At 42.0% G+C, this 144,179-nt stretch overlaps 1 protein-coding gene across 2 annotated transcripts; it reads left to right on the forward strand.

Moving 5' to 3' along the window:
• Nucleotides 1-1,753: 1,753 nt before the first annotated feature.
• On the forward strand, nt 1,754-109,312 carry LOC102406836 (NHS-like protein 2). Of its 2 annotated transcripts, XM_025275898.3 has the most exons (3): nt 1,754-2,515; nt 57,864-57,936; nt 108,305-109,312. In XM_025275898.3, exons 1-3 carry the CDS (start codon nt 2,236-2,238, stop codon nt 108,339-108,341), a joined length of 390 nt encoding a protein of 129 aa, XP_025131683.2. In that variant the 5' UTR covers nt 1,754-2,235; the 3' UTR covers nt 108,342-109,312. The 2 variants fall into 2 exon arrangements, with proteins under 2 accessions (XP_025131683.2, XP_044793066.1); XM_044937131.2 differs by lacking the exon at nt 57,864-57,936 and having other exon boundaries at nt 1,758-2,515.
• The last annotated feature ends 34,867 nt before the right edge of the window (nt 109,313-144,179 follow it).

A 144,179-nucleotide genomic window follows, 5' to 3' on the forward strand; every position in this document is an offset into this window, starting at 1 on the left:
CTTCCATGGGATGTGCAGTGTGCCTCTGGCCCTGGGAAGGGAGGAAGGGCTCTGTTCTGAGGTGGCCCCATTGCAAGTTCTTGATGTTTCCTTGATGAAAACCAGGGCCAGCGCTCTGAAGAGGCTGGAGTGAGCAGATTCGGCTGGGGGGAAGGGCGTGGGGTTAACGCTGATTTGCTTGCAGTTGAGCTTGTTATTAGAGAGCTCTGAAAGATTCGGCAGCTTTAGGAACCAGAGTAGTGAGCGCAGCTCAGACACCAGGCCTGGCCCAGGCCTGCCGCCCTCTGGCAGCGAAGCTCTGCCCACACAGTCTCATTCAATCTGCTGGTACCTCATTTCTTTTTCTCCGGAATGGAGATCAGTTTAAACAGTCCATAGGTTAAGGAAAATTATCCCTGGAGAGCCCAGCCAAGTCCCTACTTCCTGCCAGTCACTGTGTTGGCTCAGGTTTAAGTTTGCTGAACAGAGAATTTCAGGTCCTCATTCTACAACTTGATTTTATGGTTCAGAAAAAGGACTATCTTTTGCCCATTTGTTTATTCTTCTTTGAATCAGAACACAACTTTTCTAGTATCCATGTTCCAATTTACTGAACCAGGGATACCTATTTACTGAAAAGGGTAATCAGATATTCTTTATATATTATTTTGGCCACCTGGCATGCGGGGATCTTAGTTTCCTGAGCAGGGATCAAATCTGTGCCCCCTGCGGTGGAAGCTTGGTGTCTTAACCCCTGGACCACCAGGAAAGCCCCAGATTACTTTTAACTAGTAGTAGAATCTTGAACCGCTTAAGGGGCAATTCTCTGAAAGAAATGAATAAAAACAGGTCACATTCAGGATCATTAGTGCAGACACACGTATTCTGTGCAAGGTGTTTTACTAAAGGATTATAAGAATGGGAACATTTTTGGGGAGGAAAGATGAGAGAATTATCAGAAGGAAGAAGTGGAACCACACCAAAGTCAAAGAAGTGAGAGGAGAATCAGATGGGAGACTGGATGTGTTGAAAATAAATGTTCTGAGTGGAAACTGCCCAAGTGCACAAGGACTTAGGAACACTTGGGGATTCTGATTTTCTGTGGATGCCACTATCCCCCACTCTTCTACCTTCTAGAATGGAGAGAAATCAGGACATGACCACAGGGTTGCCAGTACTGAAAACACATCCTGGCTCCTATACCACCTCCTCAGTGGGCATCCTAGGAGTGCACTGAGGCCCGAGATAGAGGTTGTCTCAGCCCAGAGGCCTCGCCAGGAAGAAGGGGCCCTGGGGCCCTTTTTTTTTTTTTTTTTTTTTTTTTTTGCTTAAAACATGTTTCTGTGTCCCTCTATCTGGACGGAATCTGCTGTTCCAGGGAATGGGTTTGTTTTCATTCATGCATTCTTTCATTCACTCACTCATTCATTCCAGAGCCTTAATAGGCTAACAGTAGTCCAGGACTCCCCAGAAACTCTGCCCTCCTGAACAGTCGAGTAAGATATTTGGTTCTTTCCCCACTCCTTTCCAAGCTCCTGGGCGGTAGAAGGCTGTGCTCACAGTCTAGTCGTCTAGTCTGTGTGTGGCACTGAGTACATGTTTGGGAAAGGGAATCTAGAGGAATGAGGTCAGACTATTCAGCGGGTCTCCGCTGGTTACTAGCTGCTGTAGGCACCGGTGCGCTTGAATTTCTATTATTTACGAGGAAAAAGTTTAAAGCACACACACTGAAGCAGAAAAGAAATTTAACCATAAGTACTGGGACTGGAGCTACAACAGGAGGACGTGGGCACACAACACCGAACGAACATCATATACACACCCCACTCTCACAGACATTCCTTCTTTCACCCTCCAGCTCGATCTTTTTTACTCCCACTTCCCTTTCCCTCCTCTCCGGGATCAAGCGTTAATCTGTGAATCTCTGACCGCAAAAAAAAAAAAAAAAAAAAAAAAAAAAAAAAGTGGGTGGGGGGATCCCGAAGTAGCAGAGTGAGGGAAGAGGAGGTGGAGAAAGGCGGGGAGGAGGAGGAGGAGCCCAGCGAACCAGAGTCAGAGAGACTGGTGGCTCCAGCGAGTGTGCAGCCCTGGGGGGAGTCGGCGCTCCAGGCTGGGAACCCGCCCGCTCGCCAGCCCGCGCCCAGGGGCCTGCTTCACCCGGAGCTGGGGCCGCCGCTCAGGGGCGCTCGGGTCAGGGTCGCCGTTCGGGGCGAGCCGGCCGCGCCGCCAGACTGGTCCCCCGCGCCCACGCCCGGGATGCCGTTCTACAGGCGCACGGTGGTGCCCCAGCGCCTGTGCCCGCGAAACCCGCCACAGCCGCTGACCGAGCTCCGCGACGTGAGCCACCTGGCCGCGCTCAGCGTGCTCCGGCAGCTCGCCGACCTCTGCGGCCACTCGTTGGCTCTGCTCGAGGACCTCGAGGGGCACCTGCTGGCCCTGGGGCGCCGCACCGACAGTCTGTTCCGGCGCACCGTGCGCCTCCGCCGCCGCCTTCCCTACCGCCTGCTCGGCCGGGAGGACCACGAGGAAGAGTTAGGTAAGCCGCGCCAGGGCTGGCGGCCCCGCTTGCACCCCGCCTCTGGGGGCGCCAGCACGCGCCCGCTCTGCGTCCACCCCTCCCCCACCCTCCCCACCCGTCCTCGGCCCTTCCCTCCCTTCCCCTCCGGGAGCGAGGAGATCCCATTTCCCTGACTCCACGCTCGCCGCACTCTGGCTGGAACTTCCTGCCCCTGGACCCGGTCACGCCGTCCTGAGTGGCCATGTGTCCTAGGGGTCCCCCGCCTTGGGACTGGCGGCCACCTTCTGGGGATTTGGGGAAGGAAGGCGGGGGACCTGCGAGGGTCCCCGGCAGCCGCTGAGTCCCGACCGCTTCGGCGCCGCCCCCAGGCCCGAAGCGTACTAGTCTTCGCGGCGTCGGGAACTAAATGGCCGCGCCGCTGGCGTCTTTGCTCCAGTCTAGGAACTTGGCCACTTCAGAAAGCGCGCCGGAGCCGCCTGCCACCTACGCGGCGGTAGGAGCCCTGCCAGCGGTGCCTACCGACTTTAAACCTGTACAACTTCGCGCTGGAGCGTGATCGCCGCTCTCGCTCCGAGAAAAGTCTGAGAGCCCGCCCTCTTCTCTCCGCGAAATAGGGCTGGTGCTCCAGGAGAGGCTGGAGAGGGTGGCGAGGAGGGGAGACTCCCCCTCGCAGCCGGCTTCTCTGACCCCTTACCCCTAGGGTCCGGTTGCCCAGACTTGTTTGGGAGAACCGTTTAAAGCAACTGTCATCAGTTTTGTGATCCCTTTAGAAATCAGCCATGCCTGAGAAACTCGGTGGTGCCTTCACTGAGCACACAGGGCCCGTCAGAGGGCAGGAGGGCAACATGAGCCCTTGTGCTTTACTATTTTGAACCCCGACACTTTAAATGGGGAATCCTCTGTCCATGGAAATGCCGTGATCCTTTAGAGTGTGGGACTTTTGGTGAAAGCAAGGGGATTGAATGTGCTGGAAATGTTGACCTCAGCTGGGGCATGCCAGGTACCAGGGCCAATTGACAGCACCAGAAAGTTAGGAGAGAGAAGGAGCAGGGTGGAAAGAAGTTTCAGATGGGAGCAGAATGGCTACTGACTGACTTGTATTGCAGCTGCTTTGGGAAAGAAGTGTCTGAGTCAGCCCTTCTCCATTGCAGACCTCACCTCGATCCCATCCCTTCCATACAATAGGAGTTACAGGCCCTGGCACCCCTCTTCCAAAAACTCTCTGGCCTCTGAGGTAGATGGTGGAGGTCACTGGGTCCTGTGGGGCAAAGAAGGTGGAAGACAATTGACTGCCAGATGGAATGTGGACACAGGGCCAGAAACTTCTGCCAGGCAGGGGAGCAGGAAAGCTGGGGCCTTAGGTCTGGTTAATTCTCACTTAAGAGAGAGGGTAAGAAGGTCACTGTTGATTTTTTTCTGGGATCCCACTGACTACCAAGATTAGCCTAGGAGAAATTTGAGAAGTCAGTTTGGGGAGTCATTTTCAAAATGCCCACCTGATCTGCAGAGAGCCACCTAATGAGCACATCAGGGTGAGTTAAGTACAGTGAGGAAGCTCTGTTTTTCCAACTTGCATCTTTCTGTCTGAGAGCCCTTTCCGTGTGAGGGAAGGAATGGCTTCACCAAGTTGCCTTTGGGCCAGTGACCTGGTGGGTTAGAAAGAGATGGCTTTATGCAATGACAATATTTTAAAGTAAGGGAGCAATTTCTTCGAAAAAATTGCATTGGGTTGGCTTCCTTGAAATTTGTTAAGAGCTGAGAGAGGGCTATCTCTCATCTTTGGGGCAGCTGCTTGCCTTTCAGAGTGTACCTGTCTCCAGGCTCAGAGACATTGAAGGGGCCTGCTGTATAAATGGAACACAGCTACCTTAATTTGGCAAGAAGGTCTGGTTTTCCATTTTCTGGTCTAATGCCCTACTCTAGACTCCCCTTGAGGTTCCCACTGCACACTTTTGAGGAGCTTTGATTGCTCGGCACTTAAATTAGGCCTTCTCAGCAATGATCTGAGCACAAGTGCCAAATGCAGAGGGAGTTGGGGAGCATAATCAGTGCACCATCTGGCCACCCCCCATGTTGCCTGGACATAAGCTTCAATAAAGTATTCAGCAGATGTATATTATATATTTTGACCCCAACTAAAAATGCTTTTACCCCATTGTTGTCAGGACTTGCCCTTTTCTTCTTCCCTGTTTCTTTTCCTCCTAGAACTCCTACTCCGTTACTGACCATTTTGCTGGTGGTGGGCACTCCCAGTCAACATTTTACCCTATATGTCCTCCATCAGACTGGATTTCCCCCAAATTCTTGCTCTAGCTATTTTTTGGCCATGAGGTCAGGAAAGAATGGGGAAGGAAAGTTTGGAAGCAGCATGGCCAGAGTGAATGACACCTGACAGGCCAGCAGCTTGTAGCCTCCCTGCAGGGACAGTTTGGCTGCCACCTCCAGACTGAGTAATGACAAGTCAGACTGGCCCATAGCCTTCAGGCTTGTGGAGATCAGACTGCAGGCTGAGCTGGGCAGGGAGGCCAGATGGGGGAGAACAGGGAGAGGAGAGGGAGAAAGACAGAGGAGGAGAAAGTTGATGCTAAAGGAGTCCAAGGTGTTCCTTCCTCTCCACAATCAAGGATCACGCCCCCACCATCTTCAAGGTTACAAGGGTGGGACTGGACTGGACTGGTTGCCTGGCAACACCCTCTCCTCCACTGAAGGCTTTTCATTGGTAACTTGAACCCCTTTGGGACTGCCCCAGAAGCTCTTGTAACTGGGGGATGGGGTTTGGAAGGAGAGGATGTGCTACAGGACTGCACCAGGTTCTTCTGGTTGTAGATCTGTTGCTGTTGCTGCACCCTTGGCATCACCCTGCCTATAACTTGCATTTTTCCTCACATCTGGCTTTGAATGTGACCCTCTTTATTGCATTCGTGTCCTGGACTTTGTGCTCTTCATCTCAAGAATGGCATGGTCAAAGCCAGTGGGAAGCCACTGGGTCAGAGCCAGGCATATAGCTCCATGTCTTCCGCCATGTGCTGAGTCAATCCATGCTTTCCAGTTTCTCCCTCAGAGATCTATTTAATGTATGTAGGTGCTTAGATGCTAATTACAAAAGCAATCAGGCCATTGGCCTGGAGGTATAATATCTCCTGTGCAAGCAAGGAAGTCACTGAAGCACAGGACAACACTAGGTGTGTTTAATAACACTGGGGAGGTATCTTGTTACACTAGCCCATGAACTTGTGGGAAAGATGCTCTGTTCCTTCTTGCAACGATTTTGGCTTGAATACAGCCAGTTGGATTGATGGTGGAAACTCCCACTTCACCTTTATGTAAAATTCCTGCCTCATGATTTTCCAACTTTGTGGCAACTCTGGCTGCAAATCAGAAAGGACAGCTGGTTTATTTATGTTTAAACCATAATTCCAGCATGAGCAGAGACTGTTGTAAATCTATATGGAGATGAAAAATGAAAACTGAACCTCTAGACTGCAGCCAGTTTACCATTAGATGAGGTGTGGTAGACCCTGAATCTGACCATCATGCCTACTGAGGAGGGGATATAGCCTGCTTGAGAGTTGGATGGAGCACAGAGAACTTGGGGGACTTGGAAAAGGCACTCTACCAGGGCTCACTTTTGTCTCTCTCCTATCTGTCAGCCCCAGAGACTGTTGGGACAGTTGGTTTGACAGGGTGGGGCAGGGGAGCAAGCCTATTTTCTTTTAAGTAAATACCGTGAAATTCCTGCTTCATGGTATTTCCATGTGTTGAAAACATCTTCTCTGGAAATTTGGACACCAAAATGTCCACTAGAATTTCCTCCACTTTAGAAACAAGAAATTTAATCTTTTCCCTTTTTTTTAGACACATGAACACCTAAAGTGATAAAAACATCAGAATGATGGAAGAGTAGAGTAATAGGAGAGGATTCAAGTTATGGCTCTTGGGCTCAATTTTTATCTTTATGGAGTTGATTAGGTGACAGGAGAAGGGTGGTGAATTTGCATCATTTGTCCCTGTATTTCTCTGGCTTGGGTGGAGTGGAGTTTATACTATGTGGCACCAACAATTTGGTCATTAACCATTATGGGCATCATAATACTTGACTTCTGTATTTTCTTCTCAGGAAAGGGTAGGGACTTATCTAAAGGCACCCAGATGGATCAGGATCTTTTGTAGCTTTAAGTGCTGGAAAGATCATAGTGCCTCTTCATACCTAATTCCAAATGAAAACAATACTAAACCTGCAAATAAAATCTTATTTTAAAGGATTGCTCAGAGCTCCACTTGTACATTGAAAATAAAATAGCTTCTTATTAGATTCTTTCATTCTGTCTCTCTTTTGTACTCCTGTTATTGGTGCCCTAAGCATGGACATAAGCTGCCTCGTAGGGAATGTGGCACTGCTTAGGTCACAGTGCAGGTTAGTGGCAGGAGGCCTTGATCTAGAAGCCAGGGCTTCTGCCATCCGAACCAGTACTCTGCCTTTGCAAGGATGCTAAGTTCAAAGTCAGCTGTTCATTGAGAGTCACTGCTGTGGCATTTTTTTCTAGCTGGAAGTAGTTTAGGATGAGGAATAGCTCTTGCTACCTTTGAGAACTGAGGGATGATCTAGAGAACAGGCCTCCTGGGATTTCTACAGTTGGGACTTGGTGGGTGAGATGGAGGCAGAGGGGAGAAAGGAAGATCAACCTTGCATCATGTAAAGAATAGATGTGAGGCAACAGGATCCCTTGCTGAAACAGTCTTCTTGAAGTGTTCAGTAGGAAATAGCCTTGGAAAAAGGATCTTTAGTTGGGAAGGGATGGCTGGGCCAGTGACCTGACACTGTCCTCTGAAGGTCACCTTTCCACTGAATCTTTCCTTCACAATCCTTCTATCATCTCTATATCTTCTATTTTCCCTAATAGCTTTTAATCCTACTGTGGACACTCCTCATTGCACACCCACATCCTATTTTCTATTATTACAGCAGAGTCTAGTTGGCATTTCCAAAGGTACGTTTATTAAAAGCCTAGGGGAATGAGAAAATAAAATTATTACCAAAAATGTGTTTAACATACATGTTTCTAAAGTATGAATTTATTCTTCTTCAAAGCTTGAGTAACTTAACAGACTTACTAGCTTTGCTGCTCTATATACTTTTTCTGAGGGACTCAAATCACCCTTTCCTCAGATCATTACTTTCTAGCTTTGAAGAAAGGGCACCACTTTGGGTACTGTTTCCTTCACCCACCACTCATCCTTGTGCTGGGTTTTAGAGACCCACAGATAAATGAGACACAGTCTGTCCCTTCAAAGAGCTCTCAATTTCAGGGATAGATGTCATCTTGTTTGCCAGCATATCAGCACAGGATGCCTGGGTACCTGGTGTTCTCCTCTAGGTTGAGGAGAGCTGATAACCAGAATCCGGACCCCAGTTAACACCCCATAGGATTTTCCATTCAATCTGGTTTGGGATCCAAGGATGGAATTTTGGGTTTTAGAATTTCCTATGGTAAGGGCATGGCAACCCACTTCAGTATTCTTGCCTGGAGAATCCCCATGGACAGAGGAGCCTGGCGGGCTGCCATCCATGGGGTTGCAAAAGAGTTGGACCCAACTGAGCGACTAAGCACATGGTAAAAAAAAAAAAAATGATAAGAGTGCTACTGTGAATTCAGCAATGCTTTTACATGAATTTGTAGATTTAAAATTGATGATCTTCTCTTCATACATAGGCAGAATAGTGCTTATTCAGTAGATGAATAATAGGTGGATCTGCAGACTCATAGACGTCTTGTGATAACTCCTCTAGAGTTATCTGCATGGCCTTCTAGAGTCTTCTACCCTCCTTTGGGAAGCACTGACCTAACCTTCCTGGTTCAAGCTGTCAGCTCTTTCCTGCTGTGGAGAATTCCATGATTTCACCCAGATAAGCCCTCACTGAAGTTTTCAAGTTATAGTACACTGGATGGCAGTATCTTTTCTTCCACTTTATTTATTTACTTTCCTCTCAGTTTTATTAGAATATAGTTGACATACAGCACTGCATAAGTTTAGGTGTACAAGATGATTATTTGACTTACATACATCATATAATGAGTAGTATAATGTTTAGTGAACATTCATCGTATCATGTAGATACAAAATTAAAGAAAAAAGTATTTCTTCCTTGTGATAAGAACTCTTAGGATTTACTCTCTTAACTTTCAGATATAGCACACAGCAGTGCTAGTTATATGTTACAACTCTAGTACTTACAATTGGAAGTTGGTACCTATAGACCACCTTCATCCAGTTCTCCCTCCTCTCACCCCATCTCCTCTGGTAACCACAAATGTGATCTCTTTTTTTTCTGTGTTTATTTGTATGTTTTTTGAAGTATGATTGACTACAGCACTGTATTAGTTCCTGATGCACAATATAATGATTCCATTTTTCTATACCTTACAAATTGATCCCATGGTAAGTCTAGTTACTATCTGTCACTACACACAAAAAAGATATTACATTATTATTGACTCTATTTCCCACACTGTACATTTTATCCCTATGATTCCTTTATTTTGTAACTGGAAGTTGGTACCTCTTAATCTCCCTCATCTATTTCACTCATCACCTGCTCCCTGCTGGCAACCACCCGTTTATTCTCTGTATCTATGACTCTCTTTCTGTTTCATTATGTTTGTTCATTTGTTTTGTTTTTTTAGATTCCACATATAAGTAAAATCATCTGATATTTGTCTTCTTCTGTATGACTTATTTCATTAAACATAATATTCTCTTTGGAGAATTACCCAGAAGTGGAATTGCTGGATCATATGGTAGTTGTATTTTTAATGTTTTGAGGAACCTCCATTGGATGGCAGTATCTTAATAGACAAGACTATGTCAGTAATGCCACAAACAGGAGATGTGCTGACTGTGTTTGCACAAGGAGGCTTGCAACAAGGTGCTTTGTATGTGAGGCACTGGGTCTGATTGTGTATAAGACCACTAGGCTCAGTCCTTTAACTTGGAAGGTTTGAGCAACCTCTGTCTATCCCTCCTCTATTCCTGCTGTCCCTCCCTCTCTTTCTAAACTGTAAGCTCCTCAATAGAAAGTAAGCATCTTTAGGGTGGAGATTTTTCTCTGTTTTTACTGCCCTATCTCCAGTCCCTAAAATAGTGCTTGGCACTTAATAAATAGCTATTAAGTTTAATTCCTCCCTTGTTTCTAACCATCACACATGTATTGAGCACCTAACTGTGGGTCTGGCCCTGTGCTGGTCTCTGAGGATATAGAGCCAAGTTAGAGTGCAGCCCCATGGTCCAGCAGGGAGAGCCTGGAGTCATCATACTGCCCAATCATAGGCAAGCCCAGGGGTCCTCGGAAGGCGAAGGAAGCTCACCTAATTCAGCTCAGAGGCTTGGAAAAGATTTGGGAAGGCTGTGTGTGTGAGTTCTGAAGGATGATCTGGAGCTGGCCAATTGAAGAAGGAGGGGGAGGGAATTCCTGGCTCAGGAGGTAGCCTGTGTGAGGCCCTGGATATGTGAGAGGGCTAGTGTGGGGGAGGAACTAACTCAAGTGATTCAGGAGGAGCGGGTGCAAGGCACCTCCTGACTCAGAGTGAACCCTCAGGGTGGAGGTGGGGTGGGGAGGCGCCAACACCCTGTTTGCTGACCAAGAAGCTGGATACTGGAGCGTCCTTAGGAAGATTCAAACACACTTGTAATAGGAACTGCAGATTTTCTTGATCTACATTCAAGTTTTCATTATCCTTGGGCAGATGAGACCTGAGGGACCTTGGCCCTTCCCTGCTTTGCGGAGCCAAGTCCTGGTTCCCGCTAAGACATCCAAGCCAAGAGGCACCCCATGCCACAGTGAGATAGAAAGAGGGAGAGAAAGCAAGAATCTACCTGCTTGTTATATCCCCAGCTGTGTGGATCCAGTTGCATTCCAGAGCAAAATATATTATTCATGCCCCTGCTTTTTTGCGAGTGGGGACATTTGATGTTTCACTATATGTTTTATTTTATTTTCTTTCTAAATTCTTTCTAGATTCTTAAGAATGGTCTGTAATTCATCTAGGGGAAAATCAGAAAAATATTTTTTTCCTTTGGAAAATGGATTCAAAGAGGAGATGAGTTTTTAAAATGATTCAGCTGTTTTTATTTTAAGTGCTTTTTTTTTTTTAAATTTGCTTCTGAGAACAGTGTAATTAACTGCTTGGCAATTTATAGTTTGATTCCCTGTATCTGCGAAATAGTCAAACTCATGTTGTTTTCCCCAACCAGCAGGCCCTAAGGGGAGTGAGGTCTCCTCCACCAGCAGATCTTGGGCATTCTCTGCTCTCACAGGAGGCTGTGCATCACAGTTTTCAGCAATTCCAGTAGTGTCATTATGTGCTCTTATCGCCCCAGATCCAGTAATTCCATTTCTAAGAACTTATGCTTAAAGAAATGATCAGATATTGTGGGGAAAATGTTTGTAGATCCTCACTGCATCTTTTGGTTATTTACATTAACCCCCAAATGGAAACAACTTAATGATATGGGTGTGATTCTATAAATGGTGACAGGTCGATGTGGTAGAAAACTAGACAACTAAGAAAAATAGCGCTCAAAACAAACATATGAGGATATGTGGAAATATGCAAAATAATGCTAAGTGAAAAACCAGGGTATTAAATTGCGTGTATGATATTATCCCTTCTCCAGGGATGATAATATCCAAAATAAAGCACATATATAAAAAAGAAACTGGAGGGGTATTGCCAAAATGTTAACAGTGGTTGTTATCTCGGGATGATAACAATGATAATAAATGATAGCAAAGATAGCAATGGTTGAGATTATGGGAGTGGGTGGATGTTTTTTTCTCGTACCTTTCTGTGTTTTTTGAAATTTCCTAAGTGAACATGGATTACTTTTAATGACAATGAATGACATGTTAAGGAAAAAGATCTTGGGATTTGAAAGTAGCACCTGTAGTTTTAAGACTGACTTGCCCAGCACTTACATTATTAAGCTGATTTGAGTGTCTCAGAACCACAGTCCCTCATCTGTAAAAGGAGGTTAATGCTCCCCAGTTTAGAGGGCTGTCGTGAAGATCCAGAATAATGTATGGAAAATGTTGGGCCCGTATGCCACAATCCCGCACATAATCACTAAATACTAAGAAGATGAAATTCCACAAAACCTTTTGAAATCCCTGGATGAGGATACTGTCAAGATGAAGTTATAATAAGAATGTTTTCTAGACAGCTCCGATTTGCAGCCATTCCTCCCTTTTGCAGAATATGTAAAGAATGCCTGCCTGTGTGCTCATGTGGGAGCAGCATCTAGGTTTTGAAGCTGTCAGCTCATCTCTCCCAACCCAAGGATTTTCCTTTCCTTTGACTCCTCCCTTCATTCTCCCCCACTGACATCTGTTCACTGCCTCGCCAACCAAGGGGGAAAACAGTCTTTGGAACTGAAGCCGAGGCACCAGTGAGAGTCTTGGCAGATCTGAGATGTTTATTATCACGGAATATGTGGTGCTGGCTGACCACAAGGACCTGCCGGGCTGGGATGCCAAGGAGAAGCTTTAATGAAGCGGCAGAGGACAGACGCAGGTCGCACAACTAGACAGCACCCGCTGCCTTGGGGCAGAGCCCTTGTCTAGATGTCCAACCCGCTCCCTGGTCACCTCTTCCCTCAGGACAGCTTCATGGCTTCTGGCGTGGCTCACCAGTCTTACAGAACCAGCTTGATTTATGGGTGAAGAGCCACCTTCTTCTCACAAAAACTTCTGGGGCCTCAGGATATTTCAGTGACATATTTGACAACTTGCCTGAGGATCTGTTTCTCACCATCATGGAATTAGAGCCAGTAAGCCCTGATCTCAAAGCCATACAGCCTCAAGGTCATGGGCATACCTTGGGACTGTCTGCAGCATGCCCAGACCACCGGGCAATTCAGTCATCTCCCTGAGTAGAATCCTTCACCCTACTTGTCTGGTTGCATTTTTCACTTTTAAAACTACAGCCAAAAATATAGACCCTAGCTGAATTACTTGGAGAGCTTTAAAAAGTTACTAATGCCATGCATGGCCATATCTCATACCAATAAAACCAGAATTTCTGGGAGATGAGGCCCAGGAACCAGGATTTTTAAAAGATCCCCAGGTTATTCTAATGTGCAGACGTGGTGAGAACCACTGTTGTGGTAAAGATGGTTAAAACTGGAAGGGACAGTCCAGAGGTTTAAAAAATTATAATGTATTTGTGGATAATGAGAATGAACTATAATTCAGGCTTATATTAAAGTAAGTGACAAAAATGACCTCATGGATGAACTCATTGTAAGCAGTAATAATACCAAGTTAGATAGTACACTTCAAAAAAAATTTTAATAATGCATTTTATTTAACCTAGTATATCCAAAACAGTATCATTTTGCCATGCAACATTATTAAAATGATTAATGAGGTATCTTACATTATTCTTTTGTACTAGGTCTTCAAAACTTAATGTGAATTTTGCACTTACACAACATCTCAGTTCAGTCTAGCTACCTTTCAAATGCTCCATAGTGTTATGTGGAGCATGGCTTCCATATTGGACAGCACCACTCTAGGGCATGGATTTGTAGACCAACTGGTCTTCTGTATGAATAAAGTATTTAACTCCTAAAAATTGGATAATACACTTTTTTTTAACTTTATAAGACAACAGAGGAAATTAGAAAAATGAAGCCAGTTAGTTTTATTAATAAAAAGAATAAGTATATGTTAAGGCAAAGTTAAGCATCTTTAATTTTACATTTTTTGGTTATAACATGTCATTAACAACTATTGACCTTATAGATGAGAACAGTATATTTTAAAGATTTGTTTATGTATTTAATTAATTTATGGCTGCACTGGGTCTTTGTTGCTGGGTGAGTGCCTTCTCCAGTTGTGGCAAGCAAAGACTACTCTTTAATTGTGGTGTGCAGGCTTCTCATTGCAGTGGTTTCTCTTGTGGAGCATGGGCTCTAGGAGCCGGGGCCTCAGTAGTTGCAGAGCATGGGCTCAGTAATTGTGGTGCATGGGCTTAGTTATCCTGAGGCATGTGGAATCTTCCAGGACCAGGGATTGAACTTGTGTCCCCTGCATTGGCAGGCAGACTCTCAAGCACTGGACTACCAGCGAAGCCCGAGAATAGTATTTTTGTTTTCTTACATCATAGCTATTTAATATCACTCTTGATGTTACTAGGTTGGATTCCTGCATCAAGTCAACCTCAACTTGCCTGTCTTTGCAAAAGAATATTAAAATTCCACTATGCAGAGGGTTGTTGGAGCACAGGGAAAAGGAAGAAACTTCTACTTTGTAATATTTAGTGTTCCAAATTAGGCTATGCCAGAAATCATAAATAGAAATTGAAATGGTTACCTCTGAATCAATGTCTAGATTGGACTTCATGCTTTCTAGAAGTCTCTTATATGATGCACCATTTCATGCAGGTAGATTGCTAGAGCATAATAGTGAGAACAACTGTATAGATTGTTGTGTTTAGTATTTTTAATTTTTTTTTCATTTCACCTCACTGCAGGGCATGTGGGATCTTAGTTCCCTGACCTAGGATTGAACTTGGGTCCCCTGAACTGGCAGCACAGAATCTTAACCACTGTACCACCAGGGAAGTCCCATGTGTTTAGTATTTTTAAACCCATATCTACTCCAACAAATGCAATTTAGAAGAAAAAGTATGTCTCTTTTTATCCCTTCCATGATCCCAGTAGAAATAGAGTTTTAGAATGTGGATCTAGGCCAGCAGTTGCCCAGAGAAAGGAAGAGGACTGGTCCAAAGAGGTCTTCAGGGTCGGTGGTTGCACTGGCTTCAAGTAGAGAACCTCTCCTGTGGCTGTTCTGAGATCCTGAGACATCCATTTAGGTGACCATATCATCAGCCCCTGAGAAATGCTGGGACAAGGGTGACAAGTGAGAGGAGAAAACTATGGGGGAGGGACACTTTTAGTGTCCTCTCTCTCTGCTGTGATCAGAGGGGAGAGATACTAAAGGCATCCCCTCTAATTTGTTTCCCCAACAGTAGCTGATGCTGATTATGACAAACAAGGCATTGAGAAGAGGCCGCAGCATCTTCAGAGGAATCTGTTTAAGAAGACTGAGGAAAAGTTTTCAGGAAAAGTTCCACTCAAAATGATGCAAAATAAAGGAATGATTCAGTATGAAAAAGTGGAGGTGGGGAGGGGAAGAGTAAAACTCCTGGGAAACTTTGCTCTTGAGAGAGACTTGGGGCTTCTTAGTAGCAAAGTTTCACGGTATTCCAATTTATAACTTGTTTCACCTTTTGAAATAATGAGTTACATAAGGTTACTCCCCATTGTGAAACCGCACGATGAAATCTTTCCCCCCATAATTCCAAATTATCAAAACTGGTAGATTTAGGAAACAAATGTTATTGACTCACACAGAGGCTTTACACTTTGTGCCTGTAGTTTCAAAACTATCTGTTGCACCCGTGAGGAGGAGATGGTGGGTAGAAGAGCCAGTGAAGATGAGGAGTCCTTCCATTCCAGTTAGCATGTATTGAGCTGCTGTTAGATGCCAGTGGGAGCTGGTAGCATATATATGGCACATAGGTGTCCCCTCCAGGTAGAGGGGTGACAAAAAGGGTGCCACCTCTGGATGGATCAATGAGTAAAACCCACCCCTTTTGGTGGAACAAAAAGACAAAAGTACATTCTTTGAGCATAGTAATTAGAAAAGATCACTTGTTCTGGTCATAGCTATTTAAAAATAGAGCATCCTCTGGGTGGACCAACTTTGAAATTAATAATTAAAGTCCATGTGCAGTCTGACAGGGCATTGGGTTTGACTTGAATTTTGTCCCCAACTTGAGATCCCTTGGCAGGGTGCCCTTGTAGGAATACAACTTGAACAAGAGTACAGGTGGTTCTGTGGTGCCTGGGACCAGGCCAGACACCAGGCATACAGATACATGTGAGAGCTAAATCCTGTTCTTGAGAAATTTATAGAACTCCCCCTCCTAACCCCCATCCTCTTTAACTCACTCCATCTGCTGCCAGCTCCACCCATGCTGCATCCTGCTTGGCAGAGCTTCTCTTTACGGTGACAAAACGTCTCCCCTCCAGACGCACGGGCTGCTGTCTGCTGTTAGTGGGGGCTGTGCTGCTCCTGCCTGAGGCTCCAGACTAAATGTCTACTTTCTATGATGAACAACTCAGGGTAATTGTTCGTAGTGAGGGCCTGTTGCTTCTGGGTTCTAGATGGGAAAATATAGACAGCATTTCTTCAATATCTGTTTTAAAACTTGGCTGTGTTCTGTTTAAATGTGTTTTGAAATGGTGAGTTTGGGTAGAGCTGAGCTATTTTTCACCTTTAATTTTCATATTCTTTTTTTTTTAATTTTATTTTATTTTTAAACTTTACAAAATTGTATTAGTTATGCCAAATATCATAATGAATCTGCCACAGGTATACACGTGTTCCCCATCCTGAACCCTCCTCCCTCCTCCCTCCCCATACCATCCCTCTGGGTCGTCCCAGTGCACTAGCCCCAAGCATCCAGTATCGTGCATCGAACCTGGACTGGCAACTCGTTTCATACATGATATTTTACATGTTTCAATGCCATTCTCCCAAATCTTCCCACCCTCTCCCTCTCCCACAGAGTCCATAAGACTGTTCTGTACATCAGTGTCTCTTTTGCTGTCTCGTACACAGGGTTATTGTTACCATCTTTCTAAATTCCATATATATGCGTTAGTATACTGTATTGGTGTTTTTCTTTCTGGCTTACTTCGCTCTGTATAATAGGCTCCAGTTTCATCCACCTCATTAGAACTGATTCAAATGTATTCTTTTTAATGGCTGAGTAATACTCCATTGTGTATATGTGCCACAGCTTTCTTATCCATTCATCTGCTGATGGACATCTAGGTTGCTTCCATGTCCTGGCTATTATAAACAGTGCTGCGATGAACATTGGGGTACACGTGTCTCTTTCCCTTCTGGTTTCCTCAGTGTGTATGCCCAGCAGTGGGATTGCTGGATCATAAGGCAGTTCTAGTTTCAGTTTTTTAAGGAATCTCCACACTGTTCTCCATAGTGGCTGTACTAGTTTGCATTCCCACCAACAGTGTAAGAGGGTTCCCTTTTCTCCACACCCTCTCCAGCATTTATTACTTGTAGACTTTTGGATCACAGCCATTCTGACTGGTGTGAAATGGTACCTCATAGTGGTTTTGATTTGCATTTCTCTGATAATGAGTGATGTTGAGCATCTTTTCACGTGTTTGTTAGCCATCTGTATGTCTTCTTTGGAGAAATGTCTATTTAGTTCTTTGGCCCATTTTTTGATTGGGTCATTTATTTTTCTGGAGTTGAGCTGTAGGAGTTGCTTGTATATTTTTGAGATTAGTTGTTTGTCAGTTGCTTCATTTGCTATTATTTTCTCCCATTCTGAAGGCTGTCTTTTCACCTTGCTAATAGTTTCCTTTGATGTGCAGAAGCTTTTAAGGTTGATTAGGTCCCATTTGTTTATTTTTGCTTTTATTTCCAATATTCTGGGAGGTGGGTCATAGAGGATCCTGCTGTGATGTATGTCAGAGAGTGTTTTGCCTATGTTCTCCTCTAGGAGTTTTATAGTTTCTGGTCTTATGTGTAGATCTTTAATCCATTTTGAGTTTATTTTTGTGTATGGTGTTAGAAAGTGTTCTAGTTTCATTCTTTTACAAGTGGTTGACCAGATTTCCCAGCACCACTTGTTAAAGAGATTGTCTTTAATCCATTGTATATTCTTGCCTCCTTTGTCAAAGATAAGGTGTCCATGTGTGCGTGGATTTATCTCTGGGCTTTCTATTTTGTTCCATTGATCTATATTTCTGTCTTTGTGCCAGTACCATACTGTCTTGATGACTGTGGCTTTGTAGTAGAGCCTGAAGTCAGGTAGGTTGATTCCTCCAGTTCCATTCTTCTTTCTCAAGCTCGCTTTGGCTATTCGAGGTTTTTTGTGTTTCCATACAAATTGTGAAATTATTTGTTCTAACACTGTGAAGGATAACAAAAGAAAGCAATTTATTGCTAATATGGTAATTTAGAGCTGGCTTCAAGGGCTAATTCCTACCTAGATCATTGTACTAAGATTGTGCCAGGCCCTCTGCCAAATACTGGTGACAATGAATTGATAAGACCTACCTTTTGCCCTTGAGTTTTGATATTTAGTTGGGAGGACAGTGGGGAGGGAGATAACCTTACTGCAGGCTACTGGGTATTAGGTGAAAACATAGAGCAGAGGCAAGGAAACCTCCCATAGCCCTTTTCTCTCTTGTCTTCCTGAAAACTTCTATTCATACATCCAGACAGTCCCTCCTTGTTACAACCTTCTCTGATTCTGCTATATTTCTGCTGTGCTTTGTTTACTTTTGCAGCCTTGGTTCCTCCATGTGGCCCAGGTTGGGAGAAGATGGTTGAGGCAGAGACTGCCTACTATGTACTGCAACCTCTTGAATTCATTTTTATTTCCTTTCCTTTACCACCTTTTGAAAGTAACATAACCCTCTTCTTTGAAACTTGAAAGAACAGCCTGGCCATTCCTGGCTCCAAGGTGAACTGGAAGCTAGAAGTTAGCATCCTTTCCTGGGAAGATTAAAAGCCTGTTTTAAAGGTTGTGGGGCTTTGGAAATAAGATAAAACTACTGAGGCCTTCAAATCCTAATAAGTTCAGATGAGTTTGAAGAGTTTCTTCCACCCTAAGGGAAATCAGAGTTATATTATATGGTTGTGGGCTAGTGACATGTCTTTAGAGGTAGAAAGAGGCCCTGGTTATAAACTTGGCTAATTTCGCTCATTTTGCTAAGGGATAATGCCCAATTTCAGTATTTTCTAATGCAAGTAATTTCAGTGTCAAGCCTGTTTACTTTTTGCCAGGAGGATCAAATAAAATCCTATATGGAAAAGGCTTCACAAGCAAAAAAATCACCCCAAAATATTATGTATTGTGATCCCTGAGAACAAGGACACTGGCCAACTCATCCCTCTTTCCCCAGTATCTAGTCTGGAAGTAGGCACACTGCAAATGTTTGTTGAATGACTAAGTGGCGTAGTGGGAGATAGGTGTTTGTAGTTCTCTCTTTTTTTTTTTCCTAGGACTCTAATTTTAATACCAGTAATAACTTTAATGATAATTTCCCTAATTATAAAAATATACTTATTTGATGCAGAAAAGTTGGAAGTGTAGAAAGCACAAAGAAAAAAATAATAAAACAAAAATCATCCTTGGTATCAACCAGATACAATAATTGACTACATTCTGATGTATATTCTTCTAATATTTTTCCTTATGAATGTTTCATTTTTGCTTTGTAAGAAAAAGTTATGGTAATACATCCACCCTTTTATAGCCCCTTTCAAATTAATGTATCATTTAAAAATGTTTATATAATATAAATCATATATCTGCTAAGGAGTTATTCAGAATACATAAAGAACTACCCATAACTCATCAAGGAAACTAAAACCTGTTTCCTTTTCTTTAAACATTTCTATATTATATAATAAATCTGCTATATTAATGCTTACCTTTAGCTGTTTCATTATTTCTGTCATTACCAATACTCTGAAGCCCGCAATCAGGATGTACCACTGCCAGATCGGCAAGTGGTACCTGCGATATGACCTTTTTCTTAAGGGCTTAGGTCTCCCACTAGACCACCCAAGAGTTGTGTTCCCCCAGTGCCTTGGTGGGAGAAGGCGATGGCACCCCACTCCAGTACTCTTGCCTGGAAAATCCCACGGATGGAGGAGCCTGGTGGGCTGCAGTCCATGGGGTCGCGAAGAGTTGGACACGACTGAGTGACTTCACTTTCACTTTCCACTTTCATGCATTGCAGAAGGAAATGGCAACCCAGTCCAGCGTTCTTGCCTGGAGAATCCCAGGGACTGGGGAGCCTGGTGGGCTGCCATCTATGGGGTTGCACAGAGTCAGACACGACTGAAGTGACTTAGCAGCAGCAGCAGTGCCTTGGTATCCAGTAAGTGCTATATACATCTTTGGTGACTGCCAAACAGGGATAGCTAGTAGAACGTTTTTTGCACTTCTATTTGGCCAATCAAATTAGCTCTTGATACCAGAAAGTGACAGATATTGCAGCTAGATTACCCAACTTTACTTTTACACTGAGGTGACCCCCTGTTTTTTTTTTAATTGAAGAACTTTTGGACAAAAAAAGCCATGGCTTTTATTGTTATTGTTAAGGGCTTACTATGTACCTGGCAATATGTGAATCATCAATTCATTTATCTTCACAGTGATTTCATAATATAGTTGCCACTGTTATCCCCATTTTCTGGTCGAATGAACAGGCTCAGAGAAGAAGAAATAATTTAAGAGTTGTAGAGCCCAAGTCAGGGTAGGATCAAATGAGGGGCTTTCTAGGGAAACTCAGGAGATTCAGCAGGACTGTATTTGGTGGGACTAAAAGGAGAATTAAACTTTGAGGAGTGAGACAAGAAGAGAAAACAGGAAATTGATTTTTTTTTCTGTGAGATTAACTAGCATTTTTGGATTTCTCCCTAATTTATGAAGCACTTTTACATATGTTGTCTCATACAGTCCTCATGACAGCCTTGTGAGTTATTACTTTTATTTAAGAAATGAAAGGGGCTTCCCAGGTGGCACAGTGGTAAAAAATCTACCTGCCAATGCAGGAGACGCAAGAGACACAGGTTCGATCTCTGGTTTGGGAAGATCCCCTGGAGTAGGAAATGGCAACCTACTCCAGTATTCTTGCCTGGAAAAATCCCATCAACAGTGGAGCCTGGCGGGCTACAGTTTCTGGGATCACAAAAAGTCAAACATGACTGAGCACACACACAAAGATATGAGAATAGATCCAGAGACATTACCACTGATTTTCCCATGAAGACCAATAAACCATTCATTAATTCAATAAAAAACATTCATTGAGCATCTGTTGTGTTCCAGGCACTGTTTTTATGCTAGAGATACAGCAGTGAACAGACAGACAAAATTCTTCGTCCTCATGGAGCTTACAAGGCAGATAAATTATGATTTATCTCTTTTCAGTTATCCTCTGTCAAATAATGGATATTGGTTTGGGTTTTCAACCTTGGCTGTGCTTTAGAATCATCTAACACATTTTGAAAAAAACACTGATGCCTGAGCCCCACTCCAGACCAATTAAATCAGAATCTCTGGGAGTGAAGCCTAGGCATTGGATGTGTGTGTGAATTTATTTTTTAATTGAAGGATAATTGCTTTACAGAATTTTGTTGTTTTCTGTCAAACCTGAACATAAATCAGCCGCAGGTATACTTATATCCCCTCCCTTTTGAACCTCCCTCCCATCTCCCTCCCCATCCCACCCCTCTAGGTTGATGCAGAGCCCCTGTTTGGGTTTCCTGAGCCATACAGCAAATTCCTGTTGGCTATCTATTTTATATATGGTAATGTAAGTTTACATGTTACTCTCTCCATACATCTCACCCTCTCCTGCCCTCTCTCCATGTCCATAAGTCTATTCTCTATGTTTGTTTCTCCATTGCTGCCCTGCAAATAAATTCTTCAGTACCATTTTTCTAGATACCGTATGTATGTGTTAGTACACGATATTTATCTTTCCCTTTCTGACTTACTTCTATCTGTATAATAGGCTCTAGGTTCATCCACCTCATTAGAACTGACTCAAATGTGTTCCTTTTTATGACTGAGTAATATTCCATTGTGTATATGTACCACAACTTCTTTATTCATTCATCTGTCAATGGACATCTAGGTTGCTTCCATGTTCTGTGTGTGTGTGTGTGTGTGTGTGTGTGTGTGTTTTAAATCTGCTCCAGAGGGGTTTTGTGTTAAGTCAAGCATGAGAAGCACTGGTTTAGAGCAGTCTTAACTTCTTACTAGAATCACCTTGGAAACTTAAAAGTATGTAAACCGATGTCTGGACTTCACCTGTGTGTGTGTGTGTGCGCACGTGCTCAGTCGTGTCCAACTCTTTGCGACCCCATGGACTTTAGCCTGCCAGGCTCCTCTGTCCATGGAATTTTATAGGCAAGCATACTGGAGTGGGTTGCCATTTTCTACTCCAAGGGATCTTCCCTACCCAGGGATCAAACTCACATCTCTTGCATTGACAGGCAGATTCTTTACCACTGTGCCACCTGGGAAGCCCACTTCACCTCTGGGGTGAATTAAATTAGAATCTCGGTGGTTGTGGCAAGAAATTTGTATTTTATTTTGTTATTGAAGTATAGTTGATTTACAATAGCTTGTTAGTTCCAGGTGTACAGCAAAGTTATTAAGATATATATATATAAAACTGGGCAACACAGATGGGCATAAAAGGCATGAAAGGGCAGGATCAGAGGGGAGGACTCAATGGGTTCAGACTGCGAAATTCAACCAGAAGGAAGAAGAAACAAAAATGTCTGCCTGGAAGGTCAAAAGCACCCAGGACCAGTAGAAAGCATGCTAGAGGAAGGCAGGTACCACTTGGCTTAATCTCTTTGCACCTATAATTTGTCTGCACTGGCAGAAGAAAGATGATAATGCTAGCATAGGTAGCATAGTGGTTAAGTTCAGGGGCCCCGAGACCACCCTCCCTGGGTTTGAGCCCTCACTCTGCCATTTGCCTTCTTTATGATCCTAGGTAAGACATCTCTTTGCGTGTTTCCCAAGCTATAAATTGGGAATCATTTTTATAATACCTACTTCATAGGCATACCATGAATATTATAAGCTTGGCACATAGGAAATTATTTACACAAATATTATAAATAATTATTTTGATAAGTGTCCAGCACTCTGCTTGTATTTGTTCCTTAATCTTTACACGAAGTAGTCACTTGGTACATTGCCTGGTGCCCAGGAACTTCAGAGAGTAGTAAGTGACAGCTTTGTCATAAAACCTGGCATTGGATTCCATCCTTGACAGGCACAAGGAAGGACAGAGGGAACTGTGTGACCAAAGGCAAGGAGGTAAGGCTGTGGATGGCATTTGGAGGGTTGGAGAAAGCACCTTTTCTCCTCTACTACATTGTAGGGAATCCTTGGGAAGCCCCTCAAACTTAGTGCCAAGGTCAGAGGGCACTTAGTGCTAATGAGCTTCTTTCTGGAAATGTCATGGAAGCAGACAGTGCAGAGAAATGTAAACTCAGGCTGTCATAGCTGGTCAGGCCATAAGAAGACTATCCAGTCCAAACTTTCATAACCAGATGGAGAAACTGAGGCCCAGAAAGGTGAAAGGATCAGCCGCAGCAAGCTAGGAGCAAACTGTGCTTGGCTTTGTCAGGCTGATATTTCTGCCATGTGGTGATGCATGACAGTGCCTGGGCTGTTTACTGGAGACATCACTCAGTAGTGTCCAAGTCTACTCCTCTAGTACCCAGAAGTCACCTTCAGAACTTGCTTCCACTGGGAATTTGGGTTTAACAGATACACACTACTGTATATAAAACAGATAAACAACAAGGACCTATCGTATAGCACAGGGAACTATATTCTATATCTTGTAATAATCTATAATGGAAAAGAATCTGAAAATTATATATATATATATATATACACACATATATATATATATATAAACGAATCACTTTGTTGTACACCAGAAGCATTGTAAATCAACTATACTTCAATAAAAAATTTTCAAAAAAGAAATCCATGTTATTACTGAAAAAAAAGAACTTGCTTTCAAGTTTTCTGCTTCATTTCATTTCCTTTAGTGTCGTAGATTAAGACTTGAACATGAACCTTGGCAGACCTACCAAGGAGGCAACACAGGGTAAGTTGAGAGCAAGACAGGGTAGGGAGAAGGAGAGTCACTCTCTATGACCCATTGGAGTTCCTAATCTTTTTAAGAATATTATTTTTAAATGCATTAGATAAAATAGACAGACTTACCAAGGAAAACAATTATACTGAAATACAGTTATCAAAATATTTTTAAAAATTGTGGTATGCTAATATACGTGCTTCTTTGCTAACACATTTTAAATGACAAGATCTAACAGCAGGTTTAATAATTACTGTAATTTTGTAAGTGAAAATTTGAGATTCCTTCAACAACTGTAGATTGATATACAAATCTCTGTGATTTCTATCACAGATATAGTCACAGACACTGCTCATACTTCTGTGATATGTTGCCTATAGTCATCATTTTGACAAGAGGGCAGTGGAAGTAAAGAGGTAATTTTTTCACAGACCTCCTAAACTCTCTTCATGTAACTTTTGGGGATCTGTGGACCCTAGGGTAAGAATCCATGCCCTGAGGCAAAGCAAAGCTGGAGAACCAACCCAGTGTGGGGTCTTTATCCGGCTCTAAGAATTGACTTGGAAAAGAAATTTGACCACCTGGAAACTACATTCAAGATTGTATGTGTTTTCCCCGAATTAAAAATACATTTAAAAAAGAATGATATTAAAAAATTGTATGTGTATGTGAACACATAAGTGGGTGGTTGTCATCAGTGCTACTCTCCAGATAGTTCTGGCTCTCCTTCTTCCGGGTACATAGCAGGACTTCCCCTTCCAGTTAGGTGTGGCCATGTGACTTGCTTCAGCCAGTGAAATATGTCACTCTCCCGCTCCAAAACCTCTTGTGGCTCTTCATCATACTCAGAACAGATTCCACATTCCTTTCCATGAGCTGCAGAGCTGTCTGTCCTGCCATCATCTCTGACCTCGGCTCCCACCGCTTTCACCCTGGCCACCCTGGCCAATTGCACTGGCCTCATTTCTGTTCTTCACCAAGCTCATTCATGTCTCAGGATCCTAGCTATTCCTTCAGGCTGGAATATTCATCCTCTAAGTCTTAGTGTGACTGGCTTATTTTTGATCTTTAGAACTCACCTTCCTTGTTAACACCTTTTTTTTTCCCTGAAGGACAGCTTTGCTGCTGCTGCTGCTGCTGCCGCTGCTAAGTCGCTTCAGTCGTGTCCGACTCTGTGCGACCCCACAGACAGCAGCCCACCAGGCTCCCCCGTCCCTGGGATTTTCCAGGCAAGAATACTGGAGTGGGTTGCCATTTGAAGGACAGCTTTATTGAGCTATAATTCACATACTATATAGGATTCCTCCATTTATGGTGTTCAATTCAGTGACTTTCAATATATTCACAGAATTGTACAACCACCACCACAATCAATTTTAGAACATTTTCATTACCCCCCAAAGCAACCATGCTTCCCTTAGCTGTCACCTTCCAATTCCCAGCCCCTTGTAAACACTAATCTACTTTCTGTTTCTATGGATTTACCTATTTTGGGCATTTCATATAAATGGAATCATACAATATGTGACCTTTTGTGTCTGGCTTCTTTCACTTAGCTTGGTGTTTTCAAGGCTCATCCGTGTAATAGCATGTATATGTGCTTCATTTCTTTTTATGGTGGAATAATAGTCTATTGTATGGCTTTACCACAGTTTGTTTATATACTCATGTTGAAGGACATTTGGGTGGTTTTTGTCTTTTGGCTATCATGAATAATTCTTCTGTGACTATTCATGTTCAAAATTTTTTGTATACACACATTTTCATTTCTTTGAGGTCTGAATCTAAGAGTGGAATTGCTGGCTCTTGTGGTAACTATGTTTAGCCTTTGAAGATCTTGCCATACTGTTTTTCACAAAGGATACACCATTTTACATATATACTAGTAATGTATGAGAATTCTAATTTCTGCATATCCTTGCTATTTCCCTACATCCAATTTCTCTACATCATTGTTATTGTCCATATTTTAAAAAATTGTAGTCATCCTAGTGGATGTGATTGATATCTGATCATGGTTTTGATTTGCATTTCCCCTAATGATTAGTGATGTTGAGCATTTTTTCATGTGCTTAGTAGCCATTGTATATCTTTTTGGACAAATATCGATTCAAGGCTTTGTCCATTTTTGAATTGGGTTGTTGTTTTGTTTTGGAGTTGTAGTTTTTTATGTATTCTGGATATTAATCCCTCATCTGACGTGCTTTATTAATATTTTCTCCCATTCTGTGGGTTGCCTTTTTTATTATCTTGATAGTGTCCTTTGATGCAAAAATTTTTTAAATTTTGGTAACATCCAATTTACCTATTTTTTCTTTAGGTGTCACTTGTAAGAATGTGTTGTCTAATCCAAAGGTACTCAGATATTCATTTATATTTCCTTCTAAGAGTTCTATAGTTGAACTCTTACATTTAGGTCTTTGATCCATTTTGAGTTAGTTTTTGTATATGGTGTGAGGAGGCAATGGTCCAATTTCAGTCTTTTGCATGTGGATATCCAGTTGTCCCAGCATCTTTTGTTGAAGAGATTAGTCTTTCCCCATTGATTTGTATTGGCAACCTTGTCAAAAACCAGTTGACCATAAATGTATGGGTTATTTCTGTATTCTAAATTCTATTCCATTGATCTATTTGTTGTCCTTATGCCGGTAACACACTGTTTTGATTATTATACTTTTGTAGCAAATTTTGAAATTGGGAAGTGTTTTACTTCCAGCTTCATTCTTCATTTTCAAGATTGTTTTCACTCATGGATCCCTTGGATTTCCGCATTAATTTTAAGATTAGTTGGTTCATTTCTGCAAGACTGATTAATTTTGCATTGCTCTTTACTATTTGTCAAGGATATCCACATTCATCTACTCCTTGAACAAATATTGACTAAGCACCTACGACATGCAAGGCACTGTGTCAGGTGCCTGGGGACACCGTGGTGAGGAAAGACAGGCATAGTTCTTGCCTTCAGGTCCCTAAGGGTCTAGTGGAAGAGGCAGACATTAATCAAATAATCACCAAAATAAATTGAAACTGACTAACAGAAATAATTGATGTAGTATCAGGAGATCAAGAAAACCTTTCCTAGTGTGTTGAATAAACAATTAGGAAGATGCTTGAAGCTGGAGGGGGATTGATAAGAGTTTTCCAGGCAGCAAGAACACCATATCCAAAGGCTCCATAGCAGGAGGGAGCATGGTGCATTCAAGGAGCTCTAAGGAAGCACATCTGTTGGATCATAGAAAAAGCAGGGAAATTCCAGAAAAACATCTACTTCTGCCACATTGACTATGCTAAAGCCTTTGCCTGTGTGGATCACAACAAACTGGAATATTCTTAAAGGGATGGGAATACCAGAGCACCTTACCTGATTCTTGAGAAACCTGTATGCAGGTCAAGAAGTGACAGTTAGAAGTGGACATTGAACAGTGGACTGGTTCAAAATTGGGAAAGGAGTATGACAAGGCTGTATATTGTCACCCTGTTTATTTAACTTTCTCAGAGTACATCATGTGAAATGCCAGGCTGGATGACTCACAAACTGGAATCAAGATTGCTGGGAGAAACATCAACAACCTCAGATATGCAGATAATACCACTCTAATGGCAGTAATGAAGAACTAAAGAGCCTCTTGATGAGGGTGAAAGAGGAGAGTGAAAAAGCTTGCTTAAAACTCAACATTCAAAAAACTAAGATCGTAGAATGCATCTCATCACTTCATGGGAAATAAATGGGGATAAAAGTGGAAGCAGTGACAGATTTTATTTTCCTGGGCTCCAAAATCATTGTGGATGGTGACCACAGCCATGAAAAAAGACATTTGCCTCTTGGAAGGAAAGCTATGAGAAACCTGGACAGCCTATTAAAAAGCAGAGACATCTCTTTGCCAACAAAGGTCTGTATTGTCAAAGCTATGGTTTCTCCAGTAGTCATGTATAGATGTTAGAGTTGAACCATAAAGAAAGCTGAAGAATTGATGTTTTCGAACTGTGGTGCTGAAGAAGACTCTTGGGAGTCCCTTGGACTACAAGGAGATCGTAAGAGTCAGCCCTAAAGGAAATCAACCCTGAATATTCACTGGAAGGACAGATGCTGAAGCTGAAGCTCTAATACTTTGGCCACCTGATGCAAAGAGCTGACTCGATGGAAAAGGCCCTGATGCTGGGAAATATTGAAGGCAGGAAGAGAAGGGGACAACAGAGGATGAGATGGTTGGATGGCATCAAAAGCATGAATTTGAGCAAACTCTGGGAGATGGTGAAGGACAGGAAAACCTGGCGTGCAGCAGTCCATGGGGTCGCAAATAGTTGGAAACAACTTAGTGACTGAACAAACAAAAATCAAAAAGAAGTGAATGTGTTGAGGCACAAGGGAATAAGAGAAAGAGCAGCACTAGATGAAGAAAAGCTGCCTGAAGATGACCAATCCCACAGGGTCTGGAGGGCTGTGGAAGAAGTCCTAAGATTTTATCCTAAAAGCAATAGAAAGCCAATGAAGCAAAGAAGCTACATGATCTGATTTGATTTCAAAACTTTCACTCTTGCTGCTATGCAGAGAACAGACTGTAGTTCAAGAGAGAAATGATGGGATTTTTCCAAAGGTTTCCCAAGCTATGAGGGAAGCTATGGGGACGTCTCTCATAGCTCAGTTGGTAAAGAATCCACCTGCAATGCAGGAGACCCTGATTTGATTCCTGGGTCGGGAAGATCTTCTGGAGAAGGGATAGGCTACCCACTCTAGTATTTTTGGGCTTCCCTGGTGGCTCAGCTAGTAAAGAATCTGCCTGCAATGCAGGAGACCTGGGTTTGATCCTTGGGTTGGGAAGATTCCTTGGAAAATGGAAAGGCTACCCACTCCAGTATTCTGGCCTGGAGAAGTCCATGGTCTGTATGGTCCATGAAGTTGCAAAGAGTTGGACACAACTAAGCAACTTTAGCTTTCACTTTCCCAAGGGTGGCAGTGGTAACTCTGGGGAGAAAGTGGACAGATTCACAGGTGCAAAAGTAAATGAGGTTATAGAGACAGCCTTCTCTTAGGGAGGCAACAGGATTTTTGGTCTAGGTGACAGTGTTGGGAGGAATGGTCTGCATCAAGATAACACTGGATCATGAGCAGCTTCAGGGAAGGCAGAATCAGTGTTACTGAGTTTGAGGTGACTTGAAGATGTCATTTATTTGATCCTTACTCCAAATCATCCTTATGAAGAAGGTATAAAACTCTTGTCCTTATTTTGCAGATGAGGAAACTGAGTACCAGGGAAGCTATTATGGCTTGCCTGTCTGGACACCTGTGTGTGTGCACGTACTAAATCACTTCAATCATGTCCAACTCTTTGCAACCCTATGGGCTGTAGCTCACCAGGCTCCTCCGTCCATGGAATTCTCCAGGCAAGAATATTGGAGTGGGTTGTCATGCCCTCCTCCAGAGCATCTTCCCAACCCAGGAATTGAACCTGCATCTCTTATGTCTCCTGCATTGGCAGGCGGGTTCTTTACCACTGGTGCAAGTGGCAAAGCCAGATCAGAATTCCATTACTCTAAGAACAGTCAGTGCTCTTTGTTTTCTCTGATAGCAGAACTGACTCAGTCGAAAGATCCATCCCAAATAGTTTCAAATAATCAGAGAAAATCAATGTTGCGATTTCTCCTCCCCTCCTTGAACCTTTCCCCCACTATAGCAAGCATTTCCCAAACCTCAAAGCCTACACTCCTGAGGAATCCTTGGCCTCCTTTCTACAAACTTTCATCTCCACAGAATTGCTACCAACCCCCCTCCAGGAGTGTTTAGAGCTCCCAAGTCCCTGCTTCCTTGACTCATTTGCAGTCCATGCAGAGTTCTGCACTACCTCCTTTCCCAGTGACAGTCACCCTGTTCAAAAGAACTTCCTGCTTCTCTGCTATTGCATACTGGTCAGAGAGGTGTCCCATAGACTCTGTGGTTCTAGATAAGGATCATCTGTCAGTTGTCAATATATGGAAAGCTGAAATGCTGAAACATTGAGCCAGAAGATAAATGACCAGAAAATTAACAATGATGACAAGTCAAGGTGTACTCAATTTTTTTGTCATGTCAAGTAGAGGAGTGTGAGAAGGTATTGAACAATAGAATGAGAAACCAAGGGATAGAATGAGAAACCAAGAGGAAGGAAAATAAATATGTACATAAATTCAAGGAGAAAATAAAGTGGTTAAAGGCATAGGCTGGGGAGGAGACATCCTAGTTTAAAATCAGGGCTCTGACATTTACTAGCTGCATGATGGTAGGCAAGTTACTTATTGACTCTAAGTGGAGAGAAGTCCTAACTTTATGGAGTTTGTGTGAGGATTATGGAGAGAACATGCTTGTGATATACTTGCCATAGTGCCTGGAGTGTGAAAAGCCCTGGATAACTATCAGCTGTTATTTTGTTGGTATAAGCCTTTCCTCATTTCTCCCGCCTCTGCTTCTCCTAGCTATTCCCAGGCAGGTTCACTGTGGCCAACTTGGTTCACCATAGTAACCCCTGAACCAGTCCTGTCTGAGGCAAGGAATATCCCATCAGCTTTAGCAGACCCAGAAGCTGGAGAACCTATGACAACAGCTGGGGTCCCGCATTGGTCCCTGAGTCTTCTTGCTGCCAATTTGATATAAGATTGGGCACCTCTAAGAGTGACCTTGGAGATCCATGTTGCCTCTTAGTTGTTTCCTCTTCCTTCCTCTCCTTCCCCCAACCTTGCCACCCCTACCATGTTGATTCCTACTCCCAAATTCTACACAATCACCCTCCTTTGTACTCCAGTGCCGGCCCACCATCCCACCCCAACTGGACCAAGATCCTGTCCTCTATCCTGGTGTAGGTACAGATTGCCTGACTGCTGAGCAGTCTACCCTCTTGACTCACTTCATCCATGTGATGCCCCTGCCTGAGGCACACATAACCAGGTCTGTTCATAACCAGTACCCTCTGAGCACTGTGTCCAGTCAGCCAGCTCCCCTCTCCTTCTAGGCCAATTGTTGAGAGACTCCTTTGTGGTCGCAGATTCCTTTAGGAATCAGCTGAAGCCATAATGCTTTCCCCAGAAATATGCATGACTTCAATGAATCAGTGATGATAGGCTAAGTTATGATGAAGTAACAGATACTACAAAATTCTAACTTATGGCAACTATCCAGGGAAGTGGGCTCTGTTCATCATAGTCACATGATCCAGGCTGGTAGATGTTCCATTTTGGCTTTTTGTTTGTTTGTTGGATTTTTTTTTTTCTTTTGATCATGCCATGATGCTTGTGGGATCTTAGTTCCCTGACCAGGGGTTGAACCTATACCCTCAGCAGTGAAAGTGCAGAATCCTAACCACTGGAGCACCAGGGAATTCTCTGGAGGTTTCATTTTGAACATGTGCCTCCATAATTGCTGCAACAGGAAAAAGAGGCTATGATCTGACTTATGTATTTTAAAAGATCCCCCTGAGTGCTGTATAGAGAATGGACTGTAGGGCAGCAAGGATGGAAATAGGGAGACCAGTGAGGAGGCCTGGTCTGTGTCAAAGATGATGGTGACTTGACCCACACTGATGGAAGTAAAGGTGGGGAGAAATGGAGAGATTTGAGTATATTTTGGAGTAAAGCAGAAAAGATTTTTTAATGGATTGGATGTGGAAAGTAAGGAGTATGAAAGAGTCAAGGACGACTGCTAGGTTTTTGGCTTGAATGTGTGGATAGTTAGATGGTGTCCATTCTTAACTGACATTGAATCTCAGAATCCTTGAGTTTGTCAAGGCGTACCTTGTAATAACTGAGAGGAGTCTCAGCTTGGAGTTCTTTTAGGGTGCACCTCCAGCTGTTTTTTAACTGGCAGGACCTTTTTTGTTTTTCAGGAGAGCTCCTTGATAGTAGATACACATGCCCACAAACACATGCACACCCACATGTTCACAAACATATACACATCCCATGGCACCCACATCACTGTGGCAGCTTTTTCTAGACCTCCTACAATCAGTAGTCCAGGGGTCCCTCAGGGTCTCTAGTGTGTCCTTGACAATATTTTTGTTTCTGATAGGAATCAATGTTTTGCTAATGGTTTTTAATTAAAACACAAAAACAATAGCTGCACCCTCTCAGGGCCTCTTCCTGTCTTACTCTTTGGAGGAGGTCAGCAGCAATGAGATATCTAAGTTGTGAGAAGAAACTTTTACGCTGTCAGAGTGGTTTCTAACCTTGGGAAATGTGAAAACCGTAGTGGTTGTACATTTATTACACCACATGTTCATAAGTCCAAAGTAACAACCTGTGGCTAAGGATAATCGCTAACTAAATGCACATCCTGTCACCTGGGCAGCTCATTAGACGGGGAGAGAGGAGTGGAAAACTGAAATAAAAAGAATGAGTCTTGGCATGGCATTTAAATCCCATGTGTGCATGCGATTTCCCATAACCTGCTTCGCTGAAAGAAATACTATCCTCAGCTTTTTCCTCTCAGAGTTCTTCAAGTTTTCTGTTTTCTTTGCCAGGAATCTTTTGTCCCAGGTGTCAGAGAGGTTTTTCATTTGTGTTTCCATGTTTCGAGGACTCCCACTATATAGAAATTTTCCTCTCACAGAGAGTTCCAGTTTCTCTGTAAGAGAACAGTTCTTCAGACAACTTCTAGAAAAACTGACGCAGTTTTATGAGAAGGTCTCCTCTGCTCATGTGGAGCCCTGCTGCATGCTGGGAACCTGGGCTGCCTTTTTTTGAGACCACTGGACCTATACAAATATGCAGCCATGGTAAATTGGAAGAGCTGGGAAAAAACAAAAAAAGAAAGAAAGCCCTGAGCCTTTGGAGTGGGAACACTGACTCCAAGACCCTAGACTACCAGAGAACTAACCCTGCTGCTGCTGCTACTGCTGCTAAGTCGCTTCAGTCATGTCCAATTCTGTGCGACCCCATAGACGGCAGCCCACCAGGCTCCCCCGTCCCTGGGATTCTCCAGGCAAGAACACTGGAGTGGGTTGCCATTTCCTTCTCCAATGCATGAAAGTGAAAAGTGGAAGTGAAGTCACTCAGTCGTGTCTGACTCTTAGCAACCTCATGGACTGCAGCCTACCAGGCTCCTCCGCCCATGGGATTTTCCAGGCAAGAGTACTGGAGTGGGTGAACTAACCCTAGGGAGTATCAAATAGTGAGAACTCACACAAGGAAACCAGTTGAATACAAGACCCGGCATCATCCAACCACCAGTAGCACCCTGTGCAGGACGCCTCATCTAAACCAAAAACAAAATAAAAATACAAACCCAATCATCAGCAAACAGGATTACCACCTTACTCAGCCTTGCCCATCAGAGGAAAATCAAACAAACAAACAAACAAAAACTCAGCACAAATCTCACCCTATATGAAACTTACACAAACCACTGGACCAACCTTAGGAGGGCAGAAACCAAAAGGAAGAAAGAATTCAACCTTGAAGCCTGGAAAAAGGAGACCTCAAACACAATAAATTAAAAAAAAATAATGAAAAAGCAGAGCAATACTACACAATGAAGGAACAAACTTGAAACAAAGAAGATGACTTCTTCATTACATGGGCTTCTCCTTGGGTATACTCATAGCATGGCTTCCCCCAGAGCAAGTGATCCAAGAGAGAGAGAGAGAGAGAGGACTGAGACATAAGCCACAGTAACATCAAATTGATCTGCTTATTTTATTGGCCATACAGACCAACCTGGTAAAATGTGGAAGGGAACTACACAAGGGTATGCATAGCAGGAGGATATAAGTTGATGGGCAACTTAAATGAAGAGGAAATAGGCAAATTCCCTGAAAAAGAATTCAGAATAATGACAGTAAAGATGATCAAAAACCTTGAAAAGAAAATGGAGAAAATCCAAGAATCAATTGACAAAGACATAGAAGAATTAAAGAATAAGCATACAGAGAAAAACAACACAATTACTGAAATTAAAATTAGTCTAGAAGGAATCAATAGCAGAATATCTGAAGCAGAAGAATGAGTGAGCTGGAAGATAAAATGGTGGAAATAACTTCTGAAGAGCAGAATAAAGTAAAAGGAATGAAAAGAACTGAGGATAGTCTCAGGGACCTCTGGAACAATATCAAATGCACCAACATTCGAATTAAGGGGTCCCAGAAGAAGAAGAGAAAAAGAAAGGGTATGAGAAAATTTTTGAAGAGATTATAGTTGAAAATTTCCCCAACATGGAAAAGGAAATAGTCAATCAAGTCCAAGAGGTGCAAAGAGTCCCATACAGGATAAACCCAAGGAGAAACATGCCAAGACACATGCTAATCAAACTAACAAAGACTAAACACAAAGAAAATATTAAAAACATCAAGGGGAAAGCAACAAGTAACATACAAGGGAAACCTCATATGTTTAACAGCTATTCTTTCAGCAGAGACTCCAGAAAGGAATGGCAGGATATATTTAAAGTACTGAAAGGGAAAAATCTATAACCAAGATTACTGTACCTGACAAGGATCTCATTCAAAATTGATGGAGAAATAAAAAGCTTTTCAGACAAGCAAAGTTAAGAGAATTCAGTACCACCAAATCAGCTTTACAACAAATGTTAAAGGGACTAACAGTCAAGAAATACAAGAGAAGAAAAGGATCTACAAAATCAACCCCAATTAAGAAAATAACAATAAGAACATATATATCAATAATTACTTTAAATGTAAATGGATTAAATGCTCCAACCAAAAGACACAAACTGGCTGAATGGATACAAAAACAAGACCCATATACATGCTGTCTACAAGAAACCCACTTCAGACCTAAAGACACATATAGACTGAAAATGAGAGGATGGAAAAATACATTCCATGAAATGGGAAGCAAAAGAAAGCTGGAGTAACAATCCTCATATTAAACAAAATACCTTAAAATAAAGAAGATTACAAGAGATAAGGAAGGGCAGTACATAATGATCAAGGGATCAATCCAAGAGGAAGACATAACAATTGTAAATATCTATGCACTCAACATAGGAGCACCTCAGTACATAAGATAAATTAAACACTAGCAGACATAAAAGGAGAAACAGACAGTAACACAAAAATAGAAGGAGACTTTAACACCCCACTCACACCAATGGACAGATCATCAAAACAGAAAATTAATACAGAAATATAAGTCTTAAATGATACATTAGATGAGATGGATCTCATTGATATCTTCAGGACATTCCATCCAAATGCAGGAGAATACACCTTCTTCTCAAATGCACATGTAACATTCTCCAGGATAGACCACATCTTGGGTCACAAATCAAACCTCAGTAAATTTAAGAAAATTGAAATCATATCAAGCATCTTCTCCAACCACAATGCTATGAGACTAGATATCAAGTACAAGAAAAAAAAGCTGTAAGAAACACAAACACATGGAAATTAAACAACATGTTTCTAAATAACCAACAGGTTACTGAAGAAATCAAAAGGGAAATAAAAAAATTTCTAAGAACATATGACAATGAAAACACAACTCAAAATCTATGGGATGCAGTAAAAGCAGTTCTAAGAGGGAAGTTTATAGCAATACAATCCTACCTCAAGAAACAAGAAAAACATCGAATAAACAATCTTTACACCTAAAACAACTGGAAAAAGAGGAACAAAAACCCCCAAAATTAGTAGAAGAAAAGAAATCATAAAGATGCAGGCAGAAAGAAATGAAAAAGAAATGAAAGAAACAATAGTAAAGATTGATAAAATTAAAAGCTGGTTCTTTGAAAAGAAAAAATTGACAAACCTTTAGCCAGATAAAAGCTGGTTCTTTGAAAAAAAAAAAAACAAAATTGACAAACCTTTAGCCAGATAATAGCTGGTTCTTTGAAAAGAAAAACAAAATTGACAAACCTTTAGCCAGGCTCATCAAGAAAAAAAAAAGAGAGAAGAATTAAATCAACAAAATTAGAAATGAAAAAGGAGAGGTTACAATAGACAATGCAGAAATACAAAGGATTATAAGAGACTATTAAGAATAACTATATGGCAGTAAAATGGTTAACCTGGAAGAAATGGACAGATTCATAGAAAAGTTCAATCTTCCAAGACTAATCCAGGAAGAAATAGAAATTGTGAACAACCCAATTACCAGCACTGAAATTGAAGCTGTGATCAAAAATCTCCCAAAAAACAAAAGCCCAAGGCCAGATGGCTTCACAGGAGAATTCTATCAAACATTTAGAGAAGGGCTAATGCCTATCCATCTAAAATTTTTTCCAAAACTTGCAGAGGAAGGAACACTTTCAAACTCATTCTATGAGGCCACCATCACCCTGATACCAAAACCAGACAAGGACAACACAAAAAAAGAAAACTACAGGCCAATATCACTGATGAATATAGATGCAAAAATCCTCAACAAAAATTTATCAAACAGAATTCAGCAACACATCAAAAAGTTCATACACCATGATGAAGTTGGATTTGTTCCAAGAATGCAAGTATTCTTCAATATACGCAAATCAATCAATGTGATACACCATATTAACAAATTGAAAGGTAAAAATCATATGATAATCTCAATAGATGCAGGAAAAGCCTTTGACAAAATTCAGCACCCATTTATGATTAAAACTCTTCAAAAAGTGGGCAGAGAAGGAACCTACCTCAACATAGTAAAGGCCATATATGCTAAGCCTACAGCAAACATTATTCTCAATGGTGAAAAACTGAAGGCATTCTCCCTAAGATCAGGAACAAGACAAGGGTGTCTGCTTTCACCTCTATTATTCAACATAGTACTGGAAGTCCTAGCTATAGCAATCAGAGAAGAAAAAGAAATAAAAGGAATCCAGATTGGAAAAGAAGTAAAGCTCTCACTGTTTGCAGATGGCATGATACTGTACATAGAAAACTCTAAAGATAGTATCAGAAAATTACTAGAGCTAATCAGTGAATTTAGCAAAGTTTCAGGATACAAAATCAATACACAGAAATCACTTGCATTCCTATATACTAACAATGAAAAATCAAAAACAGAAATTAAGCAATCAATCCCATTCACCAGTGCAACAAAAAGAATTAAGTATCTAGGAATAAACTTACCTAAGGAACAAAAGAACTGTATACAGAAAAGTATAAGACACTGATAAAAGAAATCAAAGATGACATAAACAGATGGAGAGATTTTCCATGTTCCTGGGTAGGAAGAATCCATATTGTGAAAATGACAATACTACCAAATGCAATCTACAGATTCAGTGCAATCCCTATCAAATTACCAATGGCATTTTTCACAGAACTAGGACAAAAAATTTCACAATTCATATGGAAACACAAAAGACCCTGAATAGCCAAAGCAGTCTTGAGAGAGAAGAATGGAGCTACAGGAATCAAGCTTCCTGACTTCAGGTTATACTATAAAGCTACAGTCATCAAGACAGTATGGTACTGGCACAAACACAGAAATATAGACCAATGGAACAAGATAGAAAGCCCAGAAATAAACCCATGCACCTATGGGTACCTTATTTTTGACAAAGGAGGCAAGAATATACAATGGGGCAAAGACAGCCTCTTCGATAAATGGTGCTGGGAAAACTGGACAGCTACATGTAAAAGAATGAAATTAGAACACTTCCTAACACCATACACGAAGATAAACTCAAAATGGATTAAAGACCTAAATGTAAGACCAGAAACTATAAAACTCTTAGAGGAAAACATATGCAGAACACTTGATGAGATAAATTGAAGCAAGATCCTCTGTGACCCATCTCCTAGAGGAATGGAAATAAAAACAAAAGTAAACAAATGGGACCTGGTTAAACTTAAAAGCTTTTGCAGAGCAAAGGAAACTCTAAGCAAGGTGAAAAGACAACCCTCAGAATGGGAGAAAATAATAGCAAATGTAACAACTGACAAAGGATTGATTTCCAAAATACAACTCTATACCAGAAAAACAAAGAACCCAATCAAAAAGTGGGAAAAGGACTTAAACAGACATTTCTCCAAAGAAGACATACAGATGGCTAACAAACACATGAAAAGACGCTCAACATTGCTCATCATTAGAGAAATGCAAATCAAAATCACAATGAGATCACCTCACACCAGTTAGAATGGCCATCATCAAAAATTCTACAAAGAATAAATTCTGGAGAGAGTGTGGAGGAAAGGGAACACTCTTGCACTATTGGTGGGAATGTAAATTGATACAGCCCTTATGGAAGACAGTATGGAGATTCCTTAAAAAACTGGGAATAAAACCACCATATGACCCAGCAATCCCACTCCTAGGCATATACCCTGAGGAAACCAAAATTTAAAAAACACATGTAGCCCATTGTTCATTGCAGCACTATTTACAGTAGCTAGAACATGGAAGCAACCTAGATGTTCATCGACAGATGAATGGATAAAGAAGTGGTGGTACATATACACAATGGAATATTACTCAGCCGTAAAAAGGAATGCATTTGAGTCAGTTCTGATGAGGTGGATGAGCCTAGAACCTATTATACAGAGTGAAGTGAGTCAGAAAGAGGAAAATAAATATATTCTAATGTACATATATGGAATCTAGAAAAATGGTACTGAAGATTTTATTTACAGGGCAACAATGGAGAAGCAGACATAGAGAATAGACTTATGGACATGGTGAGAGGGCAGGAGAGGGTGAGAAGTATGGAAAGAGTAACATGGAAACTTACTTTACCATGTGTAATATAGATAGCCAACAAGAATTTGCTGTATGGCTCAGGAAACTCAAACAGGGGTTCTGTATCAACCTGGAGGAATGGGATGGAAAGGGAGATGCGAGGGAGATTCAAAAGGGAGAAGATATAAGTATACCTGTGGCTTATTCATGTTGAGGTTTGACAGAAAACAAAATTCTGTAAAGCAAATATTTTTCAATAAAAAACAAAACAAGAAAAAAAAGAATGAGTCTTGGCCACTGACCGGTTGGTTCCAGGCAGGGCTGAATCTGACTGAGGATCACCTCTCAACTCAGTGTTTCCAGGGCCTGAGGTGGGAGTTTGCATCAGTGAGGCCAGTGGATCCTAATGGGCTCAATGCAGATGCTGGTTGCCTAAATTTTCTTGGAAAAGACCAACAGGGCAGTCATTCAGCCTATGTGCTTGAGGGGCAGTAGACCAAAAGGATGGCCTGAGGCAGGGAGGAGTGAGCCTTAGCCTTACAACCCCACTGGAAAGCAGTTTCTTTGCTCAAGAAGTCAAGGGCATTTGTGAGAGGCCAGAGGCTTCACACAATTAAAAACCAGAGTTCTGTGGAGGTGAGTGAATCTGTCTCTTGCCTGGAAGAGGGAGAAATGTCTGATGTGCCTCTCTTCCTTCCTACCACCATTGTCTATGTCCCACGTGGAAATTCTGAAAGCCAAGTGTTTTACAGAGGTAAAGACGTTTTGGTTACATACAACTTCTATGAGACAGGTATCACTACCCCATTTTACAGAGGGAAAAATGCAGATAGAGAAAAATACAGAGAGAGGAATTGATTTGCCTGGGGCCACATAGGGCTTCTCTTGTGGCTCAGCTGGTAAAGACTCCACATAGCTACCAAGTGGCTGAGCTGAGCTTTGAATCTGGGTTTCCCAGCTCTGGATAACACGATGATGCTTATTCCTGGGCGTGGTGAGAGGCCACTGTGCTCCCAAAGTCTAGAGATAGGAGTAGGAGGCCTGGCTCCCTCCCTGCTCTGCACTGACCACTTGTCAGTCAGCTTGGGGCCTAAGGTGGCCTTCAGGGTCCTTTCCAGCCCTAGGACTCAACAACTCTCTAAATCCCCAGACCTGTGTCCCATCTAGAAATGTAGGCAGTGGATCAGCAGATGACCTCTAAGAGGCTTGCCAGCCCTGACATTCTATAGACTTGGAATGGGCAAAGAGCCCAATAGTTTTCAATGTGTGATCCATTGAGCCTTCGAGAGTCCCTCAGACTCTGGGGCTGCCATGAGTGGTTCTCATCCTGTCTTTTATATTGGAGAGCTACAGGTGATTTTGTTTGCAAAAAAGGATGACGTTCCTAAAAACAAACAAACAAAAATAAGTAAAATAGAACATTTAAAGTCCCTGAACTAGACAATGAATGAGAGACAAGTTTGAATGAAGGTAGCCACCAGTAGTGAGAATGGTGATGGTGGTGTGTGTGTGGTAGTGGAAGGGGAGGGGGTAGTTTGGACTGAGAGAAGAAAAAGAAGAATTTAAAATGAGAAAAAATAAGATTAGAGCTTTAGTACAAGTCAGTTGCCATTTTGAAAAAGGGAGAGTATATATGTATAACTGAGTCACTTTGCTGTACAGTAGAGGTTAACACAATATTGTAAATTAACTATAAAATTTCCAGTGTTTTTCTGCTTGCAGCCTCACTATAGAATACTTATAGCAGTTCCTTGAGTTCTAAGTGTGATTGTTCCTATTTTGAAGATGAAGACGTTGAGACTCAGAGAGACAAAATGACTTATCCAAGATCATATAACAAGTAAGTTGTGTTGCTGGAATTCAAACCCAGCTCTGTTTGACCTCAAAACACACTCTGTCTGTTAGGAACTCCCTCCCTATAAGAGGGTTGATGAGTTACAGATCTGTGTGTACTAGGACACCCAGCACCTTCCCTTGGTAGGAGTCAGAGACCTGAAAGTGCCTAGGGAGAACCAGGAAGCAGAACTCATGTTCTTAGTGATTTAAGGGACTTGAGAGAGGGGGCTGCAACCAGGAGTAGAGAAGCAGGAGAAGAGAAATCTGCAGTTCTGCAGGGCTGGAGAGTCAGAGCTAGGCTAAGAAGGGCCTGGATCTGGTCCTGGACCTAAGGATTTAGAACCTCTTAGGACCTGCGTCCTTAACTGGATCAGGTTTAGTTTAGACTCTTGGGCTATGCTATGTATTTTGGAATTGCTGGTTGCATTCCAAGATCATCACACTTGTGGTAAAGTATTTTACCCTAAATTTATCAATTTACTAATATAACAAACATCAAGAACCCACTTCTCAAATAATGATCTAGAATATTGCTAATAACATATTACCAATGTGCTAAGTATTTTTGTGGTCATCATTTTGCTAAATAATTGTCTTTCTTTTCAGTCCAGTGGTTATGGTTTCCTTTCCTTGATAATGACAAACCCTAAAGGGAAGATTTAGCTTATGTACCAGCCAGGACGAGCTAGGTTGTGCCACATACAACTCAGAATCTTAGTGGCTCCTAACAACACAGGCCAATTCTGGGCTCTTACTACATGTCTATGACAAAATGTTTCAGCCCGGAAGTGACATATTTTAATTCTGTGCCATGGACAGAACTCTTCATATGGATCTACCAAACTGCACTTGGCTATCTTACCTTGTACCCCAAAGGCAAAGAGCTGAGAATATTTAGAGAATAGTACTTAAAGACCATCACAGCCCACTTGCCCACTGTGATATAGCACGACATGACCTGCTTCTATCTGAGAAAGTTCTGGAAGAAAGGGATTGCATGAGACAGGGTTGAGGAAGCCCACCTGAGTTTCAGGTATCTCTGCTTCCCTTTAAATGATAGTGGTAAGGCAAGCTGCTCCATTCTGCACCCATTTCCCAGCCAGAGCACTTTTCTCCTTGGAAGTTCCCATTCCTTTCTATGTTTCCTTCTGTCAGTGTTCCATTGGCTCAAAGCCCAACAGGGCATTTGACTGTACAATCTGACTGGCATCTCACATGAGGTCTCACTTTGGCTTCTCCTCCCATGCATGATGCCTGAGATAATCAAGGCACTGCAGCTACCTCCCCTGGAATGACACTTGAGTTGCCTGTGGTGGGACTGGATGTTGTACAGAGTGGGGCGGGGAGGAGAGATGGGCTGCATGAGTCATCATTGTTATTTCCGTTGCATTCCCATTGATCTCACAAGGCTGTTAAAAGAGTCAGTAACTAACACATAGCTAGATTCCAGTTCTAAAAGCCAAGGGATAACTGAAATTCATAATGCAAAACAAGTACAGGAAATGGAGTGAAGGGAGAACATTTCCCTACTCCTGGGAAGGAAGATATGGCCTGATAGCCCAGGACACATATCCTTAGCCTCTGAGCACAGGACCTGTGTCAGAAAGCTGGCCCCAGGTCTCAGCCTCCTACGGGTGCTTCTGCATACCACTGTGTGTTGCCTGGAGAAAGGCAAAGGAAGAGAGAAGCCTGGTATGGCTTATACATGCATGGCATTCACCAAACTGTGCCAAGCTTTGGTGGGGTACGGAGGTGATCAAGACAAAGTCATGGTCTTACAAAACTTATGTCTAGTAGGGGAAGAAAATGATTAAACAGATAATATAGGGCACGAGAAATGCTCTGATCAGGGTGGGTACAAGGTAATAAAGGAATGGGACCTCAGCTAGACCTGGTGAGTCACGGTAAGCTTCCTAGAGGAGTAGTCCCTCAGCTAAACAAAGAACAGAAGGATAAGTAGGTGTTATCCAGGTGAAGGCAGGTGAGAAGGAAGAAAGTTAGGAGGCAGAGAGGAGCAGGAAGATACAAGCTTAGAGATGCAGGCAGAGGCTGGATCATGAAGGACCATGGATAACATGTGAAGGATCTTGGCCATTATCCCAAGGGCAGTGGGGAGCTATGGAATGGTTTGCCATTTGGATCAGAATTGCCTTTCAGAAGCATCACTATGGAAGCAGCGTGGAAGATGGATTGGGAAGATGTGATACTGGTGGTTGAGAATCCAGGTGAAAAGTGATGGTGACCTAGTTAAGATAGTTGTAATGGGACTGGAGAGAGATGAATGGATCTGAGGCACATTTAGAAGGGAGATAGATTATCTGAATAAACATATATGGACAGTAAAAAAAAAAGTCAGGACAACTGGATAGCAGTGATAAGAGTATAGGGTGATAGTTAACAGCAGTGATTCTGAAGCAGACTGCCACTGATTAGCTGTGTGACCTTGCACAAATTCCTTAACCTCTCTGTGCTTCAGTCTCCTTACCTGTATAATGAGATTATTAATATTATCCTTCTTAAAACAATTAAGTGAAACAGTATATAAAGTGCTTTGAACTTTATCTGGAGCATGAGAAGTGTTCAGTAAATATTAGCTGTTATTACAGGCAACGTGGAGGAGGAATAGGCTTCAAAGGAATGATGAGTTCAGTTTTGGGCATACCAACTGTAGCTTGCCTGTGAGACACTCAAGTGAAAATTGGACATATGAATCTGTGGCTCAGGAGCTATAAATATATGTTTCTAGAAATATTTGGCTAGAAATTATTTATTTGAGACCCATCAGCTCATTGAAACCTTGGGCGATTATGCAGGGAGAAATCATAGGGAAGAAAAGGAGGCCTAGGAGTGAGCCCTGAACACTCTCAAAATTTGTGGGATGGATAGGGATTAAAGAGACCAATGCAGAGGCTGAGCAGCAGCCAGAGAAGCAGGAGAAAAGCCAGGGCAGGGTATAGCATCTCAGAAGCCAAAATAAGAGAATGTTTCAAGATGGTGGCTGTAGCCAATGGTGATGATGCTTTGGAGAGGCTGATATAAGAGAAGATCTGAGAAACTACAATGGGATTTCACCACGAGGAGGTGGTTGGTGACAAGTTTCAGTGGAGCAGTGGGACTGGATGTCAGATTACACTGACTGGAAGAGTGGGAGTGAGGAAATGGAGATAGCAAGTGTAGACAGCTCCTTCCAGAAGTTTTATCTGTGAAAAGGAAGTATGAGCAGATAACTTGAGGGCTATGGGGGTAGGGAGGGTATACTTCAGTGCTGAAGGGGAGAAGGCCAGTAGTAGAGATGGGAGATACAGGTGGGAAGGGGAATGATTGACAATTGAGGTTCCTGAGATGGTTGGTGGGAGGAGATGGAATGCAGAGCACAAGTGGGGTCAGTCTCAGGCAGGAGGAATTGGAGAGGAAAGGAGGAAAGCATGGACGTGGTGAGTGAGCTTATAGATTTCCTTATGGAATATTAATGCCTGTGGCTTCTCTTTTTCTGTGAAGTTGAGTGAGGAGGATATGACAGGACTAGAAGTTTGTGGATGAAAGTGGAGGCCATGGTGCTCAGAGAGCCACTGGAGAGAATGGAAGGAAGGGAGAACCCAACAGAGGCTCAAAGAAAGGTTGCCCAGTCATACTGAGTGCCCAGGGGTAGTCAAGACCATGAACTTATCATGCTTCCCACATGCAAAGTTGGGCTGTTTTCTCCAAGCAGCACTTAGTGGTCCTAGGATAGGAAGAGAAAGGGTAGATAATTGGATTGCTTTGAGGCTTGGAAATTTGCAAGATGGATATGATGGATGGACAATGGTGTTAGAAAGGTAAGGACATTGGCGAGAGAATTTTAAATGACTGACTTGTAATTCCCATGCTCTTTGATTCAGAAGCTCCTGTTCCTACTGCAGCAATAATTTCCCTCTACCCTTACTCTGTTTCATAGCTTCTGTTTCACTCAAGGCTCTTACACTGCCTTGTGGCTTCTGCCTCAGGTTGCTCTCTCTCTCAGTCCGTGTGTCTGCTTCTGCTCCCATTATTGACTGAGGACCCTGTCCTTGTCTCATGTCCAGATTCCACAGGAGAGACAATCTGAGTGATTCTATTAGTCACTATCTTCCATATTTGGCGGATAGTTCAGGCTACCTTCTAGGCTGCTGGCCAACTTTTTCTGCTCTGATTCAAGGATTTGTGTTTGGTCCAGCCAGTGGTATCTAATGTCAACATTCTTCTGAAGGTTTTGTGGGTAAGACAGGCAGAATGGCTAAGGATTTGGGCTCTGGAACCAGAATTTCAAGGACTGTATAGTCCATGGGGTCGCAAAGACTTGGACACGACCGAGCAACTTTCACTGGAACCAGATGCCTAGGCTTAAATCCAGGTCTTCTCACTTACTGGGACACCTTGGGCAATTCACCTCTCTGATTCCCAGTTTCCTTATTTCTTAAATGAGTTCAGTCCGAGTACTTGCCTCATGAGTTCTTTGTGAAAATGAAATAATACATGAAAAGCACCCAGCACAGTACCTGGCATATAGTTATTTTCCTATAAACATTTCTTCTTTGTCTTATCGTTGTTATTATTTTACCATGAAGACAGGGACTCAGAGCCTGATAGATTTTAGACACTAGAGGAGGTGAGATTTGAACGCCACCAGAATTGAATGAACACAGTATTTTTTCCTTCATTCCGGCTCTTTGCCATTTTCTGGTCTCCTGACCTTCCCTCAGGGAATGTTTGTCACCCTGTGATCTCTAAAGGCCCAAAGCTTTCAGACTCCCGAGTCTGCCGTGAGCTGAGCACTGAGCTGCTGGGTCTGCTCATCATCAGCCTGGGAGGAATCCTGGCAGCCTGACCTCTCCAGCTCAGTCCTTGGTTTCTATGAGTCATGCTCCTCTTATGCTAAGCCCAGCTCAGATTTGGAAGGGGGCTAGGCAAGTGGGGGTGGAGTGAGGGGAAGAAAGGGAGGAGGAAGGCAGCAACATAGCCTCTTTCTGGGTTTGTTTGTTAGCTCAAGTTATAGGAATCTTTCCTTCTGATGAGGGGATTTGAGGCCCCTCTGTGATCAGACTGCTGTTGAGGAGAGCCTTCACCTGGTTCATGTGGCCGGAGATGCCTGCTGAGTAAGCAGCCTCCTCAGGCATCCTGACAGTCAGGACCTTGCTTCTCCATTCTCTCCCCTACAGCTTGACCCAGATGGCTAGAGATTTTTTTCCAAGAAAAGAATGCAAATTGCCGATGTGAGAGAAAGGGACGGATTCAAGAGGCCCATTGCACAGAGATTAGGCTCTTAGAAATGCCCCCACCCTCCTGAAACAGGTCCCTGATGACTTGTGTCTGAGCTAGTGTTTTCCCAAGGATGGTGAGCAGGCCACTGGTGGTACATGAAATACTTTCAGGTGGTATATAACTTCAATAGCCATGGATTTCTTTTAATGTGTTTTAGAAAAATATAATTAGCACATAAAAATTGGTGCTTTCAAGCATATTATTGCTTAGAACCATGCTAAAGTTTTAAAAAAGAAAGTTTATTTAAAGAAAAATATTAAGATAATAGTATAGGTGTTAAGCATGTGGCAGAAGTCATGAAAGTAGTATATAGAAGACTGAAGTTTGGGGAACAGTGGTCTTGACCAAATCATGTTGCTTTTTATGCTGCCTCTTCTGCCCCTGCACCCAAATTTGGGGCTTCTGCCTTGGGAATTGTGTAATAGACATAATCCTAATCAACCGTCATCTCAACAGATCAAAGTCAAATCTCATCTCCTTTCCTGAACTTCCTGGTCTCTGTTGAGAGTTCTTGTGTTCTCTCTCTCTCTCTCTCTGGATAGTGGATGGAGATATCTGACTCCACTCCCTTCCTTTTACATGTTCAATTACTGACCAAGTCCTATTCTCCTTTCAGACTAACTCTTGCAATGGGTCGCTTTCAACTGTTACCAACCATTTGAGAGTACCAGCCTCAGTCTACACCACACCATCCAATCTATCTTCCTCCAGCGTAACTTTTGCCGTGAATTTCAGCCAGATTGGTTCTGTAGTGAGTATTAGAACATGGCCAGACTCATAAATGAACAGTTCTCAGTCCTCGGAATATAGCCTCAGCTTAAGATCTGCTCAGATCTCCCATTTCCTTTCTAGGATCCACGCAGGTCTTTCCTGTTCTTCAGATATGCTGTGCTTATTTCTAGTTCTGGCCCTTTCCTATATACCTTGACTAAATTAGTTTCCTGAGTCCTTTCTATTTGGTCACTTACTTATATTTCACATAGTGCTATTTGTGAGGGGTGTGTGTGTATGTGTATGTCTCCCTAAGTAGACTCAGCTTCCTGAGGTAAAGGAGTGTGTTTTCCATTTCTTTGGTAACCTCATTGGTGCTTAAAAAAGTGCTGGGTGCATGGTAGGTACAGTTGGGTATGCTTTGGGATGCAGGTAACAGAAAACCCAACCTATAGTGGCTTAAACAAATAGAAGTTTATTTTTTTCACATAATAAAAAATTTAGAGGCAAGTGTTTGCCTGCTCCACAATCCATAGTGAATTGGCTTTCACCCTTGTTGCCTCATGGTCACAAAATGACTGCTGCATCTCTGGGTATCACATTTGCATTCTAGCAGGAAGAAGGAGGAATGAGCAAAGCCCTCCTCCTCGGGTGATTTTGTCCTGTTATTCAGGATGAGGAGACTTTCCCAGGAGACTGATGGTTACGTCTCATTAGCCAGAACTGTGTCATGTGCTCACTCTTAGACTGATAATTGGTTTAGACCACTTATAATTCAAACCTGGGGCTGGAACTGGCAAAGATCCTTTCATATCTGGATCTTTACCAGCTACCTGAACAAATTGAAGTTCTGTTAGCAAGTACAAAGGAGAGGGGAGTGGCTGTTAGGCAACTGTCAGTATCTACCAATAAACTCAACAAAGACTAGTTTAGAGAAACAAGTAGCCTGCTCCAATTTTGATGTGGAAGACCTGAGACCAAGAGATTTCCAGAGCGAGCCATTTTCTCAGTGCCCACACAGTTGCACCTCAGGGTCCTCGTCTCTCATTTAAAAGGTCAGGTGGATTATGTGGGCCCTCTCAGTTTGGCTTTTTCTCAGCGTAAAGGAAGAGTCTGGTGGCGTGTGGCCCTCTCAATTTGGCTTTTTCTTAGCTTAAAGGAAGACTCTGGTGGAGTGTGGTAAGGTCTCATTCTGTTACTGCCGTGCAAGTAGTTTCTCCCTGTGGCTCTACTTCAAGGCTTGAGGTGGGAGTGAATGGTAGGCCTGTTTCTCCATGGCGGAAATCATTCCTGCCTTTGGATCTTTGATTTTCTTATATGGTTTCTGAAGTAGTTCTGAAATTGAATTCACTTCCAGAGAAAAAATATCCAGAAGAAGAAATTTCCAAAAGTAAGTTATACAAAGCACTATTAATTGCTATTTTTTATAGCAACAAATAGAAATGACCCAAATAGCCAATTATAGAGATTTGGCTAAGCAGACTGTGAGTTTTTTATTTTAGTACATTCGGCTATGATATGGTCATGAAATCTGACAACTTCTGAACTCTGCTGTTATGAGAAAATATTTGTAGAGAATAATGCTAAGTGAAAAAGCAAAATAGTAGGTACATATTTATTGGACAAAATGCACATGTGACATGTATCAGAGGACAACTTTCTGATTTTGAGTCAAAGGGGCATTGGGCAACCAATGCATATTTATTGAATGTCAACACTGAGGCAGTTGAGGGTCAATTGGAAGTTCCAGTTCAGCTGGAGTTTAGAAGTGGGAGATGGGGCATCCGAAACTATTCCCTTTTTTCACCATAAAGACAGAAAGCTTGAGATGGAGCTTGAACTAGGCTTTTCTCTGCTAGACAGAGCAGACTATACTCAGAGTTGGGAGAGTACTCCATAGCCTCTGCATGTCCACCTCACTGCAGAGAAGATCCCTTTCTTTTATCTCATAGCTGACAAAGCATTTTCATGTCTCATTCCCATTCCAGAAGAGTGTGCATTACTGTGTGGGGACCCAGTGTGAGTTCCTTCGTGAGGTTTCTTGGCACAGGCTGTGTGCCCCTCCCCATCATCCAAAGTTTACACTATAAATATCTGGATGGGGTGAAAAGCAAAGCCAGACCTCCAACCTGGGGCTGGTCCACTGGAGGCTGAGCCAAGGGTGTGTTGTTGATACAGAAGATAGTTCTCTCCCAAGAGTTTACTGAAGGGGATTATTTTTGCTAGGTCAGGTTTTCCAGCTTTATTCAAGAGACTGAAGACAGGCGGGGGAAGCAGGATGGGTGTGGATATGGGCTAGCAGGGAGGAGAGACTTGTTTTTCTCTCTTCTTCTGACCAGTAATCCAATAATAGCTGCCAGTTACTGAGTGCTTACTCTGTGTTGTGTGCTGTATGTATGTTATCTCATTAATCCTCATAACAGCTTGGCAAAATATCACCCTCCCATTTTACAGCTGAGGAAACAGGCTCAGAGAGAACCTACCCAAGGTCACTTACCTAGGGAATGGTGAAGTCAGGATTTTCTCAACAAAAATGTATTGAACCACCAGCTCTATGACAATCCCTGTGCTGTATGCTAGACATGCAGCTGTGAACAAGAGCAGGTCACTGCTTTCAGCAACTTTAGCAGCTATGGGAGTATGTGTTACAGACAAGTAAGCAGGCAGGGATAGAACAGGGTGGCACATACTGTGATGGAGAAGAAATTGATGCTATGGGAGCACAGAGGAGGGGCATCCTTCACAGCCATGGGCAGGAGGTGGGGAGGCAACAAAGGCTTTCCAGAGGAAGTAATGACTGCGCTGGATCTGGAGGAGGAGCAGGAGTCAGCCTAGTGAAAGCCATGGTAGGAAAAAAGTGATCCAATAGAAAGCATAGCTTTGAAAAGGGCCTGATCAAGAGAGAACACAGTGTTTTGAGAAGCCATTGAGTGTGGTTGAGTATGGCTGGAGCAGGCTGAGAGATGAGATCCAGGAGCTAGGCAGGGACTATGTGGTAGAGTGCCCTGGGAGCCACGGAAAGGAGTTTGGATTTCACTCTAGGAGTGATGAGGAGTCTGCAGAGGGCTTTGTGCTGGAGAGTAATGAGATCTGATTGGCATTCCCTTTGGCTCAGTCTGGTCACTGGTGTGGAGAATAGTTTATAAGGGATCAAGAGTGGAAGTGGGCATATCACAATGGTGACTTAGCTTGGGGTGGGAGAACCAAGGAAGACAGATTTGGGGCTTATGTCTCAGGTAGAGCTAATAGCACTTCCTGGTGGATTTGAAGTAGGAGGAGAGAAGGAGGGAGGAGTCAAGTCAAGGTCAGTTAGGCTCCACAGACCTCAGCTTTTCTTCTCTTCCCAAAGAGGCTGAAGTTGAGGGCTTCCTACAGCCAAACTTGAGGTCTGGCATCTTGGAACTCTCTGGGAAACAAATGTGTTCTTGCTTGCCATTGAGCTAATGGGACAGGAGAGAGAATTTAATTATTTAAGTGAACACCTTATATACTTATATACCTTATTTGCCCAGCACTGCTTAAGTGCTTTAGAAATATTTGCTTATTTAGTTCTCATTGTTGTTGTTGTTTTAGTCACTAAGTCATGTTTGACTCTTTGCGACCCCACGGACTGCATAACTCTCATAACAACTGTTTTTTATTGTCTCAGTTTTCCAGATATGGAAACTGGGGCACAGAGAGACAAATAACTGGACCAAGGTCATACAGCTTTAGGTTAGTGGCAGAGCTGGGATTCAAACTCAAGTAGCCTCACTCTGGGGTTCTCTGCTGCCTCTTCTGTGGAGTCATTCATTCATTTATTTGTTCACACATTCACTATTTTCCTTAGGAATTACTGAGGGTATAATATGTGCTAGAAACCAGACCCAGTCTCTCCTCAGGGAGCTCACAGTCCCATGGAGGAGGCAGATAATAGCCAAATAATTACAGACAAATGTATGCACGCTAGGGGAGCCTATATAATAGGGGATTTGACAGGGAAGTCAGAGAAGGCTTCTCTGAGGGAGATGAGATGAAATATGAAGGATGAATAGGAGTTAATTAGGCAAACAAGGGAAGGAACAGACAGAAGAAAGAGCATATGCAAAGAGTCTGTGGTGGAAGGGAACACAGTGTATTCAGGTGGCTGGAGGAATGAGAGGCACACATGTGAGGGAGACCTGAAGCCCTCACACAGGCGAGGCCTGCAGGCCTCTTTTAGTCTTGCCCTTGAATGTTTCCAAGCAGGGGATGACATATTCACATTATGAACTGATCCCTCTGATCACTGTAGCTTCAGTGCTGTGATTGCTTTGGAGGAGACCAGTCCAGGGGTAATTGCCACAGTCCAGTGGAGAGATCTAGAGTGGTGGTTTAGACTTAGGTGATAACTTGGGGGCCACAGAATGATTCCAGAGCTACTGAGGAAGAAAAATCAATAGAATCTGGTGACAGACTGAGTGTGAGGATTAAAGAGATAGAGAAGGAGACATCCAGAAAGGCTCCCAGTGATCTGTCTTGCACATCCATGTAGACAGAGGGTTATATTCTGGAGAACCCAGAAAATGGGGTTTTGTGAGGAATGATCACACCTTTGGTTTGGGGCATGTTAATTTTGAGTTGCCATTGAACCATCCAAGAGTAGGGAGCAAGTAAGCAGCAGGCTATTCAGCTATGTGGACTTAGAGTTTAGAGGAGAGGGCTGACGGGATTCAGAGGTGTTCTGGAGCTGGCTCTCATTAGCTCTTGCAAGCCGGTTGTTTAAATATTGAGCAATTTTGCAAGCTGGTTATCAAACCATTGGTTACTTCAGATTGGTTATAATGAAAGTGTTTATAGCAAGGAAGGAAGTTGGCAAATGCTACATGTTAGTAGCCCCTCCCCTACTCCTGTCCCAACTAGTTTAGCAGAACACCAGTGGTTGAAGTCCACCTATAGAGATGCCCAGCTGTGATTGTGAACAGGATCATAGAGGGATGCAGTACAGAGTGTGAAGCCTAGGACCAAGCCTTGGTGAATGCCGATATTTGGGTAGAAAATGATGAGCTCACAAAAGAGACTGAAACAGAGTTGTCATCTGGCTTCACATTCACATCTGTCTTATCTTTTCCAGCTCTACTACTGCCACCTTGGTTGGAGCCCATATTGTTTCACATCTGGGCTGTTCAAATAATCTTCACAACATTATTTTCATTTCTCAAGTCTTATTCAAATGTCTCTTATAGCTTTTCTGCTAACTGGATAACGGGGTAAGTAAAATAATTTGATTGGAGCAGACTGTGAATTTTGTAGAAGAGTGTGGGTTTTAAAGCATTCACTTCCATTCTATCACTTGCTAGCTCTGTGAATTGGGCAAGATTCCTCATCTCTCTGAGCTTCAGTTTCTTCTTGGGTAAAATGGGGCTAGTACTACTCCTCTTGCTCCAGAGTTGTGAGACTCCGTGGAAACTGCACATGTGATCAGGGACCCAGAACAGGGCCTTTCTTTTCTATGTGCATTGTCAGTGGAAAGGTTGCCAAGAATTTTCCCATATGGTAGCTGGTCTTGACAGGAAAACTTATTAGAGACTTGCTGCTGCTGCTGCTGCTAAGTAGCTTCAGTTGTGTCCAACTCTGTGCGACCCCATAGACGGCAGCCCACCAGGCTCCCCCATCCCTGGGATTCTCCAGGCAAGAACACTGGAGTGGGTTGCCATTTCCTTCTCCAATGCACAAAAGTGAAAAGTGAAAGTGAAGTCTCTCAGTCATGTCTGACTCTTAGCGACCCCATGGACTGCAGCCTACCAGGCCCCTCCGTCCATGGGATTCTCCAGGCAAGAGTACTGGAGTGGGGTGCCATTACCTTCTCCGACTAGAGACTTGAGGACTCGGCAAACCTCCATCCTCAGCCTCAGACCCTTCACCTAGGCACCCAACCTCCCTCACTCCCCTTGTTTTCTGCTCCAACTCCTCCTTCCCTTCCATTCTGACAAAATTAAGTAATGGCCCCTTTATCTGCCCTCTCTTGTCCCATTGCTCAGCCTTCTCACACACCAGGAGTGAAGGATTCCTGCCCCTTGCCACTCACCAGATCTCTTCGTCTTCTCACTCAAGCTGGTCCTTGACTCTTGGTCGTGAGCCTCCCTTCCCAACCTCATCCTCCATATACACTTCTCCTTTGCTCTCAGAAACAGGCCAAAAGGACAGGGATGAACTGTACTAAATGTTAAGGGACACAACTCCCGAGCACTTTTCCTGTGCTCTGAAGAAGACTGCAGTGGGGCTGGGAGGCATGGGCACTTGCTTGTTGGCATTGGGGCTGTTTTCCACATCCTTGATGCTTTGAAGATGAAAAGGAACTGAGGAATCTAATATTTATTGAATGCCTACTAGATTCCTGGCCTCATGCTAAGAGCCTTCATAAGTCGTGTCATTCCTTGTCACAACAACCTTGAGAGATGGTGATGTAATCCCAGTTATCTGTAGTTTCCTTGCTTCCCCATGAGCTCTGTGAGGATGTGGGACATGCTGTCTTCATTTTTGCATCTGACAGAACAATATTGTCCTCAGTATAAGTCTGTCCTCAATACATGCTTGTTAAGTTGCACTGTGTTGAGGCCTAGGAGATTATGGATTTAGGATTTTACTTACTTGTGTGGCTTTGGGTAAGTGACTTCATTTTTCTGAGCCTCAGTTTCCTCTTGGGTAAAGTGGGAATAATGATACCTCGAAGGCAGGGGATAGTGAGAATGATTAGGTAGCTCTGCAAACTTCAGCGTGTGCTTTGTGTACTGTGCTAAGGTGCTTAAATCTTGAGATGAACTCTTTGAGAGTTCAACTCTTTGAGATGTCCAACTCTTTGAGACCTCTATGGACTTTAGCCCGCCAGGCTCCTCTATCCATGGGATTCTCCAGGCAAGAATGCTGGAGTGGGTTGCCATGCCCTCCTCCAGGGGATCTTCCTGGCCCAGGGATTGAACCCACATCTCTTATGTCTCCTGCATTGGCAGATGGATTCTTTACCACTAGCGCCACCTTCAGAGTGCCATCCAAATGTGGGGGAAGTGTTCACCTGTCTTCCAAGACAAGCTTTTATTTACGTGGTGTCTAGGCCTGTAGTTCAGTTCCCAAATGCAACTTGGTGCTCATCTTTCATAAAATTTTCACTCTTCTGGACTAAAAATGAGAAAAATGATGATGTAATTTTTCATAAAGTCAAATGTGTTCAGTTTTTTTAAATTCTAAAATTGTCATTCCAACTTTTTTATGTTAAAACATCCTCTTGTTTATGAAATTTCTTTTTGAAGATTTGTTGATATGGACCATTTTTAAAGTCTATTGAGTTTGTTACAATATTGCTGTTGTTTTATGTCTTGGTTTTTTGGCCCTAAGGCCAGTGGGATCTCAGGTCCCTGACCAGGGATCAAACCCACACCCCCTGCATCGGAAGGCGAAGTCTTAACCACTAAATCTCCAGGGAAGTCCCATATGAAATCTTGATTATATTAAATAGAAGTTTAAAAAATACCTTCACTTGTTCAAATAAAATGTTAGCACTGCTCTTTCAGAACCCCCGTGACAGAGATCATTCAGGGTGCTGAGAGAGAGGACCCTTGGCTGGGCTTAGCTGAGAAAGGCTTTGGGGTAGGTTTCTGGGAGGAGAGGAGGAGAGGAGATCTGAGACGATTTAGCAGAGTATGTTAGGTGACGAAAGGAGAGAAAGTTATAAACCAGGGATTGGGCCAGGAACCTGCACAGTCTGGGTGCCACCCAGTAGCTTAACACCTCTGAACTTCCCTGGCTGGAGGTATTAGGATGGAGGAGTGAGTTGCTTTGTCCCAGACTTGCTTGGCTCACATTTAGAGATATAAAACTCCAGGTCACTGCACCAGGCAATAACGAGTTTTCTCACCCCAGCCCAAAGGTGACTGCTCCTTGTCATTTACTCAGATAATCACTGCCACACTTGCATCAGATCTCCAACTTGCCTTCAAACTTGGTGTACTCTCCACCCCCACTGCTACTTGGGAAAAACAAGAGTCATTTAGCCCTGCCTGCAAGCAACAAGGCCAAGATCCCGCAGCCTGAGTGCACAAGCTCATTGGAGAATCAAAATCCCTCCTCCTACTTCCATACGCCAAGCCACACACAGGGAGCGGAGACCAGGGATGGGGGACTGTTTATTTCTTTTTTTCCAGGATGCCACATAGCAGACCTGGGGATTGGGGAGGGGTCAGCACACTTCCCCGTGTCCTGCTGTGTGACCTGTGGCCTCTCCAGATCACACCACTTGCCTACTGTCCAGCAGCAGGAGGCCTCAGGCGGCCAGGAGGGTCAGGCCATCCACAGGGGCAGAGAGCATGCCCACCTGAGCATGCACTTTTGCATTCCAAGTGGTGGATCTGGATTATCCATTTCTTGAATTTCTGCAGACCTCTCCTCCATCCATCAGAGTATTTTTTTCCACCTGGAATCCTTTGGCCAGTAGGTGTAGCCACTAGTTTGTCCAGCCAGGGATGTATGCCAGATGCCTGCTGTCTGCCCAGCTGGCCCAGGCAAGAGGCAAAGGCTAGCTTCCAGAGGAAGAGGCAGGCAAGAAGGAGAGGCTAAGGAGCTGCGGCAGCAGTGGCCAGTCCCAATGCCCAGCCAGACCAGCAGCACACAGCATTCCCAGCTCCCTGTTCAGGGCAGGTTGCCAGGGTATTTTGCCTGATGGTGCAGTGGAACTGGAAACAGAGCAGAGGAGTTAGTGAGCCTGAGGGTAGAGAATTGGGGGGGTGGTTTCAAAAGTGGAGGAGAACTGGAATTTTGCTCCAGTTCCAGCTGGAGTTTGCATTAGAAACTGGGTGGCTGCTACAGGGAGACATCTTTGTGTCCTTCTGCCCCCAGGGATTCCTGCCACTCTAAGTGCTGAGCAGTGACACATGCTTTACATCTGTAAACATCTGTGCCACAGTTCTGCTCCTACCTGCAGCATGGTGGGTTCTTCTTGTGGCTTATAAGCTCTCCCCATCCATGTGACCTGACCCGCATAGCTCTGTCATTCCCGCACTAAGCCATTTGGCCTTTCCTGTGGGGTTGGCATCAGTCACATCCTATTGATTTCTGGCATATCCGGTTATCAAGCAGCAGCCTATAGCATGGTGGAGAGAGGGGTTAATGCTCATTTTGATGGTAGCATTCGAATTGAGTCCAAAGTCCTGAGCTTGGTATTCAAAGACTTCAACAATTCATCCTTTACAATGTTTTCAGTTGTATTTGTGTGTTTGACATCTCACAGACACCAATGTGGTGTGAAATTCTATTTGCTAATTTGCTAATTTGCTAATTTCCAACTCTGTGGGTCTAAATATATTTGGATGATCAATATTTGGTATATTAATCAGTCTTTTGTGGTCACATGTCCAAGTCTTTCCTAATTTGTTCAGATTTTAGATGTAAAGCTGACACAAAGCTCTGCTATAAGAAAAAGAGCCTTAAGGGGCCGGATTATTCCATGTCCCTTCTCTTCATCTGTCTTTATTACTAGGCAGGCACATTCTTTTTGTGTGTGTGATAAAACATACATAACATAAAATGTACCATTTTAAGTGCTTTTAAGTGTACAATTCAGTGGCATTGAATACATTCAGTGTTTGTGTATACATTTCCAGAAAAATTTTATCTTCCCAAACTGAAACTCTACCCACTAAACAGTAGCACTCCATTTCCTCCTCCCCTCAACCCCTTATAAACCACTATTGTACTTTCTGACTCGACGAATTTAACTCTTCTATGTACCTCATATAAGTGGAACCATACAACACATGTCCTTTCGTGTCTGACATTTTTTTTTCCTGTTTAACTTTATTTATTTATTTTTTAATTGAAGGATAATTGCTTTACAAAATTTTGTTGTTTTCTGTCAAACCTCAACATGAATCAGCCATCAGTTCAGTTCAGTCGCTCAGTCGTGTCTGACTCTTTGCAACCCCATGAACTGCAGCACGCCAGGCCTCCCTGTCCATCACCAACTCCCAGAGTCCACCCAAACCCATGTCCATTGAGTTGATGATGCCATCCAACTATCTTATCCTCTGTCCTCCCCTTCTCCTCGTGCCTTCAATCTTTCCCAGCATCAGGGTCTTTTCCAATGAGTCAGCTTTTCACATCAGGTGGCCAAAGTATTGGAGTTTCAGCTTCAACATCAGTCCTTCCAGTGAACATCGAGGACTGATCTCCTTTAGGATGGACAGGTCAGCCATAGGTATACACATATCCCCTCCCTTTTGAACCTCCCTCCCATCTCCCTCCCCATCCCACCCCTCTAGGTTGATAGAGTGCCTGTTTGAGCTTCCTGAGCCATACAGCAAATTCCTGTTAGCTATCTACTTTACGTATGGTAATGTAAGTTTCCATGTTACTCCAATAAGAAAATCACTCGAGTAGACTGACATAGCCACTGTGGAGGACAGTACAGAGATTCCTTAAAAAACTGGGAATAAAACTACCATATGACCCAACAATCCCAACTACTGGGCATATTGCCTGAGAAAATCATAATTGAAAAAGACATGTACCCCAGTGTTCATTGCAGCACTATTTACAATAGCTGGAACATGGAAGCAACCTAGAGGTCCATTCAGAGATGAATGGGTTAAGAAGCTGTGGTATGTGTATACAATGGAATATTACTCAACCATTAAAAGGAATGCATTTGAGTCAGTTCTAATGAGGTGGATAAACCTAGAGACTATTATACAGAATGAAGTAAGTCAGAGAGAGAAAAACAAATATCATATATTAACACATATATGTGAAATCTAGAAAGATAGTACTGATGAAGCTATTTGGAGGGCAGCAATGGAGGTGCAGACACAGAAAACCAACTTATGGACACAGAGGGGGAAGGAGAGAGTGGGACAAATGGAGAGAGTAGCATGGAAAAATGTACACTACATATGTAAAATGGATAGCCAGTGGGAATTTGCTGTATGACTCAGGGACCTCAAGGTCTAGGTTGCTCTGTGACAACCTAGAGGGGTGGGATGTGGTGGGAGGTGGGAGGGAGGTTCAAGAGGGAGGGGACATATGTATACCTGTGGCTGATTCATGTTGGTGTATGGCAGAAACCAACACAATATTGTAAAGCAATTATCCTCCAATTACAAATAAATAAATTAAAAAAGAAAATTGCTTGAATTTGCTTTTTGTCTAACATTGTTTCCCTAGTCTTAGATAGATATAAACAGCAAGTAATAAGTCATTAGCCAAAAAAACATACTGTGAGAATGTGCATTAAAATGATGTCTAACATAACCACATTTATTAAGAATGTATTCCAGTATCAAACAGCAAAGTTCAACAATGCAAAACCATGATTATTTTGCACCGCCATAATAGCATTATTGTAGCATGTGTCAGAATTTCCTGCCTTTTAAAGACTGAATAATATTCCATAGAGTGTGTATACCACATTGTGTTTATCCCTTGCTGGGTACTTGAATTGCTTCCACTTCTTGCCTACTGTGAATAATGCTGCTTTGAACATGGGTGTGCAAATATCTGTTTTTGAGTCCCTGTTTTCAATTCTTTGGGGTATTTTTGAGGACCCCCCCAAACAGTTCTCAACAGTGGCTGTATCACTTCACATTCCCACCAGTGATGCACTGCAAGAGTTCCAGTTTCTCCACACCTTCACCAACACTTAATATTTTTTACCTTAAAAAAAAATAATAGCTACCCTAATGGGTGTAAAGTGGTACCTCATTGTGATTTGGAATTTCATTTCCCTAATGACTAGTCATGTTGAGCATCTTTTCATGTGTTGAACAGGTAAGTTTTTGGCTTGCCTATGGTGGTTTAGTCTCTATGTTGTGTCTGACTCTTGCAACCGCATGGACTGGGAACCTATCAGGCTCCTCTGTCCATGGGATTCTCCAGGCAAGAATACTGGAGTGGGTAGCCATTTCCTTCTCCAGTGTATCTTCCCTATGAGACTGTGCATTTAGCTTTGATTTTCAGGCACACTTGGAAGTTGAACATGCCCGTTGTTTTGTAGGTTAGAATTACCTTGACTTAAAGAAGTCTTTGTTGTACAGTCAGTTACCGCTGTACTCTCTATACACTTTGACGACTGCAAGCCTGCAGCCAGTGAGTCCTGCAGTCTTCCTCAACTCTGACCATGGTTGTAGACCTAGACTTCCCCAACTCTAGATGTCTCTGATTCTCTGTTTTCTATGATCTCTGGCCCATATAGTCCCACCTACCGTGACAGCCAGCCAGCCATCCTGGAGAGGAAGAGACTCAGGGATTGGAGAAGAAGAGAAAAGGTAGGAAGTGGCAGATTTCTTTGAACCCATTATCTGGTTAAAAGAGTAGACAAATCTCTCCTTCCCTCCATGCAAAAAGCTTGTTTGTGTTTGTCAGTCAAGTAGTTCTGTGCCTTTCTCGAAACCTGCTTGATCCCCATTAGCGTAAGATGAAGAATAGAAAAAAATAGATCTATAGAGGGTAGCTATCAAAATGCCCAAATTTGTCACTAAAGATGTTGTCCATGAGCTTCCTTTGCTATTTGATCTCTGAATGAATGTAAAGACCTGGTGACCCTCATAAAAACAGAAGTAAGAACAAAAAGGAAACCCCTTTTTGAGTGTTTCCAGGTGGAGAAGGGATGCATTTTTTCAGTTTTATCTTCCTCCTGGAATCCTGTCACTGACTCTGCTGTTCACAGTATGCCAGGTGGCCTCAGGGTCAGGGAGCTGGTCCTAGCCCACCTGAGGACCAGACGCACATCTGGCATTCTCAACAGGAAATTTATAAAATATTACAGAAGAGGAAGAAGGAAATCATTGTAAAAATACAGTTGTTGTGGCTGTCCAGTCACCCAGTTGTGTCCAACTCTTTGCAACCCCAGTAACTGCAGCACACCAAGCTTCCCTGTCCCTCACCATCTCCTGAAGTTTGCCCAAGTTCATGTCCATTGCATCAGTGATGCCATTTGTGATCCCCTTCAGGGATCACTGCCTTGTCGTGGCAAGGGGCTTGCATAATTCAATGAAGCTATGAGCCATGCTGTGTAGGGCCACCCACGATGGATGGGTCATAGTGGAGAGCTCTGACAAAACAAGATCCACTGGAGTAGGGAATGGCAAACCACCCCAGTATACTTGCCCTGAGAACCTCATGGAGTAGGGAATGGCAAACCACCCCAGTATACTTGCCCTGAGAACCTCATGAACTGTATAAAAAGACAAAAAATACAGTTAGCAACCTATTAAATAAACAAGTTTCCTGAGTGCAGGTTTTGGATCTGATAGGGACGCAATCTGAACCAGCAAGAGCCAGGGCACTGCAGCTGCTCCCTCACCTGCTGGCCTTCTGGCCTAGCTCTCTGCCTATCCCTAAGGGGTAGGTACCATCTAACTTTCCATAGTCTGAAAGGAGATTCCAGGGCAAGACCCAAAGACACCATGTTCCAAGTCAGCTGTTCATCAGAGCCTTCCCACTCCAGCGTGGTTTTCTGTTTGAGCAGAAGCTCAGCTGCCAGGAGTATCTTGGAGCAGGCTTCCTCCTCAAGGCAATCATCTTGTTCTTTAGAGTCAGCTTCCCAAAGTGAGCCTGTCTTGCTCTGGGAGTAGGGGTACAGTTCATGCTTTAAGATGGGACATGAATAAATATTTTTATTTTAATAGCAGTGTGTTTGTTTTCATGGTTTCTTTTAATTTAGCACACACTGTAGTGGCTTTCCGATTTACATGACTGATACACAGTTTCTTTGAGTGAAAGAGTGAGAAATTTAAAGGAAAATATGTGTTAAGTAATAGTTTAGGTTGTATGTGGCTAATGATAAAAATCGGGAAGGTAACCCAGGCAATGGCACCCCACTCCAGTACTCTTGCTTGGAAAATCCCATGGACGGAGGAGCCTATTAGGCTACAATCCGTGGGGTCGCTAAGAGTCGGACACGACTGAGTGACTTCACTTTCACTTTTCACTTTCATGCATTGGAGAAGGAAATGGCAGCCCACTCCAGTGTTCTTGCCTGGAGAATCCCAGGGACGGGGGAGCCTGGTGGGCTGCCGTCTATGGGGTCGCACAGAGTCGGACACGACTGAAGCGACTTAGCATAGCATGGCATAACCCACAGATGACTGGAGATTGGGGCACACCGCCTTAGAGTGACCTGCCTTTCTAAAAAGAACCTTATGAGCAGACAGTCGCCAGGATTGTGTGACAGGATTCACCAGCATTTGGTTCTGGGAGCCTTCCCATTTCTGGATCTCTGGTGACTGGCAAACCTAGAATAGATTTACTAATCAATTACATCTGTTAGATCTACTAATAGTCTCCTCGATGTGCATGAATAACTAGGCCATTGACTATGTTTTGTTTTCTCATTAGCTTCCTCTAATGCTTTCCTTGCTGAAATTCAGGGAGGAAGTGGTGGTGATTGAACCTCAGATTACCCTGCTTTGGTTGAATCTCTTCCCTTTTAATAGTTTACCTCCCAACCCCTGCCTAGACTCTCCGGAAACAGGATTTTTCTAATCTTTTCCTTTTTTAATATACATGATCCCACTAGTGCTTATCCTCCTAAAACATGACATGGGACACATTCTTAAACGTTGTTTGGCCTAAAGAAATCTACACTCGGCTTGGATGCTTTTGCTCACGAGATGACATCTTGTGCCACTGTGTCATGAGCATCCCCTGGCAGCCATTCTAGGCACAAGGGGGAGGAACTGAGGAAGCTAGCATCTACTGAGTCCCTCCCAGGAGTCAGGCACCACACTGAGCTTCCATCTGATTGAGCTCTTTGAATTCTCCTGCCAGTCCATTAAGTATTCTTTGATACTTGAGGAAACTGAGGCTCAGAGAAGCTCAGTAATTTACCCCAGATTCCTTGACTCACATGAGCTTTGCACTGCCTCCATGGGGGCCTGCCCTATTCTGCCCCATGCATGCTGCTGCCGCTGCTGTTGGGAAGACTAGCAAAAGGTCTCAACACAAGGGCTTTCTCTTTTGCCTGCAACAACAATGAGCTGGAGGGGGAAAACAGTTGATTAAAGTTGAATTTGTTCTAGTGGGAAACTGGCGAGAGCATCTCTGGAGAGCCTCAGGCTGGGCCCGGCAGGCTGTCAGGATGTAGCCTGGAGCCTGTCTTCCCTTCCTGGCCCTCCCTTTATCTTCCTGCTCTCTCTCACTGCCTTCTGCTCCCTGACCTTACTGCCCCCTCCGTGGGAGCTGGAAAGCAAGCTGCTCCAAAGGAAATGGCTTTTGTTATTTAACCTGGATGAACGTCTCCTTGTGCCTTTTCTGGAAATCTACTCATGGCTGGGACTGGGGTCACCCTAATATTGTTTGTTTATTTTGTTGGGGGGCCTAAAAGCAAAGCAAAGGAAGCTTCTTACATACATCATTGGCTTGGTCTCCACTTCCATTCCAAGAACTAATTTTAACCCAATTCTTTTATTAAATTTATTTATTGAAGTATAGTTGATTTACACTGTTGTACAGCAAACTTGTACAGTATAACTACAGTAAAGTGATTCAGTTATATTCTTGTTGGTGTTAAGTTGTGTCTCACTCTTTGGGACCCCATGACAGTAGCATGCCAGGCTCGTCTGTCCTCTTCTGTCTCCTGTAGTTTGTTCAAATTGTGTCCATTGAGTCGCTGATGCTATATAACCATCTCATCTTCTGCCGCCCCCTTCTCCTTTTACTTTCAATCTTTCCCCATATCAGGGTCTTTCCCAATGAGTCGTCTCTTCATATCATGTGGCCAAAGTATTGGAGCTTCAGGTTCAGCATCAGTCCTTCCAATGAATATTCAGGGTTGATCTTCTTTAGGATTGATTGGTTTGATCTCCTTGCTGCCCAAAGTACTCTCAAGAGTCTTCTCCAGCACCACAGTTCTGAAGCATCAATTCTTTGGCGCTCAGCTTTCTTTATGGTCCGACTCTCACATCCATACATGACTACTGGAAAAACCATAGCTTTGACTATACAGACATTTGTTGGCAAAGTGATGTCTCTGCTTTTACACTGTCTAGGTTTGTCAAAGTTTTCCTTCCAAGGAGCAAGTGTCTTTTAATTTCATGGTAGTCACTGTCTGCAGTGTTTTTTGAGCCCAAGAAAATAAAATCTGTCACGACTTCCACTTCTTCCCCTTCTATTTGCCATGAAGTGTGGGACCAGATGCCATGATCTTAGTTTTTTGAATGTTGAGTTTTAAACCAACTTTTTCACTCTCCTCTTTCAACCTCATCAAGAGGCTCTTTAGTTCCGTCATCTGCATATCTCGGGTTATATGATGGTCATATGAATTAAATTCCCCCATTTCCATCCATTTTAGTTCACCGATTCCTAAAATGTCAATGTTCATTCTTGCCATCTCCTGCTTGACCATGTCCAATTTACCTTGATTCATCAACCTGACATTCCATGTTCCTATGCAATATTGTTCTTTATACCATCAGACTTTCACCACTAGACACATCCACAACTGGGCATTGTTTGAACTTTGGTCCAGCCACTCCATTCTTTCTAGAGCTATTAGTAATTCCTCTCTGCTGTCCCCAGTAGCATACTGGACATCTCTGACCCAGAGGGCTCATATTCCAGCTTCATATCTTTTTGCCTTTTCATGCTGTTCATGAGATTCTCCAGGCAAGAATACTGGAGTGGATTGCCATTTCAGTTATATATACATTGTTTTTATATTTTCCTTTTCTTTTTATAATTGAGATATAATTGACATATAACATTGTATTGGTTATATGTACAACCAATGTTAGAGGTACAACCTAATGATTCAGCATTTGTATATATTGCAAAGTGATCACCACAATAAGTCTAGTTAACATCTACCATTATTCTTATAAAACATAGGTGATAAATACACAGACCCTTAGCCTGGCATTGAAAGCTATCAACAAGTGTGTCCCAAGCTTCATTCCCAGTCTTGTCATTCACTACTTCCTTACATAATCCTCATTTTCCTGCTGACCAAAATACCCATCATGGCCCAAAGACCCATGGCTTTCTGGCCTCTTTGCTCTTCCTACCTCTGCCTATTAAGCAGCTTCATGGAGTAGTAAGAAGGGTTAGATCTGTAGCCCTGGGTTGAATGTCATACCTCCAAGGCTCATCCCCTATGAGGTTCAGTTTCCTTGTCTCTAAAATGAGCAGTATGCTACAGCCCACCTACCTTTTAAAATGGTTGTATGATGAGACAGAATTATATGAAAACCTCTTTGGAAAATGTAAGTGAAAGAAAATGTTAGTCACTCAGTCATGTCCAACTCTTTGTGACCCCATGGACTCTCACCCACCAGGCTCCTCTATCCAGGCAAGAATACTAGAGTGGGTTGCCATGCCCTCCTCCAGGGGCTCTCCCCAACCCAGGGATCAAACCTGTGTCTCTTAGTCCACTCCATTGGCAGGCAGATTCTATACCACTAGTGCCACCTAGGAAGCCCTTAAGTGTCCAGGGGTGCCCCTGGGAAGTCCCTAAGTGTCCTAAGGCAGGACTAGCAAATATAAGACATGTATGACTACACCCCTCCAGCCCCCACCTGCCTACCCATGGATTACATGACAAACTGGTTTGGGCACATTTTCCTGCTGAACCTAGATACAGCCTCAGAATCCTTCTCAACACAGTACCCCAAGCAGTTACTGTCAATCAGTCAGAGTTGCCAACAAGCTGAAATCTATTTGCCACCCTTCTAGAAAACTGTTCAATGGAAGTGTAGGGAAGGATTCAGACAGCAGTGCATTGAAGTGTCTGAGAAATGAAAAGGTCAAGGTGGTGAAGAAAAAAAGAGATCTTAAGAAGTTTAACAGTAAAGGAATAGAACCCAGGTCTTCTTCATTGCAGGTGGATTCTTTACCACCTGAGCCACCAGAGAATTTGCAAAACACCATCCAAATGCCATTTCATATTGTTAAGGGACAATGACTATCTTTTAGGACTCAGCTCTATGGTACCATCCTATGAAAGCTCCCACATGGCCCTGGGTGAAAGCAAGCACACTCTCTTTTTGTAATGCTCCAGCCTTCGCAGAGCCTTCATGGCATGCATCACATTTTGCCCACTGTGTCCCAGGCTGAGAGTGCACGTGGAGATCAGAGAAGTGGCTTAAGCATCTTCATTTTCCAAAAGGCCCAACCTTGCACATAGGTAAATTCTCAAAAAGTTTTTGTTGAACTGGGGAAAAGAAGAAAGAAAAAGCCAATTCTGCAGCTCGGAAGCTAATCTTAGGTACCACATATATGTCCCCTCAGGGAGCTGTGAGGTGAGGGAAGATGACATGGAGTGGAAGTGAGATAGCTATAGGTGATAGAATTCTTTCGAATGACTTAACTAGTTTCATCACTCAGCTGGTAAAGAACTCATCTGTCTATGAAGGAGACACAAGAGATGTGGGTTCGATCCCTGGGTAGGGAATATCCCTGGAGAAGAAAATACCAACCTGTTCCAGTATTCATGCCTGGAAAATTCCATAGACAGAAGAGCCTGGTGGACTATACAGTCCATGCGATCTCAAAGAGTCAGACATGACTGAGTGTGCATGCACATATGCATGCACTGATCTTTTGAATTTTCATTCACTTCGAGCTACAGGTTTCATGAGAATCTTTAGGGAGAAAGAATTCAGAAAAGTTAGTTCTGCGCCTCTCCCTGACTGGCTGCCATGTCACCCAGGGGTGAGCCAAAGAACAGGATACAGCCTGAGGACCATGCTGGGAGGGCGCCATACTCTGCAACCACTGGGGAGCAGAGAGGAGCCTCAGGCCTCCAGGGGGCCCAGATATGACAACTTCCAAGAAAGCTGCTTGCCTGTGGTGCCTCCATGAAACAAAGTGGAAGGAATGCTGATGTTGAACAACAAAGCTACTTTGTAGCTTCATTAGCTTTATTCAGGCCCTGCTAAGTTCTTCATGTTACTGAGGTACATTTGACTGCCAGTAAATTACACATATTTAAAGACTGATGAGTTTTGATATATATATGCACACATAAATTCATCATGATGATTAAGATAATGAACATTTCCATTGTCGCCAAATTTCTTCTTGTTGGTCACCTTTAATCTTTCTTCACAGCCTAAGTTGAGGGAAAGAACATAGGTCTATCAGTGATGAGCTCTTCTTAGGTTAGAAGACTCTTAGAAGCAGTGACTTTGGCTTTTGGGTACTGGGGCCAGTAGCCCCTCAGAAGTCGGTTCTTCACAAAAGCTAGTTTTTGTTGTGCTTGTTAGAGGGACATTCGACAGGTACTGTTTTGTTTGGGTGACCTGAGGCAGGCTTTACTCTCTCTGGGCCTCAGTTTTTCTATCATTATAATGAGATGGTTGGACAAGATCTAAGGTTCCTATCATTACAGGACATTTCTATGACAATCTTTTCTAAATAGCAATTTTTAAAAGAACCCGTATAAAAGAAGTGGAATTGCTCTTCTTTGTTTTCTCATGCCTTAAATTACATTCTGGCAGGTTCCTGGCTGATGACTGGAGTGCTGCAGGATTTTGAGTGGGTTATTAATCCTATTTTACAGAGGAGGAAACTGAAGCTCAGAAAGGAGAGATAATCCGCTCATAGTTAATAAATAGTTAAGCTGAGATGTGAATCCAGCCCTGACTCCTAATCCAGTGCTCTGGGCACTGCTCCATACTCCATTCAAAGATAATATTCTCAAGAATAAATGCTTAATTCTTTACATGTTGCTTGGATGAGTTAGGGTCCTTGAACCCAGCAGATAGTGCTGCTTTCCTCCTGGCTCAGTGGGGGGCCGTAGCTCACCTCTGCAGGCCCCTGGTGGGGATAAGGAGCAAAAGAATGGGCTCCCCTGCCCTCCTAAATCACCAGATCAAGCCATAGAATAGGAGACTTACATTTTCTTAGACTAGAGGTTTCCAGAAAGCAGAAACTCTCTGGGCATGTAATTCATTGTATACAGTCTCCTCTGACCATGTATGGGGCAAATGTTCAGTAACCCTTGGAGAGGGGTGCATGGGGCTGGTGGGAAAGGATGGAAATATTGGAATTAGGAAGGAGCTGTATCTGGGAGTCTCTATCTCATTTGTTGCCCCAAGGGTACAACCCTCCAAGGGGGCCTGGTGTGGGCTGGAGTGGAATAGCGCTGGGCTGAGCTGCACAGTCACTTTGGAACAAGCACATGCTCCTGACAGCTGCATCTTTTATAGCTCCCTGGAGGAAGGGAGGAGGGCGAGTTATTTCCCCTCCTTTGAGAGACCACCCCCCTGCATACTACACCCAGGGTTAAGTGGGATAAGAGTACCTTGGGGACACTTCTCAGCTAAGGGGAACATGAGGTGGTAGCAGTGTCCCAACAGGCCCAGGGTGTCTAATTCCTGAGTATTCAGCAAGTACCTAAAATTGGTGGTAGGTAAATACTTGTTGACTGAATGAATGAACTCTTACTCCATGGCAGGCACTGTGGGGGGTACAGAGGTGAACTGGCCCCTATCCCTGACTATAATAAAGAAGAAGGAATAAGACAAACACATAAATAACCATTACACATGACAGAATGTGATAAATGCCTTAGGAGAGGAACAATGAAGAGATGGAGAAGAGAGAGGCTCACATCTGGCAGTGGTGGGGGAAGGGGCTCCAGAGAAAACTTCCTGCTTGAGGTGACATTCAAGCTGATCTTGAATAGGCACTAGGATTTCTATAGTGAATCATGAATGTTTATGTGCTGGGGGTGGGGAGCGAGGGTAGGCTGCATTCCAGGCCCCAGCAGCAGGCTTAGGGCCAGAAAGCTCCCTGAGGATATCCTCAGGGAGCTCAGAGAACTGCAAATCACTGCTAATCCCAGAGTCTCAGTAGAGCTGAGGAGTTGAACACCCCTTTCCCATCACACCTTCATCTGAGCCCCCAAGTAGCCAAATGGATTTAGCTGGACCCTTGGCTAGCACAAGCCGGAAGTAGTGGCCAATCCTGATGGTCTGGTAATAGTTTTCTCATAAAAGTTTTCCTTCCCAGCTCATCACATTGCTAGAAACAATAAAGGTCCTGGGTTGGGAGAAAGCCACACAGGGAATAACAGTTGCTGGCTCACTTCATCCATCATTTATACGTCTGAGATAGGCCATTGTTGGGCAGCAGTGGGGCCGACTGGGGACAGGGGAAGAGACCATCATGTTTTATGAGGTTGCTCACTGGGCTGTCCCCAATCTACAGAGTGAGGAGTTAGATAGCAACATTCCTGGTTGTGTTATCCATAGGCATGTGCCTGGGAAGATAATCCAGCCCTTTCTCTGCTCTCTGCCTTTTCCCCTGTTTCCTAATTTCTGTCTAAAGGAAGTTAGCTGCTATTAAGTGGTAAACTGAATGGTTTCACTTGACATGGGACAGGATGTTGGATTCAATTCAGCAGATGCTTTCGAATATAGTATCTCATTGAGTCTTCAAAACAACTTTATAAAGTAGGAGTTGTTGTTTTCACTTTGCGGAAGCTGAGTTTAAGTGACCTGCCAAGGGCACACAGCTAGGAAAGTGAACTTTGAGCCCAGGTCTCCTAACTTCTCTCAGCTGCAGAGTCTAAAGGCTAAGAGTCATAAAACTAATTACAAATATAAAAATCCAGGGACTGTACAAAGGGAAAAAAAGGGTAAATGCAAGAGTTAGGCAAGCACCAGGCCAGAGTGTGCCTCCATGGGGAATAAATTGATCAATGATGGAAAAGAAAACTGAAGGCTTCAATTCCAGAATGGAGAGGTCTAGAAGGTGCCAAAGGATAATGAAGAAGGTGGAAATGGAGCCTCTGGGTTTTCACCTGCCCACAATTCTACAGCTATGCAGCCACAGCTCTGTTCATCTCCTCAAGACTGGGAAGTTGGCCAAGGGTAGCCCCCAGAGAGGAGCCATTTACCCTAAGCAATTTTAATCCACAAATATTTGTTGCCTGTACAAGAGTCAGGGCTAGTATATTTGTAGAATATATTTATACCAAAAATGTAGCCTGGTCTTAATTATTTTTAGCAGTTTTATTGAGGTGTAATTTATATACCATAAAATTCTCCCACTTAAAGTGTACAGTTCAAAGGTTCTTACTATATTTAAAGAGTTGTGTAACCATCACCACAATCATTTTTAGAATACTTTCATTACCCTTAAAATAAATACCATACCCTTTAGCCATCACTCCAAACCCCTCACCCTCCCCTACCCCTCCCCTCGCCAGTACCAGGCAATGATTTACTCTGCTTTCTACCTCTCTGGATTTGCCTGTTCAGGATATTTCAAATAAATAATATTATATAATATGTCTTCTTTTGTAAATGGCTTATTTCACTTAGCATAAGGTTTTTGAGATTCATCCATGATGTTGGATGTATTAGTATTTCATTCCTTTATTTTTGATGAAAGATATTCAATTGTATGGATATACCGTATTTTGTTTATCCATTCATAATTTGAAGACCCTTGAATTGGCAAGTTTTTGTATGGATATATGTTGTCAATTCTCCTTGAACCTAGGAGTGGAATTTCTGGGTTATGTGGTAACTAATCTTTCAAGGAACTGCCAAACTGTTTTCCAAAGTGGCTGTGCCATTTCTCTGTCTCCTTTTCAATACATGCTACTGAGTTTTATTTTGATTATAACCATCTGTGTGGGCATTGTTACAGTGGAAGTGAAAAATAAAAATAGATTTAAGGGACTAGATCTGATAGAGTGCCTGATGAACTATGGACGGACATTCATGACATTGTACAGGAGACAGGGATCAAAACCCATCCCCAAGAAAAAGAAATGCAAAAAAAGCAAAATGGCTGTCTGAGGAGGCCTTACAAATACCTGTGAAAAGAAGAAAAGCAAAAAGCAAAGGAGAAAAGGAAAGATATAACCATTTAAATGCAGAGTTCCGAGGAATAGCAAGGAGAGATAAGAAAGCCTTCCTCAGTGATCAATGCAAAGAAATAGAGGAAAACAATAGAATAGGAAAGACTAGAGATCTCTTCAGGAAAATGAGAGATACTAAGGGAACATTTCATGCAAAGATGAACTCAATAAAGGTCAGAAATGCTATGGACCTAACAGAAGCAGAAGATGTTAAGAAGAGGTGGCAAGAATATACCGAAGAACCATACAAAAAAGATCTTACTGATCCAGATAATCACGATGGTGTGATCACTCACCTAGAGCCAGACATCCTGGAGTATGAAGTCAAGTGGGCCTTAGGAAGCATCACTACACACAAAGCTAGTGGAGGTAGTGGAATTCCAGTTGAGCTATTTCAAATCCTGAAAGATGATGCTGTGAAAGTGCTGCACTCAATATGCCAGCAAATTTGGAAAACTCAGCAGTGGCCACAGGACTGGAAAAGGTCAGTTTTCATTCCAATCCCAAAGAAAGGCAATGCCAAAGAATGCTCAAACTACTGCACAATTGCACTCATCTCACATGCTAGTAAAGTAATGCTCAAAATTCTCCAAGCCAGTTTTCAGCAGTACGTGAACCGTGAACTTCCAGATGTTCAAGCTGGATTTAGAAAAGGCAGAGGAACCAGAGATCAAATTGCCAACATCCATTGAATCATTGAAAAAGCAAGAGAGTTCCAGAAAAGCATCTGTGTGTGCTTTATTGACTATGTGTGGATCACCACAAACTGTGGAACACTCTGAAAAAGATGGGAATACCAGACCACCTCACCTGCCTCTTGAGAAACCTATATGAAGGTCAGGAAGCAACAGTTAGAACTGGACATGGAACAACAGACTGGTTCCAAATAGGAAAAGGAGTATGTCAAGGGTGTATATTGTCTCTCTGCTTATTTAACTTATATGCAGAATAAGTGAGTGAAGTCACTCAGTCGTGTCTGACTCTTTGCGACCCCATGGACTGTAGCCCACCAGGCTCCTCAGTCCATGGAATTTTCCAGGCAAGAGTACTGGAGTGGGGTGCCATTTCCTTCTCCAGGGGATCTTCCCAACCCAGGGATCGAATTTGGGTCTCCCGCACTGCAGGCAGATGCTTTACTGTCTGAGCCATATATGCAGAATATATTTAGAATACTTTGAGAAATGCTGGACTGGATGAAGCACAGGGTTGAATCAAGATTTCTGGGAGAAATATCCATAACCTCAGATATGCAGATGACACCACCCTTATGGCAGAAAGTGAAGAAGAACTAAAGAGCCTCTTGATGAAAGTAAGTGAAAGAGGAGAGTGAAAAAGTTGACTTAAAGTTCAACATTCAGAAAACTAAGATCATGGCATCCAGTCCCATCACTTCATGGCGAATAGATGGGAAAACAATGGAAACAGTGGCAGACTATTTTCTTGGGCTCCAAAATCACTACAGATGGTGACTGCAGCCATGAAATTAAAAGATGCTTACTCCTTGAAAGAAAAACTACGACCAACCTAGACAGCATATTAAAAAGCAGAGACATTACTTTGCCAACAAAGGTCCCTCCAGGCAAGGTTATGGTTTTTCCAGTGGTCATGTATGCATGTGAGAGTTGGAGTATAAAGAAAGATGAGGTCCAAAGAATTGATGCTTTTGAACTGTGGTGTTAGAGAAGACTCTTGAGAGTCCCTTGGACTGCAAGGAGATCCAACCAGTCTATCCTAAAGGAGATCAGTCCTGAATGTTTATTGGAAGGACTGATGTTGAAGCTGAAACTTAAATACTTTGGCCACGTGATGTGAAGAACTGAATCATTGGAAAAGACCCTGATGCTGGGAAAGGTTGAAGGCACGAGGAGAAGGGGACGACAGAGGATGAGATGGTTGGATGGCATCACCGACTCAATGGACATGAGTTTGAGTAAACTCCGGGAGCTGGTGATGGACAGGGAAGCCTGGCATGCTGCAGTCCATGGGGTCGAAAAGAGTCAGACACGACTGAGCGACTGAACTGAACTGAACTGTGGGCATTGTACTTTTGATTTGCATATCCCTAATGAATTATGATGTTAAGCATCTTTTCATGTGCTTGTTGGCCATTTATATATATTTTTTTGGAGAACTATGTGTTCAAATCATTTGCCCATTTAAAATTGGGTGACTTGTGTTTTTATTGCTGAGTTGTAATTGTTCTTTGTATATTCTGGATACTAGACCCTAATCAGATATATAACTTGCAGATATTTCCCCCATTCTGTGAGTTGTCCTTTCACTCTCTTTTGGTTACTTTTGACGCACAAAAAGTTTTTTATCAAGTCCAGTTTATTATTTCTTTTGTTGCTTATGCTTTTGATGTCATATTTAAGAATCCATTGCTAAATCCATAATCATGGAGATTTACCTCTATGTTTTCTTGTAATAACTTTGTAATTTTAGCTCTCATATTTTGGTCTTTAATTCATTTTGAATTAATTTTTGTATAATGACATGAGGTAGGAGTTCAACTTTATTCTTTTGCTTGTGGCTATACAGTTGTTCCAGCACCATTTGTTGAAAAGACTATATTTATCCTATTGAGTGGTGGTGACACTCTTATTAAAATCAGTTGTCCATGTTATGTTTGGGTTTATTATTGTACTCTCAATTGTATTCCATTTGACTATATGTCTGTCTTCATGCCAGTATAGTATGGTGTTGATTAGTGTAGCTTTCTAATATGATTAGAAATCTGGAAGTGAGCCCTCCAACTTTGCTGTTAGTTTTCAAGAGTGATTTGGCTATCTGGGGTCCCCTGGAAGTCTTTATGAGTTTTAGAATTAGCTCTTCTATTTATGCAAAAGAAAAAAAAGCTGTTGAAATTTTCGTAGGGATTGTGTTGAATTTGTAGGTCACATTGGGTAGTATTGATATCTTAAGTCTTTCAATCCATGAACACACAGTGTATTTTCATTTATTTGTGCTTCTCTGATTTCTTTCTTCAGCATTTTATAATTCTCAGTGTATAACTCTTGCACCTCTTTGGTTAAATTTTTTAAATTTTATTTATTTATTTACCTATTTACTGATTGATTTTTGGTTTTCCTGGGTCTTTGTTGTGGTTTGTGAGGTTTCTCTAGTTGTGGCAAGTGGGGCCTACTCCCTAGTTGTGGTGTGTGGGCTTTTCCTTGTGGTGGGTTCTCTTTGTTGTGGAGCACGAGCTCTAGGGTGTGTGGGCTTCAGTAGTTGTAGCTTGCAGGGTCTAGAGTGGGGGCTCAGTAGTTGTGCAAATGGGCTTAGTTGCCCTGTGGCATGTGAAGTCTTCCTGAACCAGGGATCAAACCCCTGTCCCCTGCATTGGCAGGCAGATTCTTTTGTTTTCTTTTTTTTTAACTTTTAATTGGAGGATAATTGCTTTGCAATGTTGTGTTGGTTTCTGTCTTACAACAATGTGAATCAGCCATAAGTGTGCATATGTCCCCTCCCTCTTGAACATCCTTCTCACTCCCCAGCCCATCCCACTCCTGTAAGTTGTCATAGAGCACTGACTTGAGCTCCCTGTGTTATACAGCAACTTCCCACTAGCTATTAATTTTACATAAGGTAATATATATATTTCAATGCTACTCTCCCAATTCGTCCCACCCTCTCCTTCCCCTGCTGTGTCAACAAGTCCATTCTCTAGGTCTGTGTCTCTATTCCTGCCCTGCAAATAGGTTAATCAGTACCATGTTTTCTCGATTCCATGTGGTGTGTGTGTGTTCAATTGCTCAGTTATGTCCGACTTTATGCGACCCCATGGACTGTATAGGCCACCAGGCTCCTCTATCCATGGGATTTTCCAGGCAAGAATACTGAAATGGGTTGCCATTTCCTCCTCCAGGGGATCTTCCCAACCCAGGGGTCAAACCCAAGTCTCTTGCATTTCCTGCACTGCAGGCAGATTCTTTACCACTGAGCCTCCTGGGAATCTCTCTACATTCCATATATATGTGTTAATATACAGTATTTATTTTTCTCTTTCTGATTTAATTCACTCTGTATAACAGGCTCTAGGTTCATCCACCTCACTAGAACTTACTCAAATTCTTTCCTTTTTTGGACTGAATAATATTCCATTGTATATGTGTACCACAACTTCTTTATCCATTCACCTGTCAGTGGACATCTAGGTTGCTTCCATGTCCTGGGTATTGTAAATAGTGCTGCAATGAACATTGGGGTACATGTGTCTTTCTGAATTATGCTTTCTCAAGGTATATTCCCAGTAGTGGGATTGCTGGGTCATGTGATAGTTTTATTTCTAATTTTTAAAGGAATCTCCATAGTGATCTCCATAGTGGCTATATCAATTTATATTCCTACCAACAATGCAAGAGGGCTCCCTTTTCTCCACACCCTCCCCAGCATTTATTGTTTGTAGATTTTTTAAATGATGGGCATTCTGACCAGTGTGGGGTGATACCTCATTGTAGTTTTGATTTGCATTTCTCTAATAATGAGTGATGTTGAGCATTGTTTCATGTGTTTATTGGCCATCTGTGTGTCTACTTTGGAGAAATGTCTGTTTACGTCTTCTGCCTATTTTTTGATTGGGTTGTTTGTTTCTCTGATATTAAGCTGCATGAGCCGCTTGTATATTTTGGAGATTAATCCTTTGTCAGTTGCTTCATTTGCAATTATTTTCTCCCATTCTGAGGGTTTTCTTTTAATCTTGTTTATAGTTTCTTTCTCGTGCAAAAGCTTTTAAGTTTAAACAGGTCTGACTTGTTTACTTTTGCTTATTTCCATTACTGTAGGAGGTGGGTCATAGAGGATCTTGCCTCAATTTATGTCTAAGAGTGTTCTAGCAGGTGAATTCTTAACCACTGGACCACCAGGGAAATCCCTTGGTTAAATTTATACCTAAGTATTTTACTCTATTTGATGCTATTGATTTTGCTAAATGAAATTATTTTTTAAAAATTTTATTTTTGGATTGTTTATTGTTAATGTATAGAAATAGAACTGATTTCGCTATGCTGGCCTTGTACCCTGCAACTTTGCTGAATTCATTTGTTAAGCTCTAATAGCTTTTTTGGTGTTTTTTGAAGGAGTTTGTATGTGTAAAATCATGCCATCTGAGAAAAAAATAGTTTTACTTCTTCCTTTCCTATTTCAATGAATTTTTCTTTTTCTTTTTCACCTGAATGCTGTGGCTAGAACTTCCGGTATGACTTTGAATAGAAGTGGCAAGAGAGAACTTCCTTGTCTTGTTCTTGATCTAGGGAAGAAAGCTTTTAGTCTTTCACCACTGAATACAATGTTATCTGTGAGTTTTTCACATATGCCCCGTATTGTTTTAAAAGTTCCCTTTTATTCTTCATTTGTTGAGTGTTTCTTACTATGAAAATGTGTAGAATTTTTTTCTGCATTATTTGAGATGATCAAATTTCCTTTATTCTGTATTAATCTAGTGTTTTATAATGATAGGAATTTTCATATATGGAGCCACCCTCACATTACTGGAATAAATCTCACTTGGTCCTGGTACACAATCCTTTCTGTATGCTGCTATACTTGGTTTGCTAGTATTTTTTTTTTTGAAGATTTTTTGCATTTATGTAAGGGATTTTGGTCAGTAGTTTTCTTGTGATGTGTTTGACTTTGGAATCAGACTAATGCTGGCCTCACAGAGTGAGTTAGGGAGTGCCCTCCTCCTCTTTAACTTTTTGATGAGTTTGAGAAGGATTGATGTTAATTCTTCGTTAGATGTTTAGTGGAATTCACCAGTGTAACAATCTGGTCTGGACTTTTCTTTACCAGCTGAGCCACAAGGGAAGCCCTGGACTTTCTTTATTGGAAGGTTTTTTGATTATTGATGAAGCGTCTTTACTTGTTATAAGTCTATTCAGATTTTTAAATTTCTTCTTCACTCAGTTTTGGTAGTTTGTGTGTTTCTGAGAATTTGTCCATGACATCTAGGTTATCTGATTTGTAACAACTGTGCAAGAGAATACTATGTACAATTTGTTCATAGTATTCTCTTATAATTCTTTTTACTTCTACAAGTTTGGTGGTAATGTCTCCATTTTCACATCTGATTTTAGTAATTTGAGTCCTCTCTCTTTTCTCTTAGTCCAACTGGCTGAAGTTTGTTGATCTTTTCAAAGAACCAGCTTTTGATGCAATTAATTCTATTATGTGTCTATTGTCTACTTCATTGATCTCTCTCTTACCTTTACTTTTCCTTCCTTCTGCTAATTTTGGGTTTCCTAGAGGTACTGGGGGTTAGGACTCCAATACATCTTTGTAGGGGACATAATTCAACACATAACAACTGGTAACTATAATTATACAATTATAAAAGACAATTAAAATGCTCATTTGTTCTTCTTTCTAGAATAAGTTTCCTCTTACTCTTCTATTGCTTAGGATGTAAAGTTGGTATTCTGCCTAGTTCTATCCATTATTAAAAGTGGAGTATCGAAGTCTCCAATGTTATTGTTGAATTGTCTCCCTTCATTTTTTGGTAGTTTTTGCTTCTTGTATTTTGTTTCTGTTGTTAGTTGTGTATATGTTTATAGTTGTTACTTATCTTCTGGATAGATCCTTTCATTATTATAAAATGCCACTCCTTATCTCTAGTAACATTTTTTTTCCTTTTAAAGTCTATTTTGTCTGATAGTAATATAGCCATTCTAGCTTTCTTGAAATTACTGTTTATGTTATATATATTTCTATCCTTTCACTTTTAACCTATTTGCATCTTTAAATTTAAAATGTGATAGCATATGGTTATACTGTTATACTGTTTTTTAATCCAGTTTGACAATTTCTGCCTTTTGATTGGATTGTTTAATTCATTTACATTTCATATTATTATCAATATAGCTGTGTTTACATTTGCCATTTTAGTTTTTGGTATTTTGTTTCATGTCTTTATCCTCTATTCCTCCTATATTGCATTCTTTCATATTAAGTACATATTTTCTAATGTAGCATTTTAATTTTTAAATGATTTTGACACTATATTTTTGAGTTATTGTTGCTCTCAGGCTTACCATACAAAAGCAGCTTCAGATTTATACTAACTTAGTTCCAGTGGCATGTAGAAATGTAACTCATATATGCAGTTGGTTCTTATAATTCATGGAGTCCATATTTACAAATTCACCTCCTTGCTAAAATTTATTTATAATCCTAAAATTAATACATTTTTTATTTTATTCATTTGTTCTTGTGGATCTGAGTTTCTATCTTGAGTCTTTTCCTTAGTCTGATATAGCCTTGACTCCACCCACTTCCTCTCTGGTCTTATTGGTAAATATTTTACTTGTCTATATCTAACTGCTGCTAAGTTGTTTCAGTCATGTCCAATTCTTTGTGACCCAATGGACTGTACCCCACCAGATTCCTCTGTCCATGGGATTTGTCATGCAGGAATATTGCAGTGGGTTGCTGTGCCCTCCTCCAGGGGATCTTCCCAACCCAGGGATCAAACCCCTGGCTCTTATGTCTCCTGCATTGGCAGGCAGGTTCTTTACCACCAGTGCCACCTGGGAAGCCCTTGTCTATGTGTTACAGCCCAAATAATACATCATATACATATTGTTTTATATAATTGATTTTAAAACCAGTTAAGAAAGGAGAACAAATGAGCATTTTAATTGTCTTTTATAATTGTATAATTATAGTTACCAGTTGTTATGTGTTGAATTATGTCCCCTACAAAGATATATTGGAGTCCTAACCCCCAGTACCTCAGAATGTGATTTATTTGGGATGGAATTACTCATCCAATATGACTGATATTGAAACTGACCAGGACCCTGAGGGGCTCCTGGGCATGGAAGCCTTTCAAACTGTTGCTAGTCAGAGAAAGGAGGGGATGCAGAGACGAGGGAGGAGCAGCCTAGAAACAATAGTACAGCCTTGGGGCAGGATCCTGGTTCCACCTCAAGGTATATCAGTTCAGTTTAGTTCAGTCCCTCAGTCATGTCCAACTCTTTGCGACCCCATGGACTGCATGCAGCATGTCAGGCTTCCCTGTCCATCTCCAACTCCCGGAGCTTGCTCAAACTTGTGTCCATGGACTTGGTGATGCCATCCAACCATCTCATCCTCTGTCGTCCCCTTCTCCTCCTGCCCCCAATCCCTCCCAGCATCAGGGTCTTTTCCAATGAGTCAACTGTTCACATGAAGTGGCCAAAGTACTGGAGTTTTAGCTTTAGCATCAGTCCTTCCAAAGAACAACCAGGACCGATCTCCTTTAGAATGGACTGGTTGGATCTCCTTGCAGTCCAAGGGACTCTCAAGAGTCTTCTCCAACGCCACAGTTCAAAAGCATCAATTCTTCAGCGCTCAGCTTTCTTCACAGTCCAACTCTCACATCCATACATGACCACAGGAAAAACCATAGCCTTGACTAGACGAACCTTTGTTGGAAAAGTAATGTCTCTGCTTTTTAATATGCTATCTAGGTTGGTCATAACTTTCCTTCCAAGGAGTAAGCATCTTTTAATTTCATGGCTGCAGTCACCATCTGCAGTGATTTTGGACCCCCCCAAAATAAAGTCTGACACTGTTTCCACTGTTTCCCCATCTATTTGCCATGAAGTGATGGGACCAGATGCCATGATCTTAGTTTTTTGAATGTTGAGCTTTAAGCCAACTTTTTCACTCTCCTCTTTCACTTTCATCAAGAGACTTTTTAGTTCCTCTTCACTTTCTGCCATAAGGGTGGTGTCATCTGTTTATGGAACTACAGTTCAGTTCAGTGCTCAATACTGTCCAACGCTTTACGACCCCATGGACTGCAGCACGCCAGGCTTCCCTGTCCATCACCAATTCCTAGAGCTTACTCAAACTCATGTCCATCAAGTCAGTGATGCGATCCAACCATCTCATCCTCTGTCGTCCCCTTCTCCTTCCACCTTCAATCTTTCCCAGCATCAGGGTCTTTTCCAGTGAGTCAGTTCTTCACATCAAGTGGCCAAAGTATTGGAGTTTCAGCTTTAGCATCAGTCCTTCCAATGAATATTCAGGACTGATTTCCTTTAGGATTGACTGGTTTTATCTCCTTGTTGTCCAAGGGACTCTCAAGAGTCTTCCCCAACACAGTTCACAAGCATCAGTTCTTCAGCACTCAGCTTTCTTTATAGTCCAACTCTCACATCCATACATGACTACTGGAAAAACCATAGCTTTGAGTAGAAAGACCTTTGTTGGCAAAGTAATGTTTCTGCTTTTTAATACACTGTCTAGGTTAGTCATAGATTTTTTTTCCAAGGAGCAAGCGTCTTTTAATTTCATGGCTGCAGTCACCATCTGCAGTCATTTTGGAGCCCCCCAAAATAAAGTCTATCATTGTTTCCATTGTTTCCCCATCTATTTGGCATGAAGTGATGGGACTGGATGCCATGATCTTAATTTTCTGAATGTTGAGTTTTAAGCCAACTTTTTCACTTTCCTCTTTCACTTTCATCAAGAGGCTCCCTGATAGCTCAGCTGGTAAAAAATCCGCCTGCAGTGTGGGAGACCCAGGTTTGATCCTTGGGTTGGGAAGATCTCCTGGAGAAGGGAAAAGGCTACCCACTCCAATATTCTTGCCTGGAGAATTCCATGGACGGTATTATCCATGGGGTCGCAAAGAGTCGGACTGAGTTTATAGAACTAAAACCTCCAACAAAGGAAGATGTTAGTATTCTTTATTCTAGAGAAGATCATAGAAGATAACTTCAAGAAACTCAGCAAGAGGCCACCTGAGGCCAGATTAAAGGAGGGCAGGTCCTGTGCATACTATAATCCTTATCAACAACTCTGCCCTTAAACCATTGCTATAAAACTCCTCATCAAATCTTCCCAGATTGGGACATAGTTTTTCAGGGCAGGAGCCTGTTGTGTCCCCCTTTGCCTGGCAAAGCAATAGAGCTTTGTACTTCATCTGAAACTCTCTGAGATTCAATTTGGCAATGATGCACAGAGGCTGAGTTTTCAGCATCAGTATCCTCTTAAGAAGAGAGATATTTGGACACAGATACAAAGAGGGAAGACAGCCATGTGAAAATGGAGGCAGAGATTGGAGTAATGCTGCCACATGCCAAAGAATGCCAAGAACTACCAGAAACTGGAAAAGTCAAGGATACCTGGAGGCTTCAGGGGGAGCATGACCCTGTCAATACCATGATTTTAAACTTCTAGCCTACAGAAATATGAGACAAATTTGTTTTTTTTTTAAGCCATCCAGTTTTTGGTACTGATGCCAAAAACTCAGCCTCTGCACCAGTGCTAAATTGAATCTCAGAGTTTCTGATAAAGTAGAAAAGAATAAATTTATTGCTTTGCCAGGCAAAGAGGGATACAGCAGATTCCTGCCCCTCAAAAACTATATGTACCAACCCTGGAGGATTTGATGAGGAGTTCTACAGCAATAGTTCAAGAGTGGGGTTGCTGACAAGATGATAGTGTATGCAGGGCCTGCACTCCTCTAATCTGGTCTCAGGTGATCTTCTTTGATAAACTTCTCTGTTTCCTTTAATCTTGCCTCAGGTGGTTTCTTGGCTGCTCCTGCCTTGATTAGCAGCTCTTCTAAACTGCCCATTGGAACTCAGGGAAGGTCATGGGGACTAGAATCTGTTTCCTACAAACAAGAAATGGAGGACAGAAAGGATTTCGTGTCCAGGAACTCCATAGTGTCCTGTTAGGTTTCAGTACTTTGATACAGCAAACCAGATCTCCCTTTTTTTCCATTTGAGTTATTGTACTTTTTAACTCCAGAATTTCCATTTGGTTCTTTTCAATAATTTCTGTCTCTTTATTAATACACCTTACTATGACATTGCTGTCAGATTTTTTTACTTCTTCATTCATAATTTTGTTCAATTCTTTGAGCATATTTATAATGGCTCCTTTGAAGTCTTTGCCTATTAAATCTGACATCTGCTTATTGTTACAGGTAGTTTCTGTTGCTTAATTTTTTCTGGTGTATGGATCCTTCTTTCCTGTTTCTTTACATGTTTCATACTTTTTGCTGTAAACTGTAACATTTTAGATAGCATGTTATAGCAATTCTGGGTACCAGTCTCCCCACCCCCACTCCAGGGCTTATTTAAGTTACTTGCTTGTTTAATTGTTTGAAAGTCACTGACTAGATTACTTTAGTGATGTCTAATCCCCCTATACTCCCAGCTATGATTTTCCTCAGAAGGCATAGCCCTAGGATGCCCAAAGATATTCTGGGTTTTGTCAGGGTTCCCTTTGTCTCTTCTACTGACCACTCCCAGCTGTTAAACTCTACTAATTGTCAGCTGATTGTTCTGGTGTTTCAAAAATCCCCTAGGGCATAAATTGCTCCACAGATTGATCTAATCAAATCTGGGCTCCTTTGAAGTGACAGTTTCCTAGATCGGAGTTTATGATTTGTTATAATCCAGGAGGGCTTTTCTCAGCTGTCTCCTTCCTTGTTTCTCTCTAGTGAGCTAGCCTGTCTATAGTTTAGCATGTATCTCCAATGAATCTTTTCTTCTAACAATTGCCCTTCACCACCACAGCCTTCACTGTTTTTGAACCTGAAGCTCCAATACTTTGGCCACCTGATGCAAAGAGCCAAGTCATTGGAAAAGACTGATGCTGGGAAAGATTAAGGGCACGAGGAAAAGGGGGCAACAGAAGACGAGAAGGTTGGATGGCATCACTGACTCAATAATGGACATGAGTTTGCGCAAACTCCAGGAGATAGTGAAGGACAGGGAAGCCTGGCATGCTACAGTCCATGGAGTCGTAAAGAGTCAGAGATGACTTACCGACTGAACAACAATAACCACTCTTTTTGAAATTGCACTTGGGCTTGAACTTCTCCACACTGTTGCAAATAAGGTATTTCTTTGGGAGGGATTCAGAGGTCTCTATTCTGTGGCCTGATTCTCCCCTAGGGCAGTCTCTGAGCCACAGTACTGGTGCTGCAGTCAGAGACAATAGCACATTTCTGAATGACATCCCCACTTTAGGAGCTGAGTGCTCAGTGGAGGGAAAGGCAGCAGTTCCGGATCTCCTTGGCTTGTCTCTCTTGAAATAGTACCTCTGTCCCACCAGCCAGATCAAAGAATGATCATGGTCCTAGTATTCTCAGTGGTGCTTCTCAGCTAGAACCTCTATCCCATAAGTGGAGGAAGGGAATCCCCTCCTCTCAGACTCACTGACCTGGAAATCAGCCTCGCCAACAGTTATCTGGGTACAGGATAAGAAATGTGGATGTCTTGCTCTTCCCAGGAAAATAGCCCTTCAACCAGGAGCTGAAGAAGGAGCCCCGTGTTCCTGGCTGTATGGAGTAGTTTCTATCGTGATGTGTGGGGAGGGAGGAGAGAGGGAGTGAATCTTGTTTCAAGTACCTCAAGGTCTCACTCTTCTTACAGAAATTTAGCAGATTTTCTTGATTAAATGTTTTTCATTTGCTGTATACCTTGAAGACCATGTCCAGGGACTTTAATTTTTGTTTAGTAGACTTTGTTTTTAGAGCAGTTTTAAAGTCATGGAAAAATTGGGAGGAAGATACAGAGCACCCACACATGCATAGCCTTCCCCATTATCAACAGCCCCCACCAGAGCTATACATTTGTTACAATTGATGAGCCTATATTAACACATCATAATTACCCAGTCCATAGTTTACATTAGGATTCACTCTTGCTGTATATTCTATGGGTTTGGACAAATGTATAATGACATGAATCCATCATTGTAGCATCATATGGATTATTTTCACTGCCTGAAAAATCCTGTTTCTCTGCCTATTTATCCTTTCTCTAACCCACTACCCCAACCTCTTGTAAACCACTGATCTTTTTACTGTCTCCATAGTTTTGCCTTCTCCAGAACATCATATAGTTGGAATTATATGATATGTAGGCTTTTCAGATTGGCTTCTTTCATTTTGTAATATGCATTTAAGGTTCCTTCATGTCTTTTTAAGGTTTAGTAGTTCATTTCTTTGTAGCGTTGAATATTTCCTTGTCTGGTTGGTACCTCACTGTACTTGCCTATTCACCTACTAAAGAACATCTTAGTTGCTTCAAAGTTTTGGCACTTATGAATAAAGCTGCTATAAATACCCATATGTAAGTTTTTGTGTGAACATAAGTTTTCAGCCTCTTTGGGTAAATACCAAGAAGCATGATTACTGGGTTGTATGGTAAGACCATGTTTAGTTTTGTAAGAAACCAGCTAACTGTCTTTCAAAGGTGACTCTATGATGTTGCATTTCCACCATCAGTGAATGAGAGTTCCTGTTGCTCCATGTCCATGTCAATATTTGATGTTGTCAGTGTTCTGAATTTTGGCCATTCTTGTGGGCATATTAAAAAGCAGAGACATTACTTTGTCAACAAAAGTCCATCTAGTCAAGGCTATGGTTTTTCCAGTGGTCATGTATGGATTTGAGAGTTGGATTATAAAGAAAGTTGAGCGCCGAAGAATTGATGCTTTTGAACTATGGTGTTGGAGAAGACTCTTGAGAGTCCCTTGGACTGCAAGGAGATCCAACCAGTCCATCCTAAAGGAGATCAGTCCTGGGTGTTCATTGGAAGGACTGATGTTGAAGCTGAAACTCCAATACTTTGGCCACCTGATGCGGAGAGCTGACTCATTGGAAAAGACCCTGATGCTGGGAAAGACTGAGGGCTCAAGGAAAAGGGGATGACAGAGGATGAGATGGTTGGATGGCATCAATGACTCAATGGACATGGGTTTGGGTGGACTCTGGGAGTTGGTGATGGACAGGGAGGCCTGGAGTGTTGCGGTTCATGGGGTCGCAAAGAGTTGGACATGACTGAGCAACTGAACTGTGGGCATGTATTAGCTCATTTTAACTTGCATTTTCTTTATGACATATGATGTGGAGCATCTGTTAATATGCTTGTTTGCCATCTGTATATCTTCTTTGGTGAGGTATTTCTTAAGGTCTATGACCCATTTTTTAATAGATTTGTTTGTTTACTTGTTGAGTTTTAAGACTTCTTTGTATATTTTGGATAGTGGTCCTTTTACAACTATTTTCTTCCAGTCAATGGCTTGTCTTCTCATTCTATTTACATTGTCTTTTGCAGAGTAGAGGTTTTTAATTTTAATGGAATCCAACTTATTAATGATTTATTTTATGCATTGTGCCTTTGGTGTTCTATCTACAAGTCATCAGCATACCCAAGGTCATCTAGATTTTCACCTATGTTACTTGCTAGCAGTTTGATACTTCTGTGTTTTACATTTAGATCTGTGACTCATTTTGAGTTAATTTTTGTGAAAGTGTAAGGTCTGTATCTAGATTCATTTTTATGCATGTGAATGTCCAGTTGTTCCAGCACCATTTGTTGAAAAGACTATCTTTGCTCCATTTTATTGCCTTTGTTCATTTGCCAAAGATCAATTAGCCATATTTATTTGGGTCTATTTCTGGGCTCTCTAATCTTGTCCATTGATCTGTTTGTCTGTTCTCTCACAAATACTACACTGTCTTGATTACCATAGCTTTGTAACAAGTCTCCAAATAGGGTAATGTTAGTGTTTCAAATTTGTTCTTTCCCTTCAGTATTGTATTGGCTATTCTGAGTCTTTTGCCTTTCTGTATAAACTAAGACTGAGTTTGTTGATATTCACAAATTAACCTGCTGGAATTTTGATTGGGATTGCATGAATCTATACATCAAATTGGGAAGAACTAACATCTTGACAATATTGAGCCTTCCTATCTATGAACATGGACAATCTCTCCATTTATTTAGTTCTTCTATTTCATTCATCAGAGTTTTGTAGTTTTCCTCCTAAAAATATTATACATCTATTATTAGATTTATACCTAATTATTTCATTTTGAAGAGTATTAATATAAAAGGTATTATATTTTTAATTTCAAATTTCACTTGTTCATTATTCACTATATAGGACAGCAATTGACCTTTGTATGTTAACCTTGTATTCTATAACCTTGCTATAATTGTTTATTAGTTCCAAGAGGTTGTCAAGTCTTTTAGATTTACTACATAGACAATCATGTAATTTGTGTACAGAGAATAAAATATTCATTTATTTATATTATTTATTTCCTGCCCAATCTGTATACCTTTTATTTCCTTTTCTCATCTTACTTTGTTAACTAAAACTTCTAGTATGGTGATGAAGAAGATTGATGAGAAGGTATTTCTTTACCTTGTTCCTGATCTTATTGGGAAAACTTAGAATTTCTCACCATTAAGTATGATATTAGCTTTTTGTAGATGTTCTTTATCAAGTTGAGGATATTCCCTTCTATACCTAGTTTGATGTGAGTTTATATCATGAATGGGTGTTGGGTTTCGTCAAATGCTTTTCTGCATCTATTGACATGACCATATAGTTTTTCTTTGACCTATTCATGTGATGGATTATATTAATTGATTTTTAAATGTTGCACCAGCCTTACATAACTGAGATAATTCCTGTTGGTTGTAATATGTAATTCATTGTATACATTGTTGTATTCAATTTGCTAATATTTTGTTGAGAATTTTTGCATCTGTGTTCATGAGAGATATTGATCTGTAGTTTTCTTTTCTTATGTTTTTGTCTGGTTTTAGTATTAGGGTAGTGCTGGCCTCATAGAATGAGTTAAGTATTTTCTTTCCTATCTTCTGGAACAGATTGTATAAAATTGATATAATGTCTTCCTTAAATGTTTGATAGAACTCACCAGTGAACCCATCTATTTGGGTCTGGTGCTTTCTGTTTTGGAAGGCTATTAATTATTGATTCAATTTCTTTAATCAATATAGGCCTATTCAGATTATCTATTTCTGCTTGTGTGAGTTTTGGCACATTGTATATTTCAAGAAATTGGTCTGTTTCATCTAGGTTATCAAACTTGTGGAAATAAAGTTGTTAATAGCATTCATTTATTATCTTTTTGATGCCCATAGGATCTGTAGTGATGTCACCTCTCCTTTCTGATATTAGTAATTTGTGTCTTCATTCTATTTTTTTCTTAATTAACTTGGCTAGAGATTTGTTGATTTTACTGATCTTTTCAGAGAGTCACTTTTGGTTTTATTAATGACTTGTTATTTTCAGTTTTGTTGATTTCTGCTCTAATTTTTTTATCATTTATTTTCTTCTGCTTTGTATTTAATTTGCTCTTCTTTTTCTAGTTTCCTAAGGTAGAAGCATAGATTATTTATTTTATTTTATTTATTAATTTAAAAAAACACTTTTTATTTAGATGGACAGCTATATAGTTAAACCACTGTGTATATACATATGTGTATATGTATCATTTATTAGATGTAATTTGCAGAAACTTCTGTTACTGATTTCTAGTTTCATTGTAGTCTGACAGCAGACATTATATGATTTTTTACTCTTTTAAACTTAACATGTGTTTTATGGTCCAGAGTGAAGTCTATCTTGGCAAATGTTCCATGTGAGCTTCAGAAGATTGTGTAATCTGCTGCAATTGGATGAAGTATTCTGTAGTCTATAGATTCCAACTTTATTCAGTTGATTGATTGTGCTGTTGAGTTCAACTATGTCCTTACTTTCTGCCTACTGGATCTGTCCATTTCTAATAGAGGGATGTTGAAGTCTTTAACCATAATGGTGGATTCATCTATTTTCCCCTGCTGTTTTATCAGTTTTTGCCTCACATATGGTTGGGTCTTGTTTTTTGATCTGTTCTGACAATCTCTATCTTTTAATTGATGTATTTACACCATTGATGTTAAATGTGATTATTGACAGAGCTGGAGAAATATATAGTATATTTGTTACTATTTTCTACTTGCTGTCCTTGTTTCTTGTTTCCATTTTTGTCTTCTCTTTTCTAGCCTTTTGTGGTTTCAGTTGAACATTTTATATGATTCCATTTTCTGTATTAGCATATCATGGAATATCAAACTTTTTTTTACATTTTAGAGTTTGTAATAGACATTAATGACTGACCCAAGTCCACTTTCAAACAACACTATAGTACTTCATGGGTAATGCAAGTACCTTATAACAACAAATATTTCTAATTCCTCTCTTCTGTCCCTGTTTCATTTCTGTTATTCATTTAATTTATACATGAATATTTATGCGTAATTGAATGGGCTTCTCAGGTGGCTCAGTTGTAAGGAATCCGCTTGCCAATGCAAGGAGATGCAGGAGACAGGATTTGATCCCCGGGTCAGGAAGATCCCCTGGAGGAGGAAATGACAACCTACTCCAGTATTTTTGCCTGGAGAATCCCATGGACAGAAGAGACTGGTGGGCTACAGTCCTTAGGGTTGCAAAAAGTAGGACTCAACTGAACAACTAAGCAGGACACCCACATGTATACGTAATTGAATACATTGTTGCCATTGTTATTTTGAACAAATTTCTGTTAATTAAGAATAAGAAAAATATAAATTTTATTTTACCTTCACTTATTTATTCTATAATGCTTATCTTTCTTATGTAGATCTAACTTTCTGATCTATATCATTTTCCTTCTTCCTGAATAACTTATTTTAACATTTCTTGCAAGGCAGATCTACTGGCAACAAATTCTCTCAAGTTTTGTTTTTCTGAGAAAATCTTTCTCCATTTTGAATGATAATTTCATAGGTATAGAATTCTAGTTCAATTTTTTTTCTCCCAACATTTTAAATATTTCACTCCACTCCTTTCTTCCTTGCATGGTCTTTGAGAAGTCAGTATAATTGTTATCTTTGCTCCTCTACAGGTAAGGTGTTTTTTCCCTCTGTTTTTTTTCAAGATTATTTTCTTTATCTTTGATTTCCTACAATTTAAATATGATATACCTAGGTGTAGGTTTGGGGGATAATTTATCTTGCTTGGCATTTGCTTAGCTTCCTGGATCTATGGTTTTGTGTCTGACATTTATTTGGAAGAAACTCTCAGACATTATTGCTTCAAATATTGCTTCTATTCCTTTCTATCTTTCTTCTCCTTCTGGTATTCCCATTACATGTATGTTACAACTTTTGTAGTTGTACCACAATTCTTGGATATTATATTTTGATTTTTTTCAGTCTTTTTTCTCTTTGCTTTTCAGTTTTAGGAGTTTCTGTTGATATATCCTCAAGTTCAAAGATTTTTTTTCTCACTCTGTCCAGTCTACTAATGAACCTAACAAAAGTATTCTTCATTTTTGTTACAGAGTTCTTGGTCTCTAGCATTTCTGCTTAGTTCTTCCTTAGAATTTCCACCTCTCTACTTTTGTAACCTATCTGTTCTTGCATGTTGTCTACTTTTTTCCTTAGAACATTTTAATATACTAATTGTAGTCTTTTTAAATTCAGTGTGATAATTCCAACATCTCTGCCATATCTGAGTCTGGTTCTGATGCTTGCTTTTTTCTCTTCAGTCAGTGCTTTTTCTCTTCGGTCAGTGTTTTCCACCTTTTAGTATGTCCTGCAATTTTTTTGTTATAAGGTGGACATGGTGTACCAGGTTAAAAGAAGTGTGGTAAATAGGTCTTCAGTAAAGTAGTGATAAGGGGTGGGAGGAGGGGGAGTGTTATATAGTCCTGTGATTAGGTATCAGCTTTTTAGTGAGCTTGTTCTCCTGGACTGGGAACTTCTTGGAGAATTGACCCCTTAATCATTATGGAGCTGAAGTTGGATATTTCCTTTCCCCTAGGTTCATTAGGCTCTAATAAAATCCCAGAAGATTAGACTCTGGTCTTCCCATGTCATTGTTCAGTTGCTCATCATGTCTGACTCTTTGCGACCCCGTGGACTTCAGCATGCCAGGCTTTCCTGTCCTGCACCATCTCCCAGAGCCTGCTCAAACTCATGTCCATTGAGTCAGTGATGCCATCCAACCTTCTTGTCCTCTGTTGTCCCCTTCTTCTCCTGCCTTCAATCTTTCCCAGCATCAGGATCTTTTCCAATGAGTTGACTCTCTGCATTAGGTGACCAAAATACTGGAGCTTCAGCTTCATCATCAGTTCTTCCAATGAATATTCAGGACTGATTTCCTTTAGGATTAGCTAGTTTGATCTCCTTGCAGTCCAGGGACTCTCAGGAGTCTTCTCTAACACCACAGTTCAAAAGCATCAATTCTTCAGTGCTCAGCCTTCTTTATGGAACAGCTCTCACATCCATACATGACTACTGGAAAAACCATAGCTATGACTATATGGACCTTTGTTGGCAAAGTAATGTCTCTGCTTCTTAACAAACTGTTTAGGTCTGTCATAGCTTTGCTTCCAAGGAGCAAGAGTCTTTTAATTTTGTGGCTGCAGTCACCATCTGCAGTGATTTTGGAGCCCAAGAAAACAGTGATAGTCTGTCACTGTTTCCATTGTTTCCCCATCTATTTGTCATGAAGTGATAGGACTGGATGCCATGATCTTAGTTTTTTGAATGTTGAGTTTTAAGCCAGCTTTTTTACTCTCCTCTTTCACCTTCATCAAGAGGCTCTTTAGTTCCTCTTCACTTTCTGCCAAAAGGGTGGTGTCATCTGCATATCTGAGGTTATTGATATTTCTCCTGGCAATCTTGATTCCAGCTTGTGATTCATTCAGCTCAGCATTTCGCATGATGTACTCTGCTGCTGCTGCGTCACTTCAGTCGTGTCTGACTCTGTGCGACCCCACAGATGGCAGCCCACCAGGCTCCCCCGTCCCTGGGATTCTCCAGGCAAGAACACTGGAGTGGGTTGCCATTGCATATAAGTTAAATAAGCAGGATGGCAATATACAGCCTTGACATACTCTTTTCCCAATTTTGAACCAGTCCATTATTCCATGTGTGGTTCTGTTGCTTCTTGACCTGCATATAGGTTTCGCAGGGGGCAGGTAAGGTGGTCTTATATTCCCATCTCTTTAAGAATTTTCCACCGTTTGTTGTAATTTGCATAGTCAAAGGCTTTAGCGTAGTCAGTGAAGCAGGAGTGTTTCTGGAAGTCTCTGGTTTTTCTATGATCCAACGGATGTTGGCAATTTGATCTCTGGTTTCTCTGCCTTTTCTAAATCCAGCTTGAATATCTGGAAGTTCTCGTTCACATACTGTTGAAGCCTAACTTGGAGCTAGTGGTAAAGAACCTGCCTGCCAATGCAAGAGACTTAAGAGAAGTGGGTTCAATCTCTGGGTCAGGAAGATCCCCTGGAGGAGGGCATGGCAACCCACTCCTGTATTCTTGCCTGGAGAATCCCGTGGACAGAGGAGCCTGCAGGCTACAGTCCATATGGTGGCAAAGAATCAGACACAACTGAAGCAACTTAGCATGCTTGCACGCAAAATAGTTTCTCCTGAGAAAAGACTTTATTAAGAAAATAGAGTGGTTTAGCATATTTCAAAATGTTTCCATTTTTCCTTGCCCTGCTGAAAGCACAAGGGGATTTTTTTTTCTGATCTTCACTATAAGAATATGGTAGAGCTCCTAGAGGTAAAACTATTAAAAGTGAGAGGCCTTTTGTATGACTGGGTTCCCCTGGAGTTTTTAACTTGCAGACTTGTCCACACTGGGCCTCCAGCAGTTCATCAATTATAATTGTTCCCCCCATCTGTGGTTTTTCCTTCTGTGGTTTCATTCACCCACAGTAAACCGTGGCATAAAAATATTAAGTGGAAAATTCCAGAAATAAACAGTTCATAAGTTTTAAATTGTACACCACTCTGAGTAGCATGGTGAAATCTCACAACGGTATCCTCAGTCTCACCCAGGATGTGAATCATCCTTTAATCCAGTGTATCCTGCCCGTTAGTCACTTAGCAGCCATCTTGGTTATCAGATCTACTGATACAGTATCACAGTGTTTATGTTCAAGTAACCCTTATTTTACTTGTTACTGGCCCCAAAGTGCAAGAGTAGTGATGCTGGCAATTTGGATATGCCAAAGAAGAGTCATAAAGTGCTTCCGTTAAGTGAAAAGGTTCATGTTCTCTTCTCAACTTAATAAGGAAAAAAAAATCATTTGCAAAGATTGCTAGGATCTACAGTAAGAACAAATCTCCTATCCATGAAATTGTTATGAAGGATAAAGAAATTTGTGCTAGTTTTGCTGTTGTACCTCAGACTGCAAAAGTTATAGCCACAGTGCATGATGAATGCTCAGTTAAGATGGAAAAGGCATTACATTTGTACAATAAGATGTTTTGAGAGAGTGAGAGAGACCACATTCACATGACTTTCATTATAGAATATTGTTATAATTGTTCTATTTTATTATTAGTCATTGTTATTAATCTCTTACTGCACCTAATTATAAATTAAGCTTTATCATAGGTATGGATGTGTAGGAAAACACATAGCACATATAGGGCTTGGTACTGTCTTCAGTTTAAGGAATCCACTGGGAATCCTGGGGGTACTACTGTACAGTTCGGATTTTCCTACCCCAGTACTGGTTTCTGCTCCCATAAGTTGTGATTCTCTGTCTCTGCTTGTCTGTATATCTAATTTGAGGGGCAGAAATTTTCTCTGTGACCTCAGTTCTCTGGTGGATAAAAGAGTTGCTTTTCAGTTTGAATAAACTGATTTTCAGTTGGATTTTCTTTTTACTTGTTAGGAAAGAGTTAGATGCCAGACTGGAAACCAGAAATCAATGATTTTTTAAAAAAGAAATTCCACCATTTTTGCTGGGGAGTGTGTTTACAGAGGTTCTTATACTGTCATGCTTGAAGTTGTCATTCCACTTCATTTTGCATTATTGCCAAGTTTAATGTTTTATTGTATAGATATACTATATTTCATTAATGCATTTACCAGTTGATTGACAGTTGGATTGTTCCCACTTTTTGTATATTGCAAATAATGCTGCTATGAATATTTATGTACATAGGTTGCTTTTACATTTTGTTGATGGTGTTCCTTAAAGTCCAAAAGTTTTCAATTTTGATGAAGTTCAACTTGTCATTCTTCTCTTCTTTCACTTGTGTTTTTTAGTGTCTTATGTAAGAAAAAAAAATAGCTTAACCCAATATCCTGAAGGTATACTTCTGTGTTTTAAGAGTTTTAAACTTCTAACTTTTACATTTAGTCTATAATCTTGAGTTAATTTTTTGTATATGATATCAGACAGGTGTTGAGCTTCATTTTTTTGCCTGTAGCTATCTAGTTGTCCTAGCACCAGTTGTTGAAAAAAACACTGTTTCCCCATTGAATTATCTGGGCATATTTGTCCAAAATCAGTTGGCCAGAAATTTTGATTTTATGTATAATCGATTAGTTCTGTTCAATTGATCTATATCTAGTCTTGTGCTAGTACCACAGAATGTTAATTATTGTAGCTTTGTAGTAAGTTTTGATGTTGGGAAGAATGACTCCTTCAACTTTGCTGCTCTTTTTCAAGAATGTTTTGGCTATTCTAGGTCCTTTTCATTCCTGTATGTACTGTAGGATCACCTTGTCAATTTATACAAAAAAGAAAAAAGACAGCTGTGATTTTCATAAGAATTGCAATGATTCTACAGATTAATTTGGGGAGTAGTACATCCCTAGGTTGGAAGATTCCCTGGAGAAGCAAATGGCAACCCACTCCAGTATCCTTGACTGGAAAATCTCATGGACAGAGGAGCCTGGTGGGCTACAGTCCATGGGGTCACAAAGAGTCGGGCACGGCTGAGCGACTAACACTTACTTACATGTAACAATATTATGTCTTCTGGTATATGAACATAGACTGTCTTCTCATTTATTTATATCTTCTTTGATTTATTTTAACAGTGTTTTGTAGTTTTTGGAGTATGAAAGTTTACTTCTTTTGTTAAGGTTATTCCCAAGTATTTTATTCTTTTTGATGTGCTTATATATGGAAGTGTTTTCTGAATTTCATTTTCAGACGGCTCATGCTAGTGTATACAGCAGATTTTTATTTATTCATCTTCTATCAACTGGGTCAGGGCTATTTCTACTGGTCAATTCCAGTTCTGCCTCTAACAGCAGCAATCTAGGTATGGGTTTACTCAACCACTTCCTAAAGCTAGTGGTAGCCATTGCTGGCCAGGTACATTTTTCTTTTTGGAATTTTATTGGCATATAGTTGATTTACAATGTTGTGTTGGTTTCAGGCATACAGCAAAGTGCATCAGTTATACATATACATGTATCTACTCTGTTTTAGATTCTTTTTCCATATAAGCCATTACAGAGAATTGTATAGAGTTCCCTGTGCTATAGAGTAGGTCCTTATTATCTATATTATATATGGTGTTTTGTACATGTCAATCCTGATCTCCCAATTTATCCCTCCCCCTCTTAATAATGATTACCTACTGACTTTAAATGTTATACTGAAATTTCTATTGCCTAGTCCATTGACAGCCACTCTCTTTTTACTTTTTGTGTTAAAGACGCTAACATTACTATTCAAACTTCCACCTCTCCTGCCCATTTTTTAAGCCTCAACTTCTGTATTTCTATAGTGTCAAGATTTATTGTATTTATATTTTGTTCTGCAAGGATTCAAAATCAAGAGATCTGGGTTAAAATCATATTTGCAGTATATATAAGGTATATAATATAATTCTACTAGGCCTCAGTAGCAAGTTTGATTTATTTAGTTTTGGCCATACAGGGTCTTCATTGCTGCACATGGGCTTTCGCTAGTTGTAGCAAGTGGGGTCTACTCTGTAGTTGCAGTGTGCAGACTTTTCATTGTGGTGCTGTCTCTTGTTGCAGAACACGGGCTCTAGATGTGCAGGCTTCAGTAGTTGTGGCGCATGAGTTCTAGTGAAGTTGCTCTGTCACGTATGACTCTTTGCAACCCCACACAAGCTCTAGAGTGCAGGCTCAGTAGTCGTGGTGCATGGACTTAGTTGCCCTGCAGCATGTGGGATCTTCCCAGAGCAGGGATCAAATCCATGTCCCCTGTGTTGGCAGGTGGATTCTTAACCACTGGACCAACAGGGACATCCTGGCCAGGTACATTTTTAAGCAGTCTGAATATTTCATCAGACCACAGTATGAGCCCACGTGCCCTGCTTCCTGGTCAGAGGCAGGCTTGTGCCTGTACCTCCATGATCCGAAGGTCAATGTGGCAGTGTGGGACTCAGAGAAGTCACAATCTCTCTGGAAATGAGAACATTTGTCAGAGGAAAAGGTAGACTAGCTGGCTTCTTCAGCCCTCCTAGGTCCAAGAGCTTCATTGTGTGCTTCAGTGAAGACCTTTTATCCAGTAAGTGAATGTTAAAAATGTGAGCCAGGCTGGCTGTCAGAAAGTTCCAAGTGATTAACAGTTTGCCCTTTCTATTCCTGAATAGGTTGCCTTATGATTCACATGGTCAAATTTATGTCTGTTGTACAAGTCTGAGAGCAGATTTTTTCTCTGAAATCAAGTATTAGTAGCAGTACTAGATACTGAAATCTATAGAAAAACAGTTTGGTTCTGGTACATGAATGAACCTTCAGAATAATGAAAAATAAGAGTCCCAAAACAAAAAGAGGGTGGGACGAATTGAGAGAGTAGCATTGAAACATATACATTATCATATGTAAAATAGATAGCCAGTGGGAATTTGCTGTATGACTAAGGGAGTTCAAACCTGGTGCTCTGTGACAATCCAGAGGGGTAGCATGGGATGGGAGGTGGGAGGGAGGTTCAAGAGGGAGAGGACATATATATACCTATTGCTGATTCATGTTGATGTATGGCAGAAACCAACAAAACACTGTAAAGCAATTATCCTTTAATTAAAAATAAAATTTTTTAAGAAGAGTCCCAAAACAGACCCCAATGCATGAGGAGATTTAGTAGGTGAAGTAAGTGACATTTCAGAGCCCTATGAGATGGTTATTTAATAAATAGTGATGGATCAAATAGTTACCCATTTGAAAAAAATAAAGTGAAATCCCAATTTGCATCAAAATAAGTTCCAGATGGCTCAAAGATGGAAATTTTAAAAAGTCAAAACATGAAAATAAGTACCCGTGGGAGAATTTACTTTTATAATCTTGTTGTGAAAGCAGGTTTTCTAGGAAATACATAAAGCCCATCAAACTTAAAGAAAAAAAATAGTAATCATTTGACAACATATAACTTAAAAATTTCTACAAAGCAAAATATACCACTGCTGCTGCTAAGTCACTTCAGTCGTGTCCGACTCTGTGTGACCCCATAGACAGCAGCCCACCAGGCTCCCCCGTCCCTGGGATTCTCCAGGCAAGAACACTGGAGTGGGTTGCCATTTCCTTCTCCAATGCATGAAAGTGAAAAGTGAAAGTGAAGTCGCTCAGACGTGTCTGACTTGTAGAGACCCCACGGACTGCGGCCCACCAGGCTCCTTCATCCATGGGATTCTCCAGGCAAGAGTACTGGAGTGGGGTGCCATTGCCTTCTCCGACAAATAATGTCAAAAAAAATGATTAAAAAAATAAGCAGGGGAGGAGGGGCTTTTGGAACCTAATAAATGTGGACTAGCATATGTATAACAACAAAAAGCTAATTTACTTAATGAATTAAGAATTCCCATAAATCAGAGGCCAAAGACCTGAGAAAGGAAAAGAGGAGCAAAGTTCAAAGAAAAAGAGAAAAAATGAAACATCTGTAAAGATGCTTAACCTTTCTCATGGGCAAATTTAAACAGTGAAATATCAAATTATATCAGATTAGCCAATATCAAGAGCTTTGATAGTTCTGTGTTGACAGGATTGCTGGGGGGAGGCGGGGTGCAGAATGGGAACCAGTGCTCCAGTGTGCTGTTAGTAGGCATGTCACTTGGTATAGCTCCTTTGTTTGGAGGACTATTTTGCAAAAGCTATCAAAATTACAAATGTATAACTTTTGAAGTAACAATTTCATTTCTAAGAATACACAGATTAGAAATAAACATATGCTTAAAATATTCATTGCAATATTGTTTGTAATAGTAAACACTAGGAAATTACCTGAATGTCTTTCATTCAAGGTGCCATAAATAAAATATGGTACATGGAATAGGTCAGTTTTCATTCCAGTCCCAAAGGAAGGGCAATGACAAAGAATATCCAAAGTACCGTACAATTGTGCTCAGTTCACATGCTAACAAGGTTATGTTCAAAATCCTTCGAGCTAGGCTTCAGCAGTACATGAACCAAGAACTTCCAGATGTTCAATCTGGGTTTAAAAAAAGCAGAGGAACCAGATATCAAATTGCCAACAGTCGTTGGATCTTGGAGAAAGCAAGGGAATTCCAGAAAGACATCGACTTCTGCTTCATTGACTATGCTAAAGCCTTTGACTGTGTGGATCACAACAAGAGATGGGAATACCAGACCACCTTACCTGTCTCCAGAGAAACCTGTACTCAGGTCAAGAAGCAACAGTTAGAACCAGATACGGAACAACTGACTGGTTCAAAATTGGGAAAGGAGTTATTTTTCCAAAATTGGGAAAGCTGTATATTGTCACCCTGCTTATTTAACTTCTCTGCAAAGAACATCATGTGAAATGCTGGGCTGGATGAATCACAAGCTGGAATCAAGATTGCCAGTAGAAATATCAACAACCTCAGATATGAAGATGATATCACTCTAATGGCCGAAAGCAAAGAGAAACTAGAGAGTCTCTTGATGAGGGTGAAAAAGGAGAGTGAAAAAAACTGACTCAAAACTCAACACTCAAAAAACTAAGATCATGGCATCTGGTCCCATCACTTCATTGCAAATAGAAGGGGAAGAAGTGGAAGCCATGACAGATTTTTTTCTGGGGGCTCCAAAATCACAGTGAACCATGACTGTAGCCTTGAAATTAGAAGACTCTTGCTCCCTGGAAGGAAAGCTATGACAAATCTGGACAGTGTTTTAAAAAGTAGAGACATCACTTTGATGACAGGAGAGCGTCTAGTCAACGCATGTTTTTCCCAGTAGTCATGTATAAATGTGAGAGTTGGACCATAAAGAAGGCTGAGCACCAAAGAACTGATGCTTTTGAATCGTGGTGCTAGAGAAGACTCTTGAGAGTCCCTTGGACAGCAAGGAGATCAAACCAGTCAATCCCAAAAGAAATTGACCCTGAGTATCCATTGGAAGGACTGATGCTGAAGCTGAAGCTTTGGCTACTTGATGTGAAGAGCCACCTCATTGAAAAAGACTCTGATCCTGGGAGAGATGGAAGGCAAAAGGAGAGGGAGGCAGCAGAGGATGAGACAGTTGACTCAATGGACATAAATTTGAGCAAATTCCAGGAGACAGCAGAGGACAGAGGAGCCTGGCATGCTGCAGTCCATGGGTTTGCAGAATTGGACAAGACTTACAACTGAACAACAACAGCTTGCTTACAGTATAATGCTCTCCAGGTAGGGTTAAAAGATAATGAGTTATTTCTATATGTGCTGATATGGAAATATCAATGCAATATGTCTCTCTCTATGCCTAGAAATTTAAGGTGGTGGTCCCTGGTGTGATACTGGTCATCTGAAGAAAGAAGATAAGTGTATTTTGATCTTGTATCCTACAACCTTCTTGAATGAAATAATTCTAATAGCTTTTTAGTGGTTTCTTTAGGATTTGCTACATATGAAATCACATCATCTGCAAATAGAGATAGTTTCACTTTTTCCTTTCCAATCTGAATGCCTTTTGTTTCTTTCCTTTTTTCTTTCCTCCCTCCCTTTGTTTCTTTCATTTCTTTTATTCTTTCCTTCCCTCCTACTCTCTCTCCCTTCCTTCCCTCCTTCCTTCCTTCTTCCCTCTCTCCCTTCCTTCCTTCCTTCCTTTTTTTTCTTTCTTTCTCCTGACTAGAACCACCCCCCTTACAATGTTGAATAGATAGAAGTGGTAAGAGCAAACATCTTTCCTCATATTAGGGGAAAAGCTTTCACTTTTGATGAAACATTAGTTATGATGTTACTTGTGGTATTTTTTATAGAAACCCCTTATTTGGTTTAGGAAATTTCCTTCTATTCCTAGTGTATTGAGTGATTTTTTTTTTGCATTTTTAAATTACTTGTAAAGTTATATAGAAAGAACACATCTGAGTATCATTCTATTGGTGATGACAATTGAACAATACTCATAAAATATAACTGTTCTTGAATAACTAATAATCAAAGTTTATAATTATAAAAGTATGTAGAAGTATAGAACAAAACACAGTTATTAGAGGACAGTGACCCTGCAATATTGTGTTGGCCTCTGCCACACATCAACATGAATCAGCCACAGGTATACATTTGTCCCCTCCCTCCTAAAACCCCTCCTATCTCTCACCTGATCCCACCCCTCTAGGTTGTCACAGAACACTGGGTTGAGCTCCCTTTGTCACACAGCAGATGCTACTTGCTATTTTACGTATGGTAGTGTATGTGTTTCCATGCTATTCTCTCAATTTGCCCCACTCTTTCCTCCCCCCTCCCACTGTGTCCACAAGTCTGTTCTCTATGTCTGTCTCTGCTGCTGCCCTGCAAATAGGTTCCTCAGTACCATCTTTCTAGATTCCATATGTATGCATTAATATACAATATTTGTCTTTCTCTTTCTGACTTACTTCACTTTGTATAATAGTCTCTAGGTTCATCCACAGAATTAGGACTGACTCAAATGCATTCTTTTTATAGCTGAGTAATATTCCATTGTATATGTGTACCAAAATTTCTGTATTCATTCATCTATCAATTGACATCTAGGTTGCTTCCATGTCCTAGCTTTTGTGAATAGTGCTGCAATGAACATTGGGGTACATGTGTCTCTTTCAATTATGGTTTTCTCAGGGTATATAGTAGTAGGATTCTTGGGTCATGTGGTAGTTGTATTCCTAGTTTTTTAAGGAAGCTCCATACTGTTCTTCATAGTGGCTGTATCAGTTTATATTCCTACCGACAGTGCAAGGGGGTTCCCTATTCTCCACACCCTCTCTGCATTTATTGTTTGTAGATTTTGTTAATGATGATCATTCTGACAATGAGGTGATACCTTATTGTAGTTTTGATTTGTATTTCTCTAATAATGAGTGACGTTGAGCATCTTTTCATGTGTTTGTTGACCATCTGTATGTCTTCTTTGGAGAAATGTCTGTTTAGATCCTCTGCCCGTTTTTTGATTGGGTTGTTTGTTTTCTGGTATTGAGTTGCATGAGCTGCTTGTATATTTTAGAAATTAATCCTTTGTCAGTTGTTTCATTTGCAATTATTTTCTCCCATTCTAAGGGTTGTCTTTTAATCTTGTTGATTATTTCCTTTGCTGTGCAAAAGTTTTTAAATTTAATTAAGTCCCATTTATTTACTTTTGTTTTTATTTCTACTACTCTAGGAAGTGCATCAAAGAGGATCTTGCTGTGATGTATGTCAAAGAGTATACCACCTGTTTTCCTCTCAGAACTTAGTAATTTCTGGCCTTACATTTAAATCTTTAATCCATTTTGAGTTTATTTTTGTGTGTGGTGTTAGAAAGTGTTCTAGTTTCCTTCTTTTGCATGTAGCTATCGAGTTTTCCCAGCATCACTTATTGAAGAGGCTATCTTTTCTCCAATGTATATTCTTGCTTCCTTTGTCAATGATAAGGTGCCGATAGGTGCATGGATTTATCTCTTGGCTTTCTATCTTGTTCCATTGGTCTGTATTTCTGTTTTTGTGTCAATACTATACTGTTTTAATGACTGTAGCTTTGTAGTATAGCCTGACGTCAGAATGGTTGGTTCCTCCAGCTCATATTGAGTGATTTTTCAAAGTCACAATAGGTTGTTAGATTTTGTCAAATGCTTCTTCTGAATCTATTGAAATTGTCATGTTGCTTTTCTCCTTTAATGATTTCAATTAATTTTCAGATGCTAAAGCAACTTTAAATTCTTGGGTAAATCCCACATGTTCATGGCATATCATTCTTTTTATATGTTAATGAATTGGGTCTGCTAATATTTTGTTGACTTTTGAATCTATATTCAAAGGGCTTTTGTAGTTTTCTTTTCTTATGATGCTTTTATCTGACTTTGATATTGAGATAATGATGGCCTCACAAATGAGTTTGAAAGTGTTTTTTTCTCCTCTGTTTTTTGGAAGAATTTGTAAAGGTCTTGATTTTTCTTTAAATGTTTTGTAGAATTCATCAATGAAGCTATTTGGGCTTGTACTTTTTTGTAGGAAGTTTTTAAATTATTAATTCAATCTCTTGTTATAAGTCTTTTCAGATTTTCTATTTCTTCTTAGGTCAGCTTTAAAACTTTTTTTTTTTTTTGGCGGCAGGGGAGTGGGGGTGGGGGCGGGGATGGCTGTGCTGGGTCTTCACTGCTGCACAAGCTTTTCTCTACTTGCCCAGAATGGGTGTTACTCTCTAGTTGTGCGGGCTTCTTATTGTGGTGGTTTCTCTTGTTGTGGAGCACAGGCTATAGGGCATGCAGATTTCAGTAGTTATAGTGCATGGGCTTAGTTGCTCCATGGCATGTGGGATCTTCCTGGACCAGGGATCATACCCGTGTCTCCTGCATTGGCAGGTGGACTACTGAGCCACCAGGGATGTCCTAAAACTTTTTTTTCTAGAATTTGTTCATTTCATTTAGGTTATTTAATTTGTTATCATACAATTATTCATAGTATTCTCTTATTTTTCCTTTTTATTTCTATTAGAGCAGCAGTAGTTGTCTTTTCTAATTTTCTCTCCATCAATCTAACTAAAGATTTGTCAATTTTGTTGATTTTTTTCAAGTAACCAGCTTCTGAATGTGTTGATTTTTCTCTTATTGCTTTTCTTTCCTCTACTTCATGTGTCTCCTCTCCAGTCTTTATTATTTCCTTCCTTCTGGTTGCTGTCAGTTTAGTTTTGTTTCTAAGAGGTTCCTTAAGCCGTTTTTGCTTTTTGTTCCCCTGTTCCTCTTTTACAGCCTTCTTTTGCAGTAAATATTTCTTAGTGTAGCATTTTAATTTCATGATTTTTAAACTATATTTTCTTAGTACTAAGTTAATTTCAGTAGATACAGAAAATTCTTTTTATATGACTTCCCCTCCCATTTTTGTGCTATTATTGTTGTGCATGTTATGTGTGTATATGTTACAAATCCCACCATATATGGTTACAATTATTGCTTTATATAACCTTATATCTTTTAAAGAAGCTCATAGAAGAAAGTAAGTAAGTAAGTGTTAGTCACTCAGTCATGCCTAACTCTTTGCGACCCCATGAACTGCAGCCCACCAGGCTCCTCTGTCCATGACATTTTCCAAGCAAGGATACTGGAGTCGGTTGCCATTTCTTTGGGGATCTTCCCAACCCAGGGATCAAACCTGGGTCTCCTGCACTGCAGGCAGATTCTTTACCAAATGAGCTACAAGGGAAGCCTAAGGAGAACACAAATATATGTATAGAGTTTTAAAAGTGCTAACTTTTAAAATTACCATTGTTGCTTTTCTTCATTTCTTCCTGTGGATTTGAGTTAATATCTGATGTCTTTTTTTTTTTTTTTTTTTTTTTTGCCTTCATTTTTGGAAAGATGGTTATGTTGGATTTAAATTTTTAAAGGTTTTTCAGCACTTTGAATGTGGCATCTCACCTCCTTCTGTCTGACATTGTTTCTGATGAAAAGTTAGATGTTACCCTTACTGGAGTTTCCTTGTGTGTGGTAAGTTTTTTTTCTCTTTCTGTGTTCAAGATGTTCTCTTTGCCTTTCAACGTATCAACAACTGTGATGTGTTTGGGTAAGGATCTATTTGTCTTTATCCCACTTGGAGTTCATTAAGCTTCTTGAATGTGTATATAAATATTTTTCATCAACTTTGGATTGTTTTCAGCCAATATGTCCTTGAATATTTTGTCTGTTCCTTTCTCTGTCACCTTTCCTCCTGGTACTCCTGTTATATCTATGTTGGTGCACTTAATGGTATCCTACATTTCTCTTAGGTTCTATTCATTTTTTAATTTTCCTCCTCCAACTTCCCCTCACCCTCTTCCTTATTCTTTTCATAGTTCTTAAAATGGCAAAATCTCTGTTGATCTGTCTTTATAGTTGATTGTGTATATATGGCTTGGAGACTGCTTTGACAGTTCAAGGAGTTTACAATTATGCCCCGCATTCAGCTTCCTAGTAGCTTAGAATTACTTTCTCCATTACTCTCTGGAGGACTGAGAGGGCACAGTCTTCCAGACCACTAGGGATGGTTATGATTTAATTTTAAGTCTGACTTCTTGCTCAAGCAGTGTCTGGTCAGAGATTGTGCATGAGTGCATTGAGCCAGTGAGACTTGTGCCCTTTGCTGCTTTATATGTGTGTGGCTTGGGGGGTGTTTTCAAGTTTGTTCAATGTCCTTCTCTGATTGCTTCTGAAGCAGCTGCAACCTAGTGCATGTGTCAGTTCAGTTCAGTTCAGTCGCTCAGTTGTGTCCGACTCTTTGTGACCCCATGAATCGCAGCACGCCAGGCCTCCCTGTCCATTACCAACTCCCGGAGCTCACTCAGACTCACGTCCATCGAGTCAGTGATGCCATCCACCCATCTCATCCTCTGTTGTCCCCTTCTCCTCCTGCCCCCAATCCCTCCCAGCATCAGGGTCTTTTCCAATGGGTCAACTCTTCGCATGGGGTGGCCAAAGTACTGGAGTTTCAGCTTTAGCATCATTCCTTCCAAAGAACTCCCAGGGCTGATCTCCTTCAGAATGGACTGGGTGGATCTCCTTGCAGTCCAAGGGACTCTCAAGAGTCTTCTCCAACACCACGGTTCAAAAGCATCAATTTTTCTGTGCTCAGCTTTCTTCACAGTCCAACTCTCACATCCATACATGACCACAGGAAAAACCATAGCCTTGACTAGACTAACCTTTGTTGGCAAAGTAATGTCTCTGCTTTTGAATATGCTATCTAGGTTGGTCATAACTTTCCTTCCAAGGAGTAAGCGTCTTTTAATTTCATGGCTGCAGTCACCATCTGCAGTGATTTTGGAGCCCCAAAAAATAAAGTCTGACACTGTTTCCACTGTTTGCCCATCTATTTCCCATGAAATGCATGTGTACAGCCTTCCAAATCCATGAGGATGAGAATAATCCCATGAGAGAGGTCTTCTTGGCTGTCTTTTCTCCTGGTAACCTTTTGGCTGGCCTGCCATTTTTCTTGCTATTATTAATACTAGTTTCATCAAACTACCAGCCCCCTCTTAACTTTTTGCCACTGAAATCTCCATAAACTCCATACTCTGTTCTAAACAGTCCCATTAAGGTAGAACTGTGCTGTGGAGCTCTGTCTTTATGGTCTGTTGGCAACCCTGGGTAGAAACTCTGAACCACTTCACTGAGGCTGGGAGTGCAGAGTGTGCCCTCCTCCCCTGGAGAATTACTCCCTGCTTTATGAATGGTGCTGGGGAGAAGATGGTAGCCTCTGGTCTTAGCTTGCCTCTCCTAGGTTTCTCCATCTTCCTATGAGTGAACTGAGGTGGGATGCCTGAGGGCCCAATATTCTTGGCCTGCTGAGTCTGAGGTAGAGCTTCTTCTACCCTTTGAATTAAAGCTGGGTGGGAGAGAGCAGTCCAGTCCTCTTGACCACCCAGAGGAGAGCTTCTGCAATACTGGCTAGGGGAAACAAGAGATGCTCTTGAGGTGAAACTTTAGCCCCTAGATTGGAAGCTGAGAGGAATGGGAGCCCTGTTTTCTTGGCCACATTTGCTGAGAGCAGTGCTTCTGTGACATGGAGCTGGTGGGGGTGGGGCAAGGAATTAGAGCACATCATGATTCAAATGTCACAGTCTCTCACTGTTCTTACCAAGATTTAGTAAATTTTCTTGAATAAATGTTTCTCTACTTGCAGTATGCCCTGAGGGCAAATCTCCAGAGACCTTAAATGGTTGTTTTTAAAAATAATTTTCACCAGTGAAATGGTTGTTTCACTGGGGAGTCACACCAGCTTCCCATAGAGCCATTCTGGAAGTCCGACATCCCTATCTAACATTTTTCCAGTGGAAAAAAACTGGTGGGGGCTCCTTCTCCACATATTACCTCTACTAGAACTCAATTAACTCAAACCCAAGATTTTATTTAGAAGGAAAGAAAGCATATGAAAAGTGAAATGGGGTTATAATGTAAGGCATTTCAAAAATAAACCCAATAAATAATCTGAAGTTTATCATCTAAATGCTGATGTTTTGCAGAGCAGCTGTCCTACAGAATCAGGCATTAATTGGAAGGGAAAGCAGCAGTAGTTATTAATATATGTAAAGCATTCTGATCCCTGGAGCAGCAGAAATAATCTCATCCCTAGGAACTACTTATGGTTATGTGGGGCCTGCTCTGCTGCTGGTACAACTATGGTTTGGAAATTTCATTGTAATTTTTTACTGGACATCTGTCTTGACTAAATGTTGGTAAGAGCCCCAAATAGGCCCTCATTTGGTCTCTAGAAACATACAGGCTGGGTCCAAAAATATACAAAAGAAGATTGTGACAGTGCTATGACATTAACTGCCTTCATGACCCCTTCCATGCTGATCATTTGGGAGAGATCGTTTCCCTTCTCTCTCTACCTTGCTTTCTCCTTTTGAAGCATAGAATTCTGAATACCAGCCAGGATGGAAAACTCTTACCTCAATGGAAAGTGCAGTAGGGCTGTGCTACTAAGAAAGATATCTTCATCTAAATTAACACCCTCTCTCCAACTGTGTCTTTCCTTGGCCTACTCAAACCGACCACTTTATCAAGGGAATGGTGAGATTTAAAGAAGTGCAGGACTCCAAAGAGAAGAGGTAGCCATAGCAGCTTTTACTTCTCTTCCCCCTTGTCCAGCCCATGTGTGTCTTGATTCTGGGCAGCCACTGCCCCTTTGTGCCTAAATCTGGAAACCTCAAACCCTGGCTGCAGTGCCACAGGGCTAGAGGGGCAGTTACCAACCTATCTGTTCCCTGGGGATACCCCTCCATTTGCCTTTTGCAAAGGAAGCTCAGGCACTCTGCGAAATGACCCATGGCAGTGCACTGGCTTCTCTGTTTCCTATCCTTCTGAACTCCTCTAATTTACCCTTTCATCATTCATGGATACATTTTTATCAAGATATCTCACTCTTTAATTCTCTGTTCTGAGTACAGCCTCCTTCCTCCCACAGGTTCCCAGCACATCTGCAGATGGCCTCTTAGTTTTTGCTAGAGCCTTTGGATTTTAGACATAGCCATCCCCACTCCTGCCTTTTTCTCTCTTTCTTTCCCCACTTTTCCCCCTCTCCATCAATAAATGCCTTCAATTACTTCTTTAAAAAACCTGGACCCCTTGATGACCCCTTGACCTTCGTCCATTCTTGTCATGCCAGCTGTCATCTCAAGGCCCACTCCCTGCCCCGCCTTCCTGTAGCTGCTTTATCTCCTCTTGGCCATGAGTTTTCCTTAGTTACAGAGACAATGTTTCTCTCCTGTCCCAAACTAACTCCTCCTCCACAATCTTTATTCTTCCCAGTCTCTGGGTTTGCAGCCTAACAGAATTCAGAGCTTAGGGGCTTCAGGCTTTCTGTTGGCCACCCAGGTAAGAGGGAGAAGCAGGTCCCAGAGGGCCTTGGGGCATGCTTCTCTATCTCAAGAGAGAAGCTTCTGCTGGATCCCAGCCCACTGGTGCCCCATGGGAGTGCCAGCCTAGTGCTGCCAAACCTCTGGTTCATTAAGAGAAGACCGAAATCCAGATGTTAAACTGCCCTGTTTTAAACCATTGACAATTTTCCTTATTTTTAAGAACATGGGGGGGACAAACCTTCTCCTGCCCCTGACATTTCTAGGCTAGACTAAAACCCCCTACCTCCCACATTAATTCATTTGCCTGGTTCTAGAACACTGTATCGGAGAAGGCAATGGCACCCCACTCCAGTACTCTTGCCTGGAAAATCCCATGGATGGAGGAGCCTGGTAGGCTGCAGTCCATGGGGTCGCAAAGAGTCAGACACGACTGAGCGACTTCACTTTCACTTTTCACTTTCATGCATTGGAGAAGGAAATGGCAACCCACTCCAGTGTTCTTGCCTGGAGAATCCTAGGGACGGGGGAGCCTGGTAGGCTGCCATCTATGGGGTCGCACAGAGTTGGACACGACTGAAGTGACTTAGCAGAACACTGTATTCTCAGGGTCTGTGCTACTGCCTCCATTTCGCTGGCCTCCTCTCTTGGATGACTGTTGTTGTTCAGTCACTCTGTCGTGTCTGACTCTTTGCAACCCCATGGACCACACACACCGGGCTTTCCTGCCCTTCACCATCTCCCCGAGCCTGCTCAAACTCATGTCCATCGAGTTGGTGATGCCATCCAACCATCTCATCCTCTGTCGTCCCCTTCTCCTCGTGCCTTCAATCTTTCCCAGATTCAGGGTCTTTTCCAATGAGTCAGCTTTTTGCATCAGGTGGCCAAAGTATTGGAGCTTCAGCTTCATCATCAGTCCTTCCAATGAATATCCAGGATTTATTTCCTTTCAGATTGACTGCATTGATCTCCTGCTGTCCAAGGAACTCTTAAGAGTCTGGATGACTGTAATGGCCTCCTAAGCAGTCCCTGTATTCTGCTCTTTTCTCCAGTCTACTGTGTACAACCCACTCCAGTATTCTTGCTTAGAGAATCTCCATGGACAGAGGAGGCTGGCAGTCTATAGTCCACGGGGTCGCAAGAGTTGGACACCACTTAGCTACTTAACCACCACCACCACTGTGTACAACCCTGCTTGATTGAGTTACCTCAAAATAACAGAACTTCGTGTGACTCTGGGATCCAGCTGTATAGATTTAGTCCCAGGCCCGTCATTTATAAGTTATGTGAGATCTTGAGCAAGTGAGTCCATCTTTCTGAGTCTTTGTTTTCACATCTGCAAAACATGAAAAATAGTATACCTACTCACAAGCCTGTTGTGAGGATTTAGTAAAGAATCATGCCTAACCTGGAATAAGCACTCAGTAAATGTTCAATGTGTGTCATCCCTTGAATGAAGACCCTCGAAGGCTCCTGCTGCTACTGCTGCTGCTAAGTCACATCAGTCGTGTCCGACTCTGTGCGACCCCAAAGACGGCAGCCCACCAGGCTCCTCTGTCCCTGGGATTCTCCAGGCAAGAACACTGGAGTGGGTTGCCATTTCCTTCTACAATGTATGAAAGTGGAAAGTGAAAGGGAAGTTGCTCAGTCGTGTCCGACTCCTAGTGACCCCATGGACTGCAGCCTACCAGGCTCCTCTGTCCATGGGATTTTCCAGCAAGAGTACTGGAGTGGGGTGCCATTGCCTTCTCCGTCAAAGGCTCCATTACCTCTCAAATATAGTTTAACCCCTTTGTCTGAGGCATTCAAGACTCTTGCTCTGGTCTCAGTCCTCCTTACCTCCTCTATGCTTCAGCCACACTGGACTTCTTATCACACCCTAAATTTGTTTTCCTGTCTTATTCCTTCTCCTCTGTCCCCTGCCTCCAAGTGACTGGAACAGTGTAGGAACTCAGTATGTGTGTGACACTAGAGGAGGAAGAAGGTAGAGTTGGGAGCTGAAGTATCTGCTGCAATTATCCTTATTTCATAGAGGAGTGGACTGAGGCAAAGTGACCTCTCAGCCGGGAAGTATAGAAAGCAGGATTTGAAACCAGATCTGTCTACCCTAAAGCCTGTTGTCTTTCTACTCTATTATAGAGGCAGGGTCAGGAAGATAATGTAGACACTTGAGATGCACTTTTTCTTCTGGAAAATTATAGGGCATTGCTTTTTCTGTATGATAAACCAATAGAAAAGAGTAGTATAACTGTGTAACAGTGTTATTGGGATGGGTTGGGGACAAGATATATTGATGCTTATGAAAATTGCTAACCTGCTGAAATTAACACAAGGAACTTTTAATAGTAGGCTTAAAACAAGTTGGCAAACAAGAAAGGGATTGAGGACAACAGGATGATGTTATAGTCTGGCTCCTTTTGTAGCAGCCTCCCTTATAGGCTTTGGCAAGATCAGTTGAGCATAGCTGTTAGGTCTCCCAGATGGAGGGATGGACTTCCTAGGTTTAAATCTACTTTGCCATTTATAATTTGTGTAACCTTGAAAAAAGTTGTGTTTTATCTTCTTATCTGTAAAATAGAGAATAATAATAGTACCTACTTCAAAGGATTATTGTGGTGATGAAATTCAAAAGTTCATGGAAGTTCTCAGAACATTGTCTTATACACAGTAAGTTCTTTTACAAACCTTAATTAGTGTTTGTCCTCTCAGAATATGTGTGCCCATACTAGGTGACCTTGGAAACTTTTGGACTAGTTGATCTCTCTTTCTTGCCCTTTTCCAATGAGGTAAAACCACAGTCCTAATTGTGGTACCACTTTTTATTGGTAAACCTTTTAAAAATTTTCAGAGCACTCCAGACACCACTATGAGGATAGTAGGAAATTTCTGAAATCATAATATAACTTTTTAGAAGGAGGCAACCATGCTTTTTTCTCCCACCTCCCTTGTTTACATTCCACTTGCCTAGTAGCATAAGTGCTGGCACCCCACTCCAGTACTCTTGCCTGGAAAATCCCATCGATGGAGGAGCCTGGTGGGCTGCAGTCCATGGGGTCGCTAAGAGTCGGACACGACTGCGCGATTTCACTTTCACTTTTCACTTTCATGCATTGGAGAAGGAAATGGCGACCCACTCCAGTGTTCTTGCCTGGAGAATCCCAGGGACGGTGGAGCCTGGTGGGCTGCCGTCTATGGGGTCGCACAGAGTCGGACACGACTGAAGCGACGCAGCAGCAGCAGCAGCAGCGTAAGTGCACAGACTCTGGAGCCAGGTGGCCTAAATTCAGACTGCACCTTTGCCACTTACTCTCTGTGTGACCATGGGCAAGATACCTAACCTCTCTTTTCCTCAGTTTTCTCATATGTAAAATAGAGATAAAGACAGTATCTCTATTATGAGGTTTCCATGAGGATTAAATGAGTTCGCACATGTAAAGTACTTAGCACAGTACCTAGCACATAAGAAACTGCTATTATTATTATTAGAAAATAGACAAGAAATCATTAGACATTTCTTATACTTTGCTTTGAGCTTTTCTTTACTAACCAATTCTCAGGTGTCCATGCATTCTCAGGCCCTTTATTACAGTGTTTTCCTTTACAGTCTTGGTCAGATCTCTCCCTTGGCCCTGCCAGCCTCTGCCCATGGGTGCTTTATATCTAATCCCAGCTCCAGGGCCCTCATGTGGTGCCAGGACTCTGCTCAAAACCGCTTATCAGGTAATCTTCATGGATTTCCAGGCCCAACAGACTACTGTAGATCTTTAACCTCACTCTGTGTGGGACTAGAAGAAAAAGATTCCAAGCTAAACATTTTACTCAGTCATGGAAGAGTGGAATGGCACCCCTGTATCAAGCCAGAAGCTTTTGGTGCATCAGTATTTAATGCTGAAGTTACTGCTCATTTTTCTGCTAAGTTGCTCCTAGTCCTGGTTTCTTTAGCCTACCCTGGGATCACTTTCTATGCAACATCAGCTTTTGTCAACAACTGGGCCTAACGAATCATTCAACCAGCATCTCTCAAGCACTATCACAATGCTTATTTCTGCAGCTTGGTGCAACACTTTGAGTCTAGGCTTTGGAGACAGACAGACCTTATACAAATCCTGACTCTGCCTGTTGCCAGTTGTGCAAAGTGGAACAAGTTCATCTCTCTCTACCTTGAAGAGTTGCTATAAAAATAAGAGGTAGCATATGTGAGCAGGCTTCCCTTGTGGCTCAGCTGGTAAAGAATCTTCCTGCAATGTGGGAGACCTGAGTTAGATCCCTGGGTTGGGAAGATCCCTTGAAGAAGGGAAAGGCTACCCTGCAATGTGGGAGACCTGAGTTAGATCCCTGGGTTGGGAAGATCCCTTGAAGAATGGAAAGGCTACCCATTCCAGTATTCTGGCCTGGAGAATTCCATAGACTGTATAGTCCATGGGGTCACAAAGAGTCGGACATGACTGAGCATATGTGAGTACCTAGTAGAGACCTAACCGATGACTTTTGTAATTATTATGAGTCATGATTTTTTTTTTTTTTTTGCCTAGACCCAGTTCTCAGTTAAAGTGCTTCCCTTGGAAATAAGAAGGAATGAGAATCCTCATGCAAAGACAAATGAAGTTGGACCCTTAACCTCACGCCATATACAGAAATTAACCCAAAATGGATCAAAGAGCTAAAACTGTAAAAATCTTAGAAGAAAGTATAGGTGTAAATCTTCATGACCTTGGATTAGGCAGTGGTTTCTTATATGTGACACCAAAGGGACAAGACACAAAAGAAAAAAAAATAAATTGAACTTTATTGAGAGTGAAAAACTTTCATTTCAAAGAACACCATCAGGAAACTGAAGAGACAACCCACGGAATGAGAAAATATGTTTGTAAATCATATATGTTATAAGGAACTTGTATACAGAATGCTGGGAAAGATTGAAGGCAGGAGACAAGGGTGACAGAGGATGAGGTGGTTGGATGGCATCACCAATTCAATAGACGTGAACTTGGGCAAACTCCAGGAGATGGTGAAGGACAGGGAAGCATGGCATGCTGTCGTCCATGGGGTTGTGAAGAGTCAGATGCAACTTGGTGACTGAACAACAAGGGACTGTGCGGGGAGTGGGAATAGGGAATTAATGGGTATGGGCTTCTTTCAGGATAAAGAAAATGATCTAAAATGGACTGTAGTGATGGACACACCATTCTGAGAATATACTAAAAGCCATTGAATTGTCTACTTTAATAGTTTGAATTCTGAACTCTATCTCAATAAAACTGTTAAAGAAAAAAGTAGAAGGAGAAAAGAACTATCCAGAACTGCCATGGCAGAGTTTACAAAGGGAAGAGGGTTTATCAGAGATCATAGGAGGTATCTCTGTGTGGGTGTGTATTCCCTGGCTGTGTGTATGTGCATGTGCTCATATATGTGTTTCAGGGTATTCTGGCCCTGGCCTGGCCCCAGGCAAAACTGTCACACAGGCAAAATTTCCCCCCAGCACTTTCCTAATTATCCCTCTGCCTGAACGTGAATAAAGGTTTAATTTACTTTCCCTTGAAGTGATCTTTGCATTCCTATTGGGCATCAATTGATTCTGGATGAATGAATTTTTAAGAAAAGAGTCTCAAGACAGCTTCCAGGCAGAAGTTTCAGGCAGTGGGATGGAGAGTGGTGGGCCTCTTCTAGGCTGGAGGTTGGCGCAGATCTTACTCCTTGCAGGCAGGGCTATAGGAGGGTGGAGTTGCTCGCATAGCCATATGTGCCATATCCTGGCACTTTGGGACTTTACCTGTGGTCAGCTAGTGTGAACTCAACATTGAATTGGGGACCCAGGGGTCTCAATTCCACAGGTAGGCCCATTCCAGTGGAGAATGTGTTCTGTAAAAGGCTTCTCAAGTTGGCCTGTGCCTCATGCTGCTCTGACTGCCATTGCTGCTCCTTTTCAAGGGAGCTTCTTTGAGCAATAGGCCTAATCAAGTTTCTGCCCCTGCTTTTAAGGCTTTGAAGAAGTGAAGTGTTAGTTGTTCAGTCATGTCTGACTCTTTGTGACCCTATGGACAGTAGCCCTCTGTCCATGGGATTCTTCAGGTAAGACTACTGGAGTGGGTTGCCATGCCCTCCTCCAGGGGATCTTCGCAACCCAGGGATCAAACCCGTGTCTCCTATGTCTCCTACACTGGCAGATGGATTCTTTACCACTAGCGCCACCTGGGAAGGCTTTCAGTTCAGTCCTTCAGTCATGTCCGACTCTTTGCAACCCCATGGACTACAGCACGCCAGGCTTCCCTGCCCTTCACCAACTCCTGGAGCTTGCTCACTCATATCCATTGAGTCAGTGATGCCATCCAACCATCTCATCCTCTGCCGTCCCCTTCTTCTCCTGCCTACAATCTTTCCCAGCATCAGGGTCTTTTCCAATGAGTCAGCCCTTTGCATCAGGTGGTCAAAGTATTGGAGTTTCAGCTTCAACATCAGTCCTTCCAATGAATATTCAGGGTTGATTTCCTTTAGGGTTGACTGGTTGGATCTCCTTGCAGTCTAAGGGACTCTCAAGAGTCTTCTCTAACACCACAGTTCAAAAGCATTAATTCTTTGGTGCTCAGCTTTCTTCATAGTCCAACTCTCACATCTATATATGACTACTGGAAGAACCATAGCTTTGACTATATGGACCTTTGTCAGCAAAGTAACGTCTCTGTGTTTTAATGTCTCTGGGAAGGCTTTGGTCTGCCTCACATGAGGAATATGCACAACATGCAGGGAAGAGGGCTAAAGCTGGACTACACGGCAGCTGCAGTGCTGTGTGGGCCATTCTTTAAGGTGGTGGGCGTGGTTGTTGCTCCAGACTTTCCATCTTATTTCTGGTTGAGTTTTGGTAATCAAAGTAGAAAACACCCATGTAAAGAAATAACAGAGCCCTGCCAGAATCCCACCAAAGTCCCCTTTCTGGAAGGGCAGCCAAATTTAGTTCTTTTCTTCCTGTATCTACCCTCATTTCTCTAAACAAACACTTCTTCTATTCCTTCATTTACCAATTTGGAGATATTATCTGTTGACTTCCTGCTAAGCTAGCTAAGAATTTATCACCATTATATGGTTATATCACCATTTTTCATCCCTTTATTGGTTAATCTAGTAATTTATGCAATATACTAACAGTTTTTATGGTTTTTGTCCCGTTAATTATCATCTGCATCTTTTGAATATCCACTTGGTAAGATGAGATATTGGCTCCTTTTCCCCCTTCCTCAGCTCTCTTCCCCACTGACCCCTCTCACCAGGTAGTATTTTGGTACAATACCTTGTCCCAGGATGGGGAACACATGTATACCTGTGGCGGATTCATTTTGATATATGGCAAAACCAATACAATATTGTAAAGTTAAAAAATAAAATTAAATTAAAAGAAAAGAAAAAAAACCTGGTCCCTATTTTTTCTTTTAAATTAATTTCTTTATTTTAATTGGAGGCTAATTATTTTACAATATTGTGGTGGTTTTTGCCATACATTGACATGATCTTGTCTTCAAAAGCTGAAGATATGAAAGATGAAATTAATTTGTATTGAGCATTTACTATGTACCAGGAACTATGGGTGCATCATCACATTTAATCCTCATAGTAACTCTGAAAGGGGAAATATAATTATAGTTTTATGCATGAAAAAAACTGACCAGACCATGTATCTGGAAGGAGGCCAAGCTGAGATTTAAACCGAAGTTGGACTCCAAAACCCCTACTCTTTTTCCAGAGCTCCATGTATCCTTCAGCTTCAGTTTCATTTGCAGCTTTTCCAGTTTCCTTTGTGTGGCCAAAACTTGGACTGAAAGTCTTCATCTATTTTTGGAACCCCACAGTGGTTCTGGCTTGTTCACTGATGCTGCACCCTCTTCCAGAGGGAAAAGGAAAGGGCAACTTGAGAGGGAGCAGAAGGCAAATGAACATCCCTGTAGTGGGTTTGGGGTAAGTGGGTCATATGGTTCAGTCACATGCCTGGCAGGCCTCACTCGACCTGGTATCCCATGCCTTTGGAAGCTAGGGCAGTAGTCCCAAGTAGCCCCTGAGGTGACACAGGGAATTATTTTACAACATCACCAGGGCTCTTCCAGCCAGCAGGCTGCCTTTGATACAAGAAGAAAATACAGAATTTTGAAAGTTGTAGCTGACTCAGATCACTGCTGTGGCGTTGCGGTCATAGACACATGTGGGAAACTCCCAAATTGACTTTCCCACAGAGCTGTTTTGGAGTGGGGGACAGAAAGAGGTGGGGGTGGAGAATGTATTTTAGTTATTTATTTGATTAGTATTTGTTTAATCGTTGGACCATTTCAACCAGAGGCACCAAGTGGGATTTCTCCAAGGGTCACTTCCGGGCATATGGAAGAGTCGAGAGGTCAAGAGGCCCTGGCTGAATTTTCCATACTGGGAAAGAGAGGCTATAATAACATAAAACAGACAACCCCAGATTGCTCCTATTGGTCTTGAGGCTGCTGTCATAAAGAAACATTTGGACATCCGTACCCACCCACTTTCCCCCAACCCAGGTCCCCCAGGATTTCTTCCTGTCTGTTGGCATTCCAGCCACTCACCCCATTTTGGAGTCATCTTGATTCTTCCCTTGTCCTGCCTTTTGCCAACCCATTTCCTTCACCCTAGGCCTACACACACACACACACACACACACACACACGAAGCCCCATTCTGTTGATTTGCAGTGTCTTACACATTCATTGTTTTTCCTCTCTTCTTAGTTACCCTCTACCTTAGGCCTAGACTGTTGGTTTCTTCAGCCATTTTCTGTGCTTCCAATTACACTTCCCACCCTACTGGCCAGGCCCAGTCCATCTTGTTACCACTGATGGGTGGATCTTCCTACAGGACAGTTTTCTGAGACCTGTTCAGACTTTCCCAAGGCTTCTCTGCTGCATCCAGCATAAAATCCAAATGCCTCAGCTTGACATATAAGGCCCCGTGCTCTCTGCCGTCAGCCTTAATTTCCAAGCTTAGTTCTTGACACTTCCGTACTGGACTGAGACTGTCTTGAAGAGAGAGAACATGTTTGGTTCAATTCTTGGACCCTGACAGCACAGCAGGATGCCTAGGACCTCATGGGGATCAGGACTTGTTTGCTGAAGGAATGAAGTAACAAATGAGGTGAAGACTCATTTTGTTAAATAGCTGTTCAGGGCTTCTGTCACTGACTAGCTGGGTGACCTTGAATAAGTCCTTTCCTCTCTCTGGGCTTCCTGTCCCCAACAGCACTCCCAAACTTATGGCTCTTTGGCCCAAAGGGCCTGCAGAACTGCTTTGCTAGTTGGCACATTAAAATTATCTTAATTGCCTTTTTGTAAGGCAAGTGGGCTCCAGTTCCCCACCCCTCCCCCATTTTCTTACACACCCCGCCTCCTCTTTCATTTTCATTAGCTGCTTGGAGTCTAAAGGCATTTACATTTGTGACCCTTGAATGAGGTGGTGTTTATGCACCTTTCAACTCTGGCAAGGCCAGGATTCTCTGTTTGACCTGCTTTGAAATGAAAATCGCAAGTGCTTTGCTTAAGTGGTTTCCAATGTCATCTCACAGGCAGCAGTCAGGCCTGACTGGCTCTGCCTTCCCAAAACAGGCCACCAAAGAACAATGGTGTGTGCCCTTAGTATTCTGATTTTGACAGTCAGTTGCAGGGGGAGATGTTATTCCATTGAAAGTGACTGTCTTCACATAACCCAGCACAAGTGGGGCCCATTTACAATCTAGAAAGGACCAAGCACAGCATGCCCATTGGCAACCAGCTGGGCATACATACACAGGGAGCATTGGTTGCAGGCACAAAGTATGAATTTAGCTTAGGTTGGCTGGCAGGATCCTTTCCAGGACAAAGTGCTGAATGCGGAGTGTGTGCTAGCAAGCCAGGCTCTCGATCTCCGCCTGGCTCTCAGTGGCCTGGTCTACACTGAGACTCCACAGAGAAGCACAGAGTGGGCAAAGAAGGTCAGGGACGGCATTCTCACCACTGGGCTTGTTTGCTTTAGCTGGTCCCAAGGGCCACATGAGCTGAAAACCTACCTGGCCAAAGGCTGACAAGGCTCGGCTTACCTGGAGATGCCAGACCAACACAGCGGCTGCTGGGAGGCACTCGCCCAACCTGGACAGCAGCTGAGCCCCATACATTTGGGCAGCATCTGGGTAAAAGGTACTGGGAGCTGGGCAAGGGGCTGGTGTGGGTATATATGTGTCCATCGCTGGGCACAGTCACTGAGTAAAAATGGAACTTCTGATGGCCCGTGGTGCCAAATAGCTGCAGTGACTTGGGGGTATGTATAGCCCCACTGCCCCCAAACTCAATGTGGACGGTCTTAAGGGGCTATTCAGTTAGGGGACACACATGGTGAAACCACCCTGTATGTAGTAGTTATAGGCATCTGGGATGGGGACAGGGTTGATGAGGGAGGCAGAGGAGAGAAGACAAAATGTTTCTGACTAAGCTGCTTCATGTGTCTGGGACAACCCTAGGGAGCTTCCTGGGATGAAGAGGATTGACTGTGGTTTTGCTTCCCTGTTTCTGCCCTTTCCTGCTTGGCAACTTCTTAACTCAGAGAGGTGAATCCCTAGTACTGTTTTTCAAAGGCAAATAAAATGGAGTAAGTAAACTTTCCAAAGAAACTTCTTTTAAAATTTATTTTATTGACATATAGTTGATTTACAATGCTGTGTTACTTTCTAGTGTACAGCAATGTGATTCAGTTACACATATATATCTGTTCTTTTTCTTATTCTTTTCCATTATGATTTATCACAGGATATTGAATATAGTTCCCTGTGCTATATAGTAAGACCTTGTTTATCCATTCTATATATAATAGTTTGCATCTGCTACCAAAGAAACTTTATGGAACACATTTCAAAGTCCTAGAGAAACAGTTTTAAATTATTTTTTAGTGTTGGTTTCTTTTTGCATGACTGCACCCAACTCACATCAGGAAGGCACTGGATGAGACAGATAAGACTGTCTCATGTGCAGAGGGGTGGGAAGGGGTGGGAACACCTTCTTGGGGAAGTGTAAGACTGCACAGCCATTGAAGGGCTGGAGAGGCTGCTGGCTGGGGATTGGCTGCAGCCAGGACCAAAGACCATGCACACAGAGGGATGTGATGTGGCAGGTGGTATGACTGTGGCTGTACGGTGTGTTACATACATGTTTCTGACATGACTGGGAAACCTAGCTGTAGCTGTTGTGTGTGGATTTGTAGCTTGCAGGTTGAAACCAGCAAACATAGGGAAGGCCGAAGAGCCCCAGTGTCAGCTAGATAGGCGTAGAGCCAAATGTTCTCACCCGAATTTTCACACAGTCCCCGCGCCCTGTGTCTGACAGCACAGTTGTGGCATTGTTGGCACACCTAGCTACCCAGGTGCCCTAGAAAGCCAGCTCTCTCTGCCTAGAAGGTAAAGAGGATAAGGCGGGGCTCTTGATTGCAGAACCATACCCGTGCCTCATCTTCAGCCAGGGCCCTTGTCATCATCACACAGTGAGGCTTCTTGCTGAAATGCAATCTCCTTCTGAGATGGTGGCCACTGAGAGGACTCTGTGGTTGTTGTTCTCTATCTTTTGAGTACTAGGGGGTCAGGGCAGCCAAGCCCTGGTCTGGGCTCTGCAGCGGCTTCCTGTACAATGCCCAAGCCCTGCATCCTCTCCTACCATTATGACAAGAGTTCTCACACACTTAGGAGGATTTGAGGTGGAGACAATGGTCCTGTAGTTGGTGAGCATTTGAGTCTTCACCCTCTGAGTCTTCACCCTCATGGCTGCTAACTGACCGGTCAAGCCTGGCATGGTCGTGTGGCTTCCATGTTGTGGGGGGTTAGTCTGAATGAGCCAAATTTGTCCTCTCCTTAGTGGTAGGAATTTTTGCCAGTGAGCACGCACTGGGGACCCCTGAGCAGGGAAGGCAGACTCGTCTGCATGCAGAGCCATACTCCCCACACCACCCTTGGCAGGTAACAGAGCTGAGAGTTGTGGTGTGACCAAGCATAATGCATGTCTCCTCACATGGTCAAATAAAAAAACCAGACTAAAAGTATCTTCAAGCCATATTAGGCCTCCTGCCAGCTTGTGACCAATGTGAGAAGTAAAATTTAGTTGTGCATCACTAATACTTTTGGCCTGGCAAAATCTTTCCTTATCTTCCAAACCTGGCTTAACTAGCATATCTGTGACACTTTCTCTGACTTCCCTCCTTTGGCCAAATGAATTCTTCTCTCTCTGATCCCTTAGAATCTCTATTGTAGCATATCAAACCATTAATTCATTAACTCATTCATTCAAGGGCTATCCTGGGGTTACAGAGATGAATAAATAAATAATCCCTGCCATTGAGGAGCAACTAGTCCAGTTAAGAGACAGACGGGAGAGCAAACAGCAACTGTCAAATGTGTAAAGGCTCAGAGCTGCGTGAATGAGGTTCCCTCTGTGTGTGTAAAATCTGAGAAAGGCAGGCTTCAGGTGAGAGGAGGTAGCTTGGCCAGTTCCTGGTGGGAAATCAAGTAAAGCAAGCTGAGGTGGGGGCAGGCCTTTCTTAGCCCAGGGTAGCCCCTGAGCAGACCCTTGGCATTATGGCTCTGGAAGGCCTGCTCAGGCCCTGGTAAGTAGCTCTGTGACAGGTATGTAAGGAGTAGGAGGACTGGGAGTGGCAGGAATAAGGTGGATCATTTAGGGCCTCCTGGGCTGTGCTGCAGATCTTGGCCTTTACTCCAGAGGTGGTGGGGAACCAGGTAAGGGCTTGGAGCAGGGGCGTGACTGATCTGAGTTTGGCTTTGGAAGGCCCCCACTGGAGCCTGATGGGGTGGGGATGGGGAAAGAGATTGAAGACAGGGAGGCCAGCTGGGGAGCTGCATCCCCAGTGCCTGGGCTTGCTCGCTTCATGCTTGCTGAACTAGAGAGTGCACGAGTGAGGGAAGCAGGGAGGATGCGCAGCTCCTGGGCTGGCTTTCACAGGCATCCACGTGGGTGTCTTACAGGCATCTGAAACTTATCACGTTTAAAGCCAAACTGCAGACTGTTCCCCACAAACCTGCTGCTCCTACAATTTTGCCCATCTCAACTACAGCATCCCCAACTTTCCAGTTGCTCAGGATGCAAACCCCAAAGTTGTTATTGACTTCTCTCTCTCTCTCCATTCCCCTCTCTGCTCTTTTATGTACCATGTTACTTCTGTCTTCATAGTATCCAGAATTGAATCACTCGTTACCACTGTGCGCCACCATCATCTGTCACCTAGATATTAGCACAGCCTCCTACTAGGTCTCCCTGGTAGATAAAGTTATTGGATCCTCTACATCAACTCTTGACACAGCAGTCAGTGTGATCCTGATGAAACATGTCAGGTCATGTCTCGCCTCGGCTCAAAACTCTCTAATGGGTCTCTGCTTCAGACTAAAAGCCAAAGTCCTTACAATGACCCACAAGGCCCTGCATGATCTGTCCCCCCACGAGCTGTCTGATCTCATGTCTTACCACCATCCCCCCCACCCCTACTCACTCTGCTCTAGCCACACTGGCCTCCTTACTATGCCCCCACAGCTTCAAGATCTTGGCATTTGCTGTTCTCTCTGCCTGGAATTCTTTTCCTCCAGATATCTGTGGGGTATACTCCCTCACTTCATTCAAATCTCTGTTCACATGTCACCTTCTCAATAAATTATTTGATCATCCTCTTATAAAAAAGAATCCTCAACTCTGCTGGCCCCCTGAGTCCCTTTATTGTTTAATTTTCCCCCAAATCAGATATCGCCTTCTAATTTAGGTGCCTGGCGCATAGCAGGCAGTCAAATGAGGACTTACTGAATAAACAAGTAAACTGAGGGGATCAGTGAGGTTGCCCTGGGCCATCTTTGGACCATGTGACCTGGGATTCACAGGAGCAGGTTGTGTAGGGGAAGCAGAGAACACACTGGTCCATAGAAGTTCACAGGTCTCGCCAAGGACCTTGGGCAAGACCCTTCTGCTCCATGATCCTTAGTTTGCTCTTTGATAAAGTGAGGGATCTGGTATGATGATCTCTAAAGAAGTAAAGCGAGGGCCTGGCCAGCTGGGTTTGTGACTTAGGCCCCTTGGACACGAGGGCAGAGGTCCTCACCCCAGCCATTCTCTTTTTCTTTCTTGATCTCTTCCAATGTGCCCTTTTATTTTCAATCAACATCTATAAAGAAACCATGGTAAAGCTGGTCACATAATGATAGGGGAGAGGTGACTGCACATCAGCCACATTCAGTCAAGACAGCAGTGCCCCATGAAGGGTACCTGGCTCTGACCTAAAGGCCTGGTGCAGGGGAGAAGTCTGGCAGAGACCAGTAGTGGGGAGGATGTCCTACTCCACTTTCCAGAGCAAAAGCTTCTATCACACCTACCACTCAGGTGGGCCCATCACTGGAGCAATGGCATCTCCTCTCCTAGACTAAATAAATTCTTCCACCTAGTCTAGTTGGGGCCTAGTATTTTGCAAACATTTCTTAAAATTTTAATCCTTGCAATAACAATATGAAGCAGACATTCTTCAACCCATTTTTCAGAAGAGTACACTGAGTCTTGGAGGGATTAAGGAATTTGCCCAAGCTCCCAAGGAACCTCTCATCCTTCTACAGGAATCACTTGGAAATCTGCTGACCAAGGTCTAGGAGGCTCATCTGTGAAGCTGGAGCTGTGGGAGAAGCAGGAGGGAGGATGCTTCATTTTTCCTTCTGCTCCTTCTAGGACACAGGTGGAGCCCAAGAAGTGGAAAGCAGGCCAGCCCAGATGGAAGTCATCACTCTCCTGCTGGCTTCCTGAAGGCTGGGGAGAAGGGAGTCACCATCCTTGCCTAGCCCTGCCAGGAATCTGGGTGTCCTGAGAGTATGAGACCAGTGCGCCGTGGGGACGATGTGTGTGGGGTACTCCACGTGATAAACTATTTTCCTTTCTCATTCCAAAGATCAGAGAGCACTTGGTGAGCAGTTCTTTGTTCCAATGGAAACAGAAAACCAGAAAAGCCCAGTGGGGGTTAGCCAAACTTTCCTTTGTCCTCTTGGGCTGGGAAGATGAATGGGAGGACCATGCAAGGGGGTGGGGCAAGGCTCCCATAAGGGCAACAAATCTGTAGAAGGGGATCCAGGATGGAACTCTAGCCAAAAAAAAAAAAAGATCCATAAAGAGCTAAGTACACACTAGTGAGGAGGCCTTGCAGGCTCCTTCATGCAGTCTCACTCCATGTGCTTTGGCTAAGTCAGACAGCCCCCGGCAAGAGGCCGGGACTCCAGAGACACAGCTAGTGCTTTCCTGGCCTAAGGAGTACCGAAGGCACCTCCATAACCACTCTTCTGCATGAATCCTCTGACCTCCCTGGCCGGGTCTGCTTCCTACCCCTTCCCCACACCATGCTCCCACCAAGAATAATAAGGACTCAAATTTGTCAAGGTCATTCAAAGTTTGCCAAGCACTTCCCCATATAATAGCTCCTCAGGAGGCAGGGGAGCCTACTGGTTAAGAACACAGGCTCCGGGCCCAGACTGCCTGGCTCTGCTGTGTGATCTAGCCTTGTACCTAGGTTTCCTCATCTGCAAAATGGAAATGATCACAAGGTCTACACCTTAAGGTTGTTTTCAGATTAAATGAGCTAATGTTTAAGCTCCCTAAAAGCAAAGATCATTTTGTCTTTTATTCACTACTCTATCCCTAATGCCTAAACAGTGTGTGGTACCTGGTAGAGACATGGCAAATATTTATTGAATATATATGAAGTGCTTGGAATGGGAACTGGCACTTAGTAAGCACAGCAAATATTAGTTGTGGTTATCTTTCACACTCTCACAACAGTTACAAGAGGAGCACTCAATTTTATGCATGTCAGTTTCCTTCCTCCATAAAGTTCAAATTCAGAGTCAAGGCGGTGTTGACTGGGAAAACAAGAAAGGCACAACCTAAAAGTTGAGGGTTATGTTTTGTTCGGCAGACATTCTGAGGACTTCAAGCCCAGACACAGCATCTCAGATGACACTGAGAAACTGTTCCTAAGAGGCAAGTGGGGGAGCCAGGATATATAGGAGTTTTTGCAACAAAAGACCGGGTAGTTGGAACATCAAAAGATTACTGTTAATAAAAGAAAACCAGATATCTCAAGTTAAGGAATTTGGTGCTTTTCTATGTATGGGAAGATGCAAGAGTCTGGACTCACTGAAATCGTACCTTTGATATGCTCCTCAACTATCTGGGGCCAGTATCCTGTGCTTTTTCATCTTGAGTCTCCCCAGGGTGCACTGCCTGGGGTGGCTGCTGCAGTTGACTGCTACCTGGCAGGCATTCTGTTTCTATCCTGAGTTCCCTTAGGGCTGTGTTATAGCCATCGGGGCAGCTGTAATGTGGTGGCAAGATGGCTGCAACATCTTTTGTTTACTGATATGGCAGGCAACGTTTTAGTTCATAGCACCAAAGACAGGCAACAGATTTAAAATTGACAGAGAGAGTTTGGGCCACAGAGGATTAGGAATGCAGCCCTCAAATCTGAATAATAGCATCCAGCCACACATTCATTTGTTCACTTGTCCATTCCGCAGATATTTCTTGAATACTCCCATGGTCCATGCCCTGAGCTGTGAGCTGGGGATATACTGATGACAAGACAGACAAGGATTCTATGTTTGAGGAGCTGAGATTCTGGTAGCAGGAGACAGGCAAAAGAAAGAAAAGACAAATAATTTCAGATAGTAATAAATGCTGTGAAGAAAATTAAGCAGTATAATGATGCAGAGAGTGGCTGAGGTATATCTCTAAGAGGGTTGAGAAAGGGACATAGGAGCTTTCCTGGGAATTCTTGGCCTCAGGTCAAAGGCTCTTGCCTTGTGTCGGTCAGCACTACCTCATCCTGAGAGTATTTATATGCCATCTGCCCAAGGCAGGAGTCAGTTGCTAAGTGTAGCTCTCAGGGGTCTGTATATGTGGTTTTAGGTGTGAGGGGCTGGAAAGAGGGTGCTGTGAACATATGGTACCTGCATAAAAAGGTTCTAGCATTAGTAACCCTCTGGCAAAAGCTGTTGGTTGCATAGGGAAATGGTGGTAGAAGCCTGAGAGCGTCCTCTGAGGTCCTTCCTGCACTCCCAGGGAGGAGGTGTCCGGCCAGTGCCCTCACGTTCGTGCTCCTTCGTGGTGCCACCTTCATGTGTGCACACACCACCTCGACTTCAAGACAGCCCAGGCACTGTCTCCACCATTACAACCCTTGCCACACTTGAGAGCCCTTATTCATTACATGTTTAGGCATCTCCAGAGCCTGGTGCAGAACTGATGCCTAATAAATACTTATAGAATGAAAGAATAGATGTTGACTGCTTTCCTTCTGCTCCCTTAACTGACTGGCTCATTCTCACTGATGTATCAAGACTCAGCTCACACGATCATCTTATTTCCTTGCGTATCACCCGCAGAGCTCTTGCTCATCCTTTAATTCTTCTGTGAAGCTTTCCTTGACCTCCCCAGGCAGGGTTGGCCCCTCCCACCTCTGAGCACTCCAGCACATTCTATTTCACCTGCATCATAGCCCTGATTGCTCTAGGGGTACTATTTGCTACTGCTCAGTCATGTCCCGTAACCTGAACTTTTCTCAGTGGCAAGGAGTGCGTGTTTCCGTTATCTCCATATCCCCAGCAGTAGCCCCTAGAGGGCGCTCAATAAATATTAGTGAAATTGATGGAAAAAACAGATGAATTGTCCATTTTGCTTTGCGCTACCTAGGTAGTGGTGTGCTGGAGCTGGCTTGGGCTTTTTGTGGCTCATGAAAGCTGATTGTTCAATATTTAGGAATTCCATGAAACAATTGTTAAATACAGCCATCGTTAAAAAGTAAATTATAAGAGAAAACAAAAAATAAGCCAAGATTGAGGAACATTCTACCAAATAAATGACCAACTAAATGCAATATGGGATCCTGGATTGGATCCTAGAACAGAGAAAGGACTTTTGTGGAAAAATTGGTTAAATCCAAATAAGCTTTATACTTTAGTCAATAATATTGTAGCAAGGTTAATTTTTCAGTTTTGATACACATTTTATAATTATATAAGATGTCAACATAAGGGAAAATTGTGTGAAGGATATAGGGGAGTTCTCTGCACTGCTTTTGCAACTCTTCTGTGAGTCTAAAATTATCTCAAAATTAAAAATAAACTGTTGAACAAAAATATTAAATTATATAAACCTTCAGTTAAATAAATTATGTTAAAAATAATAAATACTTAAAATTCACCAGCTCTTAGTTATTTTACTATGATCTGTGCTCTTGAGCTGATTCACATCTACTGCATCTGAATGGTGTACTACTGAGCATCCTTTCCCACTCTGAGTTTGGTGATGTCACATAGGTTGCTTGAAATAGGCCATAATGGGAGTATTTATAACATGAAAATCTGAGAATGCTACAAATGAGGGTTTAGATTTTTGTTTTGTTCACTGTACTCTAGCCTTGAGAAAGTGATGGAGAAAATGTACATTAAACTTAAAAAAAAAAGAAAGGGAAAAAAAAAGAATGTTATGTTTATAGCCCTAACATCCTCATCTCATCCTCAGAAATGATGTCCATCTTCATGAATAACACCAAAAAAATGGAAAAAATATGCTTCCAGTACATGGAAACTATTACCTGATTCAGAAAGGAGTTGTTTGAATCACTGATTAATCTGTCAAGTTGTAACACTTCTTCATGGTTTAACTTTCTTCTTACTCATTAACATAAAGGAAAATATCAGCCATCATTCAAGTAGAAATTACACTCTTCTTTTGCAGCTGTAAGATGGCTATGGATATGAGAGTTCAGCAAAATTAATGAATGCATTATAAAAAATTTAACTGGTTATATGGAATTTGCAATACAGTATTATTTCATTGTTATTCATAAATTGTGCATTTCACTTCTTACATAAGAAGTAAATTTACATATATATGTATATACATGTGCATTTTTTTTTACAAGCCAATGCTTAAACATTTACCAGAACACCACTTGTCCTAAGTATCAAATGCGTCATTGGAAAGAGAAGAACGTTGCCAGGTACCTTCTCTGTGCCAAGCTGTACTATCTTTTTTATGTTCATGATCTTAGTTGCCGTTCACCTCAACTCTGTGAAGTGTAAGTATTATGGACATCATTTGTGAGGATGAGATGAGGATATTAGGGCTCAGAGAAGTTAACTGATTGGACCAAGGTCAAGTAATTGCTATATAGTGGAGTCAGGATTAAACCCTACATCTGAATTCAGAGCTAGTTGTAATAGTTTCCTATTGCTGCTGTAACAAATTACCACAAATTTACTTAAAGCAACAGAAATGTATTGTCTTAGTTCTGGAAGTTAGATGTCAAAAACGGGTCTCATTGGACTAAAATGAAGGTGTTAGCAAAGCTGCATTCCCTCTGGAGCTTCTAGGGGAGGATCTGTTTACTTGCCTTTTCTAGCTTCTAGACACTACCTGCATTCCTTGGTCTTTATCCCCTTCTTCCCTCTTTGAAACCAGTATCTCTCTGACCCCCACTTCTGCTGTCACATCTCCTTCTCTAACTCTGTCTCTCTTGCCCCTCTCTTTCACTTTATAAGGACCTTTGTGATACATTATGCCCACCTACTACGTGTGAAAGAGTCTCTCCATCTTGAGGTCAGATGATTAGCAACCTTAACTCTGTCTGCAAACCTTATTTCTGAACTTTTCTCTTTAACCTAACATATTCATTGGTTCCAATGACTTAGGGCATGAACATATTTTTTTTGGGGGGGGGGGCACAATTTTGCCTACTGCCCTTGTGCTTTTTCCATGATGCTTAACTACCTTGCCCCTTGTTTTAGTGGTTACATAATCCGATACGAGGCCAATTGTATTTTCCTTGACACCTGCATACCACACGTTCTTATGCCCTCCACTTTGGGGTAAAATGCCTTCATTCCTTCAGATAAGTTCCCAGCTGCCAGAGAGCCCTGTGGGAGAATGGTTTCTAATCCTTTAGCTTTTAATATTGGACATATATTTTACCTTGGCTCTTACTAAAGTGTTTTTTAAATAGTTTCCAGGATTTTGTGGATTGCTGGCTTTTTCAAAGCTCCATGCATTTTTTTTCCCTTTCCCCAGTGTTTGTATGGGACCAGAGCCCCCTTCCCCGTATGGTAGGTCTCATTGTACTGTGGTTTATCCAGTCCCACCTTCTGGACCTGTTTCTGGTCACCAGACAGGATACTGCATTACTTATTTGCACTTCTCATACATTTTTACACTGCTATATTCTAGAAAAGGCCCTGGACTTAACTAAAGTGGCTTTTCCCATGCCTGCTGATGAGGCATCTGTCTGTCTGTGTTTAATATTACTCTCTGACTGGCTTTTCAGAATCAGACTCTCTAAGTAGTAGTTCCCTTCTTCCTTTGTTTCCTCCACTCTGAGATTCCTGATTCTGGTGGTCATGAGAAACCTCCTCCACTGAGACTAACCAGAGACCAGAGGTTGCCCTTCCCCCCAAGAATCCTTCATAACAACCAGACACACCTCTTCACTGCCTCAGTCCTGACTACAACCTTCTTGGTTCACCTGTCTATCCTTTCCAAAAGCTTTGTGCTCTTCCCTTCTGCCTATCAGATTCACACTCACACTTTGGAGCCCGGTCTGAGCCTGACCACTTTGAGGAAAACTTTCCAAGTCATACCAGCCCAAGGAGCTCACATCCTTGTCTGAGCACTTCCAGAACTTACTGTCAGTAAGTATGGACAGGTTGCAAACTGGTGGCTGATGGGCTGAATATGTTTGCTTTGGTCTCTATGTGGTTTGTTTCTTTTCTAAATTATTTGCTAACAAGTCACAATTACTAATCTTTCCATTCAATCTAGATTTCTGTCTTCCTTTAGAAATGGAGAAATCTAGTAATACTAGCCCTGCATTCCCACAGGGTGGTAGTTAACTGGATTGGGATGGCAACTTTCGTGTTAGATGGACCTCTTGCTCTCCACTTTGTCACAGTCCCCACCACTTATGATGATGATATTACTCCAGCCTCCTTTACTTATTTATAGTACTTGCCTGGCTCTTAAAGGTATATGGAAATTCTGAAATATTCCACACTTATCTAAACGTCCAACTATATTATAGTCTCTTGAAGGAAAGAAACTTTATTTTGAATTTTTTTGTGTCTCGCATGCAGCTCTGTACATAGTAGATGCCCAATAAGTATTGGGAAAATAAAGAATTTCCTGAATCATCCTCTAGATGACTCTATAATGTGTAAAAATTTAATTTTACTACAAGGTAAAACTTTATAAATGTACCATCTGTTGAGCAAGTACCATATATCTGATACATAATTGATGCCTCTGAACAACAGAGAAGGTAACCAAGGCTCAGAAGGCCTCTATACAGTAGGGCTGGGGCTGGAGATCTGGTAGTTTCTGGGGTAATGGTAAATGCCTATTCTTGATGAGGAAGCTTTCCTAAATGTCAATGCTGGAAGCAGAGAGGAACTGCCCTCTGGGACTTTCTGGTAATGTCTGTGCACAAACTCTCAGAGTTGTGGACAAAGCTTTGGATAGAGTTAAGCATTTATTCATTTTCCCTTCTGTGCTGGGCATTTATGAAGTAACTCTGCACTTATTCTTTGGACTATCAGGAATTCTGAGCATCCTGCCTAGCCCAGGATGATGACTGAAAAGATGAGGGAAATACAGCTAGATTGAATCTAAATGTTGATGGGATTTGGAGCCCATTTGGTGAGTCACATTCAATTGAGAGATGTGTCTGGTGGTTTCCTTGCCCATATGTGCACAGAGATTATGCTATATTCCCTCATGCTGTTATTGGTGGTACTGACGTGTGGTGTGGGATGGGAAAACATGCAGAAATAATACATGTTTCATTGCGCAGCAGCAAGCAGAAAGGAATGTGAGAATACTGTAGACTCCCACTGGGGCAGAAATCTGGTGTCATGTGTTGCTGAACAGCTGCAGAAAAATTTGTCTGGACCCTTGGAGGCAGAGAGGTGGGTTCACCAAACGTTGGTTCTGAGTAACTTTTGAGAGCAAAGAGGTTGTACAGGGAACAGACATGGCGCATCTAGAAGCTTGACCTTGGAGCCTTCATCTGCTTTCTTTGCCACCCCATCCCCCTCCTGCTACCACCAGTTCCAGCTGTGGCAAGGAGAGAAGGGGAGCAGAAGGCCTCAGCCCCAGGGTGCCAGGTTCCTGTGGGCCTGATGTGCTCACAGGTCCTGCTTAGGGCCACCAGAATGCTCAGGGCAGCTGCGTGGGCTGTAGCTCTGGGACAGAGGGAGCCCCCTGGGCCTATCCTAAAGGAAACAAGAGAGAATAGGGGTGTGGTGGGAGAGGCAAGGCAAAGGACCCATATAGGGGCTTTTATCTTTCAGATTCTGTAGGAATTTATAACACTGTAAGAAACATAGAATCCATAACTTTGAATTCACCTAGAACCAGGTTCAAGCCCTCCTCTATTCCTACCAGGGTGGCCTTAAGCAAGTGATTAATCTCTCCAAACCCAGTTTACTTCTCTCTATATAGTGTGAAGAGTCATGAGGTGATGTTTGTATGGGGCCTGGCCCGTATTTCAAGAGATGGGAGCCGTAAGTTTTCTAATGATGCAGCTGAGCAATAAGCTATCATATTGATTATTATTTATTGTGGGCTTACTGTGGGTCAGACACTATTCTAAACCATTTCAATCCATTCTTTCTTTAATCTTTCAAAGAAAGATAAAATCCATTCTTTCTTTAATCTTTCAAAGAAAGATAAAGTAATTGAGTTACAGAGAGAAAGAGTGACTCATTGAAGCTCATCCAGCCAGTAAACGACAGAACCAGCGCATACAACATGCAGAGCAGTTCCAGAGCCCACACTTCCAACCAAACCACCTGCCATGCATTCATCCCACTTCACACATGAGGAAACTTGAGGCTCAGGAGGCACTAACCTCTGAGGCAGAGTTTAGGGCTTTAGATGTCTGGCTCTGCTATTTCACGTGCTGTATATCCTTGGGCAAGTCACTTAACCTCTCTGAGCTTCAGTTTCCTGATTTGGAAAATGTCCAATACCAAAGCTTCTGGCAGCCTGTACAGTGAGCAGTATCCTGTGGGAGAAGGTGGAGGGGATGAAGCTCAGAATCTTCCAAAGACAGAGAATAAGAAGAAATGGATGTGCCTGACCATGAAGTGGAGACATGTCTGAAGTGGAAACTTGCCAGAGTGAATGTGCCTGGCTCACACAACCCATTTAGCAGAGAGCCTACGTGGGCCGGGTCGGCAGGAATATGACCAGCTCAACCAGCACCCACACAGTGAGCTGCAGTTGCTACCTAGGGGGCAGGCAGTGACCATGAACCCAGGCTGAGCACTACAGCACATTCCCTGGCTCCTGCTGGTTTCCAGAGTGGCAAGGAGCAGCCAAGCCTTGTTCCAGGAGTGGGGAGGAGAGTGAAGAAAAGGAACAGAGTGCTGCCTCTGCTTTGGAAGTTATAAATAAATCCATCTGGAAGTGTTTGGGGGCTGTGGGAGCCTAAGGCTGGCCCCTGCAATTCAGGCCATGTGGCACATATTTCCATTCACACCAGACCTCCCCCAACCCCGCCCCAGTCCCAGGAGACTGTCTGATTGGCTTTGTCTGTTTTGGCCCAAGCTGGGTAGGAACCTCTCAGGCCTCAACTCTGCTTCCAGCCCCTGCCCCAATCCTTCTCTCCTCCCAGGCCAGCTCCAGCAAGATCATGTGTGAGAAAGTACTTTGAAAAATTCACAAGCTATTCGAGTGCTCCTTGAATGAATGAATGAATGAATTTCAATTCATCATTTAACTAGCAGTACATTCCACTCACTAGGAAGGGACCCCATGGTAGTTATGGAAGGTGATGCATTATTGACTTTTAGCCTCTATCACAGGATCATCTTTATCCTACCCAACTAAGAGACAGGGGCAAAGGCACTGCACAAGTCTTGTTCATTTTTCTTTCCCCAGCACCAAGGGCAATGCTCAGTAGAGAACAAAATAGAATCCTTGCCTTCAACCGAGCTCATGGTCACAGTGTTTCTCAATGAGAGTACTACTGGCCCTTGGGGTGCGACAATTCTTTGCAGTGTGGGACACTCGTGTGCATTGCAGGATGTTTAACATCATGACTTCTGGCTTACTCAGCACCCCAGAGTCATTGTGACAACTAGAAATGCCTCTATGCATTTTCAAATATTTCCAGGGGCTGGGAGGACCCACCCCTAGCTGAGGGCCACCCCCGAAGGATTTGAGAAGACGTGAGGGGAAGGAAGGCCATTCCCAAGGTGTGAACATGTTGAGTCTTCCAAGTCCACATGGAATTGGTGGTTTATAATTAGGAAATAAAATTTGTCCCAGAAAGGTGTAAAATAATCCTTCAGTGACTGAATTAGGCCCCAGAAGCCCATAAGGTGGCTGAAGTCCATGGTTCTCCCGGACTGACCTAGGGCTGAGGTACAGACACCGCAATGACTGTTTTGAACATGCTGATGAGATGATATTTTGAGAATGTTCAAAAATAGCCACTATCTGATCCCAGATGTAGGTTTGAAGTCAACCTCAAGATATATTTGGGATAAATCCACTTTGAAGTGGAAGTTCTGGTTGAGATCAGCATTTACTAAGATCATCAAAGGAGAAGGTATTGGGGAAGAGGTGAAGAGTGAATTCAGAACCAGAGGCCAAAGGGGAAGAGGTGAAGAGTGAATTCAGAACCAGAGGCCAAAGCTAGAGAAATAGGCCCTGGGGACATCTCTGCCCCTTCATTTCCATTCCTAAGGTCAGCACCCTAGTTCAGGGCTTCCACTCATGCCAGGACCATTGAAGCAGGCTCCTAACTGGCCTCTGTTTTTCTTCTGGTCTCTCTGTTTTCCAGAATTATCTTCTTAAAACATGGCTTTCTTCGTGTCCCTTCTCAGCATTCACCAGGTCCAACCACCTCGGCCTTGTACCCTAACCCCCTGCAGTCCTGCTGCCCAGCAAGCTGGCTCTAGATTCTCCTTTACGACTTGTTGGTACTCATCTCCTAGACCTTAACATCTGGCTACACAGAGCCCCAACCACACACTGACCTTCTATCCTCAACGCCACCTCCTTCCCTGAAATACCCTTTGAACCTCTCTCCATTTTGAAAAGTAAATTCACGCTTCAAGGCCAAGTTCAAGTCTCCCCTCTTTTGTAAAGCTTTCCTTGACCCCTCAGAGGCAAAGAGACACTTTTGCATCTCTGTACTCCCCTCTCCGTCTCTTCATATACACCATGGGGCTTCTGTCTCTCCCACTAGACTGAGAGTTCCCTTAGGGCAGCAGCCATGTTTTGCTTTGTCATCCCATTACCCAGCCTAGTGTGAAGGGATGGGAAAGTGGGCTTTGGGATGAGCTGATAGGACAGTGCAAAGAGAAAATACGATGGTTCTCCCCAAGCCTGACCATGGGTCCAGTTGAGCCACTTTTTTTTTTTCATTTCAGAATAGAGAAAAAATTTTTTTGGTAGTAAGGCTGCCCTACTCCACATAGGGCTGTCTCTCTCTCTCTCTCTTTTAAATTTATATAGATGTAGTTAAGATAGTGGAGTAGAAGGATGTGCACTCATCTTCTCCTGTGAGAACTCCAAAATTGCAACTAGCTGCTGAACAACCATCAACAGGAGAATGTTGGATCCCACCATAAAAAGATACTCTGTGTCCAAGGGCAAAGGAGAAGCCTCAACAAGACATAAGGAGGGACAAAATTGTGTTTAGAATCCAACCTCATACCCACCAGAGACGCTCAGAGGGTGCAAACAAAACCTTGTGTGCACCAGGACCCAGGAGAAAGGAGCAGTGTCCCCACAAGAGACTAAGCCAGACTTGCCTGTGAGTGTCCAGCAGTCTCATAAGTCCTTTTGAAGGAGGTCACCATTACCGCCACTGCACCTGCCATAGTTTAGCCTCAGGCCAAAGTACTGGGAGGGAACACAGCCCCTCCCATCAGCAGAAAATTGGATTACTGAGCATGGCCCCACCCATCAAAGCAAGACCCAGCACCCCCTCAGTCAGTCTTTCCCATCAGGAAGCTTCCACAAGCCTCTTATCCTTATCCATCAGAGAGAAGACAGAATGAAAACCACAATCACAGAAAACTAACCAAACTGATCACATGGATCACAGACATGTCTAACTCAATGAAACTATGAGCTATGCCGTGTAGGGCCACCCAAGAACGATGGGTCATGGTGGAGAGTTCTGACAAAATGTGGTCCACTGGAGAAGGGAATGGCAAACCACTTCAGTATTTTTGCCTTGAGAACCCCATGAAGGCAAAAGATATGACACTGAAAGATGAAATCCCCAGATCAGTAGGTGCCCAGTATGCTACTGGAGAAGAGTGAAGAAATAGCTCCACAAGGAATGAAGAGGCTGAGCCAAAGCAGAAACAATGCCCAGTTGTGTATGTGTCTGGTGGTGAAAATAAAGTCTGATGCTGTAAAGAGCAATACTACATAGGAAGTTGGAATGTTAGGTCCATGAATCAAGTTAAATTGGAAGTGGTCAAACAGGAGATGGCAAGAATGAACATCAACATTTTAGGAATCAGTGAACTAAAATGGACCGGAATGGGTGAATTTAATTCAGATGAACATTATATCTACTACTGTGGGCAAGAATCCCTTAGAAGAAATAGAATAGCCATCATATTCAACAAAAGAGTACAAAATGCAGTACTTGGGTGCAGTCTCAAAAATGACAGAATGATGTTCATTTCCAAGGCAAACCATTCAATATCACAGTAATCCAAGTCTATGCCCCAACCACTAATGCCGAAGAAGCTGAAGTTGAGCAGTTCTATGAAGCCCTACAAGACCTTCTAGAACTAACACCAAAAAAAGATGCCCTTTTCATCATAGGGGACTGGACTGCAAAAGTAGGAAGTAAAGAGATACCTGGAGTAACAGGCAAGTTTCCTCCTGGAGTACAAAATAAAGCAGGGCAAAGACTAACAGAGTTTTGCCAAGAGAATGCACTGGTCATAGCAATCACCCTCTTCCAACAAGATAAGAAATGACTCTACACATGGACATCACCAATACTGAAATCAGACTGATTATATTCTTTGCAGCCACAGATGGAGAGGCTCTATACAGTTAGCAAAAACAAGACCAGGACCTGACTGTGGCTCAGATCATGAACCTCTTATTGTCAAATTCAGACTTAAATTGCATAAAGTAGGGAAAACTACTAGGCCATTCAGGTATGACCTAAATCAAATCCCTTATGATTATACAGTGGAAGTGACATTCAAGGCATTAGATCTGATAGACAAACTGCCTGGAGAATTATGGGCCAAGGTTTGTAACATTGTACAGGAGGTGGTGTTCAAAACCGTCCCCAAGAAAAAGAAATTAAAAAAAAAGGCAAAATGATCGTCTGAGGAGGCCTTACAAATAGCTGAGAAAAGAAGAGAAGTGAAAGGCAAAGAGAAAAGAAAAGATACCCATCTGAAAGCAGAGTGTCAAAGAATAGCAAGGAGAGATAAGAAAGCCTTCTTAAATGAATAATGAAAAGAAATAGAGGAAAACAATAGAATGAGAAAGACTAGAGATCTCTTACAGAGAAGGCAATGGCAACCCACTCCAGTACTCTTGCCTGGAGAATCCCATGGACAGAGGAGCCTGGTGGGCTATGGTCCATGGGGTCGCGAAGAGTCGGACACGACTAAGTGACTTCACTTTCACTTTTCATTTTCATGCATTGGAGAAGGAAATGGCAACCCACTCCAGTATTCTTGCCTGGACAATCCCAAGGACAGAGGAGCCTGGTGGGCTGCCATCTATAGGGTCGCACAGAGTTGGACACGACTGATGTGACTTAGCAGCAGCAGCAGCAGCAGAGATCTCTCAAAGAAAATTAGAGACACCAATGGAACATTTCATGAAAAGATGAGTACAATAAAAGACAGAAATGGTATGGACCTAACAGAAGCTGAAGATATTAAGAAGAGTTAACAAGAATACACAGAAGAGCTATACAAAAAAGATCTTAATGACCCAGATAACCACAATGATGTGATCACTCACCTAGAGCCAGAGATCCTGGAGTGTGAAGTCAAGTGGGCCTTAGGAAGCATCACTAGGAACAAAGCTAGTGGAGGTGATGGAATTTAAGTTGAGCTGTTTCAAATCCTAAAAGATGATGCTGTGAAAGGCCTGTACTCAAAATGCCAGCAAATATGGAAAACTCAGTAATGGCCACAGGACTGGAAAAATGTCAGTTTTCATTCCAATCCCAAAGAAAGACAATGCCAAAGAATCTTCAAATTACTGCACAACTGCACTCATTTCACATGCTAGCAAAGTAATGCTCAAAGTTCTCCAAGCTAGGCTTCAACAGTAAGTGAACCAAGAACTTCCAAATGTTCAAGCAGGATTTAGAAGAGGCAGAGGAGCCAGAAATCAAATTGCCAATATCTGTTGGATCATTGAAAAAGCAAAAGAATTCCAGAAAAAAACATCGACTTCTGCTTCATTGACTATGCTAAAGCCTTTGACTGTGTGGATCATAATAAACTGTGGAAAATTCTTCAAGAGATGGGAAAACCAGACCACCTTACCTGCCTTCTGCGAAACCTGTATGCAGATCAAGAAGCAACAGTTAGAACCACACATGGAATAATGGACTGGTTCAAAATTAGGAAAGGAGTACATCAAGGTTTTATATTGCCATCCTGCTTATATAACTTCTATGCAGAGTACACGATGTGAAATTCTGGGCTAGATGAAGCACAAGCTGGAATCAAGATTGCGGGGAGAAATATCAATAACCTCAGATATGCAGATGACAATACCCTTTTGGCAAAAAGTGAAGAGGAACTAAAGAGCCTCTTGATGAAGGTGAAAGAGGAGAGTAAAAAAGCTGGCTTAAAACTCAACATACAAAAAACTAAGATCATGGCATCTGGTTCCATCACTTTATGGCAAATAGATGGGGAAACAATTGAAACAGTGACATACTTTATTTTCTTGGGCTCCAAAATCACTGTGGACTGTGACTGTAGCCACAAAATTAAAAGATGCTTGCTCCTTGGAAGAAAAGCTATGACCAACTTAGACAGCATATTGAAAAGCAGAGACATTCATTACTTTGCCGACAAAGGTCCATATAGTCAAAGCTATGGTTTTTGCAATAGTCATGTATGATGTGAGAGTTGGATGATAAAGAAGGCTATGTGCCAAAGAATTGATGCTTTTGAACTGTGGTGTTGGAGACGACTCTTGAGAGTCTCTTGGACTGGAAGGAGATCAAACTAGTCAATCCTAAAGGAAATTAGTCCTGAATATTCATTGGAGGACTGGTTCTGAAGCTGAAGCTCCAATTCTTTAGCCACCTGATGCAAAGAGCTGACTCATTAGAAAAGACCCTGATGCTGGGAAAGATTGAAGGCAGGAGGAGAAGGGGACGACAGAGGATGAGATGGTTGGATGGCATCACCAACTCAATGGACATGAGTTTGAGTAAGCTCCAGCAGATGATGATGGACAGGGAAGCCATGGGTCGCAAAGAGTCAGACACGACTGAGTGACTGAACAACAACAAATTTTTAATTGAAGAATAATTGCTTTACAATATTGTGTTGGTTTCTGCCATACATCAACATGCATCAGCCGTAACACACTTGAGCCACTTTTAACTGCTGTCTCCATGAGCACTGTCTTTGGATGAGGGTTAGTGAAAGAAGTAAGGGAGAGAAGGAAAAAGATGGAGAGCCAAGGTGTCGGGCAGGCAGAGGGAGTTGAATGGAGAAGAGAGGAGAAACTGAAGTCATGAAAGAGAAGAGAGCCAAGGTCTGCACCATCAGCTTCCACACATAGGAATTCAAATAACCTAAAATGAAATAAGAAAAGATTTGGGATTCTAGAAATGAAAGCAGCTGCCTAGGCAGGTCAGTTGAATGTATAGTTAATTAATAGGCATTAGTGCCCTTCAGTGCCAAGCTGAGTATAGAACCCATCCTGCTGTGATCAAATGCCAGCTGCCCAGGATGCCATTTAACAAAGAACCAAAAAAAAAAAAAAAAACACCAGTACTGGCATGAAAGAGCCAGAGAATTCCTCAGATAGCTCTTCCTAAGGGCATCAGGGCCCACTGGAACTCCATAGTTGCCCACTACCACTGGCCCTGCTCTTGCCAAAGATAAGTGGACAAGAGAAAAAGAAAACATGTAGTGAACAGCTAGTATCGCAGAGGCCACATTGGATACATTTTATGCACACAAGCTCTTTTGATCCTTAATGTAACTCTGTGAGTTAGGTATCATCTATATTTTACAGATTAGAACGTTGAGGTCCTGGGAGGGTTAAGAATCTTACCCAAGGGTACACAACTTCAAAGTCCTGAATCCGAGATTCCAATGCAGGTCATCCCCTCCACGATTGGCAGCAGTTTTCTCCCTGGTCTTGCTGACTTTGGCTGTGGGGCTGATCTCTGGATTGATTTCTTTGAACATAAACAAAATACCATCAATTTTCCCTGGCTCTGGAATGAATCTTCAGAATCATGTGCTGTTTTCCAGCTTCCAGCTGGGTGTCTTTGCCGGGTGTTCATGAATATGAAGCAATAGGCCTTATCCTGAACATCAACAGCATGCATTCAAAAATACCAGGCTGCTTTTCTTCCCAGAAGACACTTCAAGCTGGGAGCTTTTAGCCTATGGAGCTGCGTTTTTTATTTTCTCTTCCTCCCAGTGATCTGCCAGTAATCTGGTTGGTAGCTGCCAGGCAAATTTTAAAATCCTTATCAAAATCATGGTACCTTTACTTGTTTAGTTTCCTCAGTCCCTACCCTGATATTAAGTCAATGTTACACATACTTTCCTAATAAAATGTTGATGATAAAACAAGGTTTAACAAGTGTTTCAAGCTTTAAAAGATCATGGTAACTTTGAGATATTGCCCTCACTGTTCTGACTATCCCTGGGACCCATCCCTATCAGCTCAATGGTTGATGGGTGCCATCTGTCTGCTGCCAACCTGTGAGTGATGGTGGGCAGAGGACAGGAGGTAGGAACAGGACAGGTTTGACAATGTTTCCCAAAATTCTGATGTGACATGGTTAGGCCAACTCACAGAGGAGCCAGTGGAGGTAAAGAGGCTGGACCCAAATCAGGGGCCAAAATGGCATGCAGTGCAAACCCTATGGAGTTGTGGCTTTAAGGTGGGGTAGGTTGGCTGGAAAGTCTGTGATGACGGTTTAATGGAATTGTTCTGGAGTCAGGTACACTCTGGGAACCTTTGGGGCTGTGCCTTTGGTATAAAGTTGTGTGTTCTGCACAAGTTGTAAGGGATTAGGATTATTGTGCTGTATGCAGGGCCTTCTGAAATCTCATGGAATAACAGAATTTTCAGTAATATGCAATGACAAGCAGGCGACAAGTCTCTGATCTTGGGTTTGGGCTTTCGCTCTGGTCATTTTAATGAACAGGATTCTTCTGCATCACCTTCAAAATCTACTTGGAATCCAATCACTTTTTACCATCTTTGTTGCCTCCATCTAGTCCAAGCCATCATCCTCTCTTGCCTGTCACTGATCTCCTTAATGATGCCGTTAAAACATAGTATGAGTCAATCTTTTGCTCAACAAACATCTTCTAATTGTTCCCCATCTCACTCATATTAAAAGCCAAAGACTTTAGAATAGCCTTCAAAGCCCTCAGAATCTGCCCCTCCCTTACCTCCCTGACATTATCTACTCCAAATCCCTCCATCACCTCCTTCATCCCAGCCACACTAGTCTCCTGATCATTCTTTATGCTTTCCAGGCACATTAATGTATTGTGCTTGCTTTTCCTTATACATGGAATGCTTTTCCACAGCACATCAGTCAGGATGCTGGGAGAGAGCAGTTATGGGAACTGAGGAAAGTTGCTGTCTAAAGAAGGCCACCTGAGAGGAGCTGAGGTCTTTGGTGGAGGGATGCAGCCAACCCGTGATGAACCTGAACAGCGAGAGCTGATGACGAATCTCATTTTCTCTTTCCTTCTGATCTCCTTGCAGGTGCCTCCCATTGGTCAAACCTAACCCGAAGCCAGAGGGCGAGGGAGCCTGTCAATGCAGTCCATACAGGTCAGCCTACCAGGGCACAAAGCTGGGTGGAGAGGGGTGGACAAAATCTGAAGGGGAAAATTAAAAATGTCCACAACCTCTGGATATCTTTGTAGCTGGCTCCCTCACTTCCTCCAGCTCTCCACTGAAATGTTACCTTCTCAGTGAAGACTTCTCTGGCCACCATTTCTTAAAATTTCAATCCCCAGCACTCAACACCTTACATCCTTCTTTCATGCTGTTGATACATTTTTGTATAGCACTTAATACCACCTAACATATAATTTATTTATCTTGCCTGTCATCTGCTCCCCCACTGGAATGGGAGCCTCATAAAGGCAGGGACTTTGATTCACTGCTATTATCACTGCCTAGAATAGTATACGGTAGGTGCTCAGTGAATATCTGGTCAATGAATGAATGCACTCTCAGAAGCCACCTGAGGGTGAGTCTGCTCTCAGCCAGGCACAGCTAGGGGTAGTTGTCCAATTGCTATTCATGCCTGCTGCTCTCAGTTTCCTTCAAAGAGTCTTGACTGCTGCCACATTTTCAAATCAGAGGGCGGGGGGGTCTTTGGTGCCCTCAGCATTGAAACTTGCATGACAGCTTTTCAACTAGAATCTTATGGAAACTGCTGTTTCACTGATTAGCATGGCTGAGCTTTGTGTGTTTCTAAGTCGTCAGCAGCAATGGGTAGGTTCACAGTCATGGGGACATTGGCCCTTCCAGATGGTACTTCCATACATCAGTGGTAGTGCTAGTGGGCCTGATTACAAGTAAGGTGGACCCAGGAGGCACTTCCTTGAGGCTCAGGGGCAGGGGGATATGAGCTGGGCCCTCTGGCCATACTGGTGGTGAAATATGGGTAGGTCAGATCAGGACAAGCAAAACAGGTTTGAGTTCCTAGTACACTGTTGTTGTGTCCAGGATAATGTTTTTACTATACAAGTGGAATATGAAGATATTTTCATTGTAAAAAAAAAATGAAACAATCTAGCTACAGTTAAAACTCTTTTCCTTTCCCAGCTCTGCTCCCCAGAGGTAACAACCACTGTTATCAGGGAAGAGTACTCTCTTCCAAGTCTTTTTCTATGTATACATAGTTTGGTTGTGTGTGGGTATTTAAAAATAAATAGTATTACACTGTATACACTGATCTTTAACTTGCTTTATTTCACTTAACAATGTATCTTAGAAACCTTACCATGTCAGGACACATGGATCTAATTCATTTTTTTAAATTAATTAAACTTTTTATTTTGATGTAATTGTAGATTCACATGTCGCTTAGAAATAATAGCAAGATCTCATATACCCATCACCCAGTTTTCCTCAATGGCAACCTCGTACAAAACTGTGGTACAGTATCACCTGCAGGATAGTAACAGTCAAGATACAGAAAATTTTCATCACCACAAGGATCATTCAAGTTGCCCTTTCATAGCTACCCCCAATTTTCATCCCACCCTTCACCTCCTCCTTAACCCCTGACAACCACCAATCTACTCTCCATTTCTAAACTTAAGTCTTATCAATAATGGTATGTAAATAAAATCATCCAGAATGTAACCTTTAGGAATTGTTTAGTTTTTCAGTCAATATAATTATCTGGAGATTTATCCAGGTTGTTGTATGTATCGATATCCTGTTTCTTTTAATTGCTGGGTAGTTTTCCATGGCTTGGATGTAGAGAAAGTTTATCCACTTGCCTGTTGAAGGACATGTGGATTATTTCCAGTTTGGGGCTATTACAAATGAAGCTGCTGTGAACAATCATGTAACAGGATTTTATGTGAAGAGAAGTTTTCATTTCTCTGGATAAATGTCCAAGAGTGCAATTGCTGGGTCATATGGTTCAACAGTTGCAAGTTTAGCTTTTAAAGAAACTTGCCAAACTGTTTTATAGAACGGCCATACTATTTTACATTCCCATCAGCAATATATGAATGATCCAGTTTCTTGGCATCTTTGCAAACATTTGGTGTGGTCATTTTTTTAAAAAGTTAGTCATTCTGATAGATACGTAGTGGTATCTTATGGTGGTTTTAATTTTCATATCCCTAATGGCAAGTGATAAAACATCTTTTCATGTGCTTATTTGCCATCCATATATCCTTTTCAATGAATTATCTGTTCGTGTCATGGTTTGATTGTCATATACAAAATCTAGCCTATATGCCTAGCTCTAGATTCCAATTGGAGAAGGCAATGGCACCCCACTCCAGCACTCTTGCCTGAAAAATCCCATGGATGGAGGAGCCTGGTGGGCTGCAATCCATGGGGTCGCTAAGAGTCGGACACGACTGAGCGACTTCACTTTCACTTTTTCACTTTCATGCATTGGAGAAGGAAATGGCAACCCACTCCAATGTTCTTGCCTGGAGAATCCCAGGGACGGGAAGCCTGGTGGGCTGACGTCTCTGGGGTCGCACAGAGTCAGACACGACTGAAGTGACTTAGCAGCAGCAGATTCCAAATGTTTTCTTTTCTCTAAACATTTTATAGTTTTACATTTTTCATTTAAGTTCATGATGCATTTTCCAGCTTTACTGAGATATAATTGGCATATAATATGGTGTAAGTTTAAGGTGTACAACATGATGATTTGATGCATATATATATATATATATATATATATATACACACACATATATATATATATATATTTCAAAGTAATTACCAAAATAAGGTTAGTTTGGTTTGAAGGGGGGTTGTTTGTTTGTTTGTTATTTTGTTATTTTGGCTTCACTGGGTCTTTGCTGTGGCACAGGGGCTTCCAGTTGCAGCACACAGACTTCTCTTGTTGTGACACAAGGGCTTCTCATCGTGGTGCAGGACTTCTCTAGCTGTGGCGCATAGGCTTCTCCTGTTGTGGAGCGTGGACTCTAGAACACATGGGCTCAGCAGCGGTGGTATGTGGGCTTCTGTAGTTGCAGTGCAAGGGCTCTTCACTTGTAGTACAAAGACTTAGTTGACCTGTGGCATTTGGGATCTTAGTTCCCCAACCAGGGATGGAGCCCACATCCCCTGCGTTGAAAGGCATATTCTTAACCACTCGACCAGCAGGTAATTCCCAAGGTTAGTTTGTGATGCACTTTAAGTTGATTTTTTTGAATTTTGATAGGAATTGCACCAAACCTGTATATAAATATGGGGAGACTTGACATCTTTACTGGTGAAGGAAATGGCAACCCACTCCAGTATTCTTGCCTAGAAAATTTCAGTTGACAAAGGAGCCTGGTGGGCTATGGTCCATGGGGTCGCAAAGAGTCAAACATGACTGAGCGACTGAGCACACATGCATGACGTCCATTACTATGTTGAGTCTTCTAATTCATGAACACAGTATATTTCTCAATTTATTTAGGTCTTCTTTGAATTCTTTCATCATCATTTTGTAGTTTTGAGTGTACAATTACTATCAAGTTTTGTTATATCTTACACTTAAGCATTTTATTTTGAGAAATTGTACATGTTATTATACTTTTAAATTTTGGCATCCATTTGTTCATTGCTGGTATATAGAAATATGATTTATTTCCATATGCTTATCTTGTATCCTGCAACCTTGCCAAACTTAACTTATTAGTTCTAGGAACTGTTTTGTGGTTTGTTGGAATTTTCTTCATACACTATCAGGTTATCTCCAAATAGGGACAGTTTTATTTCTTCCTTTTCAATCTGTATGCATGTTATTTCCTCTTCTTGCCTGATTATACTGGCTAGAACTTTCAGCAGTGTGTGGAATTAGAGTGGTGAGGGCAGACATTCTTGCCTTGTTCACAATCTGAGGAGAAAAGCATTCAGTCTTTCACCATTGAGTGTTAGCTGTGTTTTGTGGCTGCTCTTTTTCAAGTTGAGAAAATTCCTTTCTTTTCTTATTTCTGAGGGTGTTGTTTTTTCTTTTCTATTATAATTGGTGTTGGATTTTTGTGAAGTGTCTTTTCTGCATTGATTCACATAATCATGTGATTGTTCTTCTTTAGTCTATTAATATTGTGTATTGCATTGATTTATTTTCAGATACTGAAACCATCTTGCATCTCTGGAATAGCCTTCCCTTGATAACGGTGTATAATTCTTATTACTGAATTCTGTTTGCTAATGTTGTGTTTAGGGGTTTTACTTCTATTTTCATGAGATGTTGGTCTGTAGTTTTCATTTTTGTTGTGTAACTGTCATCTGGTTTTGGTATCAAGATAATATAAGCTTCATAAAATTATTTGGGAAGTATTTTCTCCTCTTCTGTTTTCTGAAAGAGATTGTGTAGAATTGGTGTTAATTCTTTAAAGATTTGGTAGAATTCTCCAGTGCAACCATAGGACCTGGGTATTTCTGTTCTGGGAGTTTTAAAATTATGAACTCAATTTTCTTAATAATAGTGATAGGGCTATTCAAATCATCTATTTCCTATTGAGTGCATTTGGGGCATTTGTGTTTTTTAAGGAATTGGTAAGTTTCATCAAAATTGTCAAAGTGTATAGAGTTGTCCTTAGTATTTATTCCTTTTGATGTCGAAGTGATTGATACTCATTTTGTTCCCGATATTAACAACATGCGTTTTCTCTTTTTCCCCCTCCCTTTGTCTTACTGGAGTTTGTCAGTTTTACTGATCTTTGTTTCACTGATTTATCTAATTGTTTTCCTGTTTTCAATTTTATTGATTTCTGCTCTTAATTTCCTTTCTTCTGGGTTTATCTTGCTCTTCTTTTTCTAGTTTCTTGAGGTAGGAACATAGATTTGAGGCTTTTTCTCTTTTCTATAAATTTCCCTTTAAACACTGCTTTAATTGCATACCACAAATTTTCCTATGTTGTATTTTCATTCTGTGTAATGTATTTTTAAAATTCCTCTTGAGATTTCATCTTTGACCCATGGATTATTTAGAAGTGTGCTGTTTGGTTTCCAAGTGTTTGGATATTTTCCGGTTATCTTTCTGTTATTATTGATTTATAGTTTGATTCCATTGTGGTCACAGAATACATTTCATTTTACTTCAATTGTTTTTTAATTGGTTAAGGCTTGTTTTATAGCACAGGATATGGTGTAACATAGCTTCTTCCATGGGCACTTGAAAAAAATGTCTAGTCTTCTTTGTTGGATGGAGTGTTCTATAAATGTTAAATTAGAAACCATTTGTTAAGGGAATTGTTGAGTTTTTCTGTATCCTTGCTGATTTTCTGTCTAGTAGGTCCATCCCAGCTCCCCACTCAGCCTTCTTTGACATCACCCCAGTAGGGAGGTTACACCTGATTACAGTTTAAGAAGGGTGAAAGTCTGTGTTTTTAACCCTTTCTTTGCAGGTGGGTTTGAGAATGGGCCACATTTTTTTCCTGTGATGTTTGACTGGAACAGAGGAGTTATTGTCTAAATCTTCTGTGTGGCTAGTCTACCTCCTTTTCTGGTCCTTGGGTTAGAGAGACAGCCTTGCTTTGGTTTTGTCTGTCCCCATTGGTGTTTCCATGTTGCAAGCTTTTTGAGCTCTAACTCTGGGATACATGAGACAAAACAAATCCAGGGAACTTACCACCATGTCATTCCTCAAGTCTTGAGGTCTCTCTGGTGTTCCTTCTCTCTCCACCTTTCAGAGTCTTTTTGTATCTGTTTTATTTATAATGTTCAGGAGTTTCAGTTGTACTTAGGTTATTTCTAATTTATTTATTTTTTATTGAAGGATAATTGCTTTACAGAATTTTGTTCTTTTCTGTCAAACCTCAACATGAATCAGCCATAGGTATACATATATCCCCTCCCTTTTGAACTTTGCTCCCATCTCCCTCCCCACCCCACCCCTCTAGGTTGATACAGAGCCCTGTTTGAGTTTCCTGAGCCATACAACAAATTCCCATTGGCTAACTACTTTACATATGGTAATGTAAGTTTCCATGTTACTCTCTCCATGCATCTCACCCTCTCCTCCCCTCTCCCCATGTCCACAAGTCTATTCTCTATGTCTGTTTCTCCACTGCTGCCCTGCAAATAAATTCTTCAGTACCATTTTTCTAGATTCCGTATATATGCATTAGTATACAATATTTATCTTTCTCTTTGTGACTTACTTCACTCTGTATAGTAGGTTCTAGGTTCATCCACCTCATTAGAACTGACTCAAGGCGTTCCTTTTTATGGCTGAGTAATATTCCATTGTGTATATGTACCACAACTTTTTTATCCGTTCAACTGTCGATAGATGTCTATGTTGCTTCCATATTCTAGCTATTGTATAATAGTGCTGCAATGAACAATGCGATATATGTGTCTTTTCCAATTTTGGTTTCCTCAGGGTATATGCCTAGGAGTGAGATTGCTGGGTCATATGGTGGTTTTATTCCTAGTTTTTTAAGGAGTCTCCATACCATCTTCCATAGTGGCTGTATCAATTTACATTCCAACCAACAGTACAAGAGGGTCCCTTTTCTCCACACCCTCTCCAGCATTTATTCTTTGTAGACATTTTGATGAGGGCCATTCTGACTGGTGTGAGGTGATATCTCATTGTAGTTTTGATTTGCATTTCTCTAATGATGAGCAATATTGAACATCTTTTCATGTGTTTGTTAGCCATGTGTATGTCTTCTTTGGAGAAATGTCTGTTTAGGTCTTTTTCCCACTTTTTGATTGGGTTCTTTTTTTATCTCCTATTGAGTTGTATGAGCAGCTTGTATATTTTGGAAATTAATCCTTTGTCAGTTGTTTCATTTGCTATTATTTTCTCCCATTCTGAGGGTTGTCTTTTCACCTTGCTTAGAGTTTCCTTTGCTGTGAAAAAGCTTTTAAGTTTAATCAGGTCCCACTTGTTTACTTTTATTTTTATATCCATTCCTCTAGGAGGTGAGTCACAGAGGATCTTGCTTTATGTCATTGAGTGTTCTGCCTATGTTTTCCTCTAAGAGTTTTATAGTTTCTGGTCTTACATTTAGGTCTTCAATCCATTTTGAGTTTATCTTTGTGTATGGTGTTAGGAAGCGTTCTAATTTCATTCTTTTGCATGAAGCTGTCCAGTTTTCCCAGCACCATTTACTGAAGAGGCTGTCATTGCCCCATTATATATATTCTTTCCTCCTTTGTCAAAAATAAGGTACCCATAGGTGCATAGGTTTATTTCTGGGCTTTCTATCTTGTTCCATTGGTCTATATTTCTGTTTTTGTGCCAGTACCATACTGTCTTGATGACTGTAGCTTTGTAGTATAATCTGAAGTATAATTTGAAGTACAATCTGTAGTATAATCCAGCTCCATTCTTCTTTCTCAGGACTGCTTTGGCTATTTGGGATCTTTTGTGTTTCCATATGAATTGTGAAATTTTCTATTCTAGTTCTATGAAAAATGCCATTGGTAATTTCATAGGGATTACATTGAATCTATAGATTGTGTTTGATAGTATAGTCATTTTGACAATATTGAATCTTCCTACCCAGGATCATGGAATCTCTCTCCATCTGTTTATGTCATCTTTGATTTCTTTCATCAGTGTCTTATAATTTTCTGTGTACAGTTATTTTGTCTCCTTAGGTAGGTTTATTACTAGATATTTAATTCATTCTGTTGCAATGGTGAATGGGATTAATTCCTTAATTTCTCTTTTGATTTTTCATTGTTAGTATATAGGAATGCAAATGATTTCTGTGTATTGATTTTGTATCCTGCAACTTTGCTAAATTCACTGATTAGCTCTAGTAATTTTCTGATACTATCTTTAGGGTTTTCTATGTACAGTAGCATGTCATCTGCAAACAGTGAGAGCTTTACTTCTTCTTTTCCAATCTGGATTCCTTTTATTTCTTTTTCTTCTCTGATTGCTGAAGCTAGGACATCCAGAACTATGTTGAATAATAGAGGTGAAAGTGGATACCCTCGTCTTTTTCCTGATTAGGGGCAACGCTTTCAGTTTTTCACCATTGAGAATAATGTTTGCTATAGGCTTATCTTTATGGCCTTTTCTATGTTGAGATTGGTTCCTTCTATGCCCATTTTTTGAAGAATTTTAATCATAAATGGGTGCTGAATTTTGCCAAAGGCTTTTTCTGCAACTATTGAGATTATCATATGGTTTTTATCTTTCAATTTCTTCATATGATGTATCACAAATTGAAGAATTCTTGCATTCCTGGAATAAACCCAACTTGATCATGGTGTATGGGCTTTTAGATGTGTTGCTGAGTTCTGTTTGCTAAAATTTTGTTGAGGATTTTTGAATCTTTGTTCATCAGTGTTATTGGCCTGTAGTTTTCTTTTTTTGTGTTGCCCTTTTCTGGTTTTGGTATCAGGGTGATGGTGGCCTCATAGAATGTGTTTGGAAGTGTTCATTCCTCTGCAATTTTTT

The sequence above is a fragment of the Bubalus bubalis genome, chromosome X (genome assembly GCF_019923935.1).
Source record: "Bubalus bubalis isolate 160015118507 breed Murrah chromosome X, NDDB_SH_1, whole genome shotgun sequence".
NCBI classification, from domain to species: Eukaryota; Metazoa; Chordata; class Mammalia; order Artiodactyla; family Bovidae; genus Bubalus; species Bubalus bubalis.

Excerpts from the sequence above, each read along its gene's own strand:
- LOC102406836 (XM_025275898.3), top strand. The coding sequence starts at position 2,236 with ATGCCGTTCTACAGGCGCACGGTGGTGCCCCAGCGCCTGTGCCCGCGA. Across the intron at positions 2,516-57,863 it reads GGACCACGAGGAAGAGTTAG|TCCCACCTACCGTGACAGCC; the intron begins GTAAGCCGCGCC and ends TGGCCCATATAG. Across the intron at positions 57,937-108,304 it reads ATTGGAGAAGAAGAGAAAAG|ACCCAGTTCTCAGTTAAAGT; the intron begins GTAGGAAGTGGC and ends TTTTTTGCCTAG.